Source organism: Panthera onca, chromosome A2 (assembly GCF_046562875.1).
Source record: "Panthera onca isolate mPanOnc1 chromosome A2, mPanOnc1 haplotype 2, whole genome shotgun sequence".
Lineage (NCBI taxonomy): Eukaryota > Metazoa > Chordata > Mammalia > Carnivora > Felidae > Panthera > Panthera onca.
The window spans coordinates 100,012,350-100,156,528 of record NC_138340.1 but is presented as its reverse complement, the minus strand read 5'-3'; the positions used below and the strand labels follow the sequence as shown (position 1 = coordinate 100,156,528).

Below are 144,179 nucleotides of genomic sequence, written 5' to 3'. Positions count from 1 at the left end.
TGTCCACATTTCTTAGCATTTATTGAAGAGACTCTCCTTTCCCCATTGTATATTCTTGCTCCTTTGCCATGGATAAATTGACCATATAATCATGGGTTTGTTTCTGGAGTCTCCATTCTGTTCCACTGATCTCTGTGTCTATTTTTGTGCCAGTTACATACTATTTGGATTATTATAGATTTGTAGGATATCTTGACATCTGGTATTATGATAACTTCAGCTTTGTTATTCTTTTTCAAGATTGTTTTAGCTAGTTGAGGTTTTCTGTGGTTCCATACAAATTTTAGGATTATTTATTCTAGTCATGTGAAAAATACCATTGGTTTTTTGATAGGGATTGCATTGAATCTGTAGATTGTTTTAACAATATTATTCCATTCCATGAGCATGGAATATATTTTCATTTGTTTGTGTCCTCTTTAATTTCATCAGGGTTTTATAGTTTTGGGAGTACAGGTCTTTCACCTCTTTGGTTAAATTTATTCCTAGGGGTTTTTTTTCTTCTTGGTAAATTACAAATGGGATTTTGAAAAAAAAATTCTCTTTCTGATGCTTCATTATTAATGTATAAAAATGCTACAGATTTCAGATTTTGCATACTGTGACTTTACTGAATTTGTTTAGCAGTTCTAATAGTTTTTTGGTGGAGCCATTAGGATTTTCTACACATAGTATCATATTGTCGGCAAATAGCACCAATTTAATTTCTTCTTTACCAAAATGGACACCTCTTATTTCTTGTTCTTGTCTGATTGCTGTGGCTAGGACTTCCAGTACTATGTTGAGTAAAAGTGGTGAGAGTGGGTATCCTTGTCTTGTTCCTGATCTTGGCGGGGGGGGGAGCTCTTCATTTTTCACCATTGACTACGATGTTAACTGTGAGTTTTTCATATATATGGCCTTTATTATGTTGAGGTATGTTCCTTCTAATGCCACTTTGTTGAGAGGTTTTATCATGAAATGGATATTGTACTTTGTCAAATGCTTTTTCTGCATCTATTAAAATAATCATACAATTTTTATTCATTTTGTTAATGTGGTGTATGATTTTGATTGAGTTACAAATACTCAGCTATATTTGCATCTCTGGAATAAATCCCACCTGATTGTGATGAATGATATTTTTAATCTTTTGTTGTATGCAGTTTGCTAATATTCTGTTGCAGATCTTCACATCTATGTTTATCAGGGATACTAGCCTATAGTTTTCTTTTGTGTATGTGATTTGGTTTTGGTATCAGGGTCATGCTGGCCTCAAAAGATGAATTTGGAAGCTTTCCTCCTCTTCTATTTTTTATAATAATTTGAGAAGCATAGATGTTAACTTTGCTTTAAATGTCTGGTAGAATTCCCCTGTGAATCCATATGGTCATGGGCTTTTAATTTTTGGTAGTTTTTTGATTACTGTTTAATTTCATTACTTGCATTGGTCTGTTCAGATTTTCTATTCTTCCTGCCTCAATTTTGGAAAATTATATCTTTCTAAGAGTTTGTCCATTTCTAGGTTTTCCAGTTTGTTGGCATAAAATCTCTGGTGGTATTCTCTTATACTCCTTTGCATTTATGTGGTGTCAGTTGTTCATTCTCCTTTCTGATTTTATTTGGGTCCTTTCTCTTGTTTCTGGATGTAGGCCAATATCACTATATACTTCCCTCCTAGAACTGCTTTTGCTGTTGTCCCAAATTTTGGAACTTTGTGTTTACATTTTCATTTGTCTCTGTGTATTTTTTTTATTTCTTCTTTGGTTTCTGCATTGATCTATTCATTGTTTAGTATCACGTTGTTTAGTCTCCATGTGTTTGTGTTTTTTCCAGTGTTTTTCTTGTGATTTATTTGTAGTTTCATACCATTATGATCAGGAAAGATGCATGGCATGATTTCAAACTTCTTAAGTTTATTGAGGCTTATTTTATAGCCTAATATGTGATCTGTTCTGGAAAACGTTCCATGTGCATTTAAAAGAAGGAGTAGTCTGTTGATTTATGATGGAATGTTCTCAATATATCTGTTATGTCCATCTGATCCAATGTGTCATTCAAAGACATTGTTTCCTTAATGATTTTCTGCCTGTATGATCTCCATTGATTTAAGTGGTATGTTAAAGTCCCCTACTCATCTTATATACCATCACTTTCTCTCTTTATGTCTATTAATATTTGCTTTATGTATTTAGATGCTTCAGTGTTGGGTGCATAGATATTTACAACTATTATATCCTCTTGTTGAATTGATCTCTTTATCATTATGTAATGCCCTTCTTTGTATCTTGTCACGGTTCTGTTAAAGTCTATTTTATCTAATATAATTATTGCTACACTGGCTTTATTTTCACTTCCATTTGCATAGTGAAAGATTTTTTTATACCTTCATTTTCAGTCTGTATGTCATTAGGTCTGAGTTGAGTTTCTTATAGGCAGCATATAGTTGCCTGTTTTTTATCCATGCAGTCACCCTGTCTTTTGATCAGAGCATTTTGGCCATTTAAAGTAATGATTGGGACGCCTGGGTGGCTCGGTCAGTTGAGCGTCTGACTTGGGCTCAGGTCATGATCTCATGGTTTGTGAGTTCAAGCCCCACATCAGGCTCTGTGCTGACAGCTCAGAGCCTGGAGCCTGCTTCAGAGCCTGTGTCTCCCTTTCTCTCTGCCCCTCTCCCACTCATACTCTATCTCTATCTCTCTTTCAAAAATAAATAAAAAGATTTAAAAAAAATTTTTAAATAATGATTGATATGTACTTATTGCCATTTTGTTAACAGTTTTCTGTGGTTTTTGTAGTTCTTCTTTATTCCTTTCTTCGTTTCTTGCTCTCCTTCTTCGTTATTGATGAGTTTCTATAGTGTTAGGTCTGTCTTTCTCTTTATTCTTTTGTGTATCACCATAGGTTTTGGGTTTGTGATTACCATGGGCTCATATGTGATATCCTAAATAAGTAGCAGTCCATATCAATTTGATGGTTATGTAAGTTCAAACACATTCTTAAAAAGAAAAAAAAAATGTTTTTCTCCTTCTCTTTCTACTCCATTGTCCACATTTTATGTATATGTTGTCCTATTTTGCATCTTCATAATTTTCTTACATCTAATTATGGTCATTTATTTTCCATTTAAAGAAGTCCCTTTAAGATTTCTTTTAAGGATGCTTTGATGGTGATAAACTCCTTTAATTTTTGTTTGTCTGGAAAACTCTTCATTTCACCTTCAAATCTAAATAATAGCTTTCCTTGGTAGAGTATTTATGGTTATAGGTTTTTTCCTTCCAGCACTTTGAATAGATCATGCCATTCCCTTCTAGCCTGCAAAGTTCCTGAAAAATCAGCAGCTGATAGCCTTGTAGGTTTTCTCTTGTAGGGAACTTTTCATTTCTCTGTTGCTGCTTTTAAGTCTCTCTTTGTCTTTAAACTTTCACATTTTAATTATTATGTGCCATGATATAGACATCCTTGGGTTCATCTGGTTTGGAACTCTTTGCTTCTTGAATTGGATATCTATTTCCCTTAACTAAGTTAGGAAAGTTTTCGATTATTTCTTCAAATACGTTTTCTATACTGTTCTCTCTCTTCTTCTTCTGAGCCCCCTATAATGCAAGTGTTTGTTTGATGTCATCTGAGAGATCTCTTAATGTATTCTCATTTTTTTATACTTTTCACTTTTTACTCTTCAGATTGTGTGCTTCCCATTACTCTTACAGATCACTGATACATCTGTCTGCACCCTCTAATCTGTTGATTCCCTCAAGTGTGTTTTGTAATTTCAGTTATTGTATTCTTCAACTCTGATTATTTTTAAAAATATTTTCTATATTTTTATTGACGGTCTTACTGAGTTCTTCTTCTCTTCACCCCAGTGAGTATCTTTATGATTATTACTTTAAAATCTTTATCAGGCATATTGCTTATCTCTGTTTCATATAGTTCTTTTTCTGAGATTTTTATTTCTTGCTTTTAGAGGATATTCCTCTGTCTCCTCATTTAGCTTGACTTTCTGCATTTGTTTGTATGGATTAGGTGAAACATCTACTTGTCCTAAACTTGAAGGAGTGGTCCTGTGTATTATATTTTCTATGTCAACTGTGTGTGCTTGGTGACTTTTGCTGACTTCCTGGAGCTCTGGCTGTATTTCCTAGTTATTCTTTTAAACTGCAGCTTTTTACAGAAAGAAAATAATAATGAAAGAAAAAAGAAAATAGAAGAAGAAAAGAAAAAAGAGAAAAAGAGAAGACAAAAATATAGGGAAAAGGGAAAAAAGGAAGAGAAAAATGAAAATAAAGCAAGGCAAGACAAAATAGAAAAAAATAAAATAAAAACTTTTTAAGTTAAAAAGCAACAAAAAACACATTAAAAAAACATGGCTTATTTTCTGCGTCCCAGTGTGGGCTCATAGACACTGGGCTTGCTGAGGTCACAGGCTCCCTGTGATGAACAGACATGCTAGTTACGGCATTGGGACCTGCCTGTTATGGCATCCAAACCTTGCTGCATGAGTGTTTTAAGATGGAAGGGGTAAGAGCATTCCCAGAACAGCTCAGCCCTTTTAAATCCTGGCTTTTTTCTGTGTCCCAGTGTGACAGGGGCTGGTGTAGTCTTGAGGATGCTGGGCTTGCTGTAGTCATAAGCTCTCTGTGACTAGCGTGACCTGCCAGTTATGGCATTGGAACCCACCAGTTATGGCATCCAGACACACTCATTATGATGTCCAAACCCTGCTTCCTGTCTGGGCTTTTAAGTGGAGGGGAAGAGAGTGTTTCCATAGCTCCTTGGTCCTTTTGTTTTATTATTATGTTTTTAATTCTCATACAGTATGCCACATAATAGTCCCTTAAATTTTTTTATTTTAATTCCAGCATAAGTAACATACAGTATTATATTAGTTTCAGATGCCCAATATAGTGATTCAACAATTCGATAAATTACTCAGTGCTTATCACAGTAAAAATAATGTTAATCCCCTTCAACTATTTCACCCTCCCTCCACCCAGCTCTCCTCTGGTAACCAAGTTTGTTCTCTATAGTTAGGAGTATGTTTTTTTTTGTTTGTTTGTCTCTTTATTTATTTGTTTTGCTTCTTACATTCCACTTATGAGTGAGATCATGTAGTATTTGTCTTTGACTGACTTATTTCATTTAAGCATCATACCCTATAGATCCATCCATGTTGTTACAAATGGCAATATTTTATTCTTTTCTTTTTTGGCTGAGTAATATTCTTTATGCATTCAGTTATTGATGGATACTTGAGTTGCTTCCATAATTTAGCTATTATAAATACTGCTGCAGTAAACATAGGGGAGCCTATATCTTTCCAAATTAGTGGGTTTTGTATTCCTTGGGTAAACACTCAACAGTAGAGTTACTTGATCATATGGTAATTCTATTTTTAATTTTTTGAGGAACCTCCATACTGTTTTCCACAGTGGCTGCACCAGTTTGCATTCCCACCAACAGTACAGAAGGGTTCCTTTTTCTCCACATACTTGAGAACACTGTTGTTTCTTGTGTTTTTGATTTTAGCCATTCTGACAGTTGTGAGGTGATGTTTCATTGTGGTTTTCATTTGCATTTCCTTAATGATGAATGATGTTGAGTGTCTTTTCATTTGTCTGTTGGCCATCTGTATGTCTTCTTTAGAGGAATGTCTATTCATGTCTTCTACCCACTTTTTGGTTTTTTGGTTTTTGAGTTGTAGAAGTTATTTATATATTTTGGATACTAACCCTATGTCACATATACATTTGCAAATATCTTCTCCTAATCAGTAGGTTGTCTTTTTATTTTATTGATTGTTTCCTTCGCTGTGCAGAAGCTTATATTCATGTAACACGCAAGTATATAAACCACCTAATAACAAAAATATAGGAAGTAATCTTTAGTAACACAATAATAATGGGGGACTTTAATACCCCACTTATACCAATAGAGAAATCATCCAAACAGAAAATAAAAAAGGAAACGATGGCTTTGCACTTGATCTTAACCTAAAGGCCGAGAAGCAATGGGAAATGATGGCTTTGAATAACACATTGGACCAGGTGGATCTAACATATATATTCATTAAACTCCACCCTAAAAAATAGGAAATATACATTCTTTTTGAGTGTACATAGCACATTCTCCAAAATAGGCCCCATGTTAGGCCACAAACAAGTCTCAAAAAATTTAAAAAGATTGAAGTCCTACCATGCATCTTTTCTGACCATAACACTCTGAAACTAGAAATCAACCACAAGGGAAAAATACGCAAAGAACATAAATACATGGAGGTTTGATAACATGCTATTAAACAATGCATGGGTCAACCAAGAAATCAAAGAGGAAATTTTTAAAAAATACATGGAGACCAATGAAAATGAAAAAAATATTATGGTCCAAAATCTTTGAGATGTAGCAAAAACTGGTCTAAGAGGGACGTTTATAGAAATACAGACCTACCTCAAGAAATAAGAAAAATCTCAAACAATCTAACCTTACACCTAAAGGAGCTAGAAAAAGAACAGTGAAAATCCAAAAACAGTATAAGGAAGAAAATACTAAAGATTAGAGCAGAAATCAATGAAATAAAAACTAAGAAAAAAAACAATGGAATATATCAATGAAATGAGAAGCTGGTTCTTTGAAATAAGTAAAATCAAAAATGAATGAGGGGAAATAACAACTGACGCCACAGAAATACAAAAGATGGTAAGAAAATATTATGAAAAATTATATGGCAACAAATTGAACAAACTAGAAGTAAAGGATAAATTCCTCCCAAAACTAAATCAAGAAGGAATGGAAAATTTGAACAGACCAATTACCAGCAATGAAATTGAATCAGTAATCAAACTTCCAACAAACAAAAATCCAAGACCACATGGCTTCGCAGGTAAATTCTACCAAATATATAAGAAGAGTTAATAGTGAATCTTCTCAAACTATTCCAAAAAGTAGAAGAGGAAGGAAAGACTCCAAATTTATTTTATTAGTCCAGCCATTACCCTGATACAAAAACCAGAGATACTACAAGAAGAAGAAGGAGGAGGAGGAGGAAGAGGAGGAGGAGGAGGAGGAGGAGGAGGAGGAGGAGGAGGAGGAGGAGGAGGAGAAGGAGAAGGAGAACAACAACAACAACAACAACTATAGGCCAATATCTCTGATGAACATAGATGCAAAAATCCTCAACTAAACATTAGCAAACTGTATATGACGCATTAAGAAAATCATTCACCATGATCAAGTAGGATTTATTTATAGGATATAAGGGTGCTTTGATACTCACAAATTAATCAGCGTGTTATATCACGTCACCAAAAGAAAGGATAAAAACCATATGGTCATTTCAATAGATGTAAGAAAAGCATTTGACAAAGTACGACATCCATTTAAGGTAAAAACCCTCAACAAAATAGATTTAGAGGTAAGATACCTAAACATAATAAAAGCCGTATCTGAAAACCCCACAGCTAAGATACGCAGCCAGATTGGCATGGACTTGCCTCACTGAGGGTGCAAGCTCAGTTACTGCCAGACCTGCCTTGCAGGCTTTTCAGGTGGAGTGGGAACAGAAACCATGGCATTCTCCAGTCCCTCTACCTGGAGGGTTTCCCACAGCTCCTCCACCACTTGGCAGAACACTAGTGTTATCTCTTTGATATGCTAGTTACTCTTTTAAACCACTTTTTTTCTGTGCCCAAGAACAGAGGGATAGAGCACTATCCCTCCCCACTACCACTCACAGCGTTGGGAGTTGGGGGTTCCCTTTGCTTTTTTGTTTGCTTGTTTTTTGGTTTTTTAGCAGGGGCCTTTGTTACTGTGTCTCCATCTCTTGCTATTCTCTTGCCATTCTGTCTTGGGTTGTTCAATAGCTATTCAGTCGGTTCGAGGAATTGTTCCATTAATAGGTATAATTTGGTGTGTTGCCTGGAGGAGGTGAATTCAGGATCTTCCTATGTCACCACCTTGGACTGGAACCTAGAAGGCTTTGAAGGATAGGTATGACTGTGATGTGTGGAAAGTGCAGTGAGGTGAGAATAAGGTGTTCGGGTTGGCAGGAATAATACAAGCCTTTTGACTGCAACCGGGCACTCAGAGCTTCCATTTACCTTAGAATCTTTAAAACTGTCACAGCATTGCCTTCCCCATTGGAATGTTTGGGGAGTCAATGACATCTGAATGTTAAAGCTTCTGGTTCAGTTTCGGGCACATAGTAGGTATTCAATACGCAGTGGCTACTGTGGGCAATTTTTCTCCTAAAAAGGCTGGGCAGTGCTCAGAGAGCAGTGAGCATGCTACTTCAGTGAGATGAAGGGAGCTCTAGGGTGATAGAAGGTGGAAAATTGTTTGGAACAGATACCAAGGCATTTCATACCTAACTAAAAAGTATAGACTTCATTCAGTTCACCCTGCGGAGCCAAAGATTTTCAGCAGGAGATTTATGTTATCATATTTGTCATTTAGGGGAGCATCCTTTTCAACTTGGGTCTGCTTCTTGTTTTGTTTGTTATTTTCCCCCCATCAGACTCCACTCCCACACCTATTTCCTTCTCCCACATTGATTATGGCTCCAATGTGGTTACATTTTTTGTAGTCTATGTATCTGTGGAAAAATTTATGCATCATTTTAAATAGAGCTATAGATGTATATCCCTGTTTAATATGGATAACTGAATCTTATGTAAATATGAAACACATTTTACTTTTGTGCTGTAGAGATTGTTTTCTTTCTTGATATACATGAATTCTTTGCACCACAGAGGTTATTCTTTTTTTTTATTCAATACTGTTTGTAATTCCCATCTATGTTGCTGCTAATAAACAGCTAGTTTATTACTTCTGACTGATGTAGGGCACTGCCTACTTGCATCTTCCAGAGCACAATGAGTGGTTTCCCTGGTGATGAACCAGTCAGGTGCCTCCAATCCCTTGTTGTCATAAGCAGTGCTGTCATGAGTCCCTGTTCATGTCCCATATAATCAGGAGTGGGGTGGAGGGAAGTGATCAAATGATCAATGCATATTCAATTTCACCAATCTTCAGCAAAGCTGTGTCAGTTTAAATGTCCACCAGCAGTGGAATCCTATGTCTCCACATCCTCACCAACACTCAATATTATCCAGTTTTATAACTTTGGTCCACCTGATGATACCAGGCATCATATACATACAACTACAAATACACGCACACACACACACACACACACACACACATGCTTGTATACATCTCTTTTCTTAAGACAACACGTAGAATTCAAAAATACTTAGGACAGGGGCGCCTGGGTGGCGCAGTCGGTTAAGCGTCCGACTTCAGCCAGGTCACGATCTCGAGGTCCGTGAGTTCGAGCCCCGCGTCAGGCTCTGGGCTGATGGCTCGGAGCCTGGAGCCTGTTTCCGATTCTGTGTCTCCCTCTCTCTCTGCCCCTCCCCCGTTCATGCTCTGTGTCTCTCTGTCCCAAAAATAAATAAAAAACGTTGAAAAAAAAAAAAAAAATACTTAGGACTGACCAAAATATAGACTTTGGACCTACAAAATTTTAAATAGATGGTGTTCTCTGATAGGTCTTATTTTGACCAGATAAGAAAACTAAAGTTAAAGAGCTTTGAGTTGATTGACCCAATTGAAGCAAGGTGCTGAGTACATTTAAATGTAAATTTTACTATGTTTTTGCTTTATTAAATGCAAAAAAAAAATCATGTTAAAACTTTACCACCATATTTAAATTCCTATAATGTAATCTTTAAATTTTAAGTCTGAAAGAAGTACTGAACATAAAGGGGACATCATTTACTGTTGTTTTCTTTATTGTAGGAGAGTGTAAGTAGCTCATGAAATACATTCCTGTTACCTTTCACATAAATTTAAAATGATATTACCATTGGGGCACCTAGGTGGCTCAGTTGGTTAAATGTCCGACTCTTGGTTTTGGCTCAGGTCATGATCTCACGGTTTCATGAGTTCAAGCCCCTCATCAGACTCTGTGCTGGCAGCATGGAGCCTGCATGGGATTGTCTCTCTGCCCTTCCCTCACTCATGTTGTCTCTGTTTCTCTTAAAATAAATAAACTTAAAAAAATTACATTACCATTATATTTTTCCATTTCAGTCTCCCCTTCTACAAAAGGCCTATTCATATATTTTGTCCATTTTTAATTGAGTTTTCTTTTGCCCCCCTTGATTGATTGGAGTTCCTTGTATATTCTAGAATAATATTTATTTCTTGTCAGTTTTAGATGCTACAAGTATTTTCTGCCTCTCATTTCTTAATTATGTCTATGGTAACCTCACATAACAGAAATCCTGGTTTCTGCCATATGGTTTGTGCTTTCGTTTGGTTTAAATAATCTTTTCTCATACATATGGCACAAAGATATCCCCCTACATAGCCAAGAAAGGCCGCCTCCTTAAAGGTCTGAATCCCGGCTCCACAACACCCGTCCTCCAACTTCTAGCTCCATCTGTTTGTTCCGCCAACAGAGACCACCTCATTGCCCTTCTTGACTCTTGGTTCTGCACTGCCTGCTTAATAATTCTATATATCTTAAATTCCCTCTGTCAAATAACTGGTTTGGCTTTTTATTTCTGACTAAATCCTGACTGACACACACATAAAGTTCAGAATCAGTCAAGCTCGAAAAGAAAAATGTTGTGATATTTTTATTTCAGTTGCTTTAAATGTACAGATTAATTTGCAGAGAATTATTTTGAAAAAAAATAGCTGGACATCCATGAATAAGATCTCTCTTCACTTATTCAGATCCTTGGTGTACTTCCAACAAATTTTGGAGATTTTCTTCAAAAACAGCTTGTCCTATTCAGGAGGAAGGGGCAGATTTAGGTTTTGTGGAGCACAAAGCATATACTTAGGAAGAAGAATTTTGAATTACAAATACAGTTAGGTACACAAGTGAATTAAAATTGGAAAGACATCAAAAAAGATTCAGAAAGACAACAATGTTTTTATTAAGTAACTGTACAACACACCTCTATAATACTTATTTTCCTATATTTTTAACTATATATTCATTGATCACATATTCATATGAAAACAATTTTGTAGTAATTTTTTATAGAATTACCATAAAACTAATTGAGTCTCTTCTTTTATAGCAGATTGTAATTTGCTTTTATTATCGATAGTTTAGAAACTTTCAGTTGTATATCTCATTCGTGATAAGTCCAATTTTTAAGATTTTTGTCAAATTCAAGACAACTTATATCAAGTCTTTTTGATATAAGATTTCAGGATATTTCAGTAACTGACATCTCTTAAAATATTCTGAATTGGTGACATCCCACCAGTTTGTCATTAACCTCCAGTAGCTTATTATGAATCTTGCGTTATCTATGTGAATGTTAAGTATTTCATATCAGCAAGAAACTTAAATTTTTCTCAACATATTTATCTAATTCACTTTTCTACCATTTTCTGAGAAAAGTATATGAAGTGGCTCACCATAAATGCTGATTTAATTTTCTCCCAATAGCTCCATTCATTGTTGCTATATATATTTAAAACTATATTATTATGTGCATATGTTTATGATTTAAACTGCTCTACTCTATTTTTTCCTTTTCATGAGTATTTAATGTCCTTCTTGGTCTTATTTCTTCTGGTCTTAAATTACTTTTGTTTGATATTGGATATCACAGCATTATTTGGTTCCTTTTTGTGTAGTATATATTTTTTATTTTAAATTACTATGCATTGTTTTTTTCCAAATATGCCTTTTATAAACAAAGCAGTAATAACTTTTTAAATCTAATTTGAGAGTATCTTTTCATTAGTGTTTTAGATACATTTGTATGTAAATTATTTATTAGTATTATATTCAATCTCATTTCTGCTTTCTTATTTCCTGTTTTCAATTTCCATGCTTTCTTTTAATTTTTTTCCCCACCTTCCTCTGTTTGAAACTTAAGGCTCATATTTGGTTTCCTAGTAGATCTTCTCAACATTTTCCTCAAAGAAGACAAGAATCTTAGCATGTATTGCCCTTGCTCTGTTTCTGTTGTAATCATAATGAAGGAAGGGGGGACAGTTTTTGGAAAAAGCCTTCTAGGAAGAAATTCAGTAGATACCCATTACAGGAGCAGTGTTGGAGAACTAGAATCAAGCAAAACTAAGATCAGTGGGTTAAGATAATACTGTAATAATAAAAAAATGTAATAACTTGATCCAGAGAGGTGGCACTGAAAGTATAAAGAATATTGAGATTCATAGCTGAAATGAACTTAACATCAATTTCTACATTCTGCATACAAGTATGATATATTCACACCTATACTAAATTTCCTTTCCTTCTATGAAAACAGTAAGTTAAACATGAATAAACTAGGAAAAAAATCTGGTAAGAATTGAATTAAAATATGAGAAGAAGGATTTGACCAAGACATCTCCAGCTGGTGGGATACCACCCAAGTTCTAGGCAACCATAAGCCTAGAAACAGAATAACAGGGGCACCTGGGTGGCTCAGTCAGTTGAGCATCCGGCTTCAACTCAGGTCATGATCTCGCTGCTTATGAGTTCGAGCCTCACGTCGGACTCTGTGCTGACAGCTCAGAGCCTGGAGCCTGCTTCGAATTCTGTGTCCTTCTCTCACTCTGCTCCTCCCCCACTCATGCTCTCTCTATCAAGAATAAAAAAAAAAATTAAAAAAAAGAGAATTACATTACAGTGATATATAACTCTGAAAAAAGAACTGAACAACACACAGCTTTATGGAAAGTGGAACAATTCAGCTCATAGTTGAAACCTGAGGAAATACTTTTATGATTAATTCTACCTAGTATTAGGTCTAATTTTAATAATTAATTAAAATATTAAATATTAAAATAATAGAGAAAGTTTCAAAGAATATCTCAGAATGAATAAAAGCTAACAATTTTTAACCTAATTATTCCATTATCACTATTAATCGTTAGGCATCATTCCTATATAGAAGTAATATGCATGGTATTTAGATTATGGTTGGAGTTTTAAAATTTTTTTTTTTCAACGTTTTTTTATTTATTTTTGGGACAGAGAGAGACAGAGCATGAACGGGGGAGGGGCAGAGAGAGAGGGAGACACAGAATCGGAAACAGGCTCCAGGCTCCGAGCCATCAGCCCAGAGCCTGACGCGGGGCTCGAACTCACGGACCGCGAGATCGTGACCTGGCTGAAGTCGGACGCTTAACCGACTGCGCCACCCAGGCGCCCCGAAAATGAGGTATTCTTATTGGCAAAAGGAGTAGGGGAGCAGGCCCTGGTCATTCATGAGAAAAGTAAGTGCAGCCTAGAAACAGTGACAGATTCTGTTTGTCGTGTCTCTCCATCCCCCAAGACTCTCTGCCAGGACCCTTTCACTTGGAGAGAAGTTCCCATAGTCTCAGCCTCTGAATTTTAGCTCACTATATTTCTTTCAACGCTTTATTCCCTTCTCTCCCCTTGTCCTTTATTTGAATATTCATTATCTCACACTGCCCAGAAGCTACTCAGAAGCTCTGGGCCTCTGTGTGGAAATATAGCTTTAAACCCCTTTGAAGTCTGGGAAAAGTTGTCCATAAATTCATGCAGGAGGGAAAGCAGTAACAATTCATGCAGTAACATTTCATATGATGAAGCATATTTCAACAGGTACTTCATTGGCAACATGTATGCTAATAGTTCCAGTAGGAAATACCTTTGCCTTGCACTTGAAATAACAGGTGAACTACCAAGTATAACCAACAGAAGCAAGGGGCTTAGTCTTGAAAATGAATGTAGTCTTGAATCCTTTCACAGACTGATTCTCATTAGTGCTTAATTGGTACCTAAACTATACTTCATAGGAAATAAATTTCTGAGTTCTTTACTGCCTAGCCACTGATCCACACTTCCTCCTCCAATACCAAACACACTGTCTGTTTATATTTTTCCTTTTGAAAGAATTGTGGTTTTGTTCTAATAATAAAAATACTGTCCAGTCCTTGTAATAATTTAGCTGTACAAAGGTATGTAACATAAAATCAAGTCTTCTTTTGACTTCAATTCCTTTTGCTATGTTGACTTCATTCCTTCCTGTTTATGTAAAAACATGTGTGCATGCACAAATATATGGGTTTTTGTATTTATACTTTTAATGAAATATGAACTCAAACTACACATACTGTTGTACAAATTTCTCTTTCATGTAATACATAGGAGACAATTTTCCAAGTCAATCTTTTGACCATATATCATATATCACATGTACCATCTACAGTGTTCCTTTCAAAAGATGAGAGGAATCCTCACTTTGCCAGAAGAAGGCAGAATAGGTCTGCAGATAGTATGGTTGGAAGTCTACTGTGTGACTGCCAGAAATCCAAACCTTAAGGATTCACATTTTTAGTTATATATAGATCTCTGCCTTTGGTGACGATGATGAAATACAACTTATGGAGCAGAGCTCTTAGCTCCCTGAGAGATCTGAGGACAATGAGAAGCACTGGGCCCTAAAAACTGGAATAAAATTTATAAATTTTAAAGTATAATCATAAAAATAGTGGCCACGATTCACTGAGCATTTATTATATCATAAGCTCTATGGTCTGAAATTTACATAATATTCTTGTGTCAACCCTGTGAGAGAGCTGCTGTTATTTCCTATCCCATTTATAGATGTGGGGATGGGACTTTAAGAAGTAAGTATCTTGCTCAAGGTTAACTGGCTGGTAACTGGTAACATAGAGGTTCTTTACTGGCGAAAAAAAAATGTAATCATACAGAGAACTCAGAATTCAAGAGAATAAATACCTATCCTATCCATCCCAACTTCAGTTGTATACACCAGAGGTAACTATTTCTGTTTCACCTTTTTTTTTTTGTAATTGTATTTACTATTTTGTTTTTAAAACACTTTATTGAGGCTTAGTTGACATGTGAAAAGCTGTGTATATTTATTATATACAACTAGATAAATTTGAAGATAAGTATACACCCGTGAAACCATTATCATCAAGGCTATAAACATATCCATCACCTCCCAGTGTTGTCTCTCACCCCTTTATTATTATGATTGTTTGCAGTAACACTTAATGTAAGATCTACTTTCATAGGAACTCTTTATTGAGTATAGTTGACACACCAAAGTCAAATTCCTTTTAGGTGTACGACGTAGTGACTCAACAAGTCTGTATGTTCTGCTGTGCTCACCCCATAAGTGTAGCTACCATCTGTCATCATAAAATGTTATTACATTACCATTTACTGTATTCCCTAATCTGTACCTTTATCACTGTGATACATTTATTCCATAACTGAAAGCCTGTATCTCCCACTCCGCTTCATCCATATTGCCCATATTCCCACCCCTCTCCCCCGTGACAACCATCAGTTTGTTCTCTGTATTTATGGGGCTGTTTCTGCTTTTGTCTGTATTTTATTTTCATTTGTTTCATTTTTTAGATTCCATATATAAGTAAAATGATACGGTATTTGTCTTTCTCTGTTTGACTTGTATCATTTAGCATAATACCCTCTAAGTCCGTCTATGTTGTCGAAAACAGCAAGGTCTCTCTTTTGTTTTAATGTCTGAGTAATACTCCATTGGACATATATTAATGGACACTTGGGTTGCTTCCATAATTTGGCTATTGTAACTAATGATGCCAGAAACATAGGGGCACATATATCTTTTCAATTAGTATTTTTGTTTCTTTGGGTAAATCCTCAGTAATGGAATTACTACATCATATAGTAACTCTATTCTTAATTTTTTGAGGAACCTCTGTACTGTTTTCCACAGGAATATAAGGGTTCCCTTTTCTCCACATCTTAACCAACACTTGTTATGTCTTATTTTTGATTCTAGGCATTCTGACTGGTATAAGGTGATATCTCATTGTGGTTTTGAGTTGCTTTTCCCTGATGGTTAGTAATGCTGAGCATCTGTTGGCCACTGTATATCAACTTTGGAAAAATGTCTATTCAGATCCTCTGCTCATTTTTAATCAGATTTGTTTGTTTTATTGGTGTTAGGATGTAGGAATACCTTATATGTTTTGGATATTTGCTCCTTATCAGATGTATCATTTACAAACACGTTTTCTCCCATTCAGTAGTTTGCCTTGTTGTGTTGTTGATTGTTTCTTTCACTGTACAAAAGCTTTTTTTAATTTTTTTTATTTTTTTTTAAATTTTTTTTTAACGTTTATTTATTTTTGAGACAGGGAGAGACAGTGCATGAATGGGGGAGGGTCAGAGAGAGGGAGACACAGAATCTGAAACAGGCTCCAGGCTCTGAACGGTCAGCACAGAGCCCGACGTGGGGCTCGAACTCACGGACCGTGAGATCATGACCTGCGCCGAAGTCGGACACTTAACCGACTGGGCCACCCAGGCGCCCCCAAAAGCTTTTTACTTTGGTGTAGTTTTAATAGTTTATTTCCATTTTTGTTTCCCTTGCCTGAGAGGACATATCCGTAAATAAGTTGCTAAGACTGAAAGAGATTGCTGCCTCTGTTTTCTTCTAGGAATTTTATGGTTTCAGGTATTACATGTAAGTCTTCAATCCAGTTTGAGTTTATTTTTGTGTATGGTGTAAAAAAGTAGTCCAGTTTCATTCTGTGGCATGTAGCTGTCCAGTTTTCTCTACACCATTTGTTGAAAAGACTGTATTTTCCCTACTCTATATTCTTTTTCATAGGTTAATGGACTGTATAAGCTTAGGTTTGTTTGGGGCCTCTCTATTCTTTTCCATTGATCTGTGTGTCTATTTTTGTGCCAGTACCCTACTATTATGATTACTACAGATTTATAGCGTATCTTGAAATCTGGTATTCTGATTCTTCCAGCCTTGTTCTTCTTTCTCAAGATTGTTTTAGCTATTCAGGGTCTTTTGTGGCTCCACACAAATTTAAGTAATATTTGTTCTAGTTCTATGGAAAATGCTATTGGTATTTTGTTAGGGATTGCATGAAATCTGTAGATTGCTTTGGGTAGTATAGACATTTTAAGAATATTTGTTTTCATAATCCACAAACATGAAATATCTTTCCATTTGTTTTTGTCCTCTTCAATTTCTTTTATCAGTGTTTTATAGTTTTCAGAGTAGTGGTTTTTCACCTCCTTGGTTAAGTGTATTCCTAGGTATTTTATTCTTTTTGGTACAATTATAAAAGGGATTGTTTTCTTAATTTCTCTTTTTTATACTTAATTATTAGTGTATAAAACACAACTGATTTTTGAGTATTAATTTTATATCCTATAATTTTACTGAACTCATTTATTACTTCTAATAGTTTTTTTGGTGGAGTCTTTAGGGTTTTCTATGTATAATATGTCATCTGCTAACAGTGACAGTTCAAATTCTCTCTTACCAGTTTGGATGCCTTTTATTTCTTATCTGATTGCTGTGGCTAAGACTTGCCATACTGTATCAAATAAAAGTGGTAAGAGTGGACATCCTTGTCTTGTTCCTGATCTTAGAGGAAAAGCTCTCAGTTTTTCACCATTGAGTATGATGTTAACTATGGGTCTTTCATATATGGCCTTCATCATGTTGAAGTATGTTTCCTCCAAATCCACTTTCTTGAAAGCTTTTATTATGAATGGAGGTTGCATTTTGCCAAATGCTTTTTCTGCATCTATTGAGATGTTCATATAATTTTTATCTTTTGTTGATGTGGTCTATCACATTAATTGAAGTAAGAATATTGAATGAACCATCTTTGTATCCCTGAATAAATCCCACTTGATCATAGATTTTAATGTATTGTTGAAAGTTGTTTTGCTAATATTTTGTTGAGAATTTTTGCATCTATGTTCATGAGGGATATTAGCCTATAGTTTTCTGTTTTTATAGTTTTATAGTGTCTTTTTCTGGATTTGATATCAGGGTGATGCTGGCCTCATCAAGTATATTTGGAAGCTTTCCTTCTTCTGTTTTTTGGAATAGTTTGAGGAGAATAGGTATTAACTCTTTGAATGTTTGGTAGAATTCCCCTGGGAAACCATCTGGTTTCTTGTTTGGTGGAAGTTTATTGATTACTGATAATTTTGTTACTGGCATTCTCTCTCTCAAAATAAATAAACATTTAGGGGAAACTCAGTCACTTAGGTGTCCCACTCTTGGTTTTGCCTCAGGTCATGATCTCCCGGTTCGGGGGTTTGAACCCTGCATGGGGCTTTGCACTGATGGCATGGAGCCTGCTTGGGATTCTCTCTTTCTCCCTCTGCCCCTCCCTCCCCCTCCTCCCACCTCTCAAAAATAAATAAACATTTTTTAAGTTCAAAAAATTAAATAAAGTAAAATATTTTTTAAAAATCTGAACAGACCAATAATGGGTAAGGAGTTTGAATCAGTAATAAAAAACCTCCCCACAAAGAAAAGTCCAGGACCAGATGGCTTCATGAGTGAATTCTACGAACATTTAAGGAATTAACACCAATCCCTCTCATTGTCTTTAAAAAAAATTGAAGGGGGGTGCCTTGTGGCTCAGTCAGCTAAGCATCCAACTTCAGCTCAGGTCATGATTTCATGACTCATGAGTTTGAGCCCTGCATTGGGCTTTCTACTGACAGCTCAGAGCCTGGAGTCTGCTTTGGATTCTGTGTTCAGATTCTGTTCTCAATCTCTGTCCCTCCCCTGCTCATGCTGTGTCTCTGTCTCTCAAAAATAAATAGAAAGATACATATATATATATTATATATATATATTCTATATACATATATATATTTGTATATAGAATATATATATATAATCGAAGAGAAGAAAATGCGTCCAAGCTTATGGTAGGAGGCCAGCATTACTCTCATACCAAAGTCAGATAAGGACACTTCAAAAAAAGAAAGTGACAAACCAATACTGTAATTTGGTCTGGTTTTTTGTGACTATAGATGTAAAAACCCTCAAAAATACTAGCAAACTGAATTCAACAGCACATTAAAAGTATCATGTAAAGAGACCAAGTGGAATTTATTTCTGAAATGAAAAAAATGGTTCAATATATGCAATCAATAAGCATGATAAACCACATTAACAGAATGAAAGAAAAATTATATAATCATCTCAGTAGATGCAGAAAAAAAAGTATTTGACAAACTCATTGCTATTAATAATGAAAAATTTTCCATTTCTACCTCTGATGTTACTGTAGAGAAGAGTTATGGATTTTTGTATATTCACTTTATACTCAGTCACTTATTAAATATCCCTTGATATATAAAGTTCTTTGGTAAAGTCTGTACAACTTCACAGAGAAATAGTTTTGATTAGCAAAAGAAAGCATTTATCTCTTCTTTTTGAAAAGTTATACCAATGATTTCATCTTCTTATTGTAGCTTCTATATCCTCCAGTGATATGATAAATTATAACACTAATAGTGTTTTCTTATTTTCATGAGAATCTTGAGTCTCATTAAATGTGTTTGGCATCTTTTGATATATTTACATAATGTTCTCCTTTTTTTCATGTTGACAGATAGTTTAATTTTAGACCAATTCTACTTGGTAGTGTTATGTAGAATTTTTGCACTTATGAATGAAATTGGTCTATAATATGCTTTTCTGAACTATTTTCATCATCTTGTCTATTAAACTTAAATGCTAACCTCATGAGATTGTTGATATTTCATGGTTAGTCTGGAATGGTTTAAATCACATTGAAATTGGTGCCAGAATCAGATGGTTTCATAGCCTTTTATTTATTTATTTTTAATTTTTTTAATTTTTATTTTTGAGACAGAGAGACTGAGAGCGAGCAGGGGAGAGGCAGAGAGAGAGAGAGAGAGAGAGAGAGAGACAGAGACAGAATCCGAAGCAGGCTCCAGGCTCTGAGCTGTCAGCACATAGCCAGACACGGGGCTTCAACTCATGAATTGTGATATCATGACCTGAGCTGAAGTCGAACACTTAACCAAGTGAGCCCAGGCACCTCCTGGTACCTTTTATAATGAAAAATCTTTATTCTCTTTCCCATTTCTTTTATTATGATTGATCCATTCAATTTTTTAACTTATTTTTGGAATAAGTTATGCTAATTTATACTTTTTACCAAATCATTTTTCTCCAGGTTTTCATATCTGTTGCCACAGAGTTTCAGGTATAACAGTGGTATTTTAATCCCATTCATTCCTGTGCTTATTTCCTTATTTTCATATTTATAATCTTGTATGATTTTGTTTTCTCTGTGCTATTTTTTCCCTCTCAGGTTCTTGAGAATATTATCTATTTCATTTTTTTAAGTTTTTACATTTATTTTCAATTTCTCCTTTTGTTCTATTCTTGTGAATTTCAGCTTTTATTTCTTGTTACCATCTTTTTAATCTTAGAATTACTTCATTGTCATTTTTTATATTTCTAAAATGGATACAAAATTCCTTTATTTTGGTATTATTTTTAATACTAAAGGCTTCTCAAGCAACAAATTATCCTCTAAACTACATTAGCTGAGTCCCACTGATGTGGGTATGAGATGTTCTCCTTTCCACTGCTTTCTAAATATCTTGTTATTTCAGTTTGAATGTCCTCTTTCATTCAAGAGTTATTTAAAGGATTTTTCTTTAATTTTAAGTAAGTTTTTGTTATTTATCCTTTTTTAATTTCTAATTTCATCATGTAAGGATCAGAGTATATAGCCTGTAAAACTCTCAATTATATTTAAGAAACATGGTTAAGACCTTCTATGTGGTCAAATGTAAATTTTATTATTGTACAAAAAAAATTATGTTGTGTTGAATTAAAAATTCCAGTCCTATCTTTTAAATAAAATATTTTTTTATTTTTCTACATCCCTGCTTATTTTTGTCTAGTAGATCTATTTTATTCTGAAAAAGAAAACATTAAAATCTCTCACTATTACTGTGCTTTCATCATCTTATCCCTGCATATCTAATAGTGGTTACTTCATATATTTAGCTGCTTTGTCATTTAATGTATACAATTCATTGGTGTTAAACCATTTTCATAAACTGAACTCGTTATGATGCCACAATGTCTCACCTTTTTTGATATTAATATAAGTACTCATGTGGGGAGCATATTAAATCTGGGAAGTTTGATGAAACTATAGCAAATTAACACACAAACTATTAGACTTTTCACTTACCCAGAAGATTCATTCAATTTTTTTAGAGTAGGCCTCTCATTTTTGACCTGGGCATATATTTCTCTCTCATTTATACTTCAAGAGTTTGGGAATAGGCTTATATGGAAGATATCTTTATTGGTAAATTGTTCACTTGTCAACTTCACTTTTCATTTCTAATCTGTTACACCTTTTAAACCTGAACCAGAATAAATATGACGTTCTGAAGGGCAGAGAGGAAGGGAGAGAAGGAGGAAGAAAATCAGTCTGAGGCCACTGGTTTGCTTAGGAAAGTTCAAGATCTGTTGTGTTTTGATATTCCTAAGGGCACAAGATTCACAGAAGACAAACAGGGGAAGATGGGAAGTTTGGCTGAAGGGCCAGAAAAATACTTTCTCTCCATAGGACCCTCATTAGAAGACTTCCATGAGATCATTAGTTGTCCCAACTCTGTCTTCTGACAACATATCTGTTCCTAGTGCAATATTAAGTCAATCAACAATGAGACATAAAGGCATATTGATTTCTATCAAGTTATAACAGTGGAAAGATGGATTCTTCTTATGGTTCCATTATTGGCTATGAGTTCCTATTCAGAAATAGAACCTAGGGGTTAAAAGCATGAGTTTGGACATAGACTTCCTTGACTCAAATCCCATTCTCATCATTTAGCAATTGTATAAACTTGGGCAAGTTACTTAACCTTTAAAAACTCCATTCCTCAATTTGCAGAGAAGGGCTATAATCATTCTTCTCAAGCTTTTCATGAGTAGTGAGTGATATAATGTGCTGTGTGTAATACAGCACCTGTCCCCCAGAAGCCTCTTAATAAATAGGAGCTGTAATTGCTGCTGTTATCAATATTGCTACCTAACATCATGCTTCTGTTTTTTTCATCTTAAAATACAGTGGGTAGGAGCTAATTTAATTGCTATCTCCTTGGAAATGTGTGCATGCAGATTTACTCTGTCAGCCTTCCTGGCTTAGGTTTATTCAAATCTATTTTAATTGTTAAGATTGTATAGCTCTCATTGTCTGACTTGGTATTAGTTTCATCCTACTACCAGTTCCCTGCAGTGCTCCTTGCTTAGCACTTACTAATTAACCCACCTAACACCCCAAGAACACCACTCCCAAGGCTCTACTTCCTCAGCAGAAATAGTGTGCTACACCTTTGTGAAGAGCTTAGATTGTGCTTCTGACCCTTGAAGGAGAAGAAAGTGCTGGGGGACTCATTTTTTTAGAATTAAAATTGAACTCTGAACTTTTACAAACCCCACACCAAACACATTAAAAAGTTGATGGCCTTCCCTAAGAAGGTGAAAAATTAGATTTAATTTTTTATAAGAGATGAATGTGAAATATTTTGAATACTAACAGCAAGCACTTAACTGAAGCTTGTGAAGAGAGAAAGGAATGAGATTCAAATAAGTTTAAGAAAAGTTACAGCAAAAAAGACAGGGATATGAACTTTGTATTATACTCATGCTATTTGTATTAACTTGTCAATTACTATTTTCTTTTTTAAAATGCTCATATGCATGTGAGTAATATAAATATGAAGACTGATCAAAAAATATGCATGTCTAATCAGAGTTTATTGTAGTGGGCAATAGTCATCATTCTTGTCTATACTTTGCAGAGCCCAGGGCAAACGCTTCCCTCACGTGGTAAACCCAGCACCTCGTGGGAGTCCGTGTAACCAAATAAAAAGAAAACTGACTTTGGCATCATGGCTGGTTCGGAAATACGATTCTGTGTCTTATTACCTTGGTGACTTTGGGCACGTTTATACTTCTTCTCTATAAAACATCCCTAGTTACGTCATCTATAAAATATCCTAATGCCTTAAAATATCACTGCAGTGATTGGAAATAATGATTAGAAATGGCCTGGAATATGTAAGATACTTAAATGGTAGCTACTACACCCAAAGAGTAGCAACATGTCAATACTGATGTGAAGTATATTTACATTATTATTTACATGTATGTATTTTCAAGAATTTAACCTAGCTCAAAGAGAGTCTGGAAAACATCCTAACAGAAGTGTCTTTGTTTACCTGGGGGCTTTGGTACACAAAGAATTCCAACAATGTGACTTAGAATAGGGACTTTTGTTCACACAGTATCAGCTCAGCCTTCCAATGAATTGGAGAGTAAGATTAGCCATGTGGACAGCCAGCCAGGTCTAAGTGATCAGTAAAGCCTCAGGACACCACAGTCTGGGTGAGCTTCCCTGGTTAGGGGCAAACATTGTTTGCCAGTAAAGTTGAAGCGATCTGAGAGTTCAGATGAGAGCAAGCGGAAGCCCATATTTTGAACGTTCCTGGACTCTGGTCTATGCCTCTCTTCCCTTGGCTGATTTTAATGTTTCCTTTTGCCATAAAAAATTGTAGCTGAGAGGGGCGCCTGGGTGGCTCAGTCAGTTAAGCATCCGACTTCGGCTCAGGTCATGATCTCACGGTCCGTGAGTTCGAGCCCCGCGTCGGGCTCTGTGCTGACAGCTCAGAGCCTGGAGCCCGTTTCAGATTCTGTGTCTCCCTCTCTCTCTGCCCCTCCCCTGTTCATGCTCTGTCTCTCTCTGTCTCAAAAATAAATAAACATTAAAAAAAAATTGTAGCTGAGAATGTAACAGATTTCAACGAGTTTTATGAGTCCTTCTAGTGAATTATCGAAACAGAGAGTGGTCTTGGGCACCTCTGAACTTGGAACTGGTGTAAGGTGAGGTGATTTTGTGTAATGTTTCCTAACTTTGCAAATTGGTTTGCAAATTCTCTATAAATATAAAATTATTCCAAATAAAAGTTTATTTAAAAACAAAACAAACAAACAAACAAAAACCCCTAGCATCACAGAACCAGCTCTGGCTAGATAAAGCAGAAAGGAGAATACCTAAATCGCCTTAATATAGGATGTTACTTGAAGGATTCTTAAAGCTAAGGAGCAAAGCCTCAAACCACCTCATGAAATTTTACTAACTTGATTTTACTGCATCCACGGGTAGTTCTATCACCGGGGTGGCTTCTGCCTCAGAAACTCAACCTTGGGCAAAGTTGCAGGAAATCACCACCCCTGCTGTTCCTATCACCTGTGCCAGAAAATAGTTAAGTTAATTAATTAATTAATTAATTAGTAAATAAATTTAAAAAAATAGAAGTCCCATTTACAGCAACCCAACAGATGTAAGTGAGTTGCAAAAGAAGCTTGGGAATTGAGTTCTGATATCTCCCTTCAGGGACGGATGACTGCCTTTGTGAGAAAAGAAAAGATGTACGACCAAGTCAATGACAGACTGAAAATACGAAAGAGAAAAAAGAGACTGTGTCTCTAACTTATTCCTTCATGGTTAGAAAGATATTAGTTCCATGGAGATGTCAAATCAGCAAATATAAAAGTAATAAACACTATTATTAGTTTAGCATCTATTATGTACCAGACACTGTATATGCATCAACTCCAAACTTTGTAAGAGCCCTGCATGGCAAGTATTGTTATTCCTCGTGTTATAAAAGACAAAACTGGAGTCAGAGAAGTCAAATATGACCAACATCACACAGTAGCAGCTCTGACTGACTCCTTACCCTCTCCGTGCTATTGCTTTCAGGATGCCCCCAGACCACCTGAAGTGAAGGAAACATTTCTATGTGAATAATATAGTAAAGTATATTTGAATTTTGAATTTTAACTGTGTTCAGTTTTCCTTGAAGAATGGTTTTCATCCTAAAATCCCAGTCAGTGCCGTGTTCCAGGCATTGTTGTAATAGAAATGTCTAATGCCGGGTAAATGCTAGTGAACAAGGGGTCAAGAAAAGTATCCATCAGAGATGGTCACAGAGTGGGAAATGTGACAGGTGACTTCAGACATGGAAGACCAAGAGGTTCTGTGTGGCGTCAGAAACACTGTAGATGTTCACCTTCCTGAGGACGGGATGGTTGGATCAGGCCAACAGTCTGTTATTAACATCTCATCTGGCGGAAACTGCCAGAGGGCCTGATGATGATGACACACACACACACACACACACACACACACACAAAACGCTGCTCATTTTTTAAACTTCCAATAAATTTATCATTAGGACATTGTATACTTTTTACCTTGGGAATTATGACTAGGTTTTCTGCCAGAGACTTAAAAGACCTACTTCTATGTTCTAGCTGAAATATTATTTTGGGAAGGTTATGAATTCCCAATAGAAAATTCACGTATGGGAGAATAGGAAGGTGGCAGGGTAATTTTTTTGTCTGACTTGCCACATTTAAATTTCTCTTTCTAATCATCCTTGAAGATGTCAATGATGTGGACTTGTTTTTGCATAATGTGTGTGGCATAAATGGTTCAGTACCCATGAACAATGCTTCTTTAGTATCCAAATGAAAGCATACCAGAGTGATATATTTAAAATGCAAAGTGGGTCATATGACTCCTCTGTTTAAATCCTTTCAATGGCTTTTCTTTTAGAATAAAATTCAAACTCTTTACCACAATGGAAAAGAAAAAATTGCACTTGCCTTTATTTTTTCTTTTGACCTTGGTCTTAGAAGTCTGAATGAATTTATCTACACAACTGCTGTAGAGACAGCAGTATAGCTCATTACAGAGATGCAGTAAATACATGCAGTTAAATAATAATCATTAAGTATCCTATGTTAGGTTTGTGGTAGATGATGGGGATACAAATTTATATAAAACATGGACAATGATGCAGTCTGGTGGGGTCACACATGTAATTTGGCTCTCTTTCCTTCCCTATCTCACTTCTCCACCCCTCACTGTGCTTCCTCTGATCACCCCCCAAATAATCCTTATCTCAGGGTCTAGGATATTAATCTATGTATTTTAGAAAAGTTAGGAGGAAAGAATTATAATCCTCATTTCATGTTCCAGAAACCAATTTTTTCCTTTTTCACACATTGTAAAATTATAGAAGATTATGAGTTAAAAATCCCAATATGTAGAGATTTGGACAGAAAACTATAGTAGAACAACCAGAACATAACTCTGGCCATCCAATAGCACTATGTGGTCTTTGGGTAAAATTGTGTCTTTTTCTCACTCTGGAGATTTCTTCCCCACTTCTGAGACAAGGGGACTGCAGCTCCAGGAAATACATGACCGTTCTTTTGTCCTTGGCTTATTGATAGTGTCAGAGCACGCTCTTCCCCAATCTTTGTGGGATTACATGACCCTCTAGGCTCCCATTCTCCCTGATTATCCTGTCATCTCAATTGGAACAAAACAGATTTTATACATTGATCAAAGCTTTACACTGTGATATATGAAGGATTCGTGGTCACTGTGATACATGAAGGATTCGTGATCACGTACTAGCTATAAGTAACAGGAGTGGAGTCCTTGAATGGTTTTAAGCAAGGGAATTGCACTTGAATTTTATTTTACGAAGATCACTCTGAAGCCAGACTGGAACATGGAATGAAGCGGGGTAAGAATTGGGATAATAAGCAAGGAAGCCACATGTAATAAACCAGGTTAGAAATTAGTAAGGCCTGAATTCAGGGAATGAAGCTAGAGACCAAGAGATAGACTACAGCAAAACCAAAGTACAGGATTCTTGGAGCAGTGGCAGCAGATACAGATGCTTCTAGGTACCACAGACATTTGGTTAAGTTTTTGTTTCACATTAGAGACTGAGTTTTACAAATGAGAAAAATATTACAGCCTACAGGACTCTATAACTACTTCAGATGGTCTCTGGGCTGGGCTATGAATGAGTTTTATAGAATCCAGGAACTACTGAAAATATTGATGTCATTGTGTGTGTGCACTTGTGTGGAGAGACCATAGTCAAATGGTTTCCAGAGCCAAAGGAGAAAGCTTTAGCCTAAGAAGGGCAAAGAGAAAACTTCATGCCGTTCCCTCTCAGAGAAGCTTGTGAGTGAACTGGGAGTGAATGTTACAAAGCTCTCTGCAACCTTGTTGGGAATGAAGAAAGACTGAGCCCTGAACAGGCAAGAAAAGTATGGATATGAAGGCAAGAAAAGTATTCAGTAACTGATGGGGAGATGCAGCATAAAGCTTTCTCAAGTTCGTGTTGATGGCTTCTGTCAGAGCTGACTGGGAAAATTCACCCAGGCCCCGGACTTTACAGAATGAGTTACTTCCAAATGGGGAGGTAAACAGAAGAAAAAACATTAGTGGCTCAGGTATCAAAAATGACCAGAGAAAATGTTATTTTGGGGGGCTACACCAGTTCACACGGTGCTTTATGAAGTTTACAAAGCCTCCCTGCTTCATCCAAGGGGATGCCATCTTGAGGCAGGGCTCACAGCTCAGTGGATTCTAAACCTCACACATGCCCTCAGCCGGCTTCCCTTGTAAGGGCCCCACCTGAACAACTGTACACACAGTCCCACCTCTCACGTATACGGACATTCAGGACAGCATGTCAGCAGCCCTCCTGCCACATCCTTGCAACCTTCCCAAGCCATCCCATCACCACACACCAGCTGCCCCCTGGCCCTTCCCCCTCCCCCACCATTCCTTCTTCTCAAAGCCACCTAGATATTCCCCACACCCTTCCCATTTTTCTAGAAAAAAAGCTTATTCACCCATCTTTCCCTCTCTCTGACATGCTTCTTAGAAAGGCTTACAACATCTTCCCAGCCTCACCCTTTCTCATCACTATCCCTGTTACACTGTTCTCTGTCGTCCAGATCATCCCTGATGAATCGTTAAGGCTCCCTGATCTCCCTCAGGCTTTTCTTTCCTTTTCTCAGTCTGTCATCTTCCTCCCTCACATCACCTCCCTCCCTCCCTCTCTCTCTCTCTCTCTCTCTCTCTCTCTCTCGCCCTAACAAGGTGCACTTTCTTGCTCCCTCAGGACTTCTGGTTGATATTTATTGCTTTCTCTGTAGAATCAGGAGCTTAAAGTCAGACAAGTCTGGCGGTAAAGTAACATCACTACAAATGTCACCCCTCCACAGCTGTCTGGGTCTGCCTTCCGGTGTTCTGCCAAAACTACAGAACTGCTGCTTTGTCTAATTCCTCCCGAATTATTCTGGGACCTGAAGAGAGTATCTGAGGTATGTCATGTCAAGGCCTCTTTGCTACCTGTTGAAAGCTGCCGTTGTCTTCCTCAGCTGTCCCAGCTTAGCAGGCTCTTGTTTTCTACCATTGCTGGGACCCCCATAGCAAGATTTGCATTATGTACCCATCACTGCTCTTACTAGCATAAGGCGGACAATGACTGAATGTCATAGGTACTGATGTCTGTCCAGAGAATGCTGTCATCAGTGCCAACTCTCATGCTTGTAACACCTTAGACTCAACATCTCATCCTTTTCATTATATTCCCATACTGTTCTCAAGAATTAACTTGGTCTTCTCTTGTTATTTACCGAAGTTATTAGAATGCAAGCTGCCGACGTTTTGGTAAATTGTCAAATTAATTTTACTTAATATGAAATAACAGTGCGTATTTATTATTCTAATATCTGGATCAGACCTGTATAAAGAGTAAATGATATTTCATTCCACTGACAATTATAAAGATGTCTGTCAATTAATTTTCATTAATTTAATAAATGTTAGAGAGTTCTAGGTGAGAGGTACTTTTATATCACTTGAGAGAATAATGAATTTCCATCTGTAGTTGTTTTTTTTTTTTTACTTTGTTTCTCTAACATTCAATTTCCAGCTGCTATTTATTAGAGTTATCTGTGATCTTAATTCTAAATCAGAATTTATCTATAAAAAGATGGCATGGAAAGACAGACCTCATCCTCTGTGGAATTTCCTTTAAGATCTCTACTATCTGTTAGGGGTTGAATTTGTGTCACCCACAAAACATATGTTGAATTCCTAACCTTAGTACTTCAGAATGTGTCCTTATTTAGAAATGGTTTGTTATAGGTGTAATTGGTTAAGATGAGGTCATACTGAAGTAGGATGGGTGCTTAATCCAGTATGACTGGTGTCCTGTTTTTTTCTTTTAAAGTTTATTTATTTATTTTGAGGGACAGAGACAGCAGAAGTAGGGGAGGAGCAGAGAGAGAGAATCCCAAGCAGTCTCTGTGCTGTCAGCACAAAACCTAACACGGGGCTCAAACTCACAAAACCGTGTAATCATGACCTGAGCAGAAACCAGGAGTTGGACGCTTAACTGACTGAGCCACCCAGGTGCCCCACTGGTGTCCTTTCAACAAGAGAGAAATTTGGACATAGACACACAAGGAAGAGGGCCATGTGAACACTGAAGCAGAAATGGAGCTTTGCTGTCACAAGGCAAGGAATGCCTGGAGCTACCAGAAGCTGAAAGAGGCAAGAATGAATTTTTCTTAGAGCAAGCAGGTCCTACTGACAGCTTTATTTCACACTTCTAGCCTCCAGAACTGAGAGAGAATAAATTTCATTTAAAGCCACCAGTTTGGGGCACTTCATTACAGCAGCCCTAGCAACCTAATGTACCATCCACGAAATACTTCTGCTAATATATTTAGTCAAGAACCATTTGTTAGGTATCCACTACTGTCTCCCCATGCTGAGTGCTAGGAACATGGAGATGAATGGCATGATCCCCACTTTCCAGGAACTCACAGTTCCAGGGGAGCAAGGTCCGAGGAGGCAGACCCACCAACCACCAGCACTAACCAAGGGGAACCAATGGAATAAGATAGGGATAAGTACCAAACAGGAGAGTAGACATGTGAACTATGGCTACGGTGATTGAAGAAGGCTTCACAGAAAAGGGGCTTTGAGGCTAGATCTGAGGAACAAGTAGGTATTCTATAGAAATAGGAGGAACAAACTTTTGAAACAGAAGGAATAGCATTAGGAAAGGATCCCATCATATATTTTATTGTCACGGCCAGTTGAATTATTGTCTACATTCAAATCCACAGAAATAACCTTCTATCCATCATATACCCTTTGACTTTTGATATTACAGGCAGTTGCCCTAAGGTGTCCATTTGTTTGCTCAAAACCAATTACTCTGTTGTCAAATAGAGTCACCTGTTTAAAGGTGTAAAACACCTTTAAAAATACTATTTTAAAAATGTAGGGGTGCCTGGGTGCCTCAGTAGGTTAAGTGTCCAACTCTTGATTTTGACTCAGGTCACAATCTCACCGGGTTGGTGAGACTGAGCCCCACGTTGAGCTCCGTGCTGACATTGCAGAGCTTGCTTAGGATTCTGTTTCCTTCTCTTTCTGCCCCTCCTCCACTTGCACGCATTTGTGCATTCTCTCTCTCTCTCTCTCTCTCTCTCTCTCTCTCTCCCCCTCCCTCCCTCCCTTCCTCCCTCTCTCAAAGTAAAGAAATAAACTTTAAAATAAAGTAATAAAACATAGGTGTTATTCGGGTATCGTGAGGCCAACAGATCAGGAGGCAATTAGTGAATACGTGCCTAGTTTCTTACACTTCCCAAGAGGAGGGGACACACCATTTGCTGCAGGGGCCACATGGGGAATCATCAGCGTTGGTCAAGAGGCTGAGAGAGCAGGAGAAAAACATAGGCAAGGACCTTAGTTGTGGTTTCCATGGGAAACCAAGGAAGGCCAGGTAAGCAGGTTTAGGATTGACTAGTTTGGATAATTTCAGTGGGCTCTGTGGTGTATGGGCTGTCCCTAGTACCTGGCTGTGGGGTGATTAGAGCAGGTAGATAATGGTCCAGAGGGAGAGCCAGAGAGAGGAGGTGAGGTGTGGGGAGGCTCTGGATTAGTTTGCACATGAAAGGCACACTCCTGGGTTTACTGAGTTTACTGTCTGTAGGAATTGGCCAGCCCTGAAAGGGATAGACTCCCCAGGGTCAACAAGTCCTCAAGATGTCAAAGCATCAGAAATACAGAAAATAAAAAGGCACGATTAATCCAAATACCTTTCTTATAACTGAGTTCAGTGTAGATAAGGTGCAAGTCTACTTCCTAAACTTGCCACCTGAAAGGAATTATTGTAGCATTAAATATCTTCTAGAAATAATAGGATCCCAAAGATTGATGCGTGCCAGCTAACAGTTTCCATTGCTGAGACACACTGGGACTTCGAGTGCTAATAGGACTAGAAGAGGACTCTTGTGTTTCTTCCCATGTAAAAGGCAAGTCAAAATGAGTAGCTAAGGAGTCACTTGGACTAAATGAGTAGCTAACGAGTCACTTGGACTAAATGAGTTCATTTATGTCGTGTCAATCCAGCAGATTGATTCATTTGCTTTTCATGCAGAGCTCCAAGAGAACAATGCCAATTATTTCCACAAATAGAAAGGAAGAATCCAGCTATCTGAGGAGTGACTTTAGCATGCTTATTCCTTTAAGGAATAAGACATTTCTTCTTTCTTTCCTTTATTCTACTCCCTTCTTCCTTACTTCCTTACGAAAAAGAAGTGTCTTGGAAGTTAAAAAGGCAAAGCTCTAACATAAGTTCAAATTCTTCCTAGGTGTTTTCTACCATTGACATTGTTAGGGATAGTGATCCTTAATCTTTATCGACTACTTCTGATTTGCCAAGCACCATAGTAAGAGCTTCGTAAACAGGATCTCACTTTTTCCCCTTAATATTTCTTTGGGATAGGTTATTCTCACTCACTTTTCTATGTTGGAAATTTAAAAAAAAAACCTAGGTTTAAAGATGTTAGGTAACTTGCCCACAGGGGCCCAGTTAGAAGAAAGGGTATGATAGAATGCAAAACCAGGACCATCTGACGTCATAACCCGGGTTTCTGACAGCTGTGCTAGTTTCTTAAACTTGCCGTTCATAGATACCAAAGATCTTGAAATACACATTCTGATTCAGCGTGCTTCATCAGGGACCCATGATTCTGCATTTCCAACAAGCTCCAGCTGATTTCTAGCACGAAATTCATTTTTTTAAACGAATACACTTTACGTTTTAGAACAGTTTTTCAGTTAACAGAATAATTTCACAAAAAAAGTATAGAATCCCATATATACCCTTTCCCACAACACATAGTTTTTCCCCTTATGGTTAATATCTTGTATTTGTATGGTACATTTGTTACAGTCGAGGAGCCAATATTGATTATCATTAAGTAAAAGTCAACAGTTTGCATTAGGGTTACTTTTTGTGTTGTACATCCTATGTATGGGTTATGATACCAGCACCTTCAGACAGGACTCCTATGCTGGAGATCTCCACAGTCCTCACCAGATCTTTCTGTCTCCCCAGCATCTACCATTTATCATCATGTGAGCTCTTTTGTTTTTCTTATGAAAAAAAATTTGGGGGGGATACTCCTACCTCTATCAAAAGGGAGAAAATGAAGTACAGACCAGAAAAAGCTTCATGTTTCCAGAAAAGTGGATGACATGTTTGTTGACTTCCCAGTCCCATTTTTTTTTTTTTTTTTTTAGTTTGAGATGCTTCATAGAACTCCTTTCTCCTGAAGTTTGTCCTTTATGTGTCCAGCCAGGTAGGACGGCTGCCATAAAGGAGGACAGGACACTTCAGGATTGCAGGAAACCTAGCATTTTCCAAAGCACCCAATTCTAGCTCCTCCTCTTACCCCTTTTCAACTGCTGCTCCCCTCCTTGCTAAAAATAGTACCATAGTGTCCAGTCCCTCCCGCACAGTCTGGTTTTGCTTCCATGCTCTCCTGGGGCTGGCTTGGCTTTCTCTGGTATAAAACACAGCATACCCTGTTAAATTTGAATTGTGTATATTCATTGGATTCATTTAGTATGTCCTTTGGGGCTGACTAAAAATACCACACACACACAATTATTTTTATGTGAAATTCAAATTTGACTGTCCTGTGTGTGTTTGTTGTTGTGCTGTATGTTTTGGGTTGTTGTTGTTGTTGTTGTTGTTGTTTTTACTAAATCTGGCAACCCTACCTCTAAGATCTCTTCCCACCTGCTCAAATATCACCCCAGAGACCAAGTGTTTCATCTTTTGCAAGGACCTGCTCAGTGTTCTCTCCCAAACGGACCCACTCTCTTGAGTGACTGTCCCTATTTGCACTCTAATTCCATAGTTGACAAATGAAGTGTCTGTCCATTTTTTTTCTGGGATAACAGAAATCACAGACCTCTACTAATTTTTACTGTCTCTCCTGTCACCAAGGTACACATCAGGACAATCCTTAAACAGAAATAACTTAGTGAAGGAATGTTCTTCCTAGTTAGTTGTAGAACAATGTGATGATAGAAGCACCATCATCTTCCAGGACACAGCCTTACCTTTTAACAGCTATACTTAGAAGTCTTCTCCAGCTTTTTTTATTTTGCTATTTTTATTTGCTTCAAAATAAATAAATAATAAAACCTCACTCTTTTTATATTTTAGAGAGAGCACGAGCCAGGAAGAGGGGCAGAGGGGGAGAGAGAGAATCTTAAACAGGCTCCATGCTCAGTGCAGAGCCTGACACGGGGCTCGATCCCATGACCCTGGGATCATGACCTGAGCTGGAATCAAGAGTTGGTCACTCAACCGACTGAATCACCCAGATGCACCCCCACTCTTTTGATTTGAATCAAAATCTTGAAGCATCCTTTTTTGGTCCTTCCTTTAATTCACTACAAACCAGACACTATGTGATGACAAACTTGCCATCTTTTCTGTGTTAGAATTTTTGTTACAACATTTTTCAAGCCAAAATCCTAAAATATGAAATATTTGTTCGGCCTCGGGCTTGATGAAGTCATCACAGTCCAACCTCTCGTCACTTTCTAAGGGTAACATGAATAGGCCTGTGGACCTCTAGAAGGTTTGGGGATTTTTTTTTTATGTCATGGAGGTTGACACATGAAGAGATGATTTTTGTAATTGTTTTCCCCAGAGGTTGCTAAGGTTTCATGTGGCTTTTCTGGCTTCCCCCCATCTTTTCCATCCCCTGCCAATAATGGCTCTCAGACCTTTTCAGGTAAAAGCATGTACTGGTCTCTTCTATCATCACATTGTTCTAAAACTGAGAGGAAAAAGCCAAAAGAGCTGGTGGTCATACTGAGAACTAAATAATTCAAGACCTATAACCTATATTAGTTTTGCAACTGCGAAGGTTGGGGATTAGGGGGCGCATGAAGAACTGTGAAAGCGAAAGTTGGACCACAAAATTCTCAACGTACAAGCTTTATCAGCTGTGTGTCCAGCTCCTCAACAGAACTAGGTTTCATCTGAACAGGAAATCAATCTATTTATCATGAATGTTTTGTATAATAGCTGTGTACTGTCAGATTAATCATCCACGGTGTTTGCTACACCCATTTTCCAAACTCAATCCCACCCTCAAAGGCAGAAGGTAAGCTGCCCCTGAGAAATATCCTAAAGAACTCGCCAAAGTAAGTTTATGTTTTTAATCTGAGTTAGCCCTGTAATCTGGACTAAATGACATGACACAACACAATCCCAATTCATTAAGGTTGTAAAAATGTGCTTAACCAACTTTGGGGCTCTTTGTTAGCCACTGCACTCAGGTGAATATCACCTGTCAGAAGGTTTTTCATTTCTAAATTAATTTTATCATAGAACCTCTCTCAGTTCTGCTTCTGTAATCATTATGCTCTTTCAATGTCTTTCTAAAGTTTATGTCATTCTAAAGAAGTAATGAAATGAATAGAGCTTTACTATTCTTCTGGCAAGGATTTAAACAAATTTGTGAGGAAAGCCAAGCCAGACAGAGAGATTCCAAGGTAGTTCCTTTAGGGGTTTTGACTTAGCAGGTAATAAAATGATGCCTCTCTTTACTATGACTTTAGGTCACATTGAGGCAGTTTCATTTTTACCTTAAAAGCTGATGAATGCCACCTGACACACAATATTTTGTGTATATAAAATATATACACAATAGTATGTAGTGCTATTTTCTTTACAAAAAAGTATTCTTTTTCTGGAAATCAAATGTGTCCAGAACAATTAAAAATGGTTAGAGATTTTAACGTTATGAAATTGAATATTATGAACATGAATTAAACCCAACTGACTTTTATATAAGCCCCATTAGCATAAGAGCAGGAAAAATACTTTAAAAATCTGAAAATAGCACAACGATGCATAAGAGCTAAGGTTCTGACGTGGGATGGAGTTTTCATTTAAAGGCCTTAATTACGCATGGCCTATTTATGTGTCCTCTGTGGCGCTAAAGCTCAGTGAATTTGGAATAGATCTGCCCCAAATTATGGAATCGTATAATGTTACAGCAAGACTAATTGCAAAAGCAATACAGTCTCCAAAAGTCTCTTGCGGCAGATAAGGAAGCTGAAAACCCAAGTGAGTATGTGACTTGTCCAGAGTCCCCACTTAGGACAGATGGTTTAGAGGCCCATCGCCAGACCCCCAGGCCTTTAGCACTTAGGCAGTATGTGCACTACCGTGCTCTGGTCCACACAAAGTCTGCCCCAACTTTCTTCTTGTCTGGATTCCTGGGCCATAGATGATAGGAAAGCTGTTCCCAAACTCCCTTTCAACCAGGATTCTACATGTGATCTGGTGAAAGGAAAGAATTAATAGCTGAACTGTAAATCTTCCTCCAGCCTCAGAGATACTTGACCATGTTAGATCTTTAGTTAAACTTCTTGGAAATATCCACTGTGGTCAGTTGAGGGAGCCAAAAATGCTCCTGAGTATGTTGTACTTAGTTGGGAAGATTGTTTGCTCTAGAACTTACACTTCATGGACACGGACTGTAGCTGCAATAGAGAGTGGGAGCTCGGCACATGACCTTTGGGGTGCTAGGCGATTAGCAAAGTGTTTAGGTTCAGGGATTCTGAACTCTGTGGATTCCCGAATATTGAGTCTGGTAATTCAATGAAGAACAAGACACAGCTTTTGCCTTGGTGGGGTTCGTGCTTATAGACCAGGCATTCTCAGGAGGGAGGAGGGAGGGAAGGAAGAGGTAATATCACCTACAAGTGGGTGAAAATTGGTTCTTGGCAGAGTGAAAAAATCTGTTTTTAAACCTATAAAGCACAGACATACATTCAATAAATAAACAGATACGCACTATATATGTGGTGTTAAAATTTTATGGGAGGGATAGTGCTTATGAACAAAATGCCTAGAAAGGTTTTTGGGTAGAAGTGGTATTAAAAATGGGTCAAGAAACACAAGAAAATTTAACAAGAAGTTTCAACACAGTGTGACAAATGCTGTCATAAACCAAGTGGACTGTGAGAGCACAAAATAGAGACGCCTAACCTGGGCTCAAGGAGACGGGAAGACTACTCTGCAGACAACATCTCCACTGAGGCCAAAATGACAAGTCAGGGCTAGAAGAGGGATAGCAGGCATTCCAGAAATGTGGAGCATTATGTGTAAAGTCCTAGGGTTGAGAAATAAAGCATGCCACATTAATGAAACTGCATGACGTTCACAAACTTCACAAGAAAATTCAAGTTGGAAAAGGGAAAGGCTAAGATGAGGTTTCTACTTTTACCCATACCATGTAACCCATATTACTGCCACTTTTGAGTAGGGTCCAAAGCAATAGAAGGCTCTATGGCAAGTCAACACTGTAATGCAAGCTGCTTTTGGGCCTTGTAACTCAGCGGATCCAATGAGACACAAGATACCTGTGATAAATAGGGATGGTGTACGAGTCTATGATAAGCAACAAAAGGAGAATCACAGCATAGAGCTAGGGGGTTTTGAAGCAAACTCACATCCTCTTCTGCAGAAAACTACCCTTTTGAGAAACAGTTTTTGGCCTGCTACAGGTACCAATAGATTAAATGCCTCACCATGAGATATCAAGTGACCATGTGAACTGAGCAGCCAATACAAACCTGGGTGCTGACTCACTGAGCCATAACTTGAGTGTATACAACAGCCATCTATCAGCACGTTCCATGAGTAGATGGTTCAGACTTCTTTGATACCTACTTTGATTGCATTACCTATTTTCCCCTAGTCCATACTTACAGCACCATAGGAATTCCTATGACAGTAGGTCGAAGAGAAAAAAACTCAGTCGTGGTTTACAGGTGTTTCTGCACAATATTCTAGCACCAACCAGAGGTAAATGGCTGCAGCATCACAATCCTTCTCAGCACTGGCAATGAAGGGTAGCTTAAGGGAAGATTTTCCCAGTGGGAAGTTTATTTGATTGTTCACTGTGCACCAGATGATGGGCCAATGTATGTATCTACATTGATTTGTGGGCAGTTGTTAACAGTTGATCTGGATGATCAAGGACTTGGAAAGAACAATATTGGAAGACACCTGACAGGTCTGGGGAAGAAATACGAGGATTAACCATTCAGAATGGGTAGAGAATGTGAAAATATTTGTATGCCATGCTATTGGTCATCAGAAAACATCTATTGCAGGGGAAGTTCTCAGTAATCAAGTGAAATGACATGGAATGTAGATGTCAGTCAATCCCTCCCCAGTCATCCCGGGTCTTGCTCAATGGGCCCATGTACAAAGTGGCCATGGTGGCAGGAACAGAGGCTATAAATGAGCTCAGTAACATTGACTTCCCCTCACCAAAGCTGACTTGGCTACCACTGTTGTTAGTGTCTAATCTGCAAACACCAGAGATTAAGCCCCCTGGTCTGCCAGTATTCCCTACAGGGACAAGATAGATATCTAGTGGCAGATTGATTACATTGGTTACACGGAAGAGACAGGAATTTATCTTTATTCAAATAGACATATTCTGGATATGAATTGACATCCCTATTTATAATGTCCTGCCAGCACCACAATTTGTGAACCTCTGAAATGCTTCATTTGTCATCACGGTATTATGCAAATATCATTTCTAATCAGGGAGTTCATTCCAGAGCAAAAGAGGTGCACAATGGGCTCATGCCAATGGAGCTCATGAGTCTTCCAGTACCTATCACCTAGAAAGAATTAACCCAGTAGAATGGGGAAATGCCCTACTGAAGACTCAGCTCTGGTTCCGTCTGGGAAATGATATCCTGAAAGGAAAGGATTCTATTTTACAGGATGCAGTTCATAATTGGAATCAGTGACCAATAAGTAAAACAGTCTCTCCCACAGTTAGACTACATGGGTCTAGAAATCAACATATGGAATTGCATGTGGTTCCCCCCACTATTAATAATCCACATGCAGAATTTCTGCTTTCTGTCCCTACAACTTTGAGGTTTTCCAGTTTAGAAGGGAGAAATATTTCTATTAGGAGACACAATGACAGTTCTGTTGAATTAGAAATTGGGACTACAACTTGACCATTTAGAGCTCTTTGGACTACTGAGTTAATAGGTGAAGGTGGGTTTAATCCACTGGCTGAGATGATTATCCCTGATTACTAGAAGGAAACTGGTCTGTTGCTATACATTAAAACAGGGAGGACTATATGTGAAATCCAGGGATTGGTCTGCCCAAAAAAGGCAGGTTCTTTGGAGAAGCAGACCCATCAGGAATGAAGATTTAGCCACCAATTAAAATACTTTGACCTTCTGAAGTTATAGCTGTAAGCACAGGAAACATGGGATGTATAAAGGAAGAAGGAAGTTAGAATATAAACAATGGTCCTGTGGCTCATTATAGAAACAATGACTAATGGTCATACATTTTTTTCTTCTTTGCTGATTATAGGAATGGATGTATGTTTGTGTATTTGTAAATACAAATTTATTTTTCTCTCACATTTCTTTTATTTATACAAGTTTTGTTGGCAGTTAAGTTTACAATTTAGTCTTTAGGCAATTAAATATTCGAGTGGAATTGTGACTGAAATTGAGGAATAAGTATTATAGTTCAGAGATAAAAGGTGTGATTACTAGTGAAGTTGGATGCATTTGTTGTTGAGATTTTGATTCTCATTTTGAGAAAAGGATGAGAACATCTTCATTTGTAAAAAAGGATGGTTACCTTGTTGGTTGAAATAAGAGAGATATTTTTGTTGTTTGAGATACAAATAGGCATAGAAAGGCTGTGCGTGTGTGTGCTAACTAGCCAAAGGGATGGCTTTTGCCAGTTATTAAGTTACTGTTGGTTATCTTCAAACCCACCCCTTTAGAGGGAGCCAGACCATAAGAGACTCTTAAAAACTGAGAATAAACTGGGGGTTGATGGGGGATGGGAGAGAGGGGAAAGTGGGTAATGGGCATTGAGGAGGCACCTGTTGGGATGAGCACTGGGTGTTGTATGGAAACCAATTTGACAATAAATTTCATATTAAAAAATAAATAAAAAATAAAAAACCCACCCCTCTTTACCCTGTTTGTGACATTGAGGCTGGGGCTCTACAAATCACATTTCTGCTCTGCCAAAAGGCTTTGTTAGATCCTGCCAATAGGAATGCCAAGAAAACTACATAGGAGGGAGAAGAGGCTAGTCCTTCCTGTTACTTACTGTTTGCTTCTTACTTGCTCTGTTTCTGTCAGTGATACCCCAGCCTCACCTCTTCCCTCAAGAAGTGGCAGCCCAATGTCCAACAATTGCAGACTAGCGTCCTCCTACTCCATCTCAGAGACACCAGCACCAGTGTCTGCAGTGGTCTAAGCTTCAGCCGCTCAGGATACCACCTCTAAACTTCTAAGCTTTAATCAATTCAACTTCTTCCTTTATTCCTCCAGCCCTAGGATTAATAACCACTTCTTTCATTCTTTGCTCTACGCTATCTTAGCGTTCTCTTTTTGCTTTGACAGCTCTTCAATAACTAGTTAACAATTCTTTATATTCAGTTCTCTTAGTAACAAAGACTGGTGCAGTTTCAGTCCCCTGAATGGCCACTGACTAATACATACATACATACATACATACATACATACATAGACACACACACACACACACACACACACACACACACACAGGCTGGATTACAAAGCATCTTACGATACCCATTAAGAAGTTTGGACTTATTCTCAGTAAAATGGCATTGAAGAATTTTTAAACCAAGAAAGTAGCAATCAGATTTGGACTTGAGAAAAAGTGCCCTGGCTGCACTCTAGAGAATACATTGGAGGGGTCAATCCTAGAGGCATTTAGGAAGGGATCACAGAAATCCAGATGAGATGGTGGCTTGAAGTGAAGAAATGAAATTGATTTGAAAAATGAAGTAGGGGATCTCATTCTTCTCCTTCGGAGACTCCTGTCACAGGGAGGTGCACTGGCTCTGAGCTGCCTCTACTCTGATTGCAAAATCAACATTAAAGAGAGTTTCAGAATCAGTTTGTGGTAAAGTGAAGCATCTTTGTGATCTTTCTTAGTTATTTTTAAAAGTGAAACATCTTTGTAATCTTTCTTAGTTATTTGTTTTTTAAAAAATCACATACTCCTCTGGCGGCCAACATGGCAGAGAAATAGGAGGAATCCATACGTCCTGCGTCTCTCACACAAAGAAGTGTAGAAGCCCAATGACTTTGAACACCAGAGTCTGGGAGGAAAAGAGACGGAATCTACTAGGAAGAAAATGGGAAAGCTGGGAAAAAGATAGGTGGGTAACTGCGAACTGGGAGAGATAAAAAAGACCACATGGGCACGGAGGGGAGGGACCCCCTTCTGCAGAGAGACAAAGGGAAGGGAAAGAGCGGCTAGGGAAGTGCAGGACCTTATCTGGATGGGAGAAAGTCCACAGACTGAGACTGAGAGGGATCCGATCTCTAACTGCAGGGCTTTCTTTGGACTGGGGCCAGCTACCTGTTCGCACACCTGGGGAGGAGGGGAGCCAGGCCTGGGTGCGGTGTTAGGTCAGAGGCTCAGTCTGCAGCTGGAGAAAGTGGTTCCCTCCCTGGAGGGCTGCACGATAGTACAGAACCTGCCTGCGTCCGCCACCGCAGGGCCCAGTGATTGGGCCAAGGGCTCAGTCGGCGGGAGGATAAGGCCACCATTTCCCTGGAATGCTGTGGGAAAAGACAAAGGTTGCCTGCATCCACCACCCCGGGGAGGCTTGCGTGGAGGGTCGAGGCCCAGTCCTCTGTAGGAAAAGGCGGTCCTCCCTGAAGTGCTGCAGCACAGACAAAGCCAGCCAGCCAGGACCACATATCGTGGCACTGAGAGGTGCTTCCTCAGGGCCAGAGCGCATGGACCGGGACTTTGAATCCTAGCCAAGCGCAGGGTCAGGGGAGTTGGAGAGAGAAGGACCGCCCCGTCTGCACCCGGGGCACAGGATGACTCAAACTGAGTCCACTGGTCAGGCTCCGTGGAGAAGAGACTGGAGGATCACCATTCCCCCGCACCACCACCACCAAGGCAGGGCTTCAGGGATCACTCCCAGGGCCCATAGTGGAGGTGGGTTCAGATTTCACCAAACCACGCCCCTTTGCACTGGGTAACGGCGTTTCCACCAGAGCAGCACAGACCCTGCAGATAGCTACTACCAACAAGCAATGCAGCATTGCCTAGATTAACTCTAGGTCAATTCTTGATATATACATATATTATCCGCCCCCCCACCCCCCACCCGCCCCATTTCTCCTCCTTACTCTAAAGGGTAAAGAGGTAAAACCTCTTCCCTCCCCTAGGCTGCTTACTCTGGTTATTGGTATGTCTAAACAGACATATTTAATCTACTGTCTTGATACATGTTCTACACCTCCTTCTTTACACTCCTTTCTCTCTCTCTGGAATAATCAAGCCATATAGTTTCTCTGTCTGGGCACTGTTATCTTCATTTCGTTTTCCCTGCCTCCTTCTTTATTTTCCTTTCTCTCTCTCTGGATTAAGCCTTTTGGTCTCTCTGCCTAATCAATGCTTATTTTTCCTCCGCCCCCACCCCCGACTCCTGTCATTTCTCTCTTTGTATGTGCTCTTCCATCAGTACCACCTCCACCCACTTCTTTACTTGTAGTTGCTGTATGGGTTTTTTTTTTGTTTTTAGTCTTTAGGTTTTTGTTTTTGTTTACTTGTTTGTGTTATTTGTGTGTTTGCGTGTTTTTGTCTCCTGTTTGTCTATCTGTTTTCCTTTACAGGGCTACCCCAAGGAAGTACACACACAAGGAAATCAAAGCACATCTGATGGAGGGTCTAAAATATTACTACAAGTAAGGTAACAAAATAACCAAAGTCACAACAACAGACAGAAAGTAACAATCCCCCCAAAAACACCTCCTGAAGGGCCAGGCCCTGGACAGTGTATGACCCTCCTTTAATATAGCAGTGCTCGCAGGTGCGGAGCAAACAAGCTTTTAAAATGCATAAGGGACAGAAAAATAGCCAAAATGATGAGACAGAAGAAATACTCCTCAAAAGAAATTCCAGGAAGTAGCGACAGCTATCGAGTTGATCAAAACTGATTTAAGCAATACAATGGAACAAGAATTTAGAATAATAGTCATAAAATTAATCGCTGGGCTTGAAAAAAGCATAGAGGACAGCAGAAAATCGATTGCTACAGAGATCAAGGGACTAAAAAATAGTCATGAGGAATTAAAAATGTTATAAATGAGGTGCAAAATAAAATGGAGACAACAACAGCTCAGATTGAAGAGGCAGAGGAAAGAATAGGTGAATTAGAAGATAAAATTATGGAAAAAGAGGAAGCTGAGAAAAGAGAGATAAAAAAATCCAGGAGTATGAAGGGAGAATTAGAGAACTAAGTGAGGCAATCAAAGGGAACAATATTCGTATCATAGGAATTCCAGAAGAAGAAGAGAGAGGAAAGGGACTGAAGGTGTACTTGAGCAAATCATAGCTGAGAACTTCCTGATCTGGGGAAGGAAACAGGCATTGAAATCCAAGAGGCACAGAGAACTCCGTTCAGATGTAACTTGAATCGATCTTCTACACAACATATCATAGTGAAACTGGCAAAATACAAAGATAAAGAGAGAATTCTGAAAGCAGCTAGGGATAAACAGGCCCTAACATACGAAGGTAGACACATAAGGGTAGTAGCAGACCTATCTACTGAAACTTGACAGTCCAGAAAGGAATGGCAGGAAATCTTCAATGTGATAAACAGAAAAAATATGCAGCCGAGAATCCTTTACCCAGCAAGTCTGTCATTCAGAGTAGAAGGAGAGATAAAAGTTTTCCCAAACAAACAAAAACTGAAGGAATTCATCACCACTAAACCAGCCCTACAAGAGATCCTAAGGGGGATTCTGTGAGTGAAATGTTGCAAGGACCACAGAGTAACAGAGACACCACTACAAGCACGAAAACTACAGATACCACAATGACTCTAAACATATATCTTTCAATAACAACATTGAATGTAAATGGACTAAATGCTCCAACCAAAAGACATAGGGTATCACAATGGATAAAAAAAAAAAAAAAAAAAAAAAAAAACAAGACCCATCTATTTTGTGCCTACAAGAGATTCATTTTAGACCTGAGAACAACTTCAGATTGAAAGTGAGGGGATGGAGAACTATCTATCATGCTACTGGGAGTCAACAGAAAGCTGGAGTAGCCATACTTATATCAGACAAACTAGACTTTAAATTAAAGGCTGTAACAAGAGATGAAGAACGGCATTATATAATAATTACAGGGTCTGTCCATCAGGAAGAGCTAACAATTATAAATGCCTATGCGCCGAATTTGGAGGCCCCAAATATATAAAACGATCACAAACATAAGCAACCTTATTGATAAGAATGTGGTAATTGCAGGAGACTTTAATACTCCACTTACAACAGTGGATAGAACGTCTAGACAGAGAATAAATAGAGAAACAAGGGCCCTGAATGATATATTGGATCAGATGGACTTGGCAGATATATTTAGAACTCTGCATCCTAAAGCAACAGAATATATTTTCTTCTTGAGTGCACATGGAACGTTCTCCAAGATAGATCATATACTGGGTCACAAAATAGCCCTTCATAAGTATACAAGAATTGAGATCATACCATGCATACTTTCAGACCACAATGCTATGAAGCTTGAAATCAACCATAGGAAAAAGTCTGGAAAGCCTCCAAAAGCATGGAGGTGAAAGAACACCCTACTAAAGAATGAATGGGTCAACCAGGCAATTAGAGAAAAAATTAAAAAATATATGGAAACAAATGAAAATGAAAATACAACAATCCAAACACTTTGGGATGCAGCAAAGGCAGTCCTGCGAGGAAAATACATTTCAATCTAGGCCTATCTCAAGAAACAAGAAAAATCCCAAATACAAAATCTAACAGCACACCTAAAGGAACCAGAAGCAGAACAGCAAAGACACCCCACACCCAGCAGAAGAAGAGAAATAATAAAGATTAGAGCAGACATAAACAATATAGAATCTAAACTGTAGAGCAGATCAACGAAACCAAGAGTTGGTTTTTTGAAAAAATAAAATTGATAAACCTCTAGCCAGGCTTCTCAAAAAGAAAAGGGAGATGACCCAAATAGATAAAATCATGAATGAAAATGGAATTATTACAACCAATCCCTCAGAGATACAAGCACTTATCAGGGAATACTATGAAAAATTATGAGTCAACAAACTGGACAACCTGGAAGAAATGGACAAATTCGTTAGCTCCCACACACTTCCAAAACTCAAACAGGAAGAAATGGAAAACTTGAACAGACCCATAAACAGCAAATAAATTGAATCAGTTATCAAAAATCTCCCAACAAATAAGAGTCCAGGACCAGATGGCTTCCCAGGGGAATTCTACCAGACATTTAAAGCAGAGATAATACCTATCCTTCTCAAGCTGTTCCAAAAAATAGAAAGGGAAGGAAAACATCCAGACTCATTCTATGAAGCCAGCATTACTTTGATTCCCAAAGCAGACAGAGACCCAGTAAAAAAAGAGAACTACAGGCCAATATCCCCGATGACTATGGATGCAAAAATTCTCAACAAGATACTAGCAAATCAAATTCAACAACATATAAAAAGAATGGATGATCAAGTGGGATCAAGTGGGTTGCAGGGCTGGTTCAACATTCACAAATCAATCAATGTGATACATCAAATTAATAAAAGAAAAGATAAGAACCATATGATCCTGTCAATTGATGCAGAAAAAGCATTTGACAAAATTCAGCATCCTTTCTTAATAAAAACCCTCAAGAAAGTCAGGATAGAAGGAACATACTTAAACATCATAAAAGCCATTTATGAAAAGCCCACAGCTAATATCATCCTCAATGGGGAAAAACTGAGAGCTTTCACCCTGAGATAAGGAACATGACAGGGATGTCCACTCTTACCGTTGTTAACATAGTGTTGGAAGTGCTAGCATCAGCAATCACAACAAAAGGAAATTAAAGGTATCAAAATTGGCAAAGATGAAGTCAAGCTTTCAGTTTTTGCAGATGACATGATACTATACAGGGAAAACCTGATAGACTCCACCAAAAGTCTGCTAGAACTGATACATGAATTCAGCAAAGTTGCAGGATACAAAATCAATGTACAGAAATCAGTTGCATTCTTATACACTAATAATGAAGCAACAGAAAGACAAATAAAGAAACTAATCCCATTCACAATGGCACCAAGACGCATAAAATAGCTAGGAATAAATCTACCAAAGATGTACAAGATCTGTATGCTGAAAACTATAGAAAGCTTATGAAGGAAATTGAAGAAGATATAAAGAAATGGAAAAACATTCCATGCTCATGGGTTGGAAAAATAATTATTGTCAAAATGTCAATACTACCCAAAGCTATCTACACATTCAATGCAATCCCAATCAAAATTGCACCAGCATTCTTCTTGAAACTAGAACAAGCAATCCTAAAATTCATACGGAACCACAAAAGGCCCCGAATAGCCAAAGTAATTTTGAAGAGGAAGACCAAAGCAGGAGGCGTCACAATCCCAGACTTTAGCCTCTACTACAAAGCTGTAATCATCAAGACAGCATGGTATTGGAACAAAAACACATAGACCAATGGAATAGAATAGAGACTCCAGAATTGGACCCACAAACGTATGGCCAACTAATCTTTGAGAAAGCAGGAAAGAATATCCAGTGGAAAAAAGACAGTCTCTTTAACAAATGGTGCTGGGAGAACTGGACAGCAACATGCAGAAGGATGAAACTAGACCGCTTTCTTACACCATTCACAAAGATAAACTCAAAATGGATGAAGGACCTGAGTGTGAGACAGGAAACCATCAAAACTCTTGAATAGAAAGCAGGAAAAAAACCTCTCTGACCTCAGTCACAGCAATTTCTTACTTGACACATCTCCAAAGGCAAGGGAATTAAAAGCAAAAATGAATGATTGGGACCTTATGACGATAAAAAGCTTCTGCACTGCAAAGGAAACAATCACCAAAGTAAAAGGCAACCCAAGGAATGGGAAAAGATATTTGCAAATAGCATATCAGACACAGGGCTACTATCCAAAATCTGTAAAGAACTCACCAAACTCCACACCCAAAAAACAAATAATACAGTGACGAAATGGGCAGAAAACATGAATAGACACTTCTCTAAAGAAGACATCCAGATGGCCAACAGGCACATGAAACAATGTTCAACATCACTCCTCATCAGGGAGATACAAATCAAAACCACACAGAGATATCACCTCACACTGGTCAGAGTGGCTAAAATGAACAAATCAGGAGACTATAGATGCTGGCGAGGATATGGAGAAGCAGGAACCCTCTTGCACTGTTGGTGGGCATGCAAACTGGTGTGGCCGCTCTGAATAACAGTGTGGAGGTTCCTCAAAAAATTAAAAATAAATCTACCCTATGACCCAGCAATAGCACTGCTAGGAACTTACCCAAGGGATACAGGAGTGCTGATGCATAGGGGCACTTGTATCCCAATGTTTATAGCAGCACTTTCAACAATAGCCAAATTATGGAAAGAGCCTAAATGTCCATCAACTGATGAATGGATAAGAAGTTGTGGTTTATATATACAATGGAATACTACGTGGCAATGAGAAAGAATGAAATCTGGCCTTTTGTAGCAATGTGGATGGAACTGTAGAATGTTATGCTAAGTGAAATAAGTCAAGCAGAGAAAGACAGATACCATATGTTTTCACTCATATGTGGATCCTGAGAAACTCAACAGAAGACCAGGAGGGAGGAGAAGGCGGGGGGGGAGGGGAATGTTACAGAGAGGGAAGGAGGCAAACCATAAGAGACTCTTAAATACTGAGAATAAACTGAGAGTTGATAGGGGTTGGGGGGAGGGGAAAGTGGGTGACGGGCATTGAGAAGGGCACCTTTAGGGATGAGCACTGGGTGTCATACAGAAACCAATTTGAAAATAATTTTCATATTAAAAAATAATAAATAATAAAATAAATTAAAATTCTTTAAAAAATGAAGTAGTAGCTATTAAATAGTTAGGACCAACAGAACTTGGTGTTGGATTGGATAAAGGTAGGGAAGGAGGGCAAGAAGTTTATTTCATTTGGAAGTGACAAAGGTCAAAATAAAAAGCTTCTGCACAGAGAAGGTAACAATCGGCAAAACTAAAAGGCAATGACGGAATGGGAGAAGATATTTGCAAACGACATGTCAGATAAAGGGTTAGTATCCAAAATCTACCAAGAACTTATCAAACTCAACACCAGAAAAACAAATAGTCCAGTGAAGAAATGGGCAAAAGACATAAATAGACACTTCTCCAAAGAAGACATCCCGATGGCCAACTGACACATGAAAAAATGCTCCACATCACTCATCATCAGGGAAATACAAATCAAAACCACAATGAGATACCACCTCACACCTGTCACAATGGCTAACATGAACAACTCAGGCAACAAGAGATGTTGTTGAGGATGCAGAGAAAGAGGATCTCTTTTGCACTGCTGGTGGGAATGCAAACTAGTGCAGCCACTCTGGAAAAAAGGATGGAGGTTTCTCAAAAAAATAAAAAAAGAACTACCCTATGACCCAGTAAATGCACTACTAGGTATTTAACCAAAGGATATAGGTGTGCTGTTTTGAAAGGGCACATGCACCCCAATGTTTATAGCGGCACTATCAACAATAGCCAGAGTATGGAGAGAGCCCAAATGTCCATCGATGGATGAATGGATAAAGAGGATGAGATATATATATATATATATATACACACACATATATACATACATACATGCATACATACATACAATGAAGTATTACTCGGCAATCACAATTATGTGGATGGAACTAGAGGATATTATGCTAAGCAAAATTAGAGAAAGACAAATATATGACTTCACTCATATGAGGACTTTAAGAGACAAAAGAGATGAATATAAGGTAAGGGAAGCAACAATAATATAAAAACAGGGAGAGGGATGAAACATAAGAGACTCTTAAATATGGAGAACAAACGGAGGGTTACTGGAAGGACTGTGGGAGGGGGGATGGGCTAAATGGGTAAGGGGCATTAAGGAATCTACTCCTGAAATCATTGTTGCATTATATGCTAACTTGAATGCAAATTTAAAAAACAATAACAATAAAAAGAAAAGAAGTGACAATGAGGAAGTCAGTAAGGTTGATAGTCTCTGGTAATGACAGCTGGGTACTTTTATTCATAGAAAAGAAGCTCAAACACTGAGGGTTAATCAGGTTTAACGCAATCAAATGAATTTAGTTTTGAATTGTGGTCTTTGGGCCTTCCGACATCTAGTAGTTAGATTCACAGATCTGGAGATCAAGAGAAACAGAGAGATTTGGGAATTAGCAAAATACACAGTACAGAGAGCCAAAGGAGTTGATGGAGTACCCAGAGAGAAATGGAGTGAAAATACATCTAAGGCTAAAATCTTAATGAATATGAAGATGTTTCGTGTGGTTCTCAGAGTAAACAGGTGTATTTCTCTCCATTCCTGAATTTGAAAGATACTAACAACTCTGTTCAGATTTAGGGCCCATTTGTGTGACCCCTGGACCTCAGAAATTTGCCACACAGTCTCCTCCTTTTGAGATAGCTGCTATCATCTAGTGTTTACTGCCACGCCATCAGTGTCTCCTGGCATCGGGGACTCTAGTGAGGACGGCCCTATTTGCTGGCATGACTACTAGTTGGCCAGCGTGGGGCGCTCATCCCGGAGGAATTGATGCAGAGGTGCCTCAAAGTATGCTGAGAACTTTGTGAGCAAAATAAGACCCTCTGAGAGAGTAAGACCACTGAAAAGCAAGTGAGTGAAGTGTCACTGGATGAGGACATGACCAATAAGTGCTGACCCAACAGGGGACCCGTCTATCACCTTTACCAGCTCAATTACATTTCCCTTTGGGAGGAAGTGTAACAGTATGGTGGTTAAAGTCACAGGTGCTAGCAAACTAAAATATATGATCCCAGTCCTTGCGCTTAGCAGCTATCTGACCTCAAGAGAGTTATTTCATTTCTTGAATTTCAGATGATTCATCTATAAAATATAGAAAATAATAGCAACCCAAATTACAGAAGAGTTGGCATTTAAATGAGAGAATCCATGTAAAGCTCAGTGCTCAGCATAAAATAAACATTTTGTGTTAGCTGTATGTGCTAGAAATCAGTTTATTGCCTCTCCTTTCCAAAGTCACCCTCAATACCAGCTCTGTGCTAATGGAGATTTAAATAATTCTTCTTTGCAGTGAGCATAGTATTAAGCTTTGTCGATGGAGGGTTACTGCAAGAGGTAACCAGACTTCTCTCCCTGATAGCAGTGTGCCATTTTTGCTTCTTGCTCCTGCTGTATAGATGTCAGCGAGACAGAGTTTGAGATATCCAGAGATACTTTGCCCCAGCTGCACACCCAGGATATATAGCCTCTTATCAAGCTTGCAGCCTGGCCTGAGCTGGTGCACACTTCACATGGCCCTCCTGACATAGACCCTGGGCATCCCAGGCCTCATGGCACCTTGCCCACAAATAGGCTTTTGATGCCCTGACTCACTCTGTGTGCCTGCTGCCAGCCTCAGCCCTCCTGCACTCCCTATGTTGTTTCCCCAGCAACTCCAGATATGAAAAGTGCATACCCCAGGCCGCACACTGCCCTGCCAATGAACAGTATGCAGATACCCCACTTTCTCTGCAAGCCTACCTCCCAGCCCCAGCACACCCACCAGAGGGTAGCTTCCTGCTTGCCCAGCAAATATAGACTACTTCTAGCCTGGGAAAAACAACAAATATCTCTGCTGTCCCATCAGCTACAACCATACTTTCTCCAGTGAGTTCTGAATCCTAGCCTTGGGGAGGGCCCCCCATTCCAACTGCGTCCTTCCTTGGATATTCTCCATCAGCCCTAGTGTTTCCTTTAGAGTTTTCCTTAGATCTTTTTAGTTGCTTCTTGATTATATTTAATACTTTTTTACATTAAACCTTCTACATTCAAAGTAATGGTGATTTTGGTTTCCAGAATAGATCTTGACTGATGCACTATTTTTAGATGTCATTATTTTATTCAACACATATGTATTGAATTCTTGCTGTGTGCTTGGCGCTGTTCTAAATATTGATGAAACATGGAGCGCCTGGTTGGCTCAGTCGGTTGAGCATCCAACTTCAGCTCAGGTCATGATCTCATGGTTGGTGGATTCAAGACTCAGGTTGGGTTCTGTGCTGCCAGCTCGGAGCGTGGAGCCTGCTTCAGATTCTGTGTCTCCCTCTCTGCCCCCCTCCCTGCTTCCATTCTGTCTTTCTCTCTCTCTCAAAATTAAATAAACATTAAAAAAATTAATAATAGATAATAAGTCCTGATGAAACAGCAATACATAAGATGAAATTCCTGCACTTAAGGAATTTGCATTCTCTATAGGAAGACAGATTGGAGCAACAGTTAAATGATGTGAGACGTCTCCTTGTCTCTAGAAGGCAGAAGATAACCCTCACGTGTTTCATGAAGCTTGGAGATCAAATTCACATCTCCTCCCTACTTTAGAAAAGTTGGTGTAAAATACCAACTAGTACAAATCCAGTTCATTCAAGTGTTTTTACCATAATCTTTTTTTAACCATTTAAAAATCACATTATTTTGAGTGAGCTTGTCTTACAAGTTCATTGTAACATACATTTTAAACTTACAATTTTACCATTTTTTTTCCTGGTGCTCGCTTCTCTTTTTAGTCCTCTAGTGTGAGGGGCAGCATTCAGTAGATATGCTGTTACTCTGCGCATAGTTATTATTTTAAAGTTGCCTAGCAACAATTATTTAACATTCAGCTCCTATCAGCTTTTGCACTGAGATGTTTTGAAACCCTGAAAAGGGTGTACTATTTCAGGTATTTAGCATTCAACTCCATTACTTCTTTGCTAAAATAGCACAGTCTTAAAGTTTGTATAGAAATTATACATTTATTAGAGCTAATAATAATTGCTAATTGAACCAGCATTTCTACATGTTTCTATGAGAATTAGAGATATCCAAAGCACAAAACTAGTTGGAATAAGTAAATTTGTGTTTCAAATTCACTAATCTTGAGAGTTAGAATGCATTTCTTGATCAAAGAAATTCTAAAAATGAAAGGGTAAAACTAGACTAGTCTAACTAGGGTTAGACTAGCTAAACTTATCAACGTCTTCAAATTCAATAGTTTTGTATGAATCTAATTGACATCACAAAGGTCCTATAGCCTTTTCTCTATTAGGTCTCTTGCTAAAGAGTAAATTAAAGACCAAAGAGAAAATGCAAACAGTCCTCAAGTGTTCACTGCAAAACAAAGTTTATTTGAAACACATCAACATAAAATAGTGCCAAGGTCTAGAATGTAAAGAGCTTTATAAAAAATAAAAGCAACAAGTGCAAATACAAACGTAGCCCTTCTCTTTATTTTCCATCTCAAACCAGTGTGTTCCTCTGTTACATATTGAACACATTCATAGAAATGTTATGAATAAATCAAAACTGTAGAGAGTTGGATTACACTGAAAGAGGGGAGCTACTTATATTAAATGAAAGAAAACCTGTGGTTGATCCTTAATAAAATAAAATTATTATTTTCTTACTTTATTGAATATTTAGAGTGGGCACCTGTTGTATTTTTTAAAATCCAACAACATACTTAAAAGTGAAATGACCTTTTTTTTTTTTTAAACAAGGCCCAATAAACCATATGTTGGGGGCGGAGAGGTCAAGAATGATGCTATACATTCATATAAACCTTACCCAATCAAAATATACAATCTTGCCACCCAGGATCCCTGAAGACCTCACGTATCCATTCCCAATCCTAACTTTTCTGCTCCCCTAGACATAACCATCCTCCTAATTTTTGTAACTATTATTTTCTTGATTTTCTTTATAATTTTACCACTAATATCAGCATTCCTTATAATATTGTTTCACTTTGCCTAGTTTTGAACTTGGTGCCAATGGATTCATACTGCCCATGTTTGGATTTGACTTATTTCTTTCCATTGGTATTATAGTTATGAAGAACTATAGTTCACTCAGTTTCTTTGCTGTATGATTATACGATACCTTTTTATACATTCTACAGTTTGAGGGACATTGGGATTGTTTCTGGTTTGGGGCTGCTAAAATAATTCTTATATGAGCAGTCTTGTATAGAAACCCAATCTACAAACGCACAAGATTATTTAATGTACATACATTGGAGCATTTTGTGGGTTGTAAAATAATATTACAGTAATAGCAATAACAATGATAAAAAACACTTTATATTATTTATTACATTCCAGATACTGTTCTGAGCATTTCAGATAGATTAACTCATGTAATCCTCACAAAATAAATCCCATGAGGGCAAAATTTAGCTCTTGGGGCAGGAGTTAAGGGTAAGACAGAAAAACATCTTACTCTTTTTATTTGTGAAGTTGTATACTCCAGGTCATAGAAGTAAAAAGATGGGATTCCAATCCATGTACTTGGCAGCACTACATCATAATGCAATAGTATTTATACAGTAGAAACATCTTCAAAGTTGTTAGAGAAGGTCAAACTGTTTTCCAAAGAAGTTATACTAAGTAACACTCTCATTAGCAGAATGAGAGAGTTTCCATTACTTCCTATCTTTTGCAACACCTGTTATTGTCAGCTTCCTTATGTTAGTCAATCTGAAACTTGTGTGATGCAACCTCACTGTGATTTATACTTGCATTTCTCTCTTACAAATGAAGCAAAGGATCTTTTAGTTTTGTTTACTGACCATGTGAATTTCCTTATTTGTGAATTTCTCGTTCAGGTTTTCCCCCATTTTCTATTGTATTTTACATCTTTCTTATTGCTATATGGAGTTCTTTAGATGTTCTGTATACTATTTTTTTGAGCATTGTCCATGATGGAACTGTCTCTTCATACTCTGAGGTTTGCATTTGCACTCTTTATTGCTTTTGATGGAAAAAGTAACTTGTTAATGTATTTAGATATATTCACAGTTTTCCTTTATAGCCAGAGCTGGTTGTGTCTTTAAAAAATCATCTCCAATATTTTGAAGATATTCTTTATATTGTGTTCTTATAGTGCTATAATTTTGTCTTCAACATTTTGATCTTGAAGAAACATACAACCAATTCTAGGTACCCAAGATTCTTTTCCCGCTAAATGTCCCAGAGCCATTTGTTGAAAAGCAGTCCTTTCTGCCCTGTAGGATGGTACCACCATTGTCATAAGCTAATGTATATAAGCCATGTAATAAAATGCTGCATTATCTTCATAACTGTAGTTATAATGTATTTCAATATTTGGCAGGCAGGGTGAGTTCTATTACATTCTTCTTAGTGCATTGGCTATTGTTTGCACTTCCATATAAATTTTAAAATATGCTTTTCAATTAAAAAACCATTTCGGGGTATCTGGGTGGCTTAGTCAGTTAAGCATCCGACTCTTGGTTTTGGCTCAGGTCACAATCTCATGGTTGGTGGGATCGTGACCCACGTGGGGCTTTGTTCTGCCAATGTGGACCCTGCTTAGGATTCTTTCTCTCCTTCTCTCTCTGTCCCTCCCCCATTCTCGCTCACTTTCTCTCTCTCTCTGAAAATAAGTAAACCTTAAAAAAAAAATTTGGAATTTGGATGAAGATTGCATTGAAACTATAAAGCATTTGGGAATAATTATGATACAATTCAAAAATCTGCCAATCTTTGAGCATGGAGTCCCACTTTTTTAATAGTTCTTTATTCATAAACATGATACAAGTTTACAAAATTTACTGTATATTTCTAAATCTGCAATGAGAAATTTTAAAAGAAGTAATGAAGTATGCCAACGTGAAGATGTTGATATGCTACCCATCAGGATATTTATTAATGAATTCAATAATGTATTCAAGATTTAGCCTTAGGAAAAGGAACTTCAATGTTTTAAAGAATTCTGCCTTGTCACTTGTTACCTGAGAACCTGGCAATCGGAACTTTATACAAATATAACCAAGTGAACAAGAGAATACCACAAGAGAGGTCCACATCTTCAGTGTCTTTAAGTTAAATTTCAGAATTTTCTCTAGAGAGTTTTGAACATCTTCTGTGAAATGGCTTTGTAAATGTTTAATATTTGTTGGTATTATTTTGATAATATTTTCATAATTTTTCACATTCTGTTGCCGCTATATAGAAATGCAATTGATTTTTGAATAGCAATTTTGGCATCCAACAAACTTGTTAAACTCTTACTCATTTTAATTATTTGTAGTTTCTTTTGGATGTTCAACATATACATTAATATTATCTCAGACTAAGTTTTGACTTGAAAAGCAGTGATGACAGACATTCTTGTCTTTTTCCTAATCTCAAAGAGAAAGCTTTCAAGGATTCATCATTTATGTTTGCTGCAGATGTTTGGTAGAAACCCTTTAATTAGATTGATAAAGTGCCCTTCATATCTAGTTTGTTAAGAGCATCTTTATCATGAATAGATGTTGAATGCTTGGCAAATGCTGTTTTGTTTTTTTTTTAAGTTTATTTATTTTGAGAGAGAGAGAGGGAGGGAACAGAGAAAGGGGCCGAGAGGGGGAAAGAATCCCAGACAGACTCTGCACTTCAGCCTAGAGCCCAATGCAGGGCTTGAACTTCCAGACTGCAAAAAAATGACCTGAGCCAAAATCAAGAATTGGACGCTTAACTGACAGAGCCATCCAGGCACCCTGCAAATTTTTTTTATACATCTAATGAGATGATCACAATAAAATCTCCTTAAATTTAATTATGTGGTGGATCATAGTAATTGATTTTTTAATGTAAAAAAAACTTTGTATTTCTAAGATAAATCTGACCAAATCATGCTGCGTCATCCTTTGCTGTATTTGTTTTACTAATACTTAGCTTAGAATTGTGCATCTGTATCATAAATGAAAGTGGCCTGTAATTCCCTTTCTCATGCCATCATCTGGTGTCAGATATTTGCTGGTCTCATGAATTACAAGCTATCCCTCTCTTTCTCTTCTCTGGAAAAGCTTGTTTAGGTCCTTGAATATTTGGCAGTGCTCACCAAAGAATTATTTATTTCTCAAATATTTGTCTATACTCACCAAAGAAGGTGTTCCGGGCTGGAATTTTCTTTCAATGAATATTGATACAATTAATTTAAGAGCTATAGAACCACTTTTTTTTTTTTTTTTTTGTCTATTTTGGTAACGATATATTTCTAAAAATTAACCCATTTCTTCTATGTTACTAATTTATTTGCTTTGGGTTGTTCAGAATGCCACATCTATTTAATGTCACAAAAGAAATGGTTATGTCCTCTTTTACACACCTGGTATCACTCCTCTTTCTTTCTCGATCCACTTTGCCAGAGACCTGTCACTGAAGAAAGTTTTTCTCAAAGAATAAACTTGATTTTTTTTATTACTTTCCACTCTATCTTTATATCCTTTGAGATTATTTTGTGCTGTTTTTCTAACTTCCTAAAATAGATGCTAGATGCTTCTCATTAATATTCAGTCTTTCTGCTAGACACATTTAAAGCTATCACTTTCCTCCAGCCACTGTTTCTACTACAGACTATAGTTTTATCAAGTATTTCACTAGTGTTCAGTTCCACATATATTTTAAGATCCATTAGAATTTCTTTTATTTATTTACTTATTTATTTATTTATTTATTTATTTATTTATTTATTTAAATTGTAGTTAGTTAACATACGGTGCAATATTGGTTTCAGGAGTAGACTTCAGGGAGTCATCACTTCCATTCAACACCCGGTGCTCATCATAACAAGTGCCCTCCTTAATGCCCATCACCCATCTACCTCATCCCCCACCAGCATCCCTCTGTAAACCTTCAGTTTGTTCTCTATTGTTAGGAGACTCTTATGTTTTGTTTCCCTCTTTTCTCTGTTTCCCCCCCTTCCCATATGTTGATCTGTTTTGTTTCTCAAATTTCACGTATGAGTGAAATCATACGGTATTTGTCTTTCTCTGGTTGACTTATTTCACTTAACATAATACATTCTAGCTCCATCCACTTCATTGCAAATGGCAAAATTTCATTCTTTTTATGGCTGAGTAATATTCCATTATATATATTTATATTATTTGTTCTAGTTCTGTGAAAAATACTATTGATATGTTGATAGGGATTACATTGAATCTGTAGATTACTTTGGGTAGTATGTATCTTTCCATTTATTTCATTTATTTGTGTTGTTTTTAGTTTATTTAGTCAATGTCTTATAGTTTTCAGAGTACAGGTCTTTCATCTCCTTGGTTAAATTTATTTCTAGGTATTTTGTTTTTTCCCACATGATTGTAAATGGGATCGGTTTCTTAATTTCACTTTCTGCCAGCTCAATTTTAGTTTATAAAAATGCAAGAGATTTCTGTCTATAAATTTTGTATACTGCAACTTTACTGGATTCATTTATTGGTTCTAATAGTTTTTGTTGGCCTCTTTAGGGTTTTGTGTATATAAAATTAAGTCATCTGCAAATAGAGATGGTTTTGCTTCCTCATTATCACTTTGGATGCCTTTTCTTATTTTTTTTCTTGCCTGAAAAGTCCCGTCTGGGACTTTTAGTTCTGTGTTAAATAAAAGTGGTGAGAATAGACATCCTTATTTTGATCCTGCTCTCAGAAAAAACAACTTTCAGCTTTTTTTTTTTTTTTTTTTTTTTTGACCATTGCGTATGCTATTAGCTATGGGTTTTTTATACATGGCCTTTATTATGTTGAGGTAGGTTCCCTCTCAACCCACTTAGTTGAGAATTTTATCATGAATAAACATTGGATTTTGTCACATGCTTTTTCTGCATCTATTGAAATGATCATATGATTTTTATCCTTCCTTTTGTCCAAGTGATATATTATGTTGATTGATTTACAGATATTCAACCATCCTGTATTCCTGAAACAAATCTCACTTCCTCATGGTGAATGATCCTCTTAATATATTTTTAAATTTGGTTTGCTAACATTTTGTTGAAGATTATTGCAGCTGTGTTCATCTGGGATATTAGTCTGTAATTCTTTTTCTTTTTCTTTTTTTTTTTTTTTTTTTTTGGTAGTATTTTTATCTGGCTTTGGTGTCAGGGTAATCCTGACCTCTTAGAATGATTTGGAAGCATTCCTATCACTTCTATTTTTGGAATAAGTTGAGGATATGTATTAACTCTTCTTTAAGGTAACACTCAGCAGTAATGCTTTTAGGTCCTGGACTTTTGTTTGTTGGGAGTTGATTGATTCCATTTTGTTATCAGTAATTGATCTATTAGGGTTTGTTATTTTTTCCTGATTCATTTTTGGAAGACTGTATGTTTTTAGAAATTTATCCATTTCTTCAAAATTGTTCAATTTGTTGGCATATTGTTTTTGTTTGTTTGTTTGTTTTGTAGTAGTAGTCTCTTATACTCATTTGTATTTTTGTGGTTTCTGTTGTAACCTCCATTTCATTGTGATTTTCTTTGAGTCTTCTCTTTTTTCCTAATGAGTCTAGTGAAGGTTTATCAATTTTGTTGATCTTTTCAAAAAGTCAGCTCTTCATTTTGTTGATCCTTTCTGTTGATTTTTTTTAGTCTCATATTGATAACCACTACAATCTTTATAATTTCCTAACTTCTAACTTTGGGCTTTGATTTTCTTTTTCTAGTTCCTTTAGATGTAAGGTTACATTGTTTATTTGAGATTTTTCTTTCTTGAGGTAGGCCCATTACTATAAACTTCTCTCTAAAAACACTTTTGTTGTGTCCAAAACATTTTGGACTATTGTGTTTCCATTTCCGTTTGTCTACAGTTATTTTTTATATTCTCCTTGTTTTCTTCATTGACCATTGGTTGTTTTATAGCATGCTGTTTAGCCTCCATGTATTTGTGGTTTTTGCAGTTTCCTTCTTGAAATTTATTGTTAGTTATATACCAGGGTGATTGGAAAAAAATGCATATGATTTTAGTCTTCTAAAATTTGTTGAGACTTGTTTTGTGGCCTAACATGTGATGTATCCTGCAAAATGTTCCATGGGCCCTTGAAAAACTGTATTCTGCTGGCTTGGGGGTGGAATGTTCTGTGTATATTGGTTAAGTCCATCTAGTGTAATGTGTCATTCAAAGCCATTGTTTTCTTAATGACTTCTGTCTGGATGACCTATTCGTTGATGTAAGTACAGTGTTAAAGTCCTCTACTGTAATTGTATTATTCTCAATTTGTCCCTTGATGTCTTTCAATATTTGCTTTATGTATTTAGGTGCTCTTATTTTGTGTGCATATTTATGATGGTTAGATCCTGTTGTTGGATGATTGTTGTATCATTATGTGGTGCCCTTGTCTCTTGTTACAGCCTCAGCTTTAAAGTCTATTTCGTCTAATATAATTATTGCTACCCCAGACTTTTGTTTTTGTTTGCTTTTGTGTGGAATATCTCTTTTTATCCTTTCACTTTCACTTTCACTTTCACCTTATGTGTCTTCAGCTCTGAAGTGAGTCTTTTTTAGGCAGCATATAGACAGGTCTTGTTTTTTTAACCATTCAATCATCCTATGTCTTTTGGTGCATTTAGACCATTTACATTTTAATTTCTAACAGGTGTTTGCCATTTTGTTAACAGTTTTCTGGTTGTTTTTGTAGTTTTTCTCTCTTCTTCTTTTGCTCTCTTCCCTTGTGATTCGATGATTTTATTTAGTGTTATGCTTGTCTTCCTTTCTCTTTGTTTTTTGTGTATCAATTATAGATTTTTAGTCTGTTACCAGAAAGTTTATGTAAAACCTCCCACATATATAGCAGTCTATATTAAGTTGATGGTGCTTAAGTTGGAACACATTCTGAAAGCACTACATTTTTACTCCCCCCTCTACTTTTTATGCATATGATGTCATGTATTACATCTTTTTATTTTGTATATTCCTTGACTGATTTTTATAGATGAAATGGGTTTTCTATTTTTGTGTTTTAACTTTCAGACTAGCTTTATAAGTGATTGATCTACTACATTTACTGTAAGTTTAATTATACAGTAAAAACTTTTTCCTTTTTTTAATTTTCTTCTCGTTACGGCCTTTTATTTTCCCCTTAAAGAGGGTGCTTTAACATTTCTTGTAAAGCCAGTTTAGTGGTGATGAACTTCTTAAACTTTTGCTTGTCTGGGAAACTCTCTCTCTTCTTCATTTCTTAATGCTAATCTTACTGGGTGGAGTATTCTTTATTACAGGCTTTTTTCTTTCAGCCCTTCTGGTCTGCAAAGTTTCTACTGAAAAATGGGGTTCCCCTTGTATTTAACTGTTTGCTTTTCTCTTGCTGCTTTTAAGATTCTCTCTTTATCTTTAATTTTGCCATTTTAATTGTTATGTGTCTTGGTGTGGACCACCATGGGCTCATCTAGCTTGCGACTCTCTTTGCTCCCTGCACGTAAGTTATCTATTTCCTTTCTCAGGTTAGGGAAGCTTTTTTGACTATTATTTCTTCAAATAAGTTTTCTGTCCCTTTCTCTCTCTCTTCTCCTTCTGCAGTGCCTGTAATGCAAATGTTATTACAATTGATGTTATTGTAGAGGTTCCTTAACCTACCCTCATTTGTATGTATGTATGTGTGTGTGTATGTATGTATGTAAGTGTCATTTAGTTACTTATTTACTTACTTGTTATTTTGCTGCTCAGTTTGGTTGCTTTGCACTATCTTGTTTTACAGATGAGTGATCAATGCTTCGTCCTCTAATTTGCTGTTGATTCCCTCTAGCATCTTCTTTATTTCAGTTATTGTATTTTTTTTATTTTTAATTTTTTTAATGTTTATTTACTTTTGAGAGAGAGAGAGAGAGCATAAGCAAGTGGGGGAGGGGCAGAGAGAGAGGGAGACACAGAATCCAAAGGAGTCTCCAGGCTCTGAGCTGTCAGCACAGAGCCCAACACAAGGCTCAAACTCCCAAGCTGTGAGATCATGACCTGAGCTGAAGCCAGACGTTTAACCAACTGAGCCACCCAGGCACCCCAGTTATTGTATATTTAAACTCTGACTTGGTCATTTTAATATGTTCTCTCTGTTGAAGTTCTCATAGAGTTCATCTACTCTTAAGTTCAATGAGTATCTTTATGACCATTCCTTTGAACTCTTAATCAGGTAGACTTATTTCCATTTCATTAGCTCTCTTTCTAGAGTTTTGTCTTGCTATTTTGTTTGGGTTACATTCCTCTTTATGCTAATTGTGTCTGACTTTCTGCGTTTGTCACTACGTTTTAGGTAGGTCAGCCTCATCTCCTGGTCTTGAAATCAGTAATCTTATGTAGAAACCATCCTGTGGTGTCCAGGATTGCAGTCTCACCCCGTTCACTAGAACCAAGCATTCCGGGGGTGTCCTCTGCATAGGCTGTATGTGCCTTCCTGTTGTGGCTGGGCCTAGGCTGCTGCAGGTGGTCAGTGGGCAAGGCTGGCCTTCAGCCCCGCTGTTAGTAACAAGCTATGACTACTGCTGGTATACTTGTGGGCAGGGCTTGCCCTGGCATGGCTGCCTGAGAGGCTCAACTGCAGCAACTTCAGGCTTGCTGGTGGGGGTTAGGCTCACTCCTGGCACAGCTCATGAGAGGTCCAGTTATACCTACTGCATGTGCAGATTGTGGGGCTAGCTCTCCCCTCCCTGGAGCAGGAGTCGCTTTAGAGCAGTGCTTATCCCAAATGGGGCTGCCTGCCAGGTGTGGCAGCATGGCAGTTGCTCTGGGAGAACACTGTAGGCTGCCCACTGCGTGTGGCAGGAGAGGTAACTGCCAGGCCTGGTGGGTTGGGTGTGGTGGACCCTCAGTGAATTGCTGGTGTGGGGCAAGTGGTGCTAACAAGGTAGATAGACAGTATTAGAATTGGGTTCCGCAAACATGTGGCTAGCTAGCCAAAGGAGGGCAAGGAATATGGTGCCAGCTAACACCTTCATTCCTGGAGAAAGCTCTTAAAGGTCCCTACCTCTCCAGCACATGTCCTAAAATTAGTCAATAAATCTTCATGTATACCCCAGGTGCTTTTCAAATTGCTGCTTTAATGCTAGGTTTCAGGCCAAGTGATATACTCCTGTGGCCCTCTGATTCTCCCAGAGTTAAGCCCCACTGCGTTTCAAAGTCAGACATTATGGGGGCTCATCTTCTTGGTGCAGGTCCCCAGGGCCAGGGGTGTCCAATTTAAAGCTTGACCCCTTCACTCATCTACACCTACGATATTCCTCTCTTTCATGGGTCACCGCTGCACCAGAAGTTTGGTTCCATACCTTGTGTTTTCCCTGCCTGCTCTTCCTGATGTACCTCTCTCTTTATGCCTTTAGCTGTGGAAGATCTGTTCTGCTAGTGTCAGGTCATTTTCCAGGAGTTGAATTACATGTAGTTGCCTCAGTGTGCCTGTGGGAAGATGTGAGCTCAGGATCCTCCTCTCTGCCATCTTCCCCTCTCTCCATCAGACCACCCACACTTAGAGCACATATAGCAATCACTAACCTACCAACTTATTCTTGGGTATTTTAAATCTCTCATTTTTTTAACCCTATGAAAGATCACTATTGTGATGTGAATTCATATTTACAACCATCTTGGTTTTTCTTATACTCTCTTTTATCACTTTCCTACTATATAAAGCACACCCTTAGAATTTCCTTTAGTAAAAACCTGCAGGTGGGAACCTTGCTCACATTCTGTTGCCTGAAACTGTCTTTATTCCACCATGATTTTTGAAACATATTTGCTGAGTATAGAATTTTATGTTGGAAGTTATTTTCTCTCACACATCAGTGATAGTCATTCAACAGGTTTCTGACTTCCGTTATTAATGTTGAGAAATCAGCTAAAGAAAAGTCTAGGTTAACTGTGACTTTTGTTTTGGCTGCTTTGATACATTTCTGTCTTTAGTAGTCCATGGCTTCACGATGGTTTATCCAAATAAGGATTTTATATTATCCTGCTAGGGATAAATCTGTAGACTGGTATTTTTCATTCATTTGAAAAAAATCTCAGCAAATTTCACTTCAAATATTGCTTCTGCTCTGTTATCTATTTGAAACTATTATTAGCTATACATTAGATCCTTCTGGTTGATCCTCCACTCTTTCATATTTTCAAGCTCCTTTTCTATGCTACATTCTGAATTGTTATTCTGTCCTATTTTGCAGTCATTCTCTTTTCAGGCCCATCCTATCTTCTGTTAAGCCTCCCACTGATTTTTAATTTTAGTCATCCTATTCTCCATTTCTAGAACTTCTTTTTCAAATACACTAGTGAGTTTTTTTATGTTGCCATGTTTTCTGTAGATATCTTCAAACTTTTAATTTTAAAAAACTAATATAAACATAGATGTCTGATATTATACATGTACTAATTCCAAAGTTGTTTTCTGATGGTCTTTGTTGACTTTCATTCACAGTGTTAGTCTTACTGGTGGAGTTCGTTTATTTAAGCTTGAGATGTTCAAGGAAAAAAATTTGTGACTGTAGCATTCCCCAAAGATTTTACATCAACCAGGTATTCATTCTGGAGCTACTAAATTCACTTGTATTCATTTATGTGTTTTACCACTCAGATGGCTTGAATTTGGGGTAGCCTGCAACTTTGCACAAATATTGGGGCAGGTTTGTTTCTGGCTCACTCTTACTCTAAGACTATAATTCTTAAGGGCTGGCTTTCTTCACTTCAGGCGGGCTCTCTGCTTTGTTTGCTGCACACTGGGTTCCAAAGGACCATTAAAACCAGAGCTGAAATTCACCCACAGGCCAAAGAGTCTTCAGCAATTTCACTTAGTTATTAACCTTGGAATTATTTAATCTCATAGGACATTGCCAATTTCTAGATGCTTCTCAAAAATTTTTTGTTTTGTATTCTAAGTTTTTGTTTTCAGTGAGAGAATTGCTCAGATTAATATACTATGCCACATTACAGAAAAGGCAATCTAACATCTTTGTAAAAGTGTTGGTATATTGTGTAGCATTGTTTTCTCAGTTATCAATATCAGGACATTTCTCATGTCATTAAAAATTCTTTGTAAACCTAAATTTAAATTTCTGAGCTATACATATCACAAATCACTTTAATCTTTCTGATGTTTATGGAATTTTTCTGTTCTTAAGTTTTCACTCTTAAAAACCAATTCTAATAACATGTTTATATCAAAAATTTTGCCCACATTTCTGAAATTTTTTTTTGATAGAATCCTAGAAATAGAGATAATGGGTCCAAAAGGTATAATTTTTAAAGTTCTTAATACATGCCAAAGACATGACACATATAGGAAGGAAACTGCACATAGGTTACTACAGGGGCAATAAAAAATTCTAAGTGTAAAATATCAGACTAATAAGTGGAGAAAAGGGAATGGTTTTGGGTAGAGTGTATCACCTTTAATTATACAACAAGCCACCAAAAAACATAATGATTTTAAAGAACTACCATTTGTTTAGATAATCACTGACAATTTGGGCTGGAATTTGCTGGGCAGTTTTTTCTGGGTTTTGGCTAGACTTATTCATGTATCTGCAGTTGGCTAAGAGCTGGCTGATATAGGATTGCTTCAGTTAGAGTGGTTCACCTCCTCCACTTGATCTCTCAATCTCTAGCAGGCCAATCCAAGCTTATTCACATGGTAGATGGGTAGATTACCAATAATGCAGGTAGAGTGTACAGGGCTCTGAGTCCCAGACTGTAAGATGTCACTATCCACACTCTTTTGAGCAAATCAAGAAATAAAGCCAGTCCAGGTTTGAAGCATTGGAAAGTAGATGGAAATCTTAATGGGAGGAACTGCAAAGTCACATTGCAAAGGGCATGGGTACCAGGCAGTAGAGAACTATGGCCATTTTGCAATCCACTATATGAAGCTGTCAGAATTGCTGTATAATGAGAAGGAGGTCACTAGAGAAATGGTGAAATCTAGTCTGAATTACAGAATTTTGAAGTGGTAAACTTTTTATTTATTAATATTCATTTACTGATAAGGAAGTTTGTTTTCTTTTAAATTTTTATTTATTTTTGAGAGAGCATGTGAGCAGGGAAAGGACCGGGGGCAGATTGGGAGGGGTTGGGCAGAAATCCCAAGCAGGCTCTGCACTGTCAGTGCAGAGTCCAATGTGGGGCTTGATCTCATGAAGCATGAGATCATGACCCGAGCTGAAACCAAGAGCTGGACACTAAACCTACTGAGCCACCCAGACTTCCTGAAAGTAAGTTCGTCTTTAAATGAGTTGGAAATGCCAAATAGAATTTCAAATACAGATCTGAAGTTCAAAAATGAGATTTAGGTTGGTGTTATAGATTTAAGAGTACAGCTAGTATTTGTAGCAATGGATGTGTGAAGAGTCCTAAAGATGAAATCTCAGAGAACATCATTATTAGAAAAGAAAAAATGAAAGAAAAATTACAACCATAAAGGAGAGTTAGGCAGTATACAAACCAAGCAGTAGTGGCTTATTAAGTTTTTACATTTCAGTATAGTTAACATGTAATGTTATTAGTTTCAGGTGTACAATATAGTGATTCAACAACTCTATACATTACTCTGTGCTCATCATAAGTGTACTCTTTAATACCCATCATTTATTTTACCCATCCCCACACCCACTTCTCCTCTAGTAACAGTTTGTTCTCCATAGTTAAGAGTCTGGTTTGTCTTTTCTTTGCTCTTTTGTTTTCTTTCTTAAATTCCACAAATGAGTGAAATCATATGGGTATTTGTCTTCCTTGACTTACTTTTGCGTAGCACTGTACTCTCTGATGAGGTTTTTGGGGGGTGGTGACAGTGGGGTTTGTGAGGTCCAGAGTCAATGACCAACAAAGAATTCTTGAAGACGTCTTTGGTGCGAAAAGGTGATTTTATTGAAGCACGGGGACAGGACCCCTGGGTAGGAAGAGGTGCCTGGAGACCATGAGGAAAGACTGGTTTTATACTGTGGTGTTGGGGGGAGGTAAAGTCCAGGGGAAGTTTCCAGTGAGACTTTTATATACTAAAGACTCACAGGATACTGGAGGCCTAGCTATTGTCAAGCTAGCATTGTTTTTTCCTCTAGCAAAGCATTAGTATTAAGACATTAGGGAGTTCCTGGAGAAACGTTTTACTCCGCCAGCCTCAAATGTTTGTCAATAGGTGGCAAGTTATAAGGAAATTTAGTTCTGCCATTTCCTTCTGCCTTTGTTTCCCGCATCACTATGGAGGGATGATAGAGAGGTCCTGCAGGACTATGAACTCTATCAGTTAACCATTTGTTTTTCCTCTTTTCTTTGTTCTTGGGCAGCCAGGAGTGTCTGAGGAATATCACACATATCCCACCTGGTGGGGGGTGGGGGGAGCTATAACCTGCCAGCTTGTCTTATGCTCCCTCATCACTCTCTAGCTCCATCTATGTTGTTGCAAGAGGCAAGATTTCATTCCTTTTTATGGCTGAATAATATTCCTGTGTGTGTATTAACAACCACATCTTTATCCATTCATCTATCAATAGGCACTTTGGCTGCTTCCACTTTGGCTGTTGTAAACAGTGCTGCAATAAACATAGGGGTACATGTATCCCTCTGAATTAGTGTTTTTGTATTGGGGTGGGGGGATACTCAGTATTGGGATTACTGTATCGTAGGATAGTTCTATTTTTGACTTTTTGAGGAAACTCCATACTGTTTTCCACAGTGGCTGGACTACTTTGCATTCCCACCAACAGTGCAAGAACATTCCTTTTACTCCACATCCTTGCCAATACTTGTTGGTTTTTGCATTTTTTATTTTAGTCATTCTGACAGGTGTGAGGATCATATCTCATTGTAGTTCTGATTTTCCTGATGACAAGTGATGTTAAGCATCTTTTCATGTGTCTGTTGGCCATCTGGATGTCATCTTTGAAGGAATGTCTGTTCATGTCTTCTGTCCATTTTATAATTGGATTATTCATTTTGGGGGTGTTGAGTTTTATCAGTTCTTTATAGATTTTAGATACTAGCTCTTTATCAGATGTCATTTGCAAATATCTTCCCCCATTCAGTAGGTTGCTTTTTAGTTTTATTTCCTTCACTGTGCAGCTTTTTTTTTTTTTTTTTAAAGGTAGTCTCAATTGTTTATTTTTGCCTTTGCTTCCCTTACCTCAAGAGTTACATCTAGGAAAATGTTGCTATAGCCAATGCCAGAGAAATTACTGCCTGTGCTCTCCTTAAGGATTTTTATGGTTTCAGGTCTTATATTTAGGTCTTCAATCCACTTTGTTTATTGTTGTGTATGGAGTAAGAAAGTGGTCCAGTTTCACATACCTGTCTTTTGCATGTAGCTGTAGTTTCTCCCCACCATTTGTTGAAGAGATTATCTTTTTTCCATTGAATATTCTTTACTCCTTTGTTATATATTAATTGCCCATATGATCATGGGTTTTTTTCTGGGTTTTCTGTTCCATTGATCTGTGTCTATTTTTGTGCCAGTACCATACTGTTTTGATTGTATAATTACATAATACAACTTGAATTCTAGAATTGTGGTACCTATAGTTTTGTTTTTCAAGATTGCTTTGACTATTCAGGGTCTTCTATGTTACCATACCAATTTTAGGATATTTTTAGTTCTACAAAAAATGCTGTTCATATTTTGACAGAGATTGCATTCAATCTATAGCTTGCTTTGAGTAGTATGAACATTTTAACAATATTCCTCCAATCCAAGCATGGAGTGTCTTTGCATGTCTTTGTGTCATCTTCAATTTCTTTTATCAGTATTTTATAGTTTTCAGAGTACACATCTCTCACCTCTTTGTTTAGGTTTACTCCTAAGTATTTTATCATTTTTGGTGTAGCTGTAAGTGGGATTGCTTTCTTTTTTTAATAATTTATTTTTTTAATTTACATCCAAGTTAGCATATAGTGCAACAATAATTTCAGGAGTAGATTCCTTAATGCCCCTTACTCATTCAGCCCATCCCCCCTCCTACAACCCCTCCAGCAACCCTCTGTTCTCTATACTTAAAAGTCTCTTATGTTTTGTCCGCCTCCCTGTTTTTAAATTATTTTTGCTTCTCTTTCCTTATGTTCATCTGTTTTGTAGCTTAAATTCCTCATGAGTGAAGTCACATGATACTTGTCTTTAATTTCGCTTAGAATACCCTCTAGTTCCATCCACATAGTGCCATCCACTTGCAAATGGCAAGATTTCATCCTTTTTGGTTGCCAAGTAATACTTGTGTACACACACACACACACACACCCCACATATTCTTTATCCATTCATCTGTTGATGACATTTGTGCCCTTTCCATAGTTTGGCTATTATCAATAGTGCAGCTATAAACATTGGGGTGAATATGCCCCTTCAAAACAGCACACCTGTATCCCTTGGATAAATACCTAGTAGTGCAATTGCTGGGTCGTAAGATAGTTCTATTTTTAATTTTTTGAGGAACCTCCATCCTTTTTTCCAGAGTGGCTGCACCAGTTTGCATTACCACTAGCAGTGCAAAAGAGATCCTCTTTCTCTGCATCCTTGCCAACATCTGTTGTTGCCTGAGTTGTTAATGTTAGCCATTCTGACAGGTGTGAGGTTGTATCTCATTGTGGTTTTGATCTGTATTTCCCTGATGATGAGTGAGTGATCTTGAGCATTTTTTCATGTGTTGGTTGGCCATCTGGATGTCTTCTTTGGAGAAGTATCTATTTATGTCTTTTGCCTATTTCTTCACTGGATTATTTGTTTTTTGGATGTTGCATTTGGTAAGTTCTTTATAGATTTTGGATACTAACCCTTACCTGATATGTCGTTTGCACATATCTTCTCCCATTCTGTCGGTTGCCTTTTAGTTTTGCTGATTGTTTCCTTTGCTGTGCAACAGATTTTTATTTTGATGAGATTCTAATAGTTCATTTTTGCTTTTGTTTCCCTTGCCTCTGGAGACGTGTTAAGTAAGAAGTTGCTGTGGCTGAGGTCAAAGAGTTTTTGCCTGCTTTCTCCTCTAGGAGTTTGATGGCTTCCTGTCTTATGTTTAGGTCTTTCATCCATTTTAAGTTTATTTCTGCATATGGTATAAGAAAGTAGTCCAGGTTCATTTTTCTGCATGTCACTGTCCAGTTTTCCCAGCACCATTTGCTGAAGAGACTGTCTTTATTCCACTGGATATTCTTTCCTGCTTTGTCAAAGATGAGTTGGCCATACCTTTGTGGTTCCATTTCTGGGTTCTCTATTCTGTTCCATTGATCTGAGTGTCTGTTTTTGTGCCAGTACCATGCTTTCTTGATGATTACAGCTTCACAACACACCTTGAAGTTTGGGATTGTGATGCCTCCAGCTTTGGTTTTCTTTTTCAAGATAGCTTTGGCTGTTCAGGGTCTTTTCTGCCTCCATACAAATTTTAGGATTGTTTGTTCTAGCTCTGTGAAAAATGCTGGTGTTATTTTGATAGGGATTGCTTAATTTCTCTTTCTACTGCTTCATTATTAGAATATAGAAATGCAACAGATTTCTGTACATTGATTTTATACTCTGCAACTTTACTGAATTCACTTATCAGCTCTAATAGTTTTTTGGTGGAGTCTTTAGTGTTTTCTATATACAGTATCATGTCATCCAAGCAGGAGTGATTTAAAAGCAGTAGGGAATAGTTAACACTATCAAGACTCAGGATAATACATCTGTCTTGTACTGATTAGTATCCTATTTATTTTAGCAAGTGAGTGGTTACATTGGTGAGAGCAGTAGATGAGGTTAAAGAAAAAGGAGACAATGACATTGAGGGTACTGCTAAATGGTTGAAGGAAGTGAAAGATCACAGAAACGAGGTCAGACTGAGATAGAAATGAAGTAAAAGAACATTGAACAAACTGAATGGTCAAAACACTAATGAGTTCACAGTTAACACTGCTTTTTGCACCACTTCCCAGACTTTCTCAATTTACACACTCTTAGTGTTTTAGTATTTACACAGCATACATACAGCAAAAACTAACAGAAACAAACAAAAAACACTGCAGTTTCATTTATTACATAGTCCAAACAACTTAGGTTTTATGCCCTAAAAATTTAGCACCTACTAGACACAACACAGCTTTTCAAACTTTGTACTCATATTGAGCATTTTACTAGTTTGTGATAATTTTACCACAGCAATCACTAAGAGCACAGCTTCTCAAATATATGTCACCCAAAAGAATGTTGCAATATAGTAGTAAAACTGTGAAATACCTCAAGGTAGTAATTTGTGTGATGGCCAATAAATATGGCTGTGATTTCCCAAAAATTTTTTATGGGTGGTGAATAATGAACCATCAGAGACCAATTAGGTACTAGATATGTCAGCCATACGGATTATAGTGTTAAGGTCACCAAAATGATAGCAAAACTTGAGATGGAGAAGTATGAGCCAGTTGCCAAAGAAAATGAATAGGGAAGTATAACCAGAAAGAAAACACTACAAATGAAAAAGAATTCTTATGTGAGGGTAGCCCAGTGATGGGTTGAAAGAGACATTAGGAGGGGATTATACATTACAGTGAATGTAAAATGACCCATAACCCCCACTTCACAAAACACAGAGAAGCAGTGTCCTTATGGGTATTAGATTCTATAAGCTAGGAAGACAAAAAAAGATTGAAAGAGTTTGAGGATGTGATATATTTGTTCATGATGAAATGGTTCCTAAGCTGTGGTTCTAGCACAGCTAGATTTTAAACTCCTGGAGGGCAAGAGCTTTTATCTTATTCATTTCTTATTCCTAGAGCCTACAATGTAGAGCCTAGATTCATTACTGATTGACCACCTATCTTTCAATGAAAAAAGACAAGCATCAACCTCCAGACTGATTCAATGAGGAATATTAAAAAGGACTGAGTAGTCTGGCAGTCAGTCATACACAAAGAAAAAGCCCAAACCAGCAAAAGAGAGTAAGTATGAGTCAATTTTTAAATAGTTGAATAAATGCAATAGCATCTGAAAAATGATCATTTCAGAATCTCAAAGTAGACATACAAAACTAAAGTTATAAGTGTGTAATTTTTATTTACTTTTTAAAACACTTATTTATGAGAGACAGAGATAGAGTGTGAGCAAGGGGTGGGGAGGCAGAGAAAGAGGGAGACACAATCCAGGCTCCGAGCTGTCAGCACAGAGTGTGACACAGGGCCCGAACCCATGAACCGTGAAATCATAACCTGAGCCAAAGTTGGACACTTAACTGACTGACCCACCCAGGCACCCCACAAGTGTGTAATTTTTAAAAAATTAAACATTTTAAACACATGAATGGGATTACCACTTGATTATTTCAGTTTATAACATGACAAATTTATGAAAGTGTTTTTATCTCCCCAATGATGAGGCAATAAATGAGATTCTCAAGGTAACTATAAATTACATAATTTAAGGGGTCATTTGTTACTACCAAACACTGTACAAACATTATACTATCATTTGCATGATAGATTATACAGTGTATAATACTGACTCTTTAAGCTTCTTTTTAATCTTTCATTGTATATAAATAGTGACTCAGGGAGAAGGCATATTTACATGAATAATCATACATGTATTATTAAAAGAGAAAGGAAGAAACTTTCAGGATGACAATCCATCTATGTAAATAATAACCTTGTTGGAACTCCACATCTGTCATTATCATAACATACTTGTCTGTTGAAGCTAAAGCCATGAGGCTAATGCTTGAACAAGAACAGCATTAAATTTACATACAAAAAAACCTTTTGGCAAAATTCCACAACTTTGTCCATTTTAAAGTCATTCCTTCTTATGTACTTAAAAAATCAAATCCCATCCAGCAAGTACTGTTACTTCAATCATATAAAGCTTTGTTTACTAGCCATATTGATCTACATATTGTAGGCAACATTAATAACAATCCCAAATTAAAGAATATTTCATGAACACAAGGCATTCACAAAGCCTAAAAGCTGAAGAAATACATTTTTAGAAACCCAGTAAGGGGTTCTGAACTTAAAATGTGTAAGCTTTATTGTATAGACTAAAATTCTGGTTTCCTAGATTCAGGAATACTAAATTGTCTGTTAGGTTTAGTAGCTTCTTGCATCAGCTCCTGCAACTGTCCAATCTGTTCATCACGAAAGTCATTAAGTTTTTCTTCTGGTAGGGCAACTCCAAAACACACTCTTTCTGTTGAATTTTGTCTGTTTTCATTAGATTGTTGCCATAGCACTGCTGCATACACCTAACAGAAGACAAAGAAAAATGAAGGTTATAAAGTTAAGATACATATTCACTCCTTCAATGTTAGAGGACCTGAAAAATTCTAATTCCAAGTCACCTATTTTTCTCCATCACTGAAGATGCAAACAATATAGATGTGTCTTTACTACTCAGTGATAATTTCAAATGTATCTTATTTTTAGCACTTTAAGAGTTTTCATAGATTTTTAGCAAAGTTCTTAACCTGGAAATCTGGGGACTGGGAGTGGCCCGCAGACAGACTTCAAGAACATGCATAAACCACCCAAAAGTCAGATACTAAATTGTATGCACACAAGCATTGCAGATAGTTCTTGGGCTATAGTTTTTCAGAGTTATAGCTTTCAAATCTGGGGCTATCAAATTTTCAAAGGTGGGTCTCATAGACTTAAATTTAAAAATGTTTATTTATTTTTAAGAGGGGGTAGTGACAAAGAGGAAGAGGGAGAGAGAATCCCATGCAGTCTCCAGCACCATCAATGCAGAGCCTGGTGCAAGGCTCAAACTCACGAACCATGAGATTATGACCTGAGACAAAATCAATAGTCAGATGCTGAACCTGCTGAACTACCCAGGCATCCCAAAATATTAACTTAAATCACACTAGAGGTAGGGGTACCTGGGTGGCTCAGCCGCCTGAGTGTCCAACTTCTGCTTGGGTCATGATCTCACGGTTGGTGAGTTCGAGCCCTGCGTTGGGCTCTGTGCTGACAGGTAGGAGCCTGGAGCCTGCTTCCGATTCTGTCTCCCTCTCTCTCTGCAACGCCCCCCACCTCCCCCCACTCACACTCTGTCTCTCTCCCTCTCTCTCTCTCCCTCAAAAATAAACATTAAAAAAGAATTTAAATCACACTAGAGAGAAAGCTTTCAAACCTTTAACTTCTCTGTATTTAATAATAATCTTTGTCAGGAAAAAATTCTACATTTTTCATGCTCTAATTTTTCTCTCATTCAATTAGCATCTTCAGCCTAAATAGTCCAGCTACTATTGTCTTGCACAAATGATACTTTTTTAAAGCACACTCTCACTCAGTAATCTTTTAATCAGACAGTAAGTAACAATGTATTTTAGTTCATAAAGTTAAAAGATCATATGCACCTTCTGGGTAAGTAGATAAATTAGTTAACTCTATATAATGCCACTAACTCTATCTGGTTTAAGATAATTAAATTGATTATAATTGCTGGATTGCCATCATCACCACAGAAACTTCAATTCAATACACTCCAAAACTTAACCTGTATTGAAAATATTTTCTTCATGTTTTACACAACTCTATTTCATGTAACTGAAAAAAACTTGCACATACCCCAAGCTTTATCAATCCCACCTTTAAGTATATGCCCCAGAACAGTGTTTCTCAACCCTCACAGTATTAACAAATTGGATAATTTGGACAATACTTTGTAGTGGGGTAAATGGAAGTCTGTTCTTGCATTGTAGGTAAGATGTTTTAGCAGTATCTCTAGTCTCTACCCACTAGTTTCCAGTAGCATACCTCCTCTCAGTCTTTATAATCAAAAATGTCTCCAAACATTACCAAATGTTCCCTGGAAGGCAAAACTGACCCAGGTTGAGAACTATGGTCCTAAAGAAACTTTCAAACATGTGAATGAGTAGCACAAGAAGTGTGGTATTACTTGTTAAAGCAAAAATTGGAAACAATCTCATTGTACTTTTCAGTAAGAGAAAAGACAAATACACTAAGGTTTGTTCAAGATACTTATCTTTTCAAGAACCAGCTCTTGGTTTCATTGATCTTTTCCATTGTTTTTTTAAGCCTCTATTTCATCTATTTCTGCTCTGATTTACTTCCTTCCTTCTACTAGATTTGGGCTTTGTTCTTTTTCTTGCTTCTATAGGCATAAGGTTAGGTTCCTTTAGATTTTTCTGGTTTCTTGAGGTAGGCCCGTATGATTATAAATTTCCCTCTTAAATTGCTTTTACTGCCTCTCAAAGATTTTGGACTGTTGTGCTCTCATTTTCATTTGTCTCCATGTATTTTTTTTAAATTCCTCTTGATTTCTTTGTTGACTCACTGGTTGTTTAGTAGCATGTTGTTTTGTCTCTATGTGTTTGTGTTTCTTCCAGTTTCTTCTTGTGATTTATAGTTTTATGCCCTTATGGTCAGAAAAGATGCATGATTTCAATCTTCTGAAATTTTTTGACACGTGTTTTATGGCCTAACATGTAAACTATCCTGGAGAATATTCCATGTCCACTTGAAAAGAATATATATTCTTCTGGATAGAATGTTGAATATAAAAGTCTCTCTGGTCTTGAATGCAAAGCTACTGTTTCCTTATTAATTTTTTGCCTGAATGATCCATCCATTGATATAAGTGGGGTGCTAAAGTCCCCTACTATTATTGTATTACTCTCAATTTCTCTCTTTATATCTGTTATTATTAGCTTTATTGTATTTAGGTCTCCAATGTTGAGTGTATATTTATAATTGCTATATTCTTTCATTGGATGATCCTTCTATCATTACATGGGCCCTTCTTTGTCTCTTGTTCTAGTCTTTGTTTTAAAATCTATTTTATCTGATATGAGTATTGCTACCCCAGTTTGTTTTGTTTTTTGTCCCTTTTACATGGAATGTCTTTTTCCATTCTTTCACGTTCATCCTATGTGTGTCTTCAGCTCTGAAGCGAGTCTCTTGTAGACAGCATATAAATGGGTCTTGTTTTTTTATCCATTCAGTCATCTAATGTCTTTTAATTGGAGCATTTAGACCATTCACATTTGAAGTAATGATTGATAGGTATGTACTTATTGTCATTTTGTTAAACTGTTTTCTGGTTGCTTTTGTAGTTCTCTGTTCATTTCCTCTCTTGCTCTTTTCCCTTGCGATTGGTGACTTTCTGTGGTGTTATGCTTGGCTTCTTTTCTCTTTATTTTCTATGTATATCTCTTATCAATTTTTAGTTTGTGGTTCCCATGAGGTTTACATATAACATCCCAGTTATAAAGCAATCTATATTAAAATGGTGGCCACTTAGGTTCAAAAAAATTCTAAAAGAATTTTTTTACTCCCACCTCCCCAGGTCATGTAAATGTTGTTATATTTTACATCTTTTTCTTCATAAAATTTCACTACTTGCAATTAGGGCCTTTTTTTTTTTTTCCACTTAAAGTAGCCCCTTTAACATTTAAGGTTGGTTTAGTTTAACTTTTCTTTGGGAAACTCTCTCTCTCCTTGCCAGATAGAATATTCTTGCTTGTAGGATTTTTTCCTTTCAGCTCTTTGCAGACCCAAAGGGCATGACATTATACATTCAAAGTTTCTGCTGAAAAATAAGCAGAGGCTTTATGGGGTTTCACTTGTATATACTTTTTGCTTCTCTATTGCTGCTTTATAATTCTCTATCTTTAACCCTTGACATTTCAGTTATTATGTGTCAAGTATGTGGACCTCTCTGGGTTCATCTTGTTTGGAATTCTCTGTGATTGCTCAATCTGGATGTCTATTTTCTTCCCCTCTCTCCTTCCCTTCTGGGATCTCTATAATGTGAATGTCCACTTAATATTGTCCAAGACATCCTTTGATCTCATTTTTTAAAGTTCTTTTTGCTGTTCAGCTTGGGTGCTTTCCATTACCTTATCTTCTGCATCAGTTCTTCTGCATCCATTAATCTGTTGATTCCCTCTAGTGTATTTTTCATTTCAGTTATTGTATTCAACTCTGATTGGTTCTTTTTGGTATTTTCTATCTCTTTGTTGAAGTTCTGAGTTATTCCACTCTTTCCTCCAGTCCATCTTTATGATCATTACTTTAAACTCTATCAGACATATGGCTTATCTCCATTTGGAGCATATTCTTCTGTCTCATTTGGCTTAACATTTGTTGTTTGCTTATATGAATTAGAATTCTCCTAAACTTGAAGGAAAGGTCTGTGTATGGTCATCCCAACTGGAAGCTATGTATGCCTGGTGACTTTGGCTGGCTGGAGCTACAGCTGTCGTGGGCTGGGAGTCCCAAAGCTCTCTGTGCACAGGGCACCCTGGCAGGACAGCTAAAGGTAAAGTGAGGGAAAACTGGGGTGTCCTGGGGTACTAAATGCAGAGGGTGCCCTGGTGGGGTAGGGGATGGCCATGTAGTGGGTGGCTGGAGCCAAGGTGGGGCACACACTGGGAGGGTCCCAGGGTGCTCAGTGCAGGTAGGACCTGGGAGTTCCAGAAGCACTCTCAGCTATAGGTGCCCTAGTAAGCCCTCTGGAACCAAAGTGGTATAGGCCTAGAGTGTTCCAGGGTGCTTTCCACCTGTGTCACCTTGGCGCAATGTCTGTAACTGCAGTAAGTACTGACCATGAGCATCCTGGGTTATGTCGCTCTGAGGCTGTGTTGATGGGATGGCTAGGGCTGGTGTAGGCTAGGGTCCCGGGGCTCACTAGGGTGATAGATCAGCTAGGGCACCCAGACCTTTCTCCTGTCCATGGTATCAAGGTGGAAGGAAAACATAACCATAGCTCTTGCCAGCCTCTCCCAGCAGTTCCCTTCTTGTTTGGATCCTTTATATTATAGTTTTTCCATCATGATAAGTATACTCTTTAATCTTCTTCATCTATTTCACCATTCTCCTACCTACCTCCCTTCTGGTAACCATCAGTTCTCTATAGTTGAGTCTATTTCCTGGTTTGTCTGTGTTCCCTCCATTTGCTCATTTGTTTTGTTTCTTAAATTCCAAACATGAGTGAAATAATATGGTATTTGTCTTTCTCTAACTTATTTCACACAGCATTATCTTCTCTAGTTCTATCCACATTGTTGCAAAAGGAGAGATTTTTCCCTTTTTTGGCTGAGTAATATTCCATTGTATATACATACCATACTCAATCCATTCACATATCAAAGGACCCTTGGGTTGCTTCCATAGTTTGGCTATTATAAATAATGTTTCAATAAATATAGGGGTGCATATATTCCTTTGAATTAGTGTTTTTGTATTTCTGGGGCAAATACCCAATAGTGGGACTGCAGGGTAGTTCTATTTTTAACTTTTTGAGAAAACTCCATACTGTTTTGCACAATAGCTACACCGGTTTGCATTCCTACCAACAGTGCAAGAGTGTTCCTTTTTCTTCAGATACTTGCCAACACTTGTTATTTCTTGTGTTTTTTATTTTAGCTATTCTGGCGTGACTCCATATCTCATTGTAGTTTTGATATGCATTTCCCTGATGATGAGTGATGTTGAGCATCTGTTCATGTGTCTATTGACCATCTGGATGTCCTCCTTGGAGGAATGTCTGTTCATGTGTTCTGCCCATTTTTTGATTATTTGGGAGTTGAGTTTTATCAGTTCTTTATATATTTTGGATACAAGTCTTTTATCGGGTATATTATTTGCAATATCTTCTTCTATTCAGTAGGTTGCTTTTTTGTTTTGTGGATTGTTTCCTTTACTGTGTAAAAGCTTTTTATTTTGCTATAGTCCCAATAGTTTATTTTTTCTTTTATTTCCTTTGCCTCAGGAGACATATCTAGAAAAATGTTGCTACCGCCACTGTTAGAGAAATTACTGTGTTATCTTCAAGGAGTTTTATGGTTTCAGATCCTATATTTAGGTCTTTAATACATCTTCAGTTCATTTTTGTGTATGGTCAAAGAAAGTGGTCCAAGTTCCATTCTTTTGCATGTGGCTATCCAGTTTTCCTGACGCCATGTGTTGAAGAAATTTCCTATCGCACACTCATTCCTCCTTTGTCAACAATTAATTAACCATATAATCATGAGTTCATTTCTGGGTTTCCTTTTCCATTGATCTATGTTTCTATTTTTATGTCAATACCATATTGCTTTAATTACGCCCACTTTGTAATATAATTTGAAGTCTGGAATTGTGATCTCTCCAGTTTTGGTTTTCTTCTACTTGCTCTTTTAAATGGCAGCCTTTTTTACTGTGCCTCAGGGCAGCTGGCACTGGTGTATGCTAGATGGCTTGCAGCCCCTTGAGGCAGCAGTCCTGTCAGGGTACCCAGCCTCTGATCTGTACTTTCAAAATGTAGAGAAAGCATAAAGTCTGGTTCTCACCAACAACTCTGCTGCCATTTGGCAGAGTTCTAGGGCTCATTCCTTTACATTCTAGTTGCTCTTTTATTTATTTTTAATCATCTTAATGTTTATTTCTGAGAGAGAGGGAGACAGAATCTGAAGCAGGCTCCAGGCTCTGAGCTGTCAGCACAGAGCCCAATGCAGGGCTCGAACTCGTGAACTGCAAGATCATGACCTGAGTAGAAGCCAGACGCTCAACTGACTGAGCCACCCAAGCGCCCCTCTAGTTGCCCTTTTAAACCACAACTTTTTTTTCTGAGGCCTAGAGAAAGCATATCTGCTTACTGTCCCTCAGTACTATACCTCCCCAGTATAGTTTGCAGTGGCTGGAGGCAGGGGTTCCCTTTGCTACCACATAGAGAACAGCAAGAGAGATGGAAATTGTACAGAAACTGTTCCGTCATCCCTCTTTCTTTTTTTTTTTTTTCCAGGAGGAATTGGTCTATAAATAGTTGTAGATTTGGTATGTCTATGTTGGCGGCAAGGTCTTAGTGTCTCACCATCTTGGACTGGAATTTCAGATACTACTTTATAACCCATTAACAGTAAATGAACTAAATGTGTATGTATCAGCATGAATGGATGTCCACAACAGAATCTTAAAAGTGGATTTTAGAAAGTTATTCATTTGTAGAAATAGGAAAACTGACACTCAAATTCACACGGAAATGTTAGAGGCCATGAACAGCCAAAACAATCATAAAAAAAATAAATTTGGAACATTCACAGCATTCAGCTTCAAAACTGACAAAGCTACATTAAATAATCAAAACAGTGTGGTACTGGGTTTAGGATAAACATATAAACCAAAAGAAGAGAAGTGAGAGTGCAGGAATAAGCCTTAGACATACGACCAACTGATTTTCAACAAGGGTGTCAAGTTCAATGGGGGGAAAGAATAGTCTTTTTAAGAGATACTTCTGGGGGCACCTGGGTGGCTCAGTTAAGTGTCTGACTTCAGCTCAGGTAATGATTTCACAGTCCATGAGTTCGAGCCCTGCGTCAGGCTCTGTGCTGACAGCTCGGAGCCTGGACCCTGCTTTGGATTCTGTATCTCACTCTCTCTCTGCCCCTACCCTGTTCGCGCTGTCTCTCTCTGTCTCAAAAAGAAATAAAACATTAAAAAAAAAAGATACTTCTGGGAAAACTAGATTTGTACCCTTCCATCATATACAAAAATTAACACAAAATCCATGAAATTTCAGACCTAAAAATAAAGTTTTTTTATTTTTATTTTTGAGAGAGATAGACCATGAGCAGGCAAGGACAGAGACAGACACACAGAATCTGAAGCAGGCTCTAGGCTCTGAGCTGTCAGCACAGAGCCCGACATGGGGCCCGAACCCACAAAGTGGGATCATGACCTGAGCCGAAGTTGGAAGCTTAACCAACTGAGCCACCCAGGTGCCCTGGAAATGGACTTTTAAATATGACCCCTAAACATAAGCAACAAAAGAAAAAATAAACTGGGCTTCTACAAAATTAAAAGCTTCTGTGCACCAGAAAATATTAAGAAAGTGAAAAACTACAGAATAGGAAAAAATATTCACAAACTATATAGTTGATAAAAATGTCAAGACTATATAAAAAATTCATACAACTCAACAACAAAAAGACAACAACCCAATTTAAAAAGTGGGCAAAGACTTAAGCAGACATTTCTCCAATGATGATATATAAATGGTCAACAAGCACATTCAAAGATACTAAACATCATTAGGGAAATGCAAATCAAAGCCCTGTTGTGTTGGCAAGAACCTAAAGAAAATGGAACCCTTGGACATTGCTAATGGGAACACAAAATGGTATAGCCACTGTGGAAAACAATACGACAGATCCTCACAAGGTTAAAGAATTACCACATGATCCAGCAATTCAACTCATACATATATACTCAAAATAAATAAAAGCATGAATTCAGATACTTCTACACCTCTGTTGATAGTAGCATTATTCACAATAGGTAATATGTGGAAACAACCCAAGTGTCCATTATGAGATGAATGGATAAACAAAACCTGATCTATATATACAATGAAATAATATTTATCCTTAAAAAGGAATGAAGTTGTGGTAATTCTATAACATGGACAAACCTTGAAAACATTACGGTAAGTGAAATAAGCAAGACACAAAAGAATATTATAGGATTCCACTTACACGAAATATGTAGTATAAGCAAATAGAGAGACAGAAAACAGAATAGAGGTTACCATGGGTTGGGAAAACGGGATTTATTGCTTAACATGCATAGTGTTTCTGCTTGGGTAAAAAAGGTTTTGGGTACAGATAGTGGTAAACGATGCACAACACTGTAAATGCAATTAATGTTCATGAATTATATGTGCAAAAAAGGTTGAAATGGCAAATTTTATGTTCTATATTTTTTATCACATTTAAAAAAAGGTTATGCAAGAAGTTCTGCTTCAATTAATGGTGAGGTAGCGTCTATCAGAACAACCCCACAAGATAAACTTGTAAACTTTGGACAGATAATCAAACAACAAACCCAAGACACTGGAGAACAACCAAAGCCACACAGAAAATAAGAAAGAGTTGACTCCAGAAAATGACAGAGAATACTGGATTAGGCTCCCATTTTTATGACTTTTTGTCTAAGATCCCAGTTGGTACTGAGAGGTAACTGAACAATCAGAGGACACTGTGGGATAAGCACAGCAATTGGAAAATTATAAGGGGAAATCTCAGGAAAAAAGAGCTACTGAAAGGGAACCCTGTAAATAAACTGCCAAAATCTCTGGCTAATCCCTTAACCATGAATGCTCAAGACAAGACTCAAACAGCCCAGTTAAGGCATAAAAAGAAAGGAATAGAAATTTCAGCAGCTTCTTGTCAAAGAAGACACAGAGCTTAGAATCTGAGTTCTGCCAGGTAACTGCTTAATAAAATCAATACACTTTTGAAAAAAATAGTGGAATAATGTCTCTACAATGTATCTGTCATTCAGTGTCCAGAAAAAAAAAAAAAATCCAAGATTACTAGAACCATGAAGAAACAGAAAAATGTGATCCATAATTGAGAGAAAAGACAATGCCTGAAATGATTCAGACATTATTGGAAAAGGATTTTTTTTTCTCCACACCCAATGTGGGGCTCCAACTCACAACACTAACATCAAGAGTTGCATGCTCTACTGACTGAGCCAGCTAGGTCCACCTAGTGGAAAAGGATTTTAAAGCAGCTATTATGACTATGTGCAAGTAAGTAAAAATTTTGTCATAACAAATGCATAGATGAGAAATCTCAAAACAAAATGAGGAATGAGTAGAACCAAATGAAAGCTCTAGAACTCAAAAATGCAATATCTGAAATGTCAAAAACCTCACTGAATGGGCTTAATAGCATAAGGTTTTCCATATTGGAGTTGAAAGAAGAAAGATTCAATGAACTTAAAAACATCAGAAGTTATCCAATCTGAAAGAAAAAAAAAACATTAAATAAATTTAAGATCAATGTTATGTGGGATAATGTCAAAACTTTTACATATTTAGGGATGCCTGGGTGGCTCGGTTGAGTGTCTGACTTCGGCTCAGGTCTCTATCTCACAGTCCATGGGTTCGAGCCCCACAAAAGGCTCTGTGCTGACAGCTCAGAGCCTAGAGCCTGCTTCAGATTCTGTTATCTCCTTCTCTCTCTGTCCCTTCTCTGCTTGGCATTGTCTCTCTCAAAAATAAAAAAACATTAAAAAAAATCAAAATATAAATTCAAAAAATCTCTTGAGAAAAAGGAAATACAACACACCAAAACTTACGGGATGCAGAAAGGCCAGTTTTAAGAGGGAAGTTCACAGTGATAAACAACTATATTAAGAAACACCTCAAATAAAAAAAAAATAAACCTAACTTTACACCTGAAGGAACCAAAGAAAATACTAGGCCCAAAGTTCATAGAAAGAGGGAAATAAAGATCAGAGCAGAAATAAATGAAGTAGAGACCAAAAAAAGACAATAGAAAAGTTCAACATAACTAAGAGCTGCATTTTTTTAAAGATAAACAAAACAAACATTTAGCTAGATTTGCCAAGAAAAAAAAAAATACATTACAACCAATACCACAGAAAATACAAAAGATAAAAGAGACTACTATGAACACTTATATGCCAACAGATTGGGACAACCTACAAGATATGGATAATATTTTAGAAACATACAACTTACGAAGACTGAATCATGAATAGAAAATGTGAACAGACCAATTACTAGTAAGAAACAGAATCAGTAAAGTCCAGGACCCAATGGCCTCACTGGTAAATTCAACCAAACATTTAAAAACACCAATCTAACTCAAACTCTTCTAAAAAATAGAAGAGAGAATATTTCCTGTTTTACTCATTTTACAAAACAGCATTACCCTGATACCAAAACCAGACAAAGACACTGCACCACCAGAAAATTAGAAGTCAATATTGCTGATGAACACAGCTGCAAAAATCCTCAACAAAATATTACAAAGCCCAATTCAACAATACATTAAAAGGATCATACACCATAATCAAGTGGGATCTATCCCTGGGACATAGTATGGTTCAATATCCACAAATCAGTGTGACAAATCACATTAACAAGGGATAAAAATCATATCATCTCAGTAGATACAGAAAAAGCATTTGACAAAATTCAATATTCATTTATGATAAAAACTCTCAAACTGAGCATAGAAGGAATGTACCTCACCCTAATAAAGCCCATAAAGAACAAACCCACAGCTAACATCAGACTCATTGATAAAAACCTGAAATCTTTTCCACTAAGAACAAGAAACAAAACAAGGATGCCCATTCTCACCACTTTTATTCAACACTACTGACAGTCCTAGACAGAGCAATCAGGCAGGAAAAATAAAAGGCATCTAAATAGGAAAAAAAGAAGTAAAACTGTCTCTACTGGCAGGTAACATAACATTATAATAAATATAATGAAGACTCCAGCAGAAACTGTTAGTACTAATACAGTAAAATTGCAAGATACAAAATCAATATACAAAAATTAGTTGTATTTCTATACACTAATAATGAACTATCAGAAAGAGAGAGTAAGAAGACAATCCTATTTACAAATGCATCAAAAGGAATAAAATTCTCAGGAATAAATTTAACCAAAGATGTGAAAGACCTGTATACTGACAACAATAAGACCCTGATGATAGAAACCAAAGACACAAATAAATGGAAAGGTATTCCATGCTCATGGACAAGAATTAATATTGCTAACATGTTCATACTACCCAAAGAAATCTACATTTTTCAATGCAATCCCTATCAAAATTTCTGTGGTACTTTCAGAGAAGATGTGTACAGAACCACAAAGTATCCCAAATAGCTCAAATAAACTTGAGAAAAAACAACAAAGCAGGAGGCATTACATTTCCTGATTTCAAACTATACTGCAGAGCTATAGTAATCAAAACAGTACAGTGTTAAAAAAAAAAAAAAAAAAAAGACACATAGATCAAAAGAACAAAATAGAGAGCCCAGAAATAAAACCATGCCTTTATGGTCAACTTACAACAAGGGAGCCAAGACCATACAATGGAGCAAGGACAGTCTCTTCAATAAGTGGCACTGAAAAAACCGTACCCCTACCTTACTCCATACACACAAAAATCAACTCAAAATGGATTAAAGACTTGAATGTAAGATCAGAAACCATAAAACTCCTAGAAGAAAACAGGGGATAACTCCTTGACATCAGTCATGGCAATGATTTTTTGAATTTGATACCAAAAGCAAAGGCAACAAAAGAAAAAATACACAAGTGGGACTGTAGCAAAACAAGAATCTTCTGCATAGTAAAGGGAACCATCAACCAAACAAAAAGGCCACCTATGGAAAAAGAAAATATTTACAAATCATATCTGCTCAGGGGTTAATATCCAAAATCCTTTATCCAATATAAAGGAATACAACTCAATAAAAAAAAAAAATCTGATTAAAAATGGGCAGAGGGCCTAAATAGACATTGTTCCAAATAAGACATACAAATGATCAACCGGTTCATGAAAAGGTACTCAGCATCACTAATCATCAGGGAAATGCAAAACAAAACTACAGTGAGATATTCACCTCATACCTGATAGAACAGCTGACAATGAAAAGATCAGTGTCGGGGAGGATGTAGAGAGAAAAGGGAACTCTATTGCACTGTTGGTGGGAATGTAAAGTGGTGCGGCCACTGTGGAAAACAGTATCAAGTTTCTTCAAAAAATTAAAAATAGAACTACCATATGATCCAGCAATTTCACTACTAGATGTTTATTCAAAGGTCAAGAAAACACTAACTTGAAAAGATATCTGTACTCCCAAGTGCATTGAAACACTATTTACAGTAGTCAAGACATGGAAATAACCTATTTGTCAATGGACAGATAAATGGATAAAGAAAAAGTACTACGTATTCAAATCTGTTGTACATATGAAACTAACACAATATTATATGTCAATATCTCCTTTTTTAAAAAATCTGATGACTCAAACTCATGTTTGTTTAGTGAAATGAAAAAAAAAAAAAAAAAAACAAACCTGGGGAATGATCAACACACATTTTGGGTGGAAAGACTATCACAAACAGAAAAAAGAACACCCCTTCTCCCAGCATTGCTTACTAGTCTGCCCCATGTATTTTCAACATTCCTTTACTGGCAGGATACAAGAAGAAAGTAAAAAATATGCAGATATAGACATATCAACTTTGGGACCATAATATGGGGTATCCAGATACAGGAAGAAGAAGCAATAAAATAAGAATTTTCTAACTAGGTCCCCTGCCAAGGAAATCTACCTCCAGGGAGGGAAGAAACTCAATAGAAAAATACACCACATGAGCTACAGCATTCCTTGGTTTCAAGTTTGGTCATGCTAGCCTCTAAAAATAAAGCTATCCCAGAATTTTCCTTAAATTAGAAGATTTATGGTCTGTCGATGAAAGAAAAGAGGAAAAGGAATGAAAAGAAAAGAAAAAGGAAAGAAAAAAAATGCACTGTGTTTCCTCAGGGTGTTAAGCCATCATGTTGTGCTGTTACAGCAGCCCCAGGAAACTAATACAGCAGTAAACTACTGAAACACGTTGGGAAAAGTCTTCTACAGAAAAAAACTACCCTTCATGCTATGATAACAACTTAGGGTATAACCAAAAGGAAAATTCGGTGCAGTTTGCTAATTCCATTTCTCACTAGAGTTTCTGAAAAAGCAAAGGACCTACAGTACCAGTTTATCAGTGATAAAACAAAATTTTCTGAGACTAGTTCTGCTTTCACTATACTTTCTACTTCTCTACCTGTGTATTAAACGTGAATCCAGCTGATACCACTAAATACTGGCAACAAAGTGAATAGAATCTGTTAGATTATGACTTTAATGTATATAAAAGATAAAAACACATTGTCAGTTTAATACAATTATCTCTAAAGTATTAGTAAACTGACTTCTATTGCACAGGGTTTTTTGGTTTTTTTTGTTTTAAAGAATAAAAGTGAAATGTATGAGATTTTTTATCAGCTTTGGAAATTAATAAAACTAAAAGGATAACCTAAGAAGAGAAACCACAAGATGTACCCCTTAATGGAAATACTTATCACCTATACCAAAAATCAACCTATACCTAATAAGCCTATACATCTAACCCAACTTACAGAATAATGTGTTAAACATCACTATGGAAATTCAATCGGCAAAATCCAAACAACAAAAAACTACAAAACGCACCCGAATCTAAGAGCTAATAAAGGGAAATTAATTTTAAAGAGAGAAACCAAGAAGACACCACCTTAATCAAATGATCAAGGTTAACATCACCAGTAATATGTGATATTGACAGCTTGGTACCACCTGATAATACTGCCCTGAGAAGGGTATACTACCCTCTGTAGTATTTCTCCTATTAACGTACAACCTCAATATAATCGTAAGAAAGCATCAGACAAAGCACAATTAAGGGATTTGTCACAAAATACCGGTAGTTTTCAAATGTTTTAATGTCATGAAGGCAAAGACTAAAAACTGTCATAGACCAGAGGAAACCATGGCAACATGATAGCCAAATGCACTGTGGAGTACTGGATTAGGCCCAGGAATAGAAAAAAAAAAACAAACATTAGTATAAAAACTGGTGAAGCAGAATATACTAAGTAGTTAATGATATTGTACCAATATTAATTTCTTAGTTCTTATAATTACACTATAATTATGCCAGATGTTAACATGTAGGGAAGCTGTACTATTTTTGCCACTCCCAAGTCTCCCAAGTTAACTCCAAAAGTTAAGTTTTTTTTTAATTTCAAAAAAAGGGAGATTTAACAGATATATCAATTACAATGTATCAATTTATTTGGATTCTTATTCAAATAAAAACACTAACAGAGATGACTAGGAAATTTTAACACCTGATTGGATGTTTGAGGATATTAAGAATTACTGCTAATTTTGGAGGTATAATAATGGTATTATCACAATTTTAGAGTTTCTTTTAGAGATAAATGTTAAAATACTTGTGAATAAAATTATATGCTTGTGATTTGCTTTAAAATAATCTGAGGATGAGGGAAGAAAGTCGATGAAGGTACAAATGAAACAAGATTGGCCATAGTTGATAAATGCTGAAAGACACATGGTAGTTTGTTATATCCTCTCTACATGTGTATGTTTGAAATTTTTTCCATTAACTAAAAAAAATGTGTGTATATATATATATACATATATACATATAACTTAAAATAAAATCAGAGGCAAATTTAAATAAACAGAATTAGCCATATATAAATACCATTCAACTAAAACTATTTAAATCACTCCTAAATTTCAATTATGCATTTGAAGTTCAACTTGGCTACAAAGCTTCCCAAGCACTGGAAAGCTACCTTCAGCCTAATCTAAGCACAAGCCTGTGACTCTAGAGTCTCCTCTCATATTGCTTTAACTTCTCTACCCAAAAACCATAGCTCACAATTCTTTTTCTTTCAATGAATGAGGGACATTGTGTCTTTAATGCCAAATTTAAATTAATTTCAATATTATCTGTTCTTTGCCATGTCAACTTCTAAAATAAACTTTTTTTTTCCTCATAAGAGTCATCAGCATTCAAAGAAGAAAACTAGTTTGCTTTGACACTGTCCTTTCCTAATCCTGAGATCTTTATTTCTAATGAGGTCATGATGATTGCCTAGGTAACAAAGTTTTCTCCCTTTTAGTTCCTATTGTTAATTCATGTTGTTTTATCCTCACTCTCTCCTATTGCCAATTAACCATTTCTTTAAGTTTCTCCTTCCTCACTAGTAAGTGTTCATTAGAGAACACACTAAGGTTCTTTAATGGAAAAAAAAAAAGCCTACATTTATCAGCAGTTTTTCTTCTCTCTGTTTCTGGAAATATTTCTTAAATACCTTACCATTACAATAATTTTTAAGCCATACATATTTTTTTAAATCTAAGCATAACATACCAAAATAATTTTTAAATAGGTTTCACAGTTTCCTTACCAAAAGAATAGGATTTCATCTTGATACTTTAGCATGTGCTAGTGAACCCTGATTAAATTCACTTAGTGTACCATTAAATTACGACTTGTATTCATAATGTGAATCACTGGATTTGCACCACCTGCCCCACAAACTAGCATCAAAGTGGAATACGATTCCTTTTACACCTGGCATAAAAAAATTAAGACTGGTTGGTTCTTATGAACAAACCTGGGCCACAATTTTTTAAGATGCCAATAACAAACACTGTTAGTAAGAGAGTAACATTTGAACACAGGACAGTGATAGAGTCACAGAAAGCCAGGAATCAAGTACAAAAATCTATGGACTGTTGACAGCAGAGACTATTGTGAGTGATAGGAATACCAGGACAGAAGAGCTATTAGACCCATTCATATCTTTAAAAAGTCTTATATGTATATAGAGAGATATAAGGGTTGGTCAAATTAAATATGCTACACCTGTACTATAGCATGCAACAGTTTAAAAAAAGCCCCCCAAGGAGCACCTGGGTGGCTCAGCTGGTTAGGAGTCTGACTCTTGGTATGGGTTAAGATCATGATCTCACTGTTCCTGGGACTGAGCCCCACGCTGGGCTCTATGCTGACAGCATGGAGCCCACTTGGGATTCTCTCTCTCCTCTCTGTTCCTCCCCCGCACACGTGCTCTCTCTCTCTAACTCAACAACAACAAAAAAGCTCCCCAAAACATGTGAAAAAAGCAACTTGCAGAATATTATGTAAATGTCATTTGTGTATGTTTTTAAATATGTACAAATTTATATATGTAATAGAATATTTATATATTTATACATGAAAATGAAACTGAAAGGATGCCCACAAAAGTTTGAGGGGTGGTCTTTCATATTTTGTTCTGAACATTTCACCTCTGTAATGTTTTGATCTTTAAATATTATTTAATATATATTATAAAACAATTAAATGGAAGGAAAACAAAACAGAAGCTTTATAGGAGACATTCTGGAGTGGAGGAAGTTACAGCTCTGGTTTTTCATGATTTGCCCTAACAGCAGAAACCAAATCAATTTGCCATAAACATTAACGAAAACTCAAATTCTCACATTTTGTTTAATCACAGATTTACTACTTGGCCCTTGTTGTTTAAAACAAAATTGCAACTGAACAACCCAAAAGACACTCAGAAATGTTTTAATTCTGTAAGAAATCATAATATGATAATCCAAATTGTCAAACTCTAAATTAAAAAAAAAATAACTGTTTCACAGAACAGTTTTAGAAAAGCTAAATTTAGAAAAGCATTTTTCATAGGCCCCTTCTAAAAGTGATAACAAGTGGTTTAAGAAGCCTATCTTTCTTTTGAACTACATATTATATATATTATTAATTCCCCTTATAAGGTAGGCATATATGGTGTTGCCATGCCCACAATTTCCTGGAAAGCTAAAATAAGTAATTTTTCAGAGTTTTGCTAAATTAAATTATTTGTACTCCTTCAATGTAAACTCCAAAAGAGAAAGACACCTACTAGATCCCTCCCAAAAATTATTTAATTACTGTAAAGCTTTATTCAGCAACATCAAACCAAAAAAGTTTAGAACATTTAGTCAAGCTTTCCCCGGAGAACTGATTAAAAATGCCATACCTCCTGAAGGAACAAAAACAACAAAAACACCCCCCCCATAAGAACCTGAAAGTTACCTGAATTACAATAATTCAAAGACACCTTAGAGATTTGAAGCACAGCTGCCCAAGTCATTAATACAGAATATTTAATATTACAGAAAAAAGGAATCTATGTTGTCAGTAATAAATTTGATTTTTTGGTTCTCTGACAGATTTTATTATTTTCATGTCAGTGATGACAGATCATTTTTATGGCACAAAACATATGAAATACCACCTGTGTTATTTCCTAACACCCAAATAGTTATAATCATCACACTGATTCACAGAATGCAAACAACAAGAAAAGAAAGTAGCATCAGTGTCATGAATAACTATTTCTCAGGTGTCCATGAAGCTGGGCCCCTCTGGAATCAAGTTCCCCAGGTTCCTCTGCCCAGTGAAGGGAAAGAAACTCAGGATTCACTTGTGACTCCAGGGATTAGCAAAAAAAAAAAAAAAAAAAGGTGGTAGCTGCTACTCACAGCACAGCAAAAAGAGAAAGAGAGACACTAAACACATTAACATGGAAGGTTCCTTCCTGGCTAAGGATGTAGTAAGGAAACGTAGAGAAGGTCTGGTTCACAAATGTTCTTTATACTTGTTTACGATGAATTCTGTATGTCTTTGACATTAGACACATACAAATCAAATATTTCACAATAGCAGAAATGAGAAGTCAGTAAAAACTAAATACATTTCTGTTTATGTTTCATTCAAAAGTTCCTGGAAGCTTAATACTAGCATCGTACTTAAGATGAATATTTTTACACAAGGTACCTTACTTAAAAGGCAACTCTTTACTGCCTAAAAACATACACATAATATTTCAAAAAATATATTACCCTGATCATTTTTTAAAACTATGAAGGTAAGGGGCTCAGTTGATTGAGCATCTAACTCTGGACTTAGGCTCAGGTTATGATCTCATGGTTTGTGAGATCAACCTCCATGTTAAAAGAAAATTTGAGGAAAAAAAAACTATGAAGGTAAAAGTATTGTTTGTACCTTTTATGCTTTATTTAGGAACTTTATTCTTTCATACCATGATTTGCTTTGGTAAGTTTTATAATACTTTATTATGTTCTAGATATAGAATTAAATGTATAATACTATGATCCATTAACACAGGAAATTTTAAAATGATAAAAACTATTATCAAGCTAATAACCTGGACATCTCTATTAATCAGAAGTACCAAATATGTATAGTACAGGATTATTGTGAGAATTAAATGATTAACAGTTAATATTTTTAAAAGGCATTTGTATTCAGTGTATAAAATACTGCAGAATTCTCTTTGTTGGTTACGTGTCTTTGTGAACACTCTTGCCTAGAATGTTCTCACAGCCAGCTTCTTACCCTCAAGTCACACCATAAATGTCTCTTCCTCAGAAAGGCCTTCCTGACCCCTTCCTATATAACCCTGGCACTCTTTTCCTTGGTACCGTACATTTCCTGCTCAGTACTGATCCTAATCTGATCTTTTCATTTCCCCCACTAGAATGAGAAGTCCATGAAAACAGGGACACACTTATTTTTTTCACTATATTCCCTTCATCTAACATGGTGCCTATATCAAAGAAAGTGCTCAGTCATTACCATATTAATGATAAATAATGAATGTTGTCCAAATATCTACCAGAAACTGCTCTTTCAGGGTATTAGAGATACAAAGTTAATGCCTAGTCTTCAAATACACCTACTTTATCTAGTTTTTCTTAAAGATTCATAACTTAAGATTTGATATCTTCAGTGTATGGAAACATCCATACACACCCCAATATCTTATTTCTCACTGATGACATTTTCAAAGGTTATCTTTGCTCAATGGTTGTTAAACATTTTGGTCTCAGAACTTTATACTCTTAAATACAAGGTAAAAGTTTTTGCTTAAGTAGATTATATCTACCAATATTCACCATACTAGAAATTAAAACATTTTTAAATTATTCATTAAAATGTATTATCAATAAACTCAATGTAACAGCACATTTTTATGAAAAATAACTTTTCAAAAACAAAACCTCTTAGAAGAGTGATGCTGGGGCGCCTGGGTGGCTCATTCGGTTGAGCGTCTGACTTCGGCTCAGGCCATGATCTCGCGGTCTGTGGGTTCGTGCCCCGCGTCGGGCTCTGTGCTGACAGCTCAGAGCCTGGAGCCTGTTTCGGATTCTGTGTCTCCCTCTTTCTCTGACCCTCCCCTGTTCATGCTCTCTCTCTGTCTCAAAAATAAATAAATATTAAAAAAAAAAAAAAAAAAGAAGAGTGATGCTGTTTTATATTTCTGCAAATCTGATGACTGGTTTACTCAAAAGGCAGCTACAGTCTCTTTTCTGTTGTACTATGTAATTTGGATTGAAGTATATGAAGAAAATCTAACCTCACATTGATTAATAGTTGGAAAAAGGATCCATTTTTAGTACTTTTTCTGATAATTGTGGATAATATTGAGACTACACCAAAACTAAACAAATGGTAGTTTCTGAAAGGTTGTAATATACCATATATCAATGAATTTTTCCTACTCTATTACATTAAAATTCATCATTCCATTTCACCCTTTGAATGAAGTTTTTATCCCAACGTGATTCTGTAATACCATGCACTGGTCATTTGTAAAATAGTGCTAAGTTATGCCAATCTCCCAAATGCTGACATTTTACTACACAATATTTTTAAATTACACTTATTAATATCACCACTGATAAAATGAGAAAAATCTTTGTCTTGGGAACTGTCAAGCTTACAGTGCTAGATACAAGTTTTCCAAAATCCTAATTTTTTACCTAAAAGGTCAAATTTTATCTTCGGCAATCAATATCAGTAATTTTCCATGAAGTAATAGGCTCACTCCACTAACTTTTGAAAAAATGTCTGCAAATACCCAAGTCCAAATAATGATTACCTGCCAGTTCTTTTAGGTAAAAATTGTATACAATTTAAAAAATGAGTAATTTAACTTGCAACTCAAATATCTTTATCAGTGCTTTGACTCAAGAAAATCATTATACTTTGGTATGAAGCCAAACTGTTTCATGAGTACTTCCTGTTTCTTCACACAGAATATTAAAAGGACATGTACTCAAAGGTAAAGGTTTAATAAAGTAACATTTACTGTTTCGTTAGGCACATTCTTAAACAAAATTCGCTTTTAAAAAAATGCAAAGGATTTCAGGGAAGATCCAGAAGAGGATCCTGAGCTCCCTTCATCCCAGACGCAACAAGATATCAGCTACATGTACACAGCTAGCTCTGAAAATGACCTGAAGACTAGCAGAAGAGACCTTCTGCAAGTAATCAGAGATAGGAGCCCACACTGAAAAGATAGGAGGGGTGGAGACTCCAGCAAGACTAAATATAAATGGGAGGACACCCCAAGCACAGAAAAGTCAGAAGATCAGACACACACTGGCAATGGTGACCACATTGAGAAGATCAGTCCCCATAACACCTGGCTTTGAAAACAAGTGAGGCTTAACTTCAGGAGCTTTTCAAATAAGTGGGACTTAATTCCAGGCACTTTAGAATTCATTGGGCTTAATACCACGGAAAGTCAACATTGATAGGAAACTGAGTCCCTGACCTTAAAGAGTCAGCATGATAATAAACTGGGCTGGAGACACAGCACAGAAGCAGCACTTTGAAAAGTGCCTAGGAAATATGTGAATGAAGTTTATTTACTAATCTCAGAACCTGTGCTGAAAGGGCAGGGATCTTCAGGAAGTTTCTCCAAAAACAAAGTGGTAGCAGGTCCCAACCTAGATAGCCAGACATTTGTGGAAGCCAGCACTAACAGCATCTACCTTGCTAGTACCATATGCCTGGCCCCTACATTTCCCTGAGGACCCACCCATCCAGCCTGCCTGCCTTGGCTGACTTCTGTCCAAAGCAGCTCCAGCCCCACCACACCCTGCAAGCAGCCTCAGCAGGGACCATCGCTCCAAAGTGACTACTGCTCTGAGGAGAGGGGTAGGTAACCATACACACCAGCATGCCCGCAGTTCTTGTGTAGCTGGGCCTCTCAGCTGGTCTGGTTGCACAGGGAGAAAGCCCTGCCTTTCAATGCATCTTCAAGTGTGGCTGAGGGGTTAACTGCAGGTACCTAGTCTGACTGCTGGCCCCACCCACCTGCAGGCTTGTGGTGGCCCAGAGAAGCCTCTCAATAGCACAGGGACCAAACCTGGCCAGGTACACCCATAGCAAGCTAAGCAGGTCATTGCAGGTGGCTGGGCTGAAACCAAACACAGTCACAACAGTAGGGTGCATGCAGTCCACACAGAAGATACCCTGGAGCACCTGGTTCTGATGACCAAAGGGGACTGGGCTCCAGGGCACCACAGGATCTTCTGTACACAAAGCCTCTACTGTCAAGACCAGGAGATGGAACCGACTTCTCTAATACATAGGAACAAACACAAGAGTTAGACAAAATCAGGAGACAGAGGAATATGTCCTAAATGAAAAAAAGAGGACAAAATGACAAAAAAAAAAAAAATGGATGAAATAAAATGGAGACAAGCAAAATGTCTGATAAATAATGCAAAGTAATAATCATAGATACCCACTGGACTTGAGAAAGGAGTGTTAAGAACTGAGAACTCAGAGAATATAAAAAATCCATAGAGCTGAATAATTCAAGAAATGAAAAAAATACACTAGAGGAAATCCACAGATTAGAGGATGCAGAAGAATGGATCAGCAATTTGGAAGATAGGATAATGGAAAGCAACTAAGATGAACAGCAAAAAGAAAAAAATAGTAATAAAAAATAAGAATAGGTTAAGGGAATTCAGTGCCACTATCAAGTGTAATAATATTTGTATTATAGGGATTCCTAAAAGAGAACTGAGAAAGAAGGGGACAGAAATGTGTTTGAAGAAATAATAGCTGAAAACTTCCCCAATTTGGGGAAGAAAACAGACAACCAGATTCAGGAAGCACAGAAATCCCCTAAACCAAGATTAACCCCAGGAGGTCCACACCAAGACATATAATAATTGAGACGGCAAAAAGTAATGATAAAAAATTCTAAAAGCAGCAAGAGAAAATAAAAGAGGTATATAGAAGAGTTACAAAGAAACTTCATAAGATTATCATAAGACTGTCAGCTGATTTATCAGCAGAAACTTTGCTGGTATATTCAAATTCCTAAGAGGAAAAAAACCTGCAACAAAGAATACTCTACCCAGCAAAGTTATCACTAAGAATAGAATGAAAAATAAAGAGTTTCCCAGACAAACAAGAGTTAAAGGAGTTCATCACCACTAAACCAGCCTAAGAAATGTTAGAGGGGCTTAAAGTGAAAAGTCTATAACCAAAAGGAAATTATAAAAGCAAATATATAGTAAAGGAAATGTAGTAGATTAATCACTTATAAAGCTGGTATGGAGATTAAAATACAAAAGTAGTAAAATGAATTATGTCGATAAAATTAGTCAAGAGACACTAAATAAAAAGATGTAAAATATGCAATCATATACACAAAATATGGAGGGGAGGTAAAAATGGAGCACTTTTAGAATGTATTTGAACTTAAGTGACCATCAACTTAATATAGACAGATATACACATGTATACCACTCCAATGTAACAACAAATAAAAAACCTATTATACACACAAACAAAGCCATCAAACACAGGCAAAGAGAGCAAAAAAAGAGGAACCAAAAGAACTATAAAAACAACCAGAAAACAGTTAACAAAATGGCAATAAGTACATACCTAACAAAAATTACTTTAAGTGTAAATGGACTAAATGCTCCACTAATAAGACATATGCGACTGAATAGATTTAAAAAAAAAAAAAAAAAGATCCATCTATATGCTGTCTATAAGAGACTTGCTTCAGACCTGAAGATACATACAGGTTAAAAGGGGGAAAAAAATGGAAAACATAGATCATGCAAATGAAAAAAAAAAAACAAAAACAAAACTTGGTAGCAATAATTATATCAGACAAAATACATTTTATTTTATTATTTTTTTAATGTTTATTTATTTTTGAGAGAGAGAGAGAGAGCTCAAGTGGGGAAGGGGCAAAGAGGGAGACACAGAATCTGAAGCAGGCTCCAGGCTCCAGGCTCCGAGCTGTCAGCACAGAGCCCAACGTGGGGCTCAAACTCATGAACCACGAGATTATGACCTGAGCTGAAGTCAGACGCTTAACCAACTGAGCCACCCAGGCACCCCAGACAAAACAGATTTTAAAACAGACTATAAAAAGTCGACAAAGTGTACTATGCAATAGAGGGAACTATCAAACAAAAAGACATAACAAGTGTCAATAAGCACCCAACACTGCAACATGTAGATAGATAAAGCAACCATTAACATAGAGGGAGAAATTGACAACAATATAACAATAGTAGGGAATTTTAACATCCACTTACATCAATAAATAGATCAGACAGAAAGTCAAAAGGAAACAATGGCTCTGAACAACACAACAGACCAGATGAACCAGATATATAGAACATTCCATCCCAAAACAGCAGAATATACATTATTTTCAAGTGCAAATGGACTATTCTCCAGGATAGAACATATGTTAGGCCACAAAATAACTCTCAATAAATTACTCAAGAGACACAAAAAGATATAAAATACGAAGTCATATACATAAAACGTAGAGGGGAAAGTAGAGTTAAGAAGATTGAAATGTCATGCATCTTTTCCAACCACAATGATATAAAATTAGAAGTTTAAAAAAATCTAGAAAGGACACAAATGCATAGAGGGTAAGCAACATGCTACTAAATAATGAATGGGTTAACCAAGAAAGCAAGGAAGAAATAAAAAAATACATGGAGACAAGTAAAAATGAAAACACACAATCCAAAATTTTTGGGACACAGCAAAAACAGTTCATAGCAATACAGACCACCTCAACAAAATAAAAAATCTTAAAGAAAAAGAATAAAACAAAGACTAAACTAGTAGAAGAAAGGAAATTATAAAAGAGATTAAAGCATAAATAAATGAAAGAGACTAATACACAACACACACACACACACACACACACACACACGAAAAGATTAATGAAACCAAGAGCTGTTTCTCTGAAAAGATAAAATTGATAAACCTTTAGCCAGACTCATCAAGAAAAAGAGGACTCAAAATCAGAAATGAAGAAAGAGAAATAATAATTGACACCATAGAAATACAAAGAACTGTAAGAAAATATTATGAAAATGAATATGCCAACAAATTGGACAATTTAGGAGAAATGGGTAAATTCCTAGAAATATACATCCTTCAAAAACTAAATGAGGAAAAAAATAAAATCTGAACAAATCAATTGCTAGTAACAAAACTGAATCACAAATCACGAAACTCCAAACAAAAGTCCAGGACCAGATGACTTCACAGATGAATTCTACCAAATATTTAAAGAAGAGTTAATACCTACTCTTCTCAAACTATTCCAAAAAATAAAAAGGGGCACCTGGGTGGTTCAGTCAATTAAGTGTCCAACTTTGGTTCAGGTCATGATCTCACAGTTCGTGAGTTTGAGCCTCATGTCGGGCTCTGTGCTGACAGCTCGGAACCTGGAGCCCACTTCAGATACTGTGTTCCCTCTCTCTCTTCCCCCTCCTGCTTACAATCTCTCTCTCTCTCTCTCTCTCTCTCTCTCTCTCAAAAATAAATAAAAACATTAAAATTTTTTAAATAGAAAAATAAAAAAGAAAAAGGAAAAGGAAAACTTCTACAAGACCAGCATTACCCTGTACCAAAACCCAACAAAGACACTATAAAAAGAAAACCGTAGGCCAATACCCCTGGTGTGTGTAGATGCAGAAATCCTCAACTAAACAAACCAAATTCAAAAATACATTTAAAATACCATTCACTATGATCAAGTAGGATTTATTCCAGGGATGCAAGGGTGGTTTAATATTCACAATCAGTGTGATACACCAAAATCACAAGTATAAAACCATACGATCATCTCAATAGATGCAGAAAAAGCATGTGACAACAGAAAAAGCACAACCATCCATTCATGATAAAAGCCCTGAGCAAAGTGGATTTAAAGGGAACATACCTCAACATAATAAAAGTCATATATGAATAACTCACAGCTAACATCATACTCAATGGTGAAAAACAGAAAGCTTTTCCTCTAAGATCAGAAACAAGGCAAGGATGTCCACTCTCACCACTTCTATTTAACATAGTACTGGAAGTCCTGGCTATAGCAATCAGCAAATAAGAAAAAGAAATAAAAGGCATCCAAAATGGTTAGGAAGGAGCAAAACTGTCACTATTTGCAGATGACATACTATATAGTTATTAGAATGAATGAATTCAGTAAAGTTGCAAGATACAAAATTAACATACAGAAACCAGTTGCATTTCTACAAAGTAATAATGAAGTAGCAGAAAGAGAAAATAAAAAAAAAAACAAAACAATCCTAATTACAACTGCACCAAAAAGAACATAACTAGGAATAAATTTAACTGAGGAGGTTAAAGACCTATACTCTGAAATTTGCAAGACATTTATAAAAGAAATTGAAGATGACAAAAGGAAATGTATACCATGTTCATAGACTGGAGGAATATTGTTAAAATGTCCAAACTACCCAAAGCAATCTACACATTCAATGTAATCCCTATAAAAATACCAATGTTTTCAAAATACCAATGTTCTTCACAGAACTGGATCAAATAATACTAAAACTTGTATGGAACCACAGAAGACCCTGAATAGCCACAGTAATTTTGAAAGAGGAAAACAAAACTGGGGATATAACAACGCAAGATTTCATGATATACTACAAACTACAGTAATCAAAACAGTATGTTACTGACAAAAAAAAAAAAAAAAGACATATAGGTCAACAGAGCAGTAGAGAGAGCCCAGAAATAAATCCATGGCTATATCATCAATTAATCTATGACAAAAGAGTCAAGACTATACAGTGGAAAAAAGATATTTTTTTAACATTTATTCATTTTTTGAGAGGGAGAGAGCACAAGCGGGGGAGAGGCAGAGAGAGAGGGAGACACAGAATCTGAGGCAGGCTCCAGGCTTTGAACTGACAGCACAGAGACTGACATGGGGCTCGAACCTATGGACTGTGAGATCATGACCCAAGCCGAAGTCGGACACTTAGCTGACTGAACCACCCATGCGCCCCAACAGTATTTTCAATAAATGGTGCTGGGAAAACTGGACAGCTATATGGAAAAAACAATGAAACCAAACCCCTTTCTTATACCATATACAAAAATAAACTCAAAATTGATTAAAAACCTAAATGTGAAACCTGAAATCCTAAAACTCCTAAAGAAAACATAGGCAGTAATCTCTTGGACATTACCCCTAACAATGTATTTATGGAGAGGTCTCCTTGGGCAAGGGAAATAAAGCAAAAAATAAGCCACTGGAACTACACCACAATAAAATGTTCTTGCACAGGAAAGGAAACCATCAACAAAGCAAAAAAGCAATCCAGTGAATGGAAGAAGTCATATTTGCAAATGATATACCTGATTAGGGTCTAATATCCAAAATATATTTAAAAACCCCTACAAGTCAACACTAAACAAATAAACAAACAAACAATCCAATTCAAAAATGGGCAGAGGACCTGAACAGACATTTCTCCAAAGAAGACATACAGATGGCCATCAGGCACATGAAAAACTGCTCAACATCACTAATCATCAGGGAAATGCAAACCAAAATCACAGTGAAATATCACCTCACATCAGTCAGAATGGCTAGTAGCAAAAAAAAAAAAAAAAAAAAAAAAAAAAAAAATGTTGGTAAAGACGTGGAGAAAGGGAATACTTATGCACTGTTGGTGGGAATGTAAACTGGTGCAACCAGTGTGCAAAACAGTATGGAGGTTCCTAAAAAAATTAAAAATAGAAATACCATGTGATCCAGTAATTCCACTACTGGGTATTTATGCAAAGAAAACAAAAACTTTAATTCAAAAACATACATAACCCAATATTTACAACACCCAAGGTACAAAAGCAACTCAAGTGTCCACTGATAGATGAAAGAATGGAGACAGGATACACATACACACACGCAAATGTAAACACACACACACACACACATATACACACACAATGTAATATTTCTGGGCCCCGAAAAAGAATGAGGTCTTGCCATTTTCAACTACATGAATGGACAGAGGGGGTATTACGCTAAGTGAAATAAGTCATATGGGGAAAGACAAATCCCATATGATTTCACTTTTATTTGGAATCTAGAGAACAAAATGAACAAAGGGAAAAAAAACTTCTTAAATACAAAGAACTTATAGTTGCCAAATGGGAGATTGGGGTAGGGTGGGGAGGGATAGAAATGGGTGAACTGATCAAGGGGATTAAGAGGTACAAACTTAGTTATGAAATAAGTAAGTCATGGAGATTAAAAGTACAGCATAGGGAATATAGTCAATAATATTGTAATAATGTTGCACGGTGACAGATGGTGACTACACTATTGTGGTAAGCACTAAGTAATGTATATAACTGTCAAATCAGTGCTGTACACTGGAAACCAATATGACATTATTAACTATATACTTCAATAAAAAAAGAAAACTGCAGGGGACCCTGTGTGGCTCAGTCGGTTAAGTGTCCGACTTTGGCTCAGGTCATGATGTCATGGTTCATGGGTTCGAGCCCTGCATCGGGATCTGTGCTGACAGCTCAGAGCCTGGACCCTGCTTTGTGTCTCCCTCTCTCTCTGCTCCTCCCTCACCATGCTCTCTCTCTCTCTGAAAAATAAATAAACATTTTTTAAAAATTAAAAAAAAAAAACCCTGCAGGGCGCCTGGGTGGCTTAGTGGGTTAAGTGTCCCACTCTTGATTTCAGCTCAGGTCATGATCTCATTGTTTGGTTCTTAAGCTCAAGCCCTGTGTCAGGCTCTTCTCTGACAGTGCAGAGACTGTCTGGGATTCTCTCTCTCTCCCTCCCTCTCTGTCCCTCCCCTGCTTGCTTGCTTGCTCTCTCTCTCAGAATAATTTTTTTTTTTAAGTGAGGAAAAGAAAACTGCAAGTGCAAAGCCTTTTACCTGTGCCCTGGCCTCAATTTGTGCCCAAGTGCCATTAATTTTACCCATCACTAGTTCTGAACCATTAGTTGCACTTTTATTTTTTTAATTTTTTCTAATGTTTATTTTTGAAAGAGAGAGGGACAGAGGGTGAGCAGGAGAGGGGCAGAGAGAGAGGGATACACAGAATCTGAAGCAGGTTCCAGGCTCTGAGCTGTCAGCACAGAGTCTGATGTGGGGCTCAAACTCACGAACCATGAGATCATGACCTGAGCTGAAGTCAGATACTCAACCAACTGAGCCACCCAAGCACCCCTAAACATTATTCTAATGAACCAAGTAAGAAAGTGTAGCATTATCATTGTCACAATGATATTATATGAACTACCCAGAAACCACTTATCTATAACCAAAAAAAAACCAAAAAACAAATAATCACTAAAAGAGACTGTATGATTAAGTGTATAAAAGATGAACTTAGGGGGCACCTGGGTGGCTCAGTCGGTTGAGCATCCGACTTTGGCTCAGGTCATGATCTCACGGTTCATGAGTTCAAGCCCTGCATCGGGCTCTGTGCTGACAGCTCAGAGCCTGGAGCCTGTTTCAGATTCTGTGTCTCCCTCTCTTTCTCTGACCCTCCCCCGTTCATGCTCTGTCTCTCTCTGTCTCAAAAATAAATAAATGTTAAAAAAATAAATAAAAAAAAATGAACTTAGGATATTTACTGGTAGGTTCAAAAAGAAATAACAGGAAAAGAAAACAAAAATTTGTTTATAAAACAACACAATAAAAAACTAAAAGGCATGAGGAAAACACAAAGCTGAAGTGTACAACCATCCTTAACACTCCTCTTTAAATGCCTTGGCATGAAAAACAGCACTACATTTTATAAAATGTTATCAAGCATTTTCAAGTGACAGAGTAACTGGATCAAATGAGTATTTTGATCCCCTAAGTGTGACGTTATGGTGGAGAAAGTTCTACCATTACAAAAACTTAGTTATAAAAGCCCATATACGTCACTCAGTATGTGTAATTATTTTTGGACTTGCCATTTCTTCAAATTCCAAGGATGGTGACTATTATTTCTACTATTCTACAAGATCCTTCATCATCTGGCCCCCGCTTATGTCACCAGCCTCATTACAAACTCCCTATAGTTCCCAAATACATCCCATTCTCATTCCTGCAACAACAGCAGGCATATATTGCCTCTATTTGGAATGTCCTTACTCATTTGGCATAAGACTTCAAGATTCAGCTCATGTGTCACTTTCTTCTCCATTACATCTGTACCCATACCCCATTTGCCTCTGGTGCTCCCCTGACACTCTGCATACATTCTTTAGAGCACACATCTTACAGCAGGTTATTTATGTTATGTTCTTCATGTAAGACTTCGAAGGCAAAGACCTGGAGGCAAAGGAGCAGGCCTAGACACTCACGCCTCCAGAGTCCAGCATTACAAAGTTTTAATATATGTTTATTAAAGAAAACAAGCAGGGAAAAGGAATAAAATGTGCTGGCCAACTAAAACCCACGTTCTCAATTCACCTGACAAATTTTGTCTCACAAGGGAAATCACTAATTTAGCATTACAGTCTGTATATTACCTCTTACATTTCACAAAACACACAACTTGACAAATGTGAATGGATGAACTTGCAAATCTAAGTACCAGAATTCAGATCCTGATTTGTCCCAATGAAATGAAGATACTCAGTATTAATAAAAATGTGATTATCTGGGGGTGGTTTTCATTTCTCCTTTATTGTGTTTCACAAAATCTCCTCTAAGATTTTTTGTAGTTTTTTTAATTAAAAAAAAAATAGTAAAAGGCAGGAAAGTCTCTTTAATCCTATATTTGAGTCAAATGTTAATTTTTAAGTAAACAAAATACTTTAAAAACCATATAAAGAAATACTAAATAGTAACAAAAATGAAGAAAAGCAACAAAACAAAAACAGGAAAATTTATTTCAGATATGCTAATCTTAAGTCAAGAAATTTATTTTACCAGTATATAAATACAAGTATAACCTGGTTTCTTAAAACTAAACTTCAAAGCAGTTCCAAGGATGTCTATGCCTTCCTCTCTTCCCTCCTCCATGTAAAACCTGCATCACTAAACATAATAGTCTCAGTAAATACTCAGATAATACTCAGTAAATACTCAGTAAATACTTTAGCTTTTAATTTTTATTTAAAGGCTAAAATGTAGCCATTATGTATGTATAAACTTTCTCAAATGATGATAGATTTTAAACCTGCTTAACAAAAAACAGTTTTCAGAGGATGATTCTCATTGAGATACCATCTCTTTGCTTTTCAAACAGCTACAGTTTAATCTTTTAAAAAGTGAGTTACTCCTTCACTGATCAAAGAACTCCAAGCTACTGTTTTCCATTAGAGCTTCCTCATAGCCAATGTAACATTTCAACTATGTTCCTAATATATTTATTTTGCCACTCTTATTGTAGTTTAAGTTCACTACACAATTGCTTTATATGACAATAGTATATGGCTTCAGTGTGCAGAAATTATGAGAAATTATGTTAGTCTGTCCTCCCTCCATCCCCAAACTGGTAGACTGGTTTTACTCCAAAACTTCACTCTTAGTTAATTCAAACAATTCATCAAAAGGACTACCAGCATAACTGTCACAGCTATATAAAAGAACCATGAATCAGCACACCTTTAGTTTGGGGATAATTATCACCTTGCCACTATACATTCAGAAACAATGACATTAAATACAGTCATTCTCTTACATTAGAAACCACATTGGTGTCCTATTTCTCACTGGATCAAATTTAAATTCTATCAACCAACCAAATTATTTTCAACTTAAATAGGTACTCCCTACTCCTAGTAGGTATATCCTACTGTATATGTATATGTGCCTATCTATCTATACACACATATATATATCTCCAACTCTACACCGGCATGTACCAGTTTTTTAAATTTCTTATTTATATATCTATCACAGCCACTAGATCTAAAGCTATTTGGAACGAAGATGTTTTATTCTATAAAAGACAATGAAAGATGAATTAAGAAAATAAATATCAAATCACCTTTCTCATTAGATCCATTTCTAAGTCCACTTTTTCCTGCTTCTAAACTTCTACTACAGCTATTCTTACCATTTGAAATGCTCTCCCTTTTCTCATTTATCAGTTTAAAACCTTGCAGGGAAAATAGGTAGACCAACATTGAAACTATAGCTATAGAAGCTCTTTATAGCTTAAGATTTGCATAAAAAAAAATTACAGCAGACTGAGTAAAGTCAGTATCAATGATATTTTACATATCAATATAATTTACTCAATTCTACTTATTTGCACATTAGAAATGTTTATGCTTTCCCTTTTCTGTACTTCAAGTAGATGCATATAAATTTGTCTTGTATAGGTAAAATGCATACACTAAAAAGGCATGTTTGTATGAGATCAGTTGCACATCAAATCACGTGACTTAAGAATAAGTGATTGCCCTGGGGCACCTGGGTGGCTCAGTCCATTAAGCATCCAACTCTTGATTTTGGCTCAGATCACGATCTCACGATAGTGAGATCAAGCCCCACATCAGCTCTGGGCTCCACTCTGACAGCATGGAGCCTGCTTGGGATTCTCTCTCCCTCTTTCTCTGCCCCTACCCTCCCCCTCCAAAAAAAAAAAAAAAAAAATCACCTGTAGGAAGCAAAAAAAAAAGCAAGAATGGGGAGAAATGGGATAGGGCAGTAATGTTTTTATTATAAATGTTTTGGTGCTACTTGAATTTTGAAACTGTGTAAACTTACAGCTTTGAAAAAATAAAAAGAATGATGATTATGTTCTTTTGGCAGGTGATGTAGGTGTTGCTTAACTAGATCCAGTTTTTCCATGACCCTATACCCTAATTGCTTCTTAGATTTCCAACCTGCCTTCATTTCCTAAAGCGAAGTCTTTCTTCTGATTTTTCGGTCAGCCTCATTTGTCTTAAATCTCTAAAACAGAAAGAGTCAGCATTAGCATCATCTGAAACTTGTTAAATATGTAAATTTCTAGTCTCATCCTAGATCTACAGAATTAGAAACTTCAAGTAGGATCCAACAATCTGTGTTTTAAGAAGCCCTCCAGATGATTCTTATGTACCCTGAAGTTTGAGAACCACTACTATTAATGGTTTAACATTCTCTTTTCCTGACTCCTTCCTTAACAAAGTCTTCATCCTATCAATTTCCATACAAATATATACATATATATCAATTTCCATACAAATATATACATATATACATATATATGTATATACACACATATATGTATATATATATGTATACACACACACACACACACACACACAGCCCATGCAAAAAATTGGTTCTACTTAACATAAACATCCAGGGAATAGGGAACAATTATCATAAACACTGCTTTTTATTTGGCCCTCTAATATCCAGAAGCTGATATGATAGATGTTTAATAACAAATTTGAAATGTTTTAAGTGTTAATGAAAGGAAATAGTATGGAAGAGATGCCCTGAAGACCTTTTCACCAAATAAAAGTCTCTTTCTTAACTATAAATTACAACAAAATAAATACTATAACATTAAAAAAAGAAAGATGTATTGGGTGGCTCAGTCAGCTGAACATCTGACTCTTGACTTTGGCTCAGGTCATGATCTCACAGTTGATAATATCAAGCCCCAGTGGGGCTCTGCGCTGACAGCATGGAGCTGGCTTGGGATTCTCTCTCTCCATCTCTGCCCCTTCCCCACTCATGCTCTCCCTCTCTCTCTCCCTTCCTCCCTCTCAAAATAAGTAACTTTAAAAAAAAAGGTACTTTACAATATCACACTTTTTACCACTTTGACTCATCCTCTCTTAATTCTTAATCAAAACCACAGAATGTGTTCTATAGCACATGTCCATAAATGCTAATAAACCAAACAAAGCTTCTAAGGACTATTTTTAAATTAAATTTTGAACAATTTTTAGTAGCCAGGAAGACAGCTTAAGATTTAATAAAGGATTCAAATAAAAGTACTAGTATTTTGTAATGTTATATAGTGTGTTCAATTCTTCATAGCAATATATAAATCGCAATTGTTATTGTGATTCTAATGATGAAAAGCTAACATGGACCCTAGAACAAAACTGAAATCAACTGAATGTCTGTTAGAGAACAAAGTAATATGGTTAAATGGAGCTTAGCTTAGTACCAAAGTAAATTTCAAAGGAAGCAATCATAATTTGTAGCTAGTTTTAGTTTCTGTAAAAATTAATCAGTATTAAAATTAAAGTGACTATAAAGGTCAGAGTCTTAGCAAGATTTTTTGTTATTTTATTCTACTTTGGTATATCTTAAACTTCAAGCACTTTTAAATAAACACAAATAATATATGCAGGTTGTATGAGCCTGGAGGAGGGTTACTTTCCTCAATAAAACCTTTATTCATTATATTAAAATGGAAATTTACTGTATTCAATTTGATCTCAGGATGAAAATAACAGACCTACAATTGATTAACTTAAGAAAATATTATGCAAAAAAAAAAAAAAAATAACAGTTTTATACATATCACATAGTTAGCAAAGTAAAGTTTCTGGGAAATTTCATCTACCTAAACATGTTAATCCTGTATTTACCAGAGACAAGAGATCCATATTGTGTTACATATGGCAAATAATTTCACCTTAAGTAAGAATTCTAGACTTTAATCAAAATAAAGAAAACTTAGACACATTTCTATGATGGCCAATCCCTAAAATGACTCAAAATGCAAACTATGAAGATATAATTTCTGATCACTTATAATGCATCTGGCTACATAGTATGTCCAACTCTAAGCTCTGGCATATTTCTCTTATATATTATACCTATTGTAGTAAGTCCAACTGTAAACTCTGGTTTATTTCTCAATGTTACACCATACTATAGTAGAATCACCTTAAGAAAAATAATTCTCTTTTACAAAACAAATTTATCATTTCAAATACAATCTTACCCACTCTTTTTAAATAAAATAACTCCTCAAACAGAAATAGGAGTCAATTTTTAAAAGGCTCTTAAATACAACCACAAAATCAATAAAATGAAAAAAATTATTAATTCCCATAACAAATAGTCTTAACAGTCATAAGAGTGAAGAGATAAAATAATGAAGATAATACAAGTCACACATGGTTAAATTTGATGTATACTCCACTCAGCTGAACTGGACTTTAGACAATTTTTCCAAAAACACTGTGACCTGCCTGACTATAGTTTTAAACAAGCGGGTATCAGACACTGCAGTTACTAAGAACCTTAATCACTGCAGGTTTCCAGGAATGAGACAGTGACTGAGTACGTTGGACCCTTCTCCCACACTGCCTACTGAGTAAAGGGGAACTCGGCCAGCATGCTCTACTTCTCACCTTTCTCGATTCCCAGTCTGGTAAGGTCATATTCAAACAGTCAGAAAATGCAAAGAAATGGAGATGCTGCACTCCATGGGATTTATGCTCCTATCTCTCTTAACAAGTTTCCTCATTTCACAGAGCTAGGCCCTGGCCTTATAATGAGACCAGCTTCCAAAGCGTGTACATAATCTCCAATGTACAAAAATAAGTTTTTACGCTAAATTCATACAATGATAGAACAAGAATATTTTAAAGAATACATTTTCACAAAATTGCACATTCAACCCTAAACAGATCTCCTAAAAATCTCTACATTTCAATGGTAGATACACAAATTGTTATCTAAACCATTATGCTAGGGAAAATGCTTTTGATGTTTCTACTTTCTTTTTTTTTAATTTTTTTTTTTAACGTTTATTTATTTTTGAGACAGAGAGAGACAGAGCATGAACGGGGGAGGGCCAGAGAGAGGAAGACACAGAATCTGAAACAGGCTCCAGGCTCTGAACTGTCAGCACAGAGCCCAACACGGGGCTTGAACTCACAGACCGCGAGATCATGACCTGAGCTGAAGTTGGCCGCTTAACCGACTGAGCCACCCAGGCGCCCCGATGTTTCTACTTTCAATAACACAGTCTATAGTATACTGTCCTCCTTTCCCAATTAAAAAAAAAAAAAAAATGTTACTACTTTGGTAAAATACACTAAGGGAGCAATTAAAACTTTCATGATACATTCTTTCCTTTCCAGTCTAATTATGGATTGATTTTTAAAAGACAAATAACCTACAAGTCACTAGAGAGAAATTATTTTGAAATTCCCAAGAGGCTATGATTCAATCAATATTATACTTATGAACTACACTTTTGAAATTTAATGGGTTTTTTTTTTGGCAGCTCCAAATAATTAAAACCTCTGGTATTTATTCCACCCTGGAAATTGGCAAAGTATATTGGAATTTTTGACAGATTTCGTCTCATTGCCTTTTCTTAAATGCCTGCAGGCTTGTAACAGTGTTAAATATGAGAAAAGGGGAGGGAGAAGAAAAAAACAGGGTAAGATCAGTTTGATTACTTGAAAGACAGGATGGTAGAAAGTATTTGTTAAATTGGTTGTTCAAAGTAGATTCAGCAGAGATTTAAAAGCCCTTGTATCAATAGTAACTAGAAATAAGCTACCTGAATTTTGGAAGGAAGAAGGGATTTGGCAAAGTGAAAAAAAGGTAACAAAAATAAAGGCACTATTTAGGTCTTTCTTATTTAGTACAAATTAGTGATCCTCTGATTAAAAACTAAGCAGAGAAACACTGCTATTGTAATCATTCCTTCTTCCAATCCCAACCAACAGCAGCTAATTATTAACTGGAGACCACACTCTAGTTATTCTTTTAAGAGATGACAAAGGCCCTACATTCACTGCAGCATTGTTTACAGTAGCCAAGAGGTGGAAGCAGCTTAAGTGTCCAATGACAGACAAATGGATAAAGAAGTGGGGGGAGGGGGGATGATAAGGAAATATTACTCAGCCATTAAAAAATAATGAAATCCTGCCATTTATGACAACATGAATCCACCTAGAGAGTACCATGCTAAGTGAAATAAGTCAGACAAAAACACGTTATATGATTTCACTTTGATGTGGAATCTAAAAAAAACCCAACCAAACAAAATAGAAACATACTCCAAGATCCAGGAGACAAACTATTGGTTACCAGAGCAGGGAGAGGTTGGGAGGGTTAAATCAGTTGAAGGGGCTTAAAGAGATAAACTTCCAGTTATAAAATAAATAAGTCATGGGGATGTAATGTAAAGCATAGGAAATACAGTCAATAATATTGTAATAACTATGTGTGGTTACAGATGGTAACTATACTTATTGTGGGGATTTCATAATGTATAAACATATTGAATCATTGGGATGTTAAACCTGAAACTAATAGGATAATGAATAAATGGTATTTCAATAAATAAATAAATTTCAAAAATAAATAATAAAGATGACAAACGGTGTTAGTTTATACCAAATTCCAAAAATAATTTTCCCATTCAAATAAAAGTTCTACTATACCAGTTACACAGGTTTCCTTTTATAAAATGACTGTGTACAGTTCTCCAAAACAAAAGCCTCAGCAGCCCTTGGCTATTTTTTCTACAAATTCACTTCTGAATTCCAGAGGTTCAACATTACCAAATCCAAAATCTAATCTCAAACCTTGACACCTCTGCCTTTCACTATAATCCTGTATTTACAACTGCCTAGAGCTCATCTCCATTTGATACTTTTCCATCAGCATTCAGTGGGTAACATGTCCTTGTCTTTCCCAACGTCCTCAGAATCGAACCATTCACAAACATTATAAATCATACAAAGAGATCTCACCAAACATGGCAGAGTAGGAAACTCCAACAGTTCATCCCCCCACAAAAGCAATCAATTTCCTAGCAAAAATGGTCAAAACCAACTTTTTCAGAACTCTGGAAATTAATGGAAAGCTTGTAGCAATCAAGTAAATGGTTAGCCAAGAAAAACAGTCAAATCTTGGTCAGAGAGCTCTGTGGTATCTTAACTCATTCTGGCCCTGTCCCATGTTCTCCAACTGGGCAGTGGTTGAGGACAAAAGTTCATGTTCCCAATACAGGTATCCAGTATCAGAGGGAACAGAACAGACCTTATTCTGAAACAATTGGGATTTTTTGTTGTTGTTGAGATCTGTTTGGTGACTCCTTACAGGAGCAGCTCAAAGGCCTTGCTTTAATTCCTCCTCTCAGAACGCCCCCAGTGCTAGGGGACCACCCAGGGACATTTGTCAAAAACCTGTAAGGCAGGTTATTGATGCCTGGGGCAAGAGATAACAGTTAAAACAAACAACAGACTAACCAAAAAACCTGGAATAAAGGCTAATGAATGAGATGCTTTGCAAAGTAAAGGTTTTAAAAAGCACCCACATATTTCTGGGAATTTAAAAGGTCACATGCAGGGCCATATATCTAAAATGTTGAAGAAGTTTAGATTCTGTGCCACTGCTTAGAGGAGAGCCCTGGGGGAGGGCTGCCTGAACAGGTACATCCACACACACTTTTCAAGAGCAAGACATAAATTTTTATCGTAAGCCACTGAGACTTTGGGATTATTTGTTACAGAAATTGGCATTAATTATATGAATAATACAGACCTAGAATCTAAGGAACCCAGAAGACATGTGTGTTATTTTGCTGTAAAGTGAAGAATTTGCTTAAAGAAAAGTGAGTGACTTTTTATACTATGTTCTGTTCACTTTGGCTCTCAACAAATATATTTTCTTTATATTGCTGAATTACTAACAAAAACATTAACAAGAAAAACGTAAAAACAGGCTGCTTTCCTATGTGTATATAGGCGTATTCTTCTGTAAGCGCATGGCAGCTACCCCCCCACCATATCTTAAATTACATAAAACATATTGTTATGTAAATGGAATTACATACACTCAAATTTAACTTTGCTAGAATACATCTATCTTATAAGGTGAGTTTCATCACATTCAGAGAATTTTAGCATTAACATCTGGGACCAAGAACTGAAAATAACAACTACGAACTACTTTCAAGCTAAAAATGAAAAGTAATAGAGTCAATACAAATCTATTCAAATTGTATTCAAATCAATGCAATTATTCTTCTGAATAATGCTTCAGATGAGAAATATATGACAAAGAATAGCTGTGAATAATAAGAGAATCACTTGAAGCTGTGGACGGCAAAGAAACAAATGAAAAACATGCAATTGTGCACGGTTTACCTGGAATGACCAAAGCCCCAAACCTGTATTCATCTTGAATTCATATTTTTAACAAAAAAATTAACAATAGTTTTATAAAATGCTCCAAAAATACACAGAAAAAATTTCAGAAACTGCATCTCAAAAAATATCATATACACATAAAATACTAACTTCCTTGAGCATGTTGCCATATGCCATATTTAAAACTATCATGAATTTCTTTTCCTTATTTGGAAAATATCTTATTTGCTATTTGGATGTGTTAGCTTGGTAAGCCAATTAAATAGGTTTTCCATTTATATTATCAAGTTTAATTAAACTCATCCATAAAATGGACAGGTGGCTTTAAAAGATGCCTATAAAGAATCTTCTGGTTGAACACAGTATTAATAACACACGCACCAGCAAAGAAAATAACAGAGAAGAGACACTTTTCCTCCTGCTATACCATATACCAAACATATACTCCAAACACCATACACCAGCAGCAGATGTAGAGGTTACAGGGAAGTACTGGAGAACTAACCTCATTTACTGAGTGAATCCTACAAGATCCTGTCACACAGTTAGGAGGATGCCAGTGACGACCTGTAATTTAAATACCAACAGAACAAAATGTCCCTTATTTTTTCAATGAGAACCTTATAGAAATTCTATCTTCTTGCCTTACCCTGGGGGATTGCCGTGCTGTAATCATGCCAGTACATCATGCAAATAGTACATCTCGACCAGATTAATGAAGTAAAAATTATGGTAAAAATGTACCCTTGGTATGTGATGAGAATCGAATTTGCTTCTGTGGTCTTCCTCCCCAAAACTGATAACCCCAGTTTATTCATGAGGAAAACATTAGACAAGTCCAAGTTGGAAGACATTCTACAAAATATGCAACTTGCACCCCTCAAAACTGTTAAGGTCATCAAAAACTGAGAAAATCGGAGAAACTTTCCTAGCCTAGAAGAGGCTAAGGAAACATGACAACTAAATGCAATGTGGTCTCCTAGGTGGAATCTTGAAACAGAAAAAGGTCATTAGGTAAAAATTAGGCAAATATGAATACAGGATGAACTTTGTTAGTAACAGTGTAACAATACTGGTTCTTTGGGTGTGACAAATACGCCATACATTTTGAAAAATGGCAATATAATCAAGTCTAAAAAACTCAGCCCAAAATTTTCAAAAGCAACAAGACTACTTGAAATACAAATTTACACTCACTACTGTTAATGATGAACACTTTGCCTTAAATGCATATTGTGATTTAAATGTTAGCTAATGGTAAGACATACTCAGAATTTATAAAACAGTAAGTATATATAAATCTCTGCCCCAAAAGCATAAAAACCACAATTCTAGAAAATTATGAGTAGATTAATTAGATGTGATACAACGGTTAATCCATCACCAATTATTTATTGAGTACACATTAAACATCAGGTGCTAGAGATACAAGGATAATCATACAATTTGATTCAAAGCAGCTTATAATTTAGTGATCAAACAGACAAGTGAAAAGGTAATTAGCACACAATGTAATAATAAAAAACAGTAAGAAAACACCTGCCAAAAATAGAAATGAATACAGAGTTCAATGGGAGCACTTGGGCTGCGAAATGAGACATGAGGCAGAGAATGTGCCTGGAACAAGGTGCCATCTAAGCTGACACTCAAGGGATAAGAAGGTGGTCAGCTAAATAGGAGGAAGTTGTCCCAGAAAGAGGGACGAGCATGTACAGAAGTCTAGAGCTATGTTGTCCAAGAGTATAGCCATAAGCCAACAGGAGTATTGAACGCTTGAAATAGGACTACTGAGAACCTGAATTCTTAATTTTATTTCATTTAAGACTGAAGCAGTTCAACATAGTAAAGAGATCAATTCTCCAAGTTTAACACAATTCCTATCAAAATCCCAGAAATGCTTTTTGTAGGCATAGACAAGCTTATCCTAAAATGTATATATGGAAAAAAGGGTCTTAGAATAGTTAAAACAATTTTGGAAAAGAAAAATAAAATGGGAGGAGTCACCCTTCTTGGTGTTAGGACTTACTATATCGCTACAGCAAACAAGACAGTGTGATGGAGGGACAGCCATACAGATCAATGGAACAAATTAGAGAACCAGAGGAACCAAGGAACCAAGGAACCAAGGAACCAATTAGAAAACCAAGGAACAGACTCACCCAAACATGCCTAAATGATTTTTTAACAAGGTGCAAAAGCAATTCAATGGAAGAGAAATAGTCTTTTCAACAAATGGTGCTGAAGCAATTGGACATCCACAGGCCAAAAAAAATATGAACCCTGAGCTAAACTTTGCAGTGCATGTATAACTCAAGATGGATCACTGGCTTAAATGTTAAACATAACTATAAAACTTCCAGAAAACAAACAAACAAACAAACAAACAAACAAACATAGGAGCAAATCTTCAGGACCTAGGAGTAGGTGAAGACTTTTTGACTTGACTCGAAAAATACAGTCCATAAAAGGAAAAAATGATAAACTAGACTTCAAAATTTAAAACCTCTGCTCTGGGGGCACCTGGATGGCTCAGTTAGTTAAGCAGCCAACTCTTGACTTCGGCTGAGGTCATGATCTCACAGGTTTGTGAGTTTGAGCCCCACATCTGGCTCTGTGCTTACAGCTCCAGGGCCTGCTTCAGATCGTTTGTCTCCCTCTCTCCTCCCCTCCCTAACTCACATGCACGCATACTGTCTCTCTCTCTCTCTCTCTCAAAAATAAATGTTATAAAAAATTAAAAAACAAAAAACAATCTCTGCTCTGAAAAAGACTGTTACAAGAATGAACAACAAATTACAGACTAGAGGAAATTTTTGCAAACCACATATCTGACAAAAGACTGGTATCTAGAATACATATAAAGAATTCTCAAAACATAACACAAAAGAAATCCAATTAGAAAATGGGCAAAAGGCATGCACAGACATTTCAAGGACAATATACAGGTGGCAAATAAGCCCTTGAAAAGATGTTCACCATCGTAAGTCACTAGAAAAATGCAAATTAAAACACAATGAGAGATCACTACACAACTATCAAAATGGCCACACACACAAACTAGCCAATTATACATTACAGGTAGGTATATAAAATGGTACAGTCACTCTGGAATATAGTTTGACAATTCCTTTCGAATGGGTTTGCACTGTAAGTCCAGCAACTGCTCTCTTGGGGATTCCTCCCAGAAAAATTACAACATTTTCATACAGGAGCTTATATGCAAACGTTCACAACAGTTTTATTCGTAATAGCCAAGAAATGCAAATTATGCAAATGTCCTTCAATGGACAATGGTTTCACAATGGTTAAGCCATCTGTGGAACCATGTGTACCACAGAATACTACTCAGCAATTAAAAAGAACAAACTATTGATACACAAAGCAATTTGGATGAACCTCAAGGGAATTATGCTATGTGAAAAAGCAAATCTCAAAAAGTTCCACACTTTATGATTATTTATACGACGTTCCTGAATAGCAAAATTACACAGGTGGAGAAGAGATTAGTCCCCAGGGATTAGGGATGGGGAAGGGATGGGGCGAGTGTGGCTACAAAGGGGTGGCCCAAGCCTTGTGATGATAGTACAGATCTGTATCATCATTGTGGTGGTGCTTACACAAACTTCCCATATAAAATTGCATAGATCAACATACACAGCCACAAGTGCATTTATAACTGCAGAAATAAAAATAAACCATCTGGGGTATAAACAATGTCAATTAGATCTGATAATGTACTACAGTTACACAAATGTTAACACTGGGCAAAGGTAGCTTAACACCCCCCCCCCCCCCACGTATCTTTGCAACTTCTTATAAATCTATAACGAATTCAAAATAAAGTTAAAAAAAAAAAAACCTGAACCAGCATAAAATATTTTCCCAGTAAACACAAACTTCTTGTTTTGATAGGAAACATTTTACTTTAACAACTGCATTGTGTAAGATATTACTGTGTTGTACTAGGGGAGGAAAGTGCAAGCATTACTTGTAGCACTACACACAGGCACACAGCTAATCTAGTTAGTGTCCACAGACCGATTCAGTTCAAGTTATCTCTAATGCCATGCACATTAGAATACTTGATGCAAGACAGCATGACTTACAGTATAACTATCGATTGGTAATTAAGTCAAAATACCTCTTTTAAAAATTATATATAATTACATTTGTTTCAGCTTAAAACTCTAGTATGGACAACTTTAAATTTAAAAGAAAGACGTATTAATGCAGAATTATACAGAATTGAATAGATCCAAAAGCCAGAAGAACTGGAAGAAGCTATTACAAATTTCATGATGAATGGAAAATGTAATTTACTAGAGCAGAGCAAAATGAGAAAGCTGTTTGGTTTTGTGCCAATTATTAATTTATAGCCGCTCTGCTCCAAATTCACCAAAAGCCTACTTTGTGAAATGGACCTGGGCCCTTTAAATACTTTCCTTCTGGCTGCTGGCGCAGTGCTACACTTTGTCAGTAGAGGGCACAGGGGAGACACTGCCTGGGTAAAGGGCTCTGCCTCCTGGCGCTTGATCTAGCAGGGCGCCTCCAGAACTCTCAGCTCACACAGTGCCTGGTGGCCAAACCACCAGTAGCCAACAGCTCCCCTCTTCGGTGAGGCATCTCCCTGTATACAGCTTGGGTGCTAATTTCCGGCAAGTTCCAAATGACAGATTTCTAGCAAGGTCTGCCAGCACGGCACCACGGCAACTTCTCTGTCATCCAGTGAGTTATAGCTGTGCCCCCTCCAGCAAGGTCTGGATCTAAGCTGTTACTTAAGCTTAGTGGAACATTTTCATTGGTATTTCTTAGGAGTGCTGTTGGCAGCCTTAACTTTTCACGTTATGTGGCCAATAATTCTTTTAGGTTTAGATTTATTTCTATAAGATCCAAATATCTTGCCAGGTCTAATTTGTACTTTCTAGCAAAATGGGTCTAAAGCAAATAGTCTTTTTATTTGGAAGACGGAGAAAGTAAAGAATAAACTATGAAACATAACAAAGGTGATATAGCAAATCAGTGGACAGAGTCCAAAACTAAAAAATCTTGACTAAATTCAGTACTTTATTCATAAAACTACAGTATACCACTTCCCTACCAAAACTATCACCTGATAAACTTTAAGTGGATAAAAGTATAACAACCACACATTCTGGTTGGTTAGAGGATCATCCTGGTTTATTACCACTGTTCTCACATTTCATCCAGTTTAAAATGTGTCCTGAATTTTGTCACTTTTTACCAAAATATTAGCAGTTGCATTAAGACAGCTGGGGTGTTATTGGCATACCTCCATTTTGTACTTCCAACGTCAGCCAGTCGAGTCTAGTAGTGACAGAGATGCAACAAAGACAAGCTCTCAGTTTAAGTGGTTAAATCTGGAAGACGACTATTAATAATTCACAACTCTTGCCTAACCCTTTCCTGATGCAGTATAAGTAACATATTCTTTTTGAAGACGGCATGCAAGGCCTGACTGATAAGCAAGTGCACTCAGACACAAACGCTCCAGATTCATAACTTCCTGGTCCAGAGTAGACCGAAATTCACTCTCTTGGAGGTAAAATATCTGACATTATTGTCAGTGCTATTCAAATTCTGTTAAAAAGCTCAACATCATTTTTACAGTGATAATACAAATATGTTTTGGTGTAGTGCCAAAGAAACAGAGATTATTAAATTCAGAGACTCTCAGAGAAGGAATGTACGGTATTTGTAATTAGTTGTGGTGCGTATGTAATTTATAACTGTGCCCAAACTGTGATATTCTAATCAGAACAGTACCTGTTGTTAAAACTAACACTTCTTACAAATCTGTAGTTTCACAGTAAAGTAATCCACAAAATTCTGTAACAAGGCTGACACTGAATGCAATGCTTCAGCACAGTTGTATCAACTTTCTGTTTGTGCTGCCTATTATCTACAGATGTAAAGGCGTGCCTGGGTGGCACAGTCGGTTAAGCGTCCGACTTCAGCTCGGTCATGATCTCGGGGTCCCTGAGTTTGAGCCCCGCGTCGGGCTCTGTGCTGACAACTCAGAGCCTGGAGTGTGCTTTGGATTCTGTCTCCCTCTCTCTCTGCCCCTCCCCTGCTCACACTCTGTCTCTCTCAGAAATAAACATTAAAAATTTAAAAAATATTGGAGCTTTAAAAAAACTAACTTGTACATCAACCTAAGAGTTCTACAATAATATTGAACATTTTTGTAAACAAGTTTTTAAGTTCTGGTTGCATTTTGTTCAAATCAGTAGGAATTCTTTATGAGACAAAGAAGCAAAAAGTTTAAGCTTTTAACTTACAACAAATGGCATTTTTTTTTATTTTTATTTTTTAACGTTTATTTATTTTTGAGACAGAGAGAGACAGAGCGTGAACAGGGGAGGGGCAGAGAGAGAGGGAGACACAGAATCTGAAACAGGCTCCAGGCTCTGAGCTGTCAGCACAAAGCCTGACGCAGGGCTCGAACTCACAGACCATGAGATCATGACCTGAGCCGAAGTCGGATGCTTAACCGACTAAGCCACCCAGGCGCCCCCAAATGGCATTTTTAAAAAACAAAGTTTATAAACAAGAAGACTGAAATTTGTTGCTACTAAAAGAAACACTAAATTTTAAAAGCACAAACAGCATATAAGATTTAATTCTGAAATTCCATCATTACATATCTATTACAACTTTTGACAGCCATCTTTTAAAGGAGCTATTTATAAATGGATATATTTATACTCACACTAAAATGGATAAAAATTGAAAAGGCCTATGATTTTCGAGCATCTAAATTTGGCAAAACATTCAAAATAATCATAAAGACAACTTATCTGACAAGGTCTGTCTTGTAAAAATATTTGTCAAAGAAAGTTACTCTAAATGGAGATTAAAAGATAGTACCTGTTAAAATATTTGGGCTTAAATAGTGATACCTTAAAGTACAAAAAAAAAAAGGTTAATTTGAGAAATCCTCCATTGAGCAGAATTACCTTTAGCTCCTTTGATATCTCAGTACCTACAGAAAGATGTTTTTCTCAAAGAAGTCAACAATTCAAAGCTGTTAATGATAAAATATAACTTTGAAAAGGCTTGCAGGCAATTTTAAGGAAAAATTTTAAATAACAAAACAATATTGCCAAAGTTGTGTTCTTCAGGAAAAAAGTGACACAGTATTATAGACAGAAACAGCTAAAAAGAAAGGATATTACTATATCCCACGAGTTATTATCCTATTTATGTTCTTTTTGTATTGTTCATATAATCACTATACGGGGGGGAGGTGCCTTAAAGTAAACAGATACATATAATTTTTATATTTTGAAAATTTATTTTTGGAAAGTTTTCATAAAGAACTATTGTATAGGTCTATCAATAAAAGCCAAATTTGTAGGTCAATAAATATACCTTTTATATATGTGTATGTGTGTTGTACAATTTTACTTTAATGCTTTACACCCAGGTGTCCCACTTCTGACAAATTATACAATACAAAAAAAACACTTGCACATTGAAAAAGGCCATAATGTTTCTAGCCACAGGTAAAAAATGCCATGCCATTCCCTTTTTTCAAACTAGATAATCATCTAATGTTCAAAACAAAATTTCCACAAAATTTCCAAATTTTTACTTTTATCTTTTTCAGGTCATCATTTGAATAATTCATAATTTTACAATTAATCTGCTGTACCTATGTAAAAATTGCATGGTCTTTAAATTTTTATTAAAAGTATACTGTTTTAGTAAGAATCACAAATATTAACTCAAAAACAATAATGTATTTTGGTAGCTATCTGCCTTGAAAGATTGTCAACTCTAGAAAACAAAGATTATACCTGGTGAAATTTTTTATGATTATGAATTATCAGTGTCTACAGTGGTATATGAAACATGACAAGCATTAATATTTATAGAATGAAATGAATTTCTTAAATTAAGACAAGGGCACTTTCACAGAAGATCTGACAATGATAGCGAAAACAGTAAACAGAGCAGGAAGCCTGAGACAGCCATTCAAAATTCTAAGCAAGTTAACATAAAAGAATGTATGTTGCATCAATTCCTTAATTTCTAAAATAAAGTCAAATAAAAGTCCACATACTGGGTTTGATACATTTATAAATAGTAAACAACCAAACTAAATTTCCCCTAAACTGATTAATCAAGAAAAAATACACTTACCAAAACAATTATTTTAAACACTATTCAAGGGAAACCCATGAAACCTTCAAAAATGGATTAAACCTGTATACAAGAAAATAGAAAAAAATTTCTACTTTAAAATTAGTGAAACCATTTAAAATACTTTAAATGGCAAGAACATTTGATATAGATATACATATTTATATGAGACAATACAAACAGGAAAACTACTAGCTGCAACATGAAAAGACAAAACACTATTTCAGATAAAATTTTTTTTTTTTAGTTTTTTTAATATATATTTTTTTAACGTTTATTCACTTTTTGAGAGACAGAGACAGTGTGTGAGCAGGGCAGGGGCAGAGAGAGAGGGAGACACAGAATCCGAAGCAGGCTCCCGGCTCTGAGCTGTCAGCACAGAACCCGACACGGCCCAACACACCGACACGGCCCCAACACACCGACACGGGGCTTGAACTCAGGAGCCATGAGATCATGACCTGAGCCCAAGTCGGATGCTTAACTGACTGAGCCACCCAGGCGCCCCTATTTCTGATAAAATTGAAACAAACTTTTCTGAAATTCATTCAACAGCCTTTCCAGATATAAGGATCTTCTGCCATCATGTGGAAACTTCTGAAATTACACTTCACAAAAAATACCAGTATCTCTTCTGATACTGGAAAATTCCAGTGTCTCGGTAGAGGATTTGTTTCCCAATATTAGAATCCAGTTATAAACAAGATACATATTCTTAGAAGAATTTAGTGAAAATGATTATGCACAGTTGCTCTTAGCTCCTCTCTTCTTCCTGAGAGAAGATGGTGTTGACTGCAGCTTAAGGAAACCGCATGATGGACAACCTCTTTTTTGTTTCCAAGATTCTTAGCAATTATGGCTATCCTAGGTCTCTTGCAGTTCATGATCTTAAATTCCTTAAATATTTGTTCCTCACACTTTAGGAGGAACACTTTAGGCACTTTAAAAACTATCTTCAATGGAAAAGGAAACAGGAATATAAAACTACTTTAACTTGTCCTGAGTAATTAAGAACCACAGATGTTGGTTATAAATTTTTTAAAAACCAGGGGCGCCTGGGTGGCTCAGTCGGTTAAGCGTCCGACTTCAGCTCAGGTCACGATCTCACGGTCCGTGAGTTCGAGCCCCTCGTCGGGCTCTGGAGCCTGCTTCAGATTCTGTGTCTCCCTCTCTCTCTGCCCCTCCCCCATTCATGCTCTGTCTCTCTCTCTGTCTCAAAAATAAATAAACGTTAAAAAAAAATAAAAAATAAAATAAAAATAAATAAATAAATAAATAAATAAATAAATTTTATAAAGACCAAAAGCTTAGGAACAGCTACACAGCAACAACAACACCACAATTATAAACTGTACCTACATTCATATGCCTAGTGACTTATCAATATATCTAGACAAAAACGTGAATTAAACTGCTTGGACTAAGCCTAGTACCCTATGAAATTTAACACTGAATTCTTGTGTATTTATGAAATACAATTTAAGAATTCTCGTATCAGGGTAAAAGACTTTGCATAACTCTTAATCTTTATAAAGGCTACACACATTCAATTGATTAATTTTTTAATCTAACTATGGCTATTAGTATGTTTGGTCTTCATCTGAAATATAATCACACAAATTTTCTTTTGGGAAAAAAAAGACAAGATTTACTGAACATCTTTTATAAGCAAAACACTGTCCCAGGAGCTTTAAAGTACACAAAGATAGGTAAAACAGAATTTTTGTCCTCAAGGGATTTACCATCTACTAGTGCCAAAAGAACGTGCATAAACAACTATACTACAATGTTGAAACATTATCAAAACAAAAATGCCAAAAAAAGAATGTGTTAGGAAATTAGAAGATAGAGTTTTGCTATATACTGAAGAATTAATCAAGAAAGAGTAGATATGAAAGTACTGAAGCTGTTGCAAAAGGTATTTTAGGATTTGGCCATATGGCAAAAGGAAAACATTTAGACCAAATGAATAGTGAAAGTCAAAACAACTTCAAGTCACATTTAGAGAACAACACTCAGTCAAATGTGACTGGATCGTAGGCTACGTGGTAGAGAGTATTGAGATGGAAGGAAAAATATATTCAAGCCAGATTTTGCAGAGTTTCAAACTCTAGGTTAAAGAGAGGTCAATGGGAAAACAATGATGATTTCTGACAAAAGCAATGATATGGTCAAAGTTGTGTTTTATAAGCTGACAATTAAAAGAGATGAGGCAAGATTATTTATGATACTGCTATAAACATCTAGAGGGAATGAGAATGCAAATAGGTCAGAGTTCTGATATGGTAATAGGAAACAAAATCAACAGAATTTAGCAACTAATTGGATATAGAAGATAAGAGAGAAAGAAGAATTAAGAAAAATGAAATCACAAAATTTGTTTTTAGCACCGTCAACAAATCTTGCCTCCTTCCTACCCCACACCAGAGGTTAAGTAGCTAGCATTTATTGAGAACTAATTATGGCTCAAGGCAACCATTGTGAATATATTATCTTACTGACTCCTTAACCTCAGAGGTAACTACTGCTGGTATTCCCATTTTACTGATGAGGAAACAGGCTTGGAGTGGTTAATCAAATTATCCAAGGTCACAGGGTATGTGACTGGACTAGTCAATGTCAGATAATCATTAAAGTGTTACTGATAACAGTTTACAATGGAATCTCCCACAGAGAGATTTTTAATGTTTGTGAGAGAGAGACAGAGCGAGCAGGGGAAGGGCAGAGAGAGGGAGACACAGAACCCAAAGCAGACATCAGGCTCTGAACTGTCAGCACAGAGACCAACACAGGGCTCCAACTCACGGACCACCAGATTGTGACCTGAGCAAAGTCAGACACTTAACCTACTGAACCACCCAGGTGCCCCGGGGTAAAAGAAACTCAAAGATAAAAAGATCTTTAGAATACAACAGAATGGATCCCTATGAAGGAACATCAAGAGACAAGGTAGATACACTGAGTAGAAAACTGCCTAATCATTGATGCAATTGGCTGAAGGAGTTTTCCTCCTGTACTCATACAGGTTTTTGCCCTACTGCCCAAAAACCAACGTTTCCAGCTGCTATTCTTTAAGGTACAATGTGTCTCATACTATCTTACACAGTCTTGTAGCCAACTTAATAAAGTCCCTAAAGATACTGACCATGTATTAATCTCTGAATCCCCTGAAAATGAGTAGGCATTGGATGAATGAGTGAACCAATAAACTCGGATGGGCTGCTTCCATCTAGTCCTCCCTGACATTGTGTGACCAACATCCTCACGCAATTCAAGGCCCATATTTGGAACAATTTCTGATTCTTTACTTCCCTTCCAGTTTTTGACCTTAATAATGTCCTCTGGACTATCCCTCAATACACTCAATTTGTAAAGACCATAGAAAAACAAATGTTTGGCTCTATTTTTGTACAAAAGGCTTTTTCTCCTAAATCCCAGGACATTTCCAAAGGTTCCCTAACCGACTGACTACTCCTCCAGTTGTCAAGGAAAGGCTTTACTTTCCAAGGGACCCAACAGTACCCATGTTCAATCGAGAGAGGATTTTCCTTTGACTGACTATCCAGTAGGCTGTGCAAAGGATCTAAAAGATACAGCCAAGTTCCCAACGCTCTCAGCTTTGATTTGTGTATAACTTTCCCAGAGAAACAATGTAACAAATAGTGGTTAGGCTCCCAGACAGCCTTGCAGAAAAAGTCTATTTAACCACAGAGCAGTTAGAATATTACACAACAGCAAACACATTTTATGTTTTCACTATAAATATACCATGTTTATGCTGTATTATGGACTAAAGAGATGTTTATGGCTAATTCTGGTTAACACCATTTTAAAATCCACAAAAGGAGGACACATTATCATTAGTATCTTCCAAGTATTAAGCAGAGCAATAAACTACTGGGAATCAAACTACAGAGAGTAGAAAGCTAACAAACATAACTAAAAAGCAACGTATACATCTACTTCTATGACTACAAAGATAAAACAAAAAGAAAAACAAAACATTAAGATTTGGGATACAGTTTGCTTTTAAGATAGAAAAAAACTAAACAACTTTTTAAACTTTGGATAACTTCACACTAGCCCAGTGAATATTTAAGAAAATATAGCTTAAAAATGTACTGTAGTTCAATCTTACTATATGAACACTGCCACCTCCTTAATTCAGGGTGTAGAGCACATTTTGATAGCATTTAGTTGAAAAGAATAGAACTAAAATAATCTGGTGTGTCTCACTCATCAAAAGTGCCAAATCTGAATTTGTTCTTCACATCAAACAGAAATTAAATTTTATTCTTTTTAGACACACTCCATCGACATGTGTAGACACACCCTATTTAAAACAAATTTGATGTATGCAAATGCAGGTTTACACAAAGAAACAAATTATGGGCTGATTATTCACCACAAAAGGATTCACAAAGAATTCCCTTACTTAATAGTAAGTTTGCCAGTATGTTTAAAGTATAGTTACATTTAAAAAAAAAAATCGATTTATCAACAACTTTTCAAAAATATAGTATAAAAGTAGTTACAAAAGTATCAAGCTTCAGAAACTTCTATCACTACAATCTTTGTCCCCAAAGCTTGACATATCTAGAAGGTGAAACTGAAAGATTAAATACAATAGCTGTAAATGGCATAGAAATATATATTTTTAAATAGTTCTTAATTATATACTTTTGTAACTATCCTAATAATAATCATTAAACTACCAGATTCTTCTTTAAAACTATATGCAGAGGCTGGCATAGTTAATATGGCTAAAGGTGGCCCAGAGCAAACAGTCCAGCTGCCTTCTTTATGCAGGTAAAGCGGCATCTGTACAAAAGAAGAAAAATCCAGAGATCCCAATAAGCATCGTAGTTTTTGCTTTGTTTTCCTTTGCAGTGTTCTAAGTGCCCTGAGATATAGAAGACAATATCTAGGGAAAGGAAATCCAAATTTGATGATCCAAAAATGGAGCATTTTGGACCAACTTGGGGAAGCAGGAAAGATCCTAACGCCCCCAAATGGCCATTACTGGCTAATTTCTTCTGTTCTGTTCAGAGTGCACCCTAAGATCAAAGCCAAAAACCCTAGCATCTCCACTGAAGACCAAACAGATGTGGAGTAATCTGACAGCAAAACAAAACAAAACAAAACAAAAAACAAAAAACAACAACAACAAAAAAAACAGCCTCACAATAAGGTAGTGAGGCTAAAAAAAAGAAAAAGAATTTAGCCAGTAGGGAAAACTTGATGGTACAAAGGAGATAGCTTGTTGCCTAAAAAAGAAAAAAAGAGGAAGAGGAAGATAGTGAAGAGGATGACAGGAGGAGGGGAGATGGAGGGGTTTGAGGATGAGCGGAGGATAGAGAAAACTGAATATCTCCACATGAATTCCAGAGTGAAGAAAACGTGGTATAGACGTCTCTGTCTCTACCCTCATTAGATTTAATTACAAAATTAGAACAGAATCATACTGCACTTTCTAAAAGCATCCTGGAAGTATTAAGTGATTTACATGAATGAAGCAGCCAAGGGTTTTAGAGCACTCAGACACTATTATCAAAGTTATACGTTTCCAAATTTTTTAAAATAAGTTTTTCTCACTCTGCACATCTTACTCTTAGCTTTGTAAAGGCATTTAAAGACGTTCATGGTATTTTTTATAAGCAATATTAACTGGGGTCATTGGCTAGGAATCCTGAGCTATCAATGTATGTATCCATTGCTTATGAAATGGCTAAGTAACATACACAAACTATCACGGCCCATGCTGGGAAGTGTGAGGCAGTGAACAAGATGCCTTTTGGAGGAGTCATGGTTTAGAATGTGTGCCATGAAACTAGGCCCACCGATGCTACATGCTGATGTTGTTGTGGTTGTTTGGGGGTAAATGTATATACGTATTTGCCATGCCATCTACTGCCAGTCTTAGTTTGGAAGGGGGAAAGTCTCTATGAGAAGTGTATGTATTTTTTATTCAATGGGATAGTTTTTAAACAAGCTGTAGGTCTCCTCACCTTCAGCCAAATGAAGAGTCACTGCATCAAAGTCCAGAAACCTTTGCTACTTAAACATACAGTATGTAATATTGTATTTTTATTTGTTTATAATAATGAAATCTTTTTGAAGGAAAATAAAACATTTATGTGTGTATTTAAATTCTATTCAAATAAAGCATAAATACTTATTTTTTGAGAGCACAGAAGTCAAAATGCAGTTTATTTTGGAAATGCTTCCAAGCTCTAGTGATTTACAAGTTGAGAAGAGCAAAAACTTGTAAATAAGATAAATATGATCCTCCCTTGGGAATCAAGCTAATTAAATCAACACACAATGGGAAATATCTGAATTCTCTCAGGCCCAGATGACAAATTAGGTAGCTGAATCTATTAGCACATTAATAGCAATAATAATAATAAAGCTTTGACAGAAATAAAGTGCTTACAATGAAAATAATAAAATAACAAACTATTCAGAGGGGGCAAACTTGCGTTTGATATGCGTTCAGCACTATCCAGGAAAAAAAAAAGCAGTGAAGCAATAGAACCCACAATGTTTTCTGCTGCAGAAAACAGCAGAGGCCTGATGAAAAATCTCTCATGCCTACCCACTTCCCATTATTTTAATTCCATGTTTACCAGGCAACCTTCTAAATACTAATTCAGTTTCCCAGAAAGCTTAATAGAGGTCCACAATCCCGCACTTACAATTCTGATGTCAAAAAAGTTTCAAAAAAACAAAAGCTTTTTCAGAACTTATCTGGCAACAAATCTTAACCTAAATGGACATGAGCCCTTTATTTATTCTATTTAATATTAACTGTCAAATATTTTACTACAGAAATATTAACATATTTGATTACAGGTACGATCCCAGATTCCACTCGAGTATTTCATAAAATTCAGTCATACTCCTTATTACCTTTCTAAAAATCTAAAAAATTCTGAATTCTGAGATCTCTGTAAAAGAAATCCCTGGGTCTAAATATAAATATTCTGACTCCTGGAAAAGAAGAGCCCCTTTCACCAGTCCCCATTCCCCCGCCCACAGAAATGAATATTCTGGTTTATACTTCAATCATCATTCTGATTCATACTTCAATATTTATAAATTTAGTTAGTATGAGTCTGATGCCAACATCTCTGATCGTCTCTGGGTATATTGGTATGTTGGTACATAAAGTCCAATTCCAGACCTACAAGATCAGTCACCAGGAATTATAATCACAATCTTGGGGGGCACATTCCTACCTGGAATCTCTGTCCTAAACCTACTGGCTTCCAAGCCACCAAGTTAGCCCACTCACCAGTCTTCATCCTCTCTGACTGACCTACTAGCAGACAAACCAACAGTTAACCAATCTCTCCTCTCAGTCCTGTCAGCCTGGTACAACTTCTACAATACTTGGAAAAAAGAAAATGTGAACAATTAAAATACAATAGATTTTTAACAGTTATCAAGTAGCAACTGAATTTTGATCAAATTAAGTTACTGGAGAATCAATGAATAGTTAAGTATGATCTCTAGGAAATTAAGCAGAAGATTCTTCATGTTGTTTTAAAAAAAAAAAAACTTTATGCCAGAAAATGGCCCTGATGATTCTTTTCTGATCTCAGTTTAGAGCACTAACAATTCTAAAATAGGTCTTCTAGTGGTTAGTAACTAGATAAAGTTTAATTTTGAGCCTACACTTTTTTTTTTTTTTTTACAATACTTGATAGTTTTCAGTGTACAGGTTTGTATATCCTTTGTCTGAATTATCTCTGAGTATTTAATATTTTTTATGGTAAGCAGTATTTTTAAATCTTAATTTCCAAGTTTGCATTGCTAGTATATAAAAATACAGTTAATTTTTGTGTATTGATCGTGTTATCATACAACCTTGTTAAACTGACTTACTAATTCTAGAATTTTTTGCAGATTCCATCAGACTTTCTACATAATCATATTGTCTGTGAATAAACACAGTTTTCTTCCTTTTTTCCAATCCAGATACCTTTTATTTCTTCTATCTTATTTCATTGGCCATTTACAATGTTGAATAGTTTTTTTCATTGCATTTACAAAACTGGATCTGGAATCTGGAAAATATGAGGTTCAAGGAAGAAAAGTATAATCATCCTTAACCATGACACCAAAAGATAAACACTGTTTCTGTGTAATTATATCATGAACAGGTTTCCATGCCGTTAATGCTTCTGAAATGCTATTGCTAGCTGCATACTAACCCATCCATCATATGGCTATGCTATCATTTCATTCTTCCTCCATCATTGAATATCTACACTGCTTTAGATTTTTCATTATTACCATATACATGCAGCACAATTAACATCCTTGTATATAAATCATAGAATGATCTCGTATTAGAGTCCCTTTTACCCATTATTTTATTAAAGCTGTTAGTGTTTTCACTATCCAAACTAATAAGTGTTTTATATTAATGCTGTTAATCATATATCACATTAATTCAAAATATATTCCATTTGCCTTTTTAACTTTCTAAAATTGAGAAGTTCTTAATTTTATATTAATTTTAACTGTATTACAAAAACAAAATGTGCCATTTGCAACTACATGGATGGAACTAGAGGGTATTATGCTAAACAAAATTAGTCAGAGAAAGACAAGTATCATATGACTTCACTCATCTGAGGAATTTAAGATACAAAACAGATGAACATAAGGGAAGGGAAGCAAAAATAATATAAAAACAGGGAGGAGGACAAAACATAAGAGACTCTTAAATATAGGGAACAAACAGAAGATTGCTGGAGGGGTTGGAGGAGGGGGGATGGGCTAAATGGGTAAGGAGCATTAAGGAATCTACTCCTGAAATCACTGTTGCACTATATGTTAACTAACTTGGATGTAAATTAAAAAATAATTTTAAAAAATTAAAAACATTAAATCTTAAAAAAAACAAATACAATGTTTTTGTTTTGTTTTTTTCTTACCCATTCTATTACTATAAAAACATATTACCCTAAAACCAACAGAAAAGATTAGACAGAAAAATCAGTATTACCATAAAAGTGTAAATAAGGTAAGCCAATTTGATACACTTTTAACTCATCTAATATAAGCATATCTTAGAGGTAAAGAAATGTATTGGTCCATCCCTATCTTCAAGGATAAAATACTATTCTTACTGAGACCACTGAGGCCTAAATAAACCTTCCAAAAATTACAGAAAAATGTATGTGCCCAACTTTAACAACAGTTTAACAGATGTATCGTAGCAACTTCCATTCTCATTTCATTACTGAAAAAAATTTTGAGAAAGAAATGTGTGGCAACTAGCATCTTGGGCTAATAAACTTAAAAATAAATCATTATGTAAATAATAATTAAACTTTTATTTATTATGCTAGAGGTGTAGAAGATAAAAATATGATTAAGAAGCTTCTCTTTCCCTTAGGAAAAATACAAAAACTGGAGGAAGAATCAAATATACAAATAAACTGTTGCAAGCAAACAAGCAAAATTCAAAGGAAAAACACCAATAAACATTTTATATTGCAAAAGTTTAATATTTTTTCGAAACATTAATTTCATGAGGTAAGAGCACAAAATTTTTTTCCTATCTAGCTGTGTGATACCAAATAGGTCATTTTACTTCTGTAAGCCTTAGTTACTTTATCTTTAAAAATGAAAGAATAGAAGAAGTTCCAGTTTAAGATGGCAGACTGGAGAAATCCTAGCAGCAGCAGCAGCAGCTTATTTCTTATTTCCTCCCCTTCAAAACCTCCTTAACCTGATAGTAAAGAATTTCTAGAAGCAGTAATCCATAATGACTAAAGAACAATGGAGCCATTACCAGCCAAGAGATTTCAATACATTTCTCATGACAGAAAGCAGGTAGCAGAGTATAGCTCATAAAACAGTGCAGATACAGGGAGCCAAAGCTTAGAATACAGAACAGAGAATATAGCTGAAGATGAAGCCAAACCACCAGAACCAACTGAACACAAATACAGGTAGGTAAAGAAACTAGGAGTGAGAAGCAAATCTAAGGGAGATTAATTGAAACTCTAACCCTGAAAGTAAGTTTCCAATCAACAAGCCTATCTGTATGCAGAATTCTGTTTCTTACTGCTTTGTTTGTAAATAAGGACAGATGACCAAAATTCACAAGGTATTTGAGACATAATAATGAAATAAAATGAAAAACGTTCAATTACAGAGATAAATAAGTAATAAAAAATATTGCTTTTTATTATAACCGTACTATACTAATTTTTAACCATGTGCGTACATTACCTTGACTTTTTTTTAAGTGCATTAACTGAAAATAAAAAATGAATTTATTTTAGCAATCCCAAGCTCCCTTTCAGTCAATTCTAATACTCTCTATGTAAAATTTCAGACATTTATTCTTCTTAAGCAACTGTAAAATATATTTCAAAAAAAAAAATAGTATGTTAAACCAGTAAACCTATGCATATGCAATCCTTTATCTTCTTAAATTCTGTGCAAACATTTCAAATTTTTAAGACTGTGTGTTATGTATACACACACACATACAGACCTATTTTCTTTTCTTTATTTTTTTAGGGTGCCTGACTGGCTCACCCAGTAAAACACCTGACTCTTGATCTTGGGGTCGTGAGCTCAAGCTCCACATTGGGTGTAGAGATGTATTTTAGAACCATAACCACTAGCATATTAATATTATTATACTACCATCATTATTTTAAGCCTGAAAAATCAAATAAATTTTAAATAATTTAAATAAAAGAAATATACCTCCATGTTTCAGTAATGTGAATGCATGCAATATTGATCAAATTGGGATTTTTAAAATACCTTTAGCTATTTATAACACAAGTATTGTTATAACACATCTCATGACATCAATAAAAGTTAAATATTCCTAAATAAAAACAACATCTTAAAAGCATCACTACAAAGCCAAATACCTCAGAAAGGGGAAAAAATTTTATGTTCCAAAGATAGACAGTTTCATATCCTCTCCTTTATCCCCTGTTCCATATTAGATAAGGATCGCAATATGGCTAAAAATTTTTAAAAGGTAAAGCTTAATGAAGAAAACATATATCACCGTTCAATAAACCATCACCATCCAATAAACCATCACAAAAACACTATATTGAGGAACTTGCTGAATAAACAGCACAACTGAGAAGTTCACAAATGACTCCCTCCTACTTTGTAGATGCATCCCCCAACATCTACGATCCATCTATGGAACAGAGGATTCCTTTTCTTCTGCAAGCTCAAACACAAACCACAAATTGGGTGTTAATAAGCGACAAAATGAGGTCCCCAAATCAGGTAAGAAAGGCATACAATTATAAAAACTGCAAAATACCCATTCAAGCCTAATTATCCTAAGTTAGGGAAACTCTAAATATAGGTGACATGCAACTTAATCATACATTTTTTATCTGATGATCTACTTCAAAGTCTTAAGACAAGGATATTGTGAGTTACAAATGGATGGTTACATGAACTCTGAAGCACATCCTCTTCTCAAATACAACAAAATAAAACAAAAAAGCAAATGTTACATAATATCTAGACCATCACACAAATCTACACAATTAAACATAAGGACAAAAGTACATTCCTGTGCAGAAGAGGCCAGAACCAACCAACTGCAGAAGAAAAGAACTAAACAGTTCCAGCACTATACTACTACCTTCTTTCTCTTAACTCCTAAATGTTAGTGGTCTATTTCTGCCAACCTTTGCCCAGGTTTTACCCAACCTGGGCACTTTCAACCATACCTTTGAACGACCAGCTAACTACAGATAATGAATTCCAATTCTCTATCTCCAGCCACAACCTGTCTCCTAAGTATGAGACTTATACCTCAGAACATTTCCACCTGACTGTCCCACCAAAATGCTTAACACAAAATGTACCATACTGTACTCATTCTTCATCTGCCCTTTCTACAGACCTACTCTGGTTACTGGTATCATGTTCGAAAACCTGAGAGTTATCCATTCTATTTCCTCTTCTTTCATTAATCCTCCATCAGTCACCAAGTCAAGTCCCATTCTACATTATAAAGGATAACACTTAAATCCATACTCCCCATTCTCAACACCTGTCTTTGTTCAGGCACATATATATTTGGGATTACAACATCTCTCCTAATAATACTCCCTACCTTCAATCTGACTCATCCTTCATCATTCCTTTATATTGCTGCTAAAGTGATCTTTCTAGAATACAATTCGAATCATTTCACCACTGCTTAAAATCTTTCAGGAATTCCAAATAATCCTAAAATTCAGGGATTCCTAAAATCCTTAGGAGAATATCCTGGCTCTTGCTACCTCTCTAACTTTATCTCTTCCTAATCTCTCATATACGACACTAAATTCTAAATACATCGCTGCAAATCCTAGAAAAAGTCATACTGTTTCTTACCTCAATACCTCTGTATATGTTATTCCCACTTTTGAGAAAATCTTTTTCTTGACATGGTAACTTTGACTTGCTCAAGACTCAACTAGACATTATATGTGGCCCTCAACCGTCTCCACTCCCTACTTGCTCCCATCGCATTTAACAGACACTTTCATACTGTATTAGAATTTTTTTAATGTTTATTTATTTTTGAGAGACAGAGTGAGCAGGGGAGGGGCAGAGAAGGGGGAGACAGAGGATCTGAAGCGCATTCTGTGCTTACAGCAGTGAGCCTGATGCAGGGCTCGAACTCATAAACCAAACCATGAAATTGTGACCTGAGCTAAAGTCGGATGCTCAACCGACTGAGCCACTGAGGCGCCCCTCTACTGTATTACAATTGTCTAATATATGCTACTAAATTTTGGACACCATGAAAATAAAAGACAATTATTATTCATTTTTGTGTGCCACAATGCCTAGCACTTTGCTTGGCAATAATAAGATCGATATTGTGATCGATAATGTGATCGATAACTACTTATAGAATGTGTAAGCAAAAAGAAACAACTTCTTTCCAGAAATAACCTCTACTATAAACATATCCCAACAGACTCAGAGCAAAACAGCTACTTAGGAAAAACAAAGAAACCTGACAAGAAAACAATGGACATAAACAAATGGGGCAGAAAAGGAAAAATTAAACACACAGAGTCTGTTCAGAGTGAGTCCTGACAGCTGTTTATCACTCTTCATCTCACATTCTATAACAACCGTGTTTTACTTGCTATTTAATCTTCAACGTTTATTCTGATTTCCCAGAAAATAAGTGGCGAATAGTCCTTCTCGCCACAACAGGGCAGACAGAGAGGGGGAAAAAAAAGGAAAGTATTACCTAAATCAGTTATTCTTCAAAACTGAGCAGTTAGAACTTTAAAAATGCAATAATAAGACCCCTCATCTACCCAGCCCCAATTCCACTGCTAAGAGTTGCCTCCTAAAAGATATGAGTTAAGATTACAACACACATTCTCCCTAACAGATTCCCAACAACTCTTCCTGAACCTACATTTTTTTTTTCTCTTATGGTAAGATATTATATAAATTCACTATTTTCTCTGTATGTAAGCATATACATTTTTATCCTTAGAAAACATGAAATACTTTCCTCCTACCTTCCCCTAAGTGGTCCTTGAACAGAAAGTTCCCCAGCTGAATTCGCTCTATCATTTGCCAGTTTTCCATGATTACAAACGAAAGGAACAGAGAACTTTCCTCCTAATGCTGGGACCTCTAATATGCCTGATCCTTCCTTTCTCTTTTCCCCAGTGGTACCCATACCCAAATTTACCCTTTAAAGTAAAGCAAATTCAGAATACATTCAAGTTCTTAAGTAATTTTGGAAATATATGAGAGAATATCAAAATCCAAAGTCCACAAAGAACAGTAAGTCTACAACTGTGTTACTCTTAATTAGCTTGACATAAACATAAGCATCAAGCTAGTAATACTTATGCGTGCCAAATATGTAATCATCATTAACCAAAATAACAGAAACCCATGCCATAAATAGTAGCATCATATATAACATAAGCATAAATCAGGTATTTTGAAGAACACATAGGAGAGAAAAAAAGCCCAGAAGGCTGAAGGATATCACTTGTTGGTATCACTGTGCTAGCCAAGTTCTATTCCCCTCCAAGTCATTAGAATCTTCTCTAGTCTTCATCCTTGGAACAGAAAAACTAGCTCTCTTGGCAGAATCCACCCTACCCCCCTTCTAACTCCCAGACTTGAGAAAGACTGAGCTGCCTTGAAACTGTGAGAATTATTACTTTACCCAAATAGTTAGATCACTAGGTTTAAACTAATCTTTACCCAGCTGCGAACTCATTAATTACAGGGCCCTAGCCACATTAAAATACACTTTTCTTCATTCCAAAAAAATAAATGAAAATGCTAGATCAATAATGGGGAAGAAGGCACAAGGCTTACCCACAGAAACATTCCAAGAAATAAATTCAGAGGGAATTTATTCAGAGGGCAATAGAAAATCACAACGAGAACTCAACGGCAAGATCCATCGATGAATGCTAAACTAACTGGCAAACTTTAAGGAGAAACAAAATCTTTGTATATCTTCAGAGTATCCCCCAATAGATACAGTAATTTCAAAAGGGAAAATAATAACTTTACAGTGGAGAAACTTGGCAGATAATCACTTTAACCAAGCGACCACAGTTAACATCACAAACAATAAGTCATGTTGGTATGACGTGCCCTCTGATATGATGTGTTGAGGAAAACTCATCACTCTTACGGTATCACCCTCCCACTAACGCACAGCATCAATCTAATCATGAGGGGGAAAAAAATCAGGCAAACGCAGACTGAGAGATATTCTACAAAACAACTTACCAACATTTTTCAAAAAAGTGTCAAACACATGAAAGATAAAAGATTGAAGAACTGTCACAGACGAGAGAAAATTAAGGAGACAGGATGACTAAATGCAACGTGGGATCCTGGATTGGATCCTGCAACAGAACAAGAGCATTAGGGGATATACTGGCAAAATGTGAATAAGGCCTGTAGTTAACATCACTGTGGCAATGTTAATTTCCTTATTTTTTTAACGTTACATTCTTATTTTTGATAACTGCACCATGGTTATGTACAATGTTAATTTAATGTAAGGGGAAGCTGGATATAGAATATATGGGAACTCAGTACTGTCTCTGAAACTCTTCTGTAAGCCTAAGATTATTTCGACAGGTTTTTTTTTTTTTTTTTTTTTTTTTAAAGCTGAATTCCTGATACCAAGCCTCCTAGGTTGATCAACACATTTTTTATTTACCTGGTTGTTTCTATTTTTATGCCTCTCTCCTCCAGCCTATTATCAATTTATTCTGAGTTTTTACTCTTGCTAAAAAACTTCCAAGTTCTTACACTTTAGGACCTCTCAAAGTGCCCTTATATCTTCTCAGCACAGTGCTAGATTCTCCTTTCTGTCCTGTCACAAACTGACTTAGCTTTAAAAATGTCACTTAAACACCCTAATTTCTTACAGATTCACTGCAATTAGCAATTTAAAAAGTGCTTATAAATAACTTTACAGACATTAATTTAGAGGCGCATAAATACTGTTATTATTTTACAGATAAGAAAATAAGACTAGGAAAAATTAAGCGATGTGAAATTTAATAAATTCCAGAACCTGAATCTGAATCCAGTTCTGGCTCCAAGACCAAGTTACCATATTAAAAGAAAGCAATTTGCATTTAAGATTCAACTTCCCTGGCTCCATGCAGTCTAATTACCTCCAACACACATGATTTTTATAAAAGTTCTAAATTTCACCATTGTCTAAATAACCATCTTGCAAACTACAATCAAGAATTCTGAGATTCAGTGAAAACCTTCTGTGTTCACTCAAACCATAATCTTTATAATTAAAAAAAAAACCCGACATCAATTTGGCCATCAACTTTTTAAGCTTTCAAAGAATCACTTACCTCTGTTCTTTTACTAACACTGTTTCATGCTTTCAAATACCTGAGATGACGCTCTAACTCCCAATCCATTCATTTATTGATATTTGCAAATCATAACTAAGGCAATTATGCTAGGCCCCTAACCCCACGAAATATTTTAAATAGCCTCACTCTAAAAAAGGGATGGGAAGTCAAAGGGCTAATCCCCAATGCACGTGTCTGAGATTTAATGCAATGGTACAGAACAGCATGCAACAAAGTAACGAAACTTGAAATTCCCGAGAAATCAACTTTCACCTGACTTAACTCTGAGCATTTTTCTCCTCCACTGCTTGCAGTTGTATCCGGTATCTATTATCAGTCAACTGAGAACATTATTAACACCCGAGAAAGGGCACGGACATTTAGAAAACAGTATGGAAACAAGCCTCTAAGTCTGAAAACTACGTTACGAGAAAACCATTAATTTATTAATAGGCACTTGCTACGTGCAAGGTACTGGAGAGGCAACAAGCTGCTTGATGGTGACTTATTCAATTTTGTAACCTCCCATCCTCATTCCTCCAGAGCCTGGCATGGGAATGAGCTCAAGACGAATTGTTTTGGAGACGCTGATGTAACGGGATCTGCTCCTGCCAGGAACCGGTGGCAGAAATAGACCCGCAGGGGATGTAACTTTGGGAAGTACTGTTTGAACAGCTTTGCGCTGTTTAATTCAAACGCAACAGGCTGCCGCTGTTCGATCCTGCGTGGAGCCCGCGGGAAACCAGCAGGGACAGGAGGTCTCTCACGGGGACAAACCGGGACACCTTTGAGGGTCTGGGGCAAAGAAAAGGTGGCATTCACTTGCCTCCCATTCCTGCAAGAAACGCTGGGCCTCGTCAGAACCAACGGTCTTATGCCTCCTAAACTCGTCCTTCACGTACTGGTCACCAAGGGCTTTAAGGTCTGGGGGCAGACCCCGGTGCAGCAGCAAGATGCGCCGATACAAGGCGCGGACCCGCGAAACGTGCCCTGCCGGCATAGAGGCGAGCGTGGACCTCACACCGCGCGCCTGCGCAAAAGGACGACGCGTACCACCCCACTTAGAAGAGGGGTCTTTGTGAACCGGCACACGGGCGGAAGAGGGCGCGCGACCTTCATCCGGTTTGGTCCGCTCTAAAATCAGGACCTTCCGGAAACCTGAGCCGCAGTGGCGGACGGGGAAATGGGCGGGTCCTTGCCTGGAGGAGGCGTGGCCTTAGTGGAGATACACCTTTGGCGCGGTTACTGAAGCCCAATTTGTTCCCGGGAGAATGGCAGCCAACCAGAGTTCTGGCGTGGGCCTTTTGTTACCCCTCAGTCACGCCACACTCTCCTTTCTAGTCTTCTTATCCTCGGATACAGGCCTGGGAAAGCTTTTTTCAAAGTCGGGCCCCTCCAGGAAGCCTTCCTTGGTTGGGTCGACCCACTTCAGGTGTCTTCGAGTGTTGAGTGTTTCTCTTCGAGAGGGATCAGAGAGGGACTAGGATTAATATGTACATTCACAAGACCACCTACCCACATACTTTGCACAGCAATGTGCTCGCAATTTGTGCCCTGAATGTAGCCTCTTTCAAGTGAGCCCTAAACCAGCAGGTTTCATTAGCTCCAGTCAAATTGGCTGAAAAATCACAGAAAAACATTTAAGTGTATTATTTCCAGGGCCACGATCCTGGAGATGCTGAATAGATAGTCTGAGATGAAAACATAAAATCAGGACGTTTAAAAATCTCCACCTTTTGCAAAGATGATACTGAGAGTGTGACTGGTTTCCAAAGCTGGCAGCAACTTGGCCTCATTCAGACCCATCACACCTTTGATTCTTCAGCAAATCCTGGTAATTCCACCAACAAAATGTATGCCAAATTCGACCATTTCTCACAATACTCTCCATGACAACCGTCTCTCTCTCTCCAGTCAATACCTCCTGATATTGTGGTAGCTTCTTGTATTCCTGCTTCTGGCCATTATCAACTTTGGTCATGATCCACCTAAACTGTAAATTAGATCATGTTACTCCTCTGCTCAACAAAATACTCCAGAAAAACCCAAAGTCTCTCCACTTCTCAGCTCTCTAAATTTTCTCCTACTGCTCTCTCCCTAGTTGGCCAGTTCCAGCCATACTGGTCATTTACCTCCTAGTTCATCTTTGAACAGGCCAGGCACATGCCTAACTGAGGGCCTTGGCACTTGGTGTTTCCTGTGCCAGAAATGCTCTCCCCTATAGATGTCTTCTTGTCTAACATCTTCATTTCACTCAGCTCATTACTTCAGGTCCCCTTCTAAGACCCTCCCTGGCATCTGTATTTGAAATCGCAACATCACCATGCCAAGAACTCCCTAAGCCCCCTCTCTGTAAGAAAATCCAGGCACAGAGTGGTTGTGGGACTTGCTTAAAAACACACAGGAAATGGGGCGCCTGGGTGGCTCAGTCGGTTGAGCGGCCGACTTCGGCTCAGGTCATGATCTCGCGGTCCGTGAGTTCGAGCCCCCCGTCGGGCTCTGTGCTGACAGCCTGGAGCCTGTTTCAGATTCTGTGTCTCCCTCTCTCTGACCCTCCCCCGTTCATGCTCTGTCTCTCTCTGTCTCAAAAATAAATAAACGTTAAAAAAAAAAATTAAAAAAAAACACACAGGAAAAAGAAACACATGGAGAAAGGATAAAGGAAAGGCCTAAAACACAAATTTTGCTTATTCGCTTATTGTCTTTTCCCCCCTACACATACCCCAGAATACAAATTCCATGAGGGCAGGCATTTTCTGATTTTGAGGGTGTCAAGGGACTCATATGACCTAGTGATGAAGGGGCAGTGTAGGAATTTGTGTGATTCCCTCACAGACTTTCTTCTGTGCAAAGACGTTTTGAAAGACAAGACACGCACAGGCTAACAAGGGCAAGGACTTACTCATTTTAGAATCCTTTTCAGGGCCGACCACAGTGCCTGACGAATAGTAAGTACTCTAATATTGATTACCTTGAATGGACGTTTTCCTTCTGCTTAAAATTTAGAAAAAAAATATTTGTTTAAAAGAGCACAGAACATTTTGAAAAAATGGATTTAATTTGGTATTATGACAAACCACATTAATGGCAAGGATTGAATGGCAGTGTGGTTATTTTACTTCAGGAATTTTTTTTAACCATACTTCATCTGTTAATATCCCTATAAATTGAAAATTAATTTCTTGTTCCAGTTTGCTTTTTTTCTGGTTTCCTTTGGGGCTAAATTACATGTATAATAAATACTTCTTTCAGAGCCAAAGCTCTTATTAAAGTGTGGAAAAAACATTCTGCCAATGAATTAATAAAAAATAACAATAAAAGATTTAATTCAGCCTAAAGGGAGCGGAAAAGGTCCACAGAACATTGGGCAATCAATACTCAGAAATGGCAAATGATGGGTGAAAAAGAAGCCAAGACATAGTGGTTAGGCTTTGGGAAGAGGAATCAAGCAATAACATCTATAATGATAGAGGACCTTTTTTTTATTATTTTTTTTTTTTCTACAAAGAGCTGGACAGTGAGGTATGTTTTGAAGACAAAACTTTCTCTGTTTCCTTGACCTTCCAATTTAGGCTGACCAGTTTTCCTCTTGTGGTCAAAATAGCCATAAATTGAAAGTAAGATCTGAGTTGTATTCCTGGTCACTAATCCAGATCAGAACACATGCAGGCCTTTCCTTTATCCTTTCTCCATGTGTTTCTTTTTCCTGTGTGTTTTTTTTTTAATTTTTTTTTAACGTTTATTTATTTTTGAAACAGAGAGAGACAGAGCATGAACGGGGGAGGGTCAGAGAGAGGGAGACACAGAATCCGAAACAGGCTCCAGGCTGTCAGCACAGAGCCCGACGCGGGGCTCGAACTCACGGACCGCGAGATCGTGACCTGAGCCACCCAGGCGCCCCATTTCCTGTGTGTTTTTAAGCAAGTCACACAACCACTCTGTGCCTGGATTTTCTTACATGTCAAATGCTGGGTTAGGCAATTTTCAGTACTTTCCAAATCTATGACCTAATCATGATTTCTCCCGGATTCCCTTCAAAATTTTTTTGTGCAGGTAGAAGCAGACACATATCCATTCTGGAATAATTGCTTTGAAAAGACTTTTAAGAGAAAGGGGAAACTCCTCAAAACTCTATGTGGAACACATCCCCTAAGCCTTCCAGGGTACACAGACTATAACAACCACAGTATACCCAGCAATTGAAGTATGCAGTGTGGAATTTGTACAGAACTCCCACACAAAAAAAGATAGAAGAAGCTGCTAGAGAAGTTTTTTGACAAACAGACAACTGTGAGGACAAAGGAGGTAAGGAAAAATCAATGAATAAGAAAAAATTAACTGAAAGAAGGAGAAAGAAAACACCTGTGAGGAGCATACTGCATTATTACTTTGTAGTGTGCCCCAGTCTTTACCTTGACATGTTGAAAATAATTCTTACTTGCAAATAATGTTAAACCCTTTTCCTCTACAGCAGAATGAGAAAGGGTTGGTGAATCGGAGAGGCTGGTGAGAAAAGATTTGGAAACTGCTTTATGCCATTAGGTATGGAAACACGACCTCAGGCTTGGATTTGGTTGCACATGTGGCTCAGTTTTTATTTTTTTTTTATTTTTTTTTTTTTTTATTTATTTTTGGGACAGAGAGAGACAGAGCATGAACGGGGGAGGGGCAGAGAGAGAGGGAGACACAGAATCGGAAACAGGCTCCAGGCTCCGAGCCATCAGCCCAGAGCCTGACGCGGGGCTCGAACTCACGGACCGCGAGATCGTGACCTGGCTGAAGTCGGATGCTTAACCGACTGCGCCACCCAGGCGTCCCTCAGTTTTTAATTTATAGCTACTAAATGCCAAATTTTCAATCTTCAAAAATAATAAAAAGTTAAATGCCTGGAACAAGATATATCTTTGATCCAAACAACTTTCATATGCCTAGAGGCCTGGAGAGACGAACAAGCTAGATTTAACAGTGGTGATTACCTATAGTCCCCCAAACAACATCAGAAATGTTGTCTCATTTTCTACTTTACCTTCGAGTCCCTAATAGGAACATCACTACATGGAGGAGAAAATGTAAGAGGAAAGACTTCTTTAAACATTTTTACTTGGTAGCTGAGTATCTCTAACTACTGAAACGCAATGGTAACGAAGCAGATCATCTTGAAAGCCAAACTTTCAAACTTAAACATAACAGTTCAGGAATGAGAGAAGCAAATAAATTCATGGAAAGTCTATTCTTTGAAAGTCACTTTGGAAAACATATTAGTCTTCATTTGGTATATTTCTAAGTTTCTGAAATATGTTGCACAAGAAATATCAAAGAGGAACTAAATGTGTTTATACCTGGAGAGAAAGATCTAACTATAAGGAATGTTTTAAATGTTTACAATTATTGATAAATAAGGATGGAAAATCAACCAAAGTTGAGATAAATTGTCATGTATAATAATTTAAGGTACTAACGATACTAATTTTTTCTAAGGAGAAAAAAACTGACCATTGCCACAGAAGCTGGAAAAAACTGGAAAATATTTGACAAATTCAACACCCATTTCTGATTTTAAAATAATAAAAAAAGAAATCAATGGATTTCTCAACACAAAATCCAATACCTTAGCTAATAGGAAAACATCTGACACAGTAGGCAAGATTTTTGCATAAAAGAGAATGGAAAAAGAACATATATAATATTTCCCTCATTGTGCAAAAAGATAAACCAAAGACTGATTTTTTTTTTTTTTAAGTTACCTACAGGGATGAGTTTGGGTGAGGAGCAGGCAGAGAGATAGGAATGGAAGTGACATGTTCCTAAGTTTATACTTTGCTATCGTTTTGAGCAGTGAAAATATCTTACACAGAAAAAAAATAATAAACTTTTTATTTTTTTTAACGTTTATTTACTTTTGAGTAAACTTTTGAGTTTATTTACTTTTGAGAGAGACACAGAGCATGAGCAAGGAAGGGGCAGAGAGAGAGGGAAACAAAGAATCCAAAGCAGGCCCCAGGCTCTGAGCTGCCAGCACAGAGCCTCATGCAGGGCTTGAACCCACAAACTGTGAGACCATGACCTCCGCCGAAGTCGGACGCTTAACCGACTAAGCCACCCAGGTGCCCCACATGAAAATTTTTAAAAGCTAATGCTAATATAGAAAGCAAACATTAAGAATTATTGCTGCTTTGGCCATACATTGTGAGTTTCATATGCAATAGTTCATCACTTACACATATTTCCTCCTTTCCCAAAAGTTATTTAGTTGATGTAAAAATTGATTTTTGCCTCTCTTTCATAACTGTTTTCTAATTTTACTGCATTATAGTCAATGAATCAGTTGTAATTTATCAACTTATAGAGAAAAGGAATTTCTTCAAATTTCCTGGGGGCCTTCCACACAATTTTTTGAGGTTCTGAGTATGCTTAAAACAATATGTTGTTTTCACAAGAAATAATAAGTGTTGGTGAGGATGTGGAGATAAAGAACTCTTATGCACTGTTGGTGGGAATGCAAACTGATGCAGCCACTGTGGAAAACAGTATGGAGGTTCCTCAAAAAGTTAAAAATCGATCTACCCTATAATTCAGTAGTCCCACTACTGGGTATCTACCCAAAGAATACAAAAACACTAATTCAAAGGGATATGCACAGCCCTGTTTATTGCAGTCTTGTTTAACAAGAGCCAAATTATGGAAGCAGCCCCAGTGTCTATCAATAGATTAATAAAGAAGATGTGGTACACACACACACACTGGAATATTACCTAGCCATTAAAAAAGAATGAAATCTTGGGGCACCCGGATGGCTCAGTCAATTGAATGTCCAGCTCTTGGTTTTGTTCAAGTCATGATCTCACAGTTCGTGAGTTCAAGCCTGGCATCAGGTTCTGCACTGACAGTGAATTCTCTCTCTTTCTCTTTCTCTCTTTCACTCTCTCAAAATAAATAAATAAACTTAAAAAAAAAAAAAAAAGAATGAAACTTTGCAACAACACAGATGAACCTGGAGAGTAAAATTCAAAGCAAAATAAGACAATCAGAGAAAGACAAATACCATATGATTTCACTCATATGTGGAATTTAAGGAAAAAAAAATGAGCAAAGGAAAAGAAGAGAGAGACAAACCAAGAGACAGACTCTTAACTAAAGAGAATAAACGGGTGGTTACCAGAAGTGGGAGCGGAGTGCGGGATGAGTGAAATAGGTGAAGAGAACTAAAGAGTACACTTATCATGATGAGTACTGAGAAATATACAGAATCGCTGAATCACTATATTGTACTCCTGAACCTGATATAACACTGTATGTTAACTATACTGGAAGTAAAATTAAAAACTTAATAAAAAAATAAAAAGTAAATTGAAAAAAGAATATGTTGTTTCTATTTTGCAGGTACAAAATGTATATGTGAAATATATTTCAGAACAAGCTTAATTACATTATTTGAATTCTCTATTTTTTAAGTTTTTGCCTACTTTATCTTTCAGTTTCAAAAAGCAGAGCATCAGAGTTGCCCAGTATGATTGTGGATTTGTTGGTTTGTCTATCTGGTTATATCTGTTTTTGCTTTCTATATTTTAAATGTTAGATTACATATAACAGTTAGTTTGAGGGGCACCTGGGTGGCTCAGTTGATTAACTGTCCAACTCTTGATTTCAGCTCAGGTCACGATCTCAGGGTTCATGGGATCGTGCCCCGTGTTGGACTCTGCACTGGCAGCACAGAGCCTGCTTGGGATTCACTCTCTCCCTCTCTCTCTCTGCCACTCCCCTGTCCTTGCTCTCTCTCAAAATAAACAAATAAACTTTTTAAAAAAGTTAGTTTTAAAGTCAGTTATGTCTGACATACTAAGATTTATGATTGTTATATCTTCTTGTACCTTTTAGAAATGAGTTCCTCTGGACCCTTTAAATATTTTTGTCTTAATTCTATTTTGTCTGATATTAATGTATAGTTACAATTGCTTTCCTTTTGTTACCATTTGCTTCAGGTACCTTTTTATTGTCAACCATCATCTGTCATTTTCTTTTGTCCCCTCTTCATTATTTGTAGCTAGATTTTACGTTTATAATCCACTCTCAGTAGATGAGTTTAGCCTATTCATATTGATTGTGTTTAATGGTCCTTTTTGAACTAGTCCCTGCTGTCATATTTTTTTTCTACTTACCACAATTTCCAGATTATTTCTACTGTGTTTCCTTTTATTGAACTACTAACTGGAAAGATTTACATTCTATATCTGTGTTTCTGGTTATAACTCTTGCATTTTTAACCCATACCCATAATGTTACATTGTTCCAACAATATGTAAAGTTAATCAGTAGCTATGTCCTCCTCTAAATAAGATCAGAACATCGGCATGATTCTATTTCTCTCCCTGGCTACCTTCTGCAAAGTCCTCTGTTGTTATCAGCTGGAATTGTGGGTTCAATTAAAAGTACTCTTAAAAGTACTTTTTCTTAACAATCAATACATATTTAAATTTAACATTAATTTTTATTAGTTTCTTGCCTCACCACCACTTTTGTACTTCATTTCTTCTTCCTCAGTTCCTTTCAGGATCTGGGAATAAGCTTTTGGTAGTTTGGGTTTATTTGATTTGCTTTGGTTTAATTTTGATTCATTTCAAAATGAGGGCACATGACTTTTTTTAACTCTGGGACAGTCTACACTATTGTTTTTCTTTAAAATTTACCTCCCCTCTCTTATCTCCACTATTGCCTTCTGGAATTTATACTGGATGGATGCCAAAATGTTACTTATCTCTACTTTCCATATTTATAGCCCCTGGTTCTCTGTTCTAGAAGAATTTCTTGCCTTTCCCGATGTGTTCATCTGCCTTCAGCTCATTCATTAAGTTTTTTGTCCCATTCACTATTCTTGGTTAATGATGCACTATCCTCTCTTCTCTTCTTGAATACTCCTATCCAAAAGTCTACTTATTCTAAAGCTCTGTTCTGCTTGTCTGTTAACTGTTTCCTGAGGTGTAGGTCCTTCAGTTAAAGTTCATTATCTTTCCTGATGTTGGTTCTCCTCAAATGTGGATGATTCTGACTGGGGATTTACTTTAATATTCAGGTGCCTTATTAGTGTTTCTATTCCTTCTGCTTTATTCAAGGGAAAAGCCAGATAAGCTACTAAGTAGTGAATGCCCACCTATTTTCGGTGGAAAGGATGTGCCACTAGGCTGTCATGCCAGTTTGTGTATCTCAGTGGGCAGTCTTCAACTTGTAGAAATTCCTTTCTCCTCGGGTCCTTGTCAAGCCACAGAAGGGCACTCACCTCTCTCTGTGATCCAAGCTCTCATACTCACTGCCCTCACCTGCAGATAGACACCTGGCTGTTCCTGCTGTGGCACCCTAACTAATCACCCTCTTAGCTGCTGGGACCCTCCCTGCATGCCTTGTATCTCCCCAGGAGTGGCCGTTCGTGGAATCACTCTCATCTGTTGCTGGCACTACTCTTCTGCATACCTTTTGGGCTGAATTTTCTTTTTAAAGGAGATTCCAGCTACTCTCCTTTTCTCAGGGATTCCTCACAGTTTCTAGAACATCATGCATCCCTTTATTTTTCTAATCCAGTTGCAGATTTTTTAAAAAAATATGAAATTTATTGTCAAATTGGTTTCCATACAACACCCAGTGCTCATTCCAACAGGTGCCCTCCTCAATGCCCATCACCCACCCTCCCCTCGAAGCTTTTTAAAATATATCTTTTATCACATTTCTAAGGATTAACAGGAACAAATGACTATACTGTTTTTCTGGTCTTTATCTTAACATTTGAAGTACAAAGCATTATTTATAATTGTAAAAAAAACGGAATCAAATCTAAATGTCCGACATCAGGAAACTGATTAAGTAAATTATGATATATTTACACAATGGAATGTTTAATATGCTTTTAAAAACAGTGCCCATGATGATATTTAGTGTGAGAAAGTACATCTTAATTGTTGTTAGGAATCAAAAGCAGGAGACTAGATTGATGGGTAGATACATATATAGATAAGATAGTAATTTTTTTAGCTAAAAGGAAACCTAGAAATTAATATTTAAAATATTAACAGTGCTGTTGTTTCTGGTAGGATTATTGATGTACTTTCCAATTTTGAACAAGTTCTATCTCTTTTATATAAAAAATACATTTTACATTACTGTTTTAAAAGCTGTTGAGAGGCACCTGAGTGGCTTGGTCATTTGAACGTCTGACTCTTGATTTTGGCTCAGGTGGTTTGATCTCGTGGTTGTGGAATAGAGCCCCACATCAGGCTCTGCACTGACAGTGCAGACTCTGCTTGGGATTCTCTCTCTCCCTTTCTGTCTTTCTGCCCCCTCCCCCGTGTGTGCACTCACTCTCTCGCTCTGCTAAACTTTAAAAAATAATAATAAATAATAAAAGCAGTTGAAAAGAGAGTTTATATTATTTTCAAGTTTGCATGAAATCTCTACAAAAACTGATCAAAAACTAGATCATATCATAAAGAAAATCTCCAAAGAATTTTTTAAACAGCAGGAAA

The 144,179-nt window shown here is 36.7% G+C and overlaps 1 protein-coding gene and 1 long non-coding RNA gene across 2 annotated transcripts; both read right to left on the bottom strand.

Annotated features, from left to right (window-relative positions):
- Positions 1-70,004: 70,004 nt before the first annotated feature.
- On the bottom strand, positions 70,005-134,791 carry SDHAF3 (succinate dehydrogenase complex assembly factor 3). Its single transcript, XM_060632536.3, has 2 exons — positions 134,498-134,791; positions 70,005-71,212 (listed from the first exon to the last, which is right to left on the bottom strand). Exons 1-2 carry the CDS (start codon positions 134,669-134,671, stop codon positions 71,009-71,011), a joined length of 378 nt encoding a protein of 125 aa, XP_060488519.2. The 5' UTR covers positions 134,672-134,791; the 3' UTR covers positions 70,005-71,008.
- Positions 103,155-114,996, bottom strand: LOC132679206 (uncharacterized). The gene is made up of 3 exons (XR_009610010.2): positions 114,903-114,996; positions 110,118-110,179; positions 103,155-103,433 (listed from the first exon to the last, which is right to left on the bottom strand). It is a non-coding gene; the product is annotated as an uncharacterized LOC132679206 (long non-coding RNA).
- Positions 134,792-144,179: the final 9,388 nt, after the last annotated feature.

Excerpts from the sequence above, each read along its gene's own strand:
- SDHAF3 (XM_060632536.3), bottom strand. The coding sequence starts at position 134,671 with ATGCCGGCAGGGCACGTTTCGCGGGTCCGCGCCTTGTATCGGCGCATC. Across the intron at positions 71,213-134,497 it reads GTTTCTTGCAGGAATGGGAG|GTGTATGCAGCAGTGCTATG; the intron begins GCAAGTGAATGC and ends GTCTTCTGTTAG.